At 40.4% G+C, this 144,179-nt stretch overlaps 3 protein-coding genes across 5 annotated transcripts; 2 read left to right on the top strand and 1 right to left on the bottom strand.

Annotated features, from left to right (window-relative positions):
• Positions 1 to 40,413: 40,413 nt before the first annotated feature.
• On the top strand, positions 40,414 to 110,844 carry FBXW4 (F-box and WD repeat domain containing 4). Of its 2 annotated transcripts, none has more exons than XM_060768262.2 (9): positions 40,414 to 40,774; positions 58,479 to 58,574; positions 60,306 to 60,491; positions 61,865 to 61,967; positions 63,988 to 64,082; positions 91,038 to 91,103; positions 108,842 to 108,982; positions 109,150 to 109,291; positions 110,178 to 110,844. In XM_060768262.2, the coding sequence occupies exons 1-9, from the start codon at positions 40,545 to 40,547 to the stop codon at positions 110,292 to 110,294; spliced, it is 1,176 nt and encodes a 391-aa protein (XP_060624245.2). In that variant the 5' UTR covers positions 40,414 to 40,544; the 3' UTR covers positions 110,295 to 110,844. The 2 variants fall into 2 exon arrangements, with proteins under 2 accessions (XP_060624245.2, XP_060624244.2); XM_060768261.2 differs by having other exon boundaries at positions 40,416 to 40,774; positions 61,865 to 61,997.
• Positions 110,845 to 111,954: 1,110 nt separating this feature from the next.
• On the bottom strand, positions 111,955 to 123,565 carry DPCD (deleted in primary ciliary dyskinesia homolog (mouse)). Its single transcript, XM_060768263.2, has 6 exons — positions 123,457 to 123,565; positions 122,940 to 123,020; positions 120,710 to 120,834; positions 119,516 to 119,649; positions 113,627 to 113,729; positions 111,955 to 112,791 (listed from the first exon to the last, which is right to left on the bottom strand). Exons 1-6 carry the CDS (start codon positions 123,518 to 123,520, stop codon positions 112,687 to 112,689), a joined length of 612 nt encoding a protein of 203 aa, XP_060624246.1. The 5' UTR covers positions 123,521 to 123,565; the 3' UTR covers positions 111,955 to 112,686.
• Positions 123,566 to 123,578: 13 nt separating this feature from the next.
• On the top strand, positions 123,579 to 143,964 carry POLL (DNA polymerase lambda). Of its 2 annotated transcripts, none has more exons than XM_060768259.2 (9): positions 123,579 to 123,655; positions 128,251 to 128,405; positions 128,682 to 128,976; positions 131,230 to 131,398; positions 132,973 to 133,284; positions 134,811 to 134,984; positions 136,917 to 137,045; positions 140,177 to 140,345; positions 141,571 to 143,964. In XM_060768259.2, the coding sequence occupies exons 2-9, from the start codon at positions 128,294 to 128,296 to the stop codon at positions 141,933 to 141,935; spliced, it is 1,725 nt and encodes a 574-aa protein (XP_060624242.2). In that variant the 5' UTR covers positions 123,579 to 123,655; positions 128,251 to 128,293; the 3' UTR covers positions 141,936 to 143,964. The 2 variants fall into 2 exon arrangements, with proteins under 2 accessions (XP_060624242.2, XP_060624243.2); XM_060768260.2 differs by having other exon boundaries at positions 123,584 to 123,655; positions 128,255 to 128,405.
• Positions 143,965 to 144,179: the final 215 nt, after the last annotated feature.

Below are 144,179 nucleotides of genomic sequence, written 5' to 3'. Positions count from 1 at the left end.
TTATTTTACATTATGCCACACAGTCCAGCTATAAATATTGCACTGTTGCTATCTTGATTTTTTTAAATACTGAATTTATTTATTTTATTTAATGTCAGAAGCAAATTGAGGGTACAGTTGTAATGTATTCAAAGACACAAATAAAGTTTAAAAACTTGGCATTTGACCAGTAGCTGGCCACTTGGAGTGCCTCTGGTGTTGCTGCAAGAAGATCTGCCATTGTGAAAATGGAGGACATGAGAATAGCCTCCCTGCAGGATAATAACACATCTGGGCGTCCCCTGGGCAACATCTTTGTAGAGGGCTGATTCTCTCACACCAGAAGCGACTTGCAGAGACTTGTAGCATGCAGCCAAACAAAAAAGATATTCAATGATAGTATTTGATTGGTGTGGATCATTCTTGGAGAGAGAAAAAATGTACATTTGACGTGAAAAAACAAAAATGGAATTGTGTTTTGAATGAGAGTAACATGCTGATGTTGCACATTATATTTTTGCAGTAATTTACAGAAGGCATTGAAACGGGGCTCACATGGTTCACTGGCTGAATTGTACAAGTCCTTTTGTCTTCTCTGGGTGTCCAAAATCTAGGCCAGGGGTTTACATTTAAACACATAATTCCTACGTTAATATGTCTTGCTGTGGAGGGCAGACATGTAGGTACTGCCCAGCTTTTCTTGAAGCCCTTAAATCAGAGATAAGGACCACTCAGTGCTCCAGTTGTTTTTGGACTCCAACTTTCTGCATTCCCCAATATTACTTAAAACTGGATAGCTCACATATTAGTATATTACCATTAGTGCACCATTGCTTAACAAAAATATTTATTCACTTGCATGACAGGAAAAAAAACCCTGGAGTGCCCATGGCTGTGTGGTCAAAAATCAATCCAAAAGACTGGAAATGTGGATCAAGGATTGGAAACTGGAGGTGGCAAGTGATCAGGAAAGATGTTCCTTTGCCTTTTGCCTTAGGCAAGAGAACAGGTTAAACCATTTTTTCTCCATTTATAAGTGGTAAAACCTTGATAAAGGAAAAATATAATTAGAATTATTTAATTAGGAGGCCCCTTGCTGTGGATAGGTGGGTGATCCAAACACGACGTCGTATTTTTTGACAAGTCACAGCCCCCATTTAATCTTAGAATACATTTTTCGATTTGTCTTAATCACGTTTTTGCCTAAAGCCAATTAATTAATAGAAGCATTGTCTGATTAACCACGTGATGCTTCCAGACATTATTAGAAGGCTGTGAAACTCAGAGGGGCAGCATGAAAAGCACCAACAGCAGCCTCCGATGATTTTTCCAGCCTGATGTTTGAAAGAGAGGTTCAGTTTCTTCAAGATAAGATGAGCCGAAGTGAGCTGGAATGCCTCTTGAATCATTCACTGTGATAACAGCTGTTGTGCTGGAAATCTAATGCCAACGAAAGAGTTAAATGCTGGCCGATGGGCAATATCAGTGACATGCTTCTGAATTGAGCATGCTCCCGGAGTGAGACTGTGGACTGGTGTTCCTCAATGAATAGGGGCCACTCCAAGGGAGTTTTCCCTTGAATAGAATGGGGTCAGGGAGCCGCTTTGGGGAACAATAGTTACCACCGGCAAGCTGAATTTCTTACAATCACACACCATACCCCCTGATCAAATAGCTCCTTTGTCAGCCTGATATAAAAACATGTCATACAATGATGATCTGGAAGAATGACATGGGCTCGCCTTTCATGGAGATCAGAAGGGCTTGTTGTGGACAAAAGGGAGCCCCTGTCAGAGTCAAGAAAGGGGGAAAAGAAACACAGAATAAAAGGGGAGCGAATGGAAACAAACAGTAACAGCAACTGCACCGATAGCAGCCACAGCAGCAGCAGCAACAACAACAACAGAAAAAGGGAGCAAGCTGGGGGGCTTTGCCCAGCAATTTGCTGCAAAGTGCTATCTGGGATTGGGAAATGTGACAAAATCATCCCAAATCTGCCATGGTATAAAACAGGGGATTTCGATTGCTCTGTCTTTGGGGTCCTATTGTCATTCTGCACTGGGACAGAAGAAATTGCTTGATGGGAAAAGGTCAACAGGCCCAATCAACCTGCCCCAACCTGATTTTTAAACTCTGGATGTTCCCACCTCTCAGAAATCACTATTCAGAGGCCAGCCATAAGTTTGAGAAAGGCAGAATGGAGTTTTATATAAGGAAGAGCGTATTGCCTAAAGAAAAAAAAATAGCATCCTTCCAGTATTTCAATGGGTGTTGTTAAACAGAAATGCAAACTTTGAACACTTAGAAGCACAGGTGGATTAATGCAGCAAATTGGCAAAATAAATTGCAGAGATTTAAAAAAATGAAGATGAATGTATTTGAGCAATGCATGACACCTTTATTAAAATACGTTTTGGACAATAGGTCTATTTCACTCTGCCTACCAAATTTCGTGTATATCTTTTCATTCAATGTAACTGTGCTTGGTAGACTTCTGTATCCATACATCTCATTGAATAACAAGAAAACCAAAGTGCTCTTCCAGCAGGCATCAGACAATCCTTCTCCAATGCTAGAAATACAGCTTAATGGTGTAACATTAGAAAACGTTGACCATTTCCACTACCTTGGCAGCCAGCTCTCCACAAAAGTCAACATTGACACTGAAATACACCACCACCTGAGCTCTGCGAGTGCAGCATTTTTCCGAATGAAGTGGAGAGTGTTTGAGGACCAGAGCATCCGTAGGGAAACTAAGGTGCTTGTTTATAAAGCCATTGTCCTCCCAACCTTGCTATATGCCTGCAAAACGTGGACTGTCTACAGACGTCACATGCAACTCCTGGAGCGATTCCATCAGCGCTGCCTCCAAAAAGTCCTGTAAATCTCTTGGGAAGACAAGTGGACAAATGTTAGCATGCTGGAAAAAGCAAAGATCACCAGCACTGAAGTGATGCTCCTCCGCCATCAACTCCACTGGACTGGCCACATTGCCCGAATGCCCGATCACTGTCTCCCAAAGTAGTTAGTATACTCCCAACTCAATAACGGGAAATGTAATGTTGGTGGTCAGGAAAAGAGATTTAAAGCTAGGCTTAAAGCTAACCTTAAAAACTGTGGCATAGACACTGAGAACTGGGAAGCCCTGGTCCTTGAGCACTCTAACTGGAGGTCAGCTATGACCAGCAGTCCTGCAGAATTTGAAGAGGCACGAATGGAGAGAGAAATGTGCCAAGAGGAAGGTGCATCAAGCCAAGCCTTGATGGGACCACCTTCCACCTCACTGTGGGAGAACACGTGGATCAAGAATAGGGCTCCACAGCCACCTACGGGCTCACCACCAAGACACCAAATCTGGAAGACCATCATCCTCGAGCTACGAAGGATCACCTAAGTAAGTAAGAAGTAAGTTTAAGCAACTTCATTCTTATTACTCTTATATGCTTTCCCTTAACTTTCGTAACCACAGGAGACATTTTAATAAATTCTTCTAAACGTTCCAATGGTCAATGCAACAAAAACAACCAAAGAAATAATTTGGATAATATTAAAAGAAAGACTGTAGCACTATCACAGAACACATGCTTATATGCAGGAGGCCCTGGGTTCAACCCTTGCCATCTTAACTTTTTAGTATCAGGTTCAGGAGCATACTACCATTAACTGCTCTGGGACTCCAGCAATAGGGGTCACCTGATATTGCCTGTCCACCCCCAGTTCTTGGTGACAGTAGCAACAGCTGCATTCGGGGCAGTCCAAAATACGTTCTTAGGGCAACATAAAGATAAAATCACTTTAAACAATGCAAAGCGATTATAAATTGAAAACAATATAATTTAAGGTAGCTTTACAAACTTATCAAAAATTAAGAAGTAAAAACAGTTCAAAATCAAATACAAGTACAAATTTGGATGAACTCAATTAACTTCAAAGATTTTAAGAAAGAGCTATATTTTATTTGGTGCCAGAAATAAGCCAGCATTGGCACCAGTTGGGACTCTAAGGGCTTCAGCTCTGGGGTTTGCCTTAAGTTGGAAATGACTTGAAGGCATACAACAGCAACTGTAATGCTTCTTCATGATGTTCTGTTGCACGTTGCGTGAATTATAACCTCCAAGTTGCCATAGCTCCATATGAAGCAGCCTATTCAAGCCCAATTACAGCAGTCTACTCAAGCTTTAGGTCACTGTCATGAATGATCAATTTATCGTGCCATCAGGATTCAACTTAAGTTTATTGGTCCTCATGCAGTCCAGTTCCATTACAGCACCCAGATGCTGGTTCAGTTCCAGGTGACTCCAATGACTAGAAGACCACCCGAATGGCATCAACCAGCTGATGGACTCCACCCTTGTGATGCTTTCAAGTTTTAAGATTCTATGACCTCAAAATGTGTAATGATCTCACCCAGAACTTCATAGTGATAAATGGGCAGGGATGAGATCCTATGATACTCTACAACAGTAGTCGTTCTCAACCTGGGATCCCCAGGTGTTTGGCCTACAACTCCCAGAAATCCCAGCCAGTTTACCAGCTGTTAGAATTTCTGGGAGTTGAAAACCAAAACACCTGGGGACCCACAGGATGAGAACCATTGCTCTACAGCTTAATAGCCATGGAACTGAGAAGAAGTCCCCAAACCATTCTCTAGAACATGTTCTATGGAGGAAAACAGAGCATTCATAACACCATGATCTCAGAGAACAACTTCCAGTCAGAGTAGATAATATTGGGACAGGTGTACAGACAGTATAAAGTATAACGCAGCTTCTAATGTTTTTCTCACAATTTGCACTGGTGTTCTGTTACTTGACTGAATACTGATTAGAACTATTTTCTGTGTGGCTAAACATACTTATTAGGATACTTCAAATTTTCAAACTTTCTCATGATTTTCAAAGAAGAATGCCCTACTGTAGATTATTATAACTGCATTACTAAGACCTTTATATGTTTGCTTTGATTGCGAAAACAGAAAGAATGTTGAAAAATGTATGATAGCTGCCTCAATGCTAGAATATTTGCTCCACCAAATCTAAAAGACCTGAACATTTATGATATGTTTTGGAGTTTTAAGACGATCCACATTTGATTAAACACAAGACCTAGCTAGTTGTACATTCTATTCACATGGTAGACAAATAGTTGCTTGTGGGAAGGCTGCCAGCACAACATAACTACAACTTTATCCTTCATCTCACACACCCTTACAATCGATATACATTAAGGTGACATAAAGTCATCCAGATTAGTAGCCATTAATAGTCCCTTTCTCCGTGAATTTAAATATTTTGCTTTTAAAGATACTATCAGAAGTAGCCACCATGAGATCTTACCTACAATATGCCTTATTGTTTGTTTATTTCCAAAGCTAGAAAGTCCCAGACAATGGATAATTGATCCAGTTCTTGGATACTTTTCGGTATCTTGTCTCTTATCTTTCTGAGCTCTCAAATGTCCCATTTTAAGGGTAGTGACTATACATTGCTCTGTAACTGTATCTATTTATCTCTTGGGGAAGTAGCTCTTATGGCCGGTTAAGTTCCAGAATCCCCAAAAAGCACCAATATGGATATTTTATCATAGTTTTTTAAAATTAGAATAGTAAATTTTTGAATGTGCATAGCTAAAAGGAAAGGTAACCAGAAAAGCTGCACGATTTTAACATTCTCTTCCTTCTGTGGATGCACAAGATTTTTATTAAAAGGAGAAGCTGATTCTGATTTAGGTCACAATGGGGTTTGTTGAACTGTTACAGACCTTTGCCCTGTATCCCACCATGGTAAAGCAAGGAACTAGTGTTACAGGTGTTATGTTGCTATGTTGTACCTGGCTGCGGTCAGGCATATTTCTTCATTCCCACTGTCGCAACTCCAGTGTTTCTGAAACAGCACATGCATGATGGCTACTGCTAACAAGAATCTGCCCACCTTCATATTTCTATTTGAATGACAGCACAAAAATATCTAGACAAAGTGGAGCAATGTACAATTATGCAATTCCTGGTGTGATCAATAAATAAGATAAAGGTGTATAGCTGGCCCTCCATATCCATGGATTTTGTATCCATGGATTCAACCACCCATTACTTGCAAATTCCCCCTAACCTAAAAAAATTCAAAAACAAATTTTAATTTTGCCATTTTATATGAGGGACACCATTTTACTATACAGAACCATCCCAAAGCTGAAGTAAAGGACAAATGTTTTTTCCAGTGCCACAAATGTTGTATCCCTATACATTTTATTATCGCAATTGATTTATATGTCCATATCTCTTATAAGGGAGCCCCCGATGGCGCAGTGGCTTAAACCACTGAGCTGCTGAATTTGCTGACTGAAAGATTGGTGGTTCGAATCCAGGGAACGGCGTGAGCTCCTGCTGTTAGGTCCAGCTTCTGCCAACCTAGCAGTTTGAAAGCAAATGTGAGTAGATCAATAGGTACCTCTATGGAGAAAAGGTAACAGCGCTCCATGCAGTCATACCGGCCACACCACCTTGAAGGTGTCTATGGACAACGCTGGCTCTTCGTCTTAGAAATGGAGATGAGCACCAACTCCCAGAGTCTGACATGACTGGACTAAAGATCAGGGGAAAACCTTTACCTTTACCTATCTTTTATAAGGCATTGGTTTAACTTCTGGTTTGCTAGTAAAACCGAATTACTGTGTTGTGAAATGTTGCATGTCTAAAATGTGTGCCACCAACATGAAATGTATGGAAAGCTCTGATATAGATCTTTAAATGTCACCACCAGCACCTTCAATTCAAACCTGAAATGTCTAAGGAGTTACTGTAAAATGGGATTAGGGACTGGGGGAGGGAGTAACGTGTGGCGTACATACAGTTCTGCCCCCTAATATGTCATCACTGCTCCCTGGCAACTTTCTTGATGCAGCTACTTCATTCTGCCTAATGGGAGAGCAAGTCCCTGTGTAAATGTTTGAAACTATTGCCATGAGCAGCCCAGTTATCCTAAATCACCCCAGTCACCCCTAAGTGTGTGGCCGCAGGGAGAGGGCCAGCTGTTGGGGACTTGTTCTGTTTTTGTATCTATAAAAAGGAACAGTTTCAGCTACACTGCTCAACTTGCCTTTTCCTTCCAAAGAACAGGTGGTTTTGCAACCCTCTCCTGTTCATGTTTCTTAGAGACTAAACTGTCAAAGGGCAAGAGACTCTAAGCAGCAGAAAGAAAAGCATCACAAAGCAGAAGCATCCAAGCACTAGCTGAGGTATTCACTCTGTTTAATTACAAGGCCTCAGCTGCAGCCTTGTGTCAAGGGTGGGTTGCAAGAATCACAATCCAAAATGTAGTGCTATGGAGTAGGTTATACTTGCGAAATGACTCAGTCAATTGAGATTAAATTTAAGAGAGCTGAAAAAGTTGCTTTGAGGGTGGTCAGTGCTGGTTTAGAGATAGAAAAATCTAAGAAATGACTTGTTTATAGTTTTATAAGTGGCCTCTAGAAATTTGAAAGAGGAGTGTGTTTTTTTTTCATGTGTTTGCTAGTGTTAGATTTGCTGCCTGATTTCTCTATTTTTACAGCATTCTGTCAGAAACAGTATGATGTGTTTGGTCAGGAGGAGGGTCAGATATTTGCCTTGCATAAGATGTTATTAGTTTGCATTAAAATATTGATTTTTTGCTACATTTTAGTGCATCTACACTGTAGAACTGCAATAATGAGAGATGTAGTTTGGTGAGGCATCAGCAACATCCGTAATTCCATAACACTAAGCCATGGCAATTAGAATGGTATCAAACAGCATTAATTCTACAGTGTAGATGTACCTTTGGATTATGGAATTTATAAGGATTCTTCTCCTTATGCCATGCCAGGGGGGAGAAGAGTGTAGTTAATTTTTGTTGTTTATTCATTCAGTCACTTCCAGCTCTTCATGACCTCATGGACCAGCCCACGCCAGAGCTCCATGTCAGCTGTGGCCACCCCCAGCTCCTTCAAGGTCAAGCCAGGATCCCATCTACCCATTTTGCCCTTGGTCAGCCCCTCTTCCCTTTTCCTTCCATTTTCCCCAGAATTATTGTCTTCTCTAAGCTTTCCTGTCTTTTCATGATGTATTTCATCTTTGCCTCTACTATCTTTCCCTCCAATGAGCAGTTGGCCTTTATTTCCTGAAGTATGGACTGGTTGGATCTTCTGGCGGTCCAAGGCACTCTCAGAACTTTCCTCCAGCACCACAGTTCAAAAGCATCTATCTTCCTTCTCTCAGCCTTCCTTATGGTCCAGCTCTCACATCCGTAGGTTACTACGGGGAATACCATTGCTTTAACTATATGTAGATAACAACAACAACAACAATTTATTTATATCCTGCCACCATCTCCCAGAGGGACTCGAGGTGGCTCACAAAACAATTGAGGCATGGCATGCAAAATACAACAAGTGCAAAACAAAACATAGGAGTAGACAATAAAGAATAAACACAGCATTATAAATTCACAGTACCCCCTGGTAAAAACAATAAATACAGCAATTGCTGTAGATAAAACAACAGTATTCGATCTCAAAAGTATAAGGTGCTAATAAAGAATCTAAAGGTCATCATATATATTATTAGAAGTCTAAACATTCTTATGTGCCTTCAAGTAATTTCTGACTGATGGTGACCCTACCTAACTCTATCATGTGTTTTTCTTGGCAACATTTGTTCAAAGAAGTTCTGCCTTCCTCTCTAAGGGCCCTTCCACACAGCCCTATATCCCAGAATATCAATGCAGAAAATCCCACAATATCTGCTTTGAACTGGGTTATCTGAGTGTGGACTCAGATAACCCAGTTCAAAGCAGACATTGTGGGATTTTCTGCCTTGATATTCGGGGATAATGGTCTGTGTGGAAGGGCTCTAAGACTGAGGGACTGGTTTGCCCAAAGTCTCATAGTAGTTTCCATGGCTAAGTAAGGACTCGAATTGTCGTCTGCAAAGTCATAGTCCAACATTCAAACGAATATACCATGATGACTTTCCGAGAAAAGGAAAGGAATGGGAATGAATATAGATGAGTTCTAAGGACAGGAGATGTGTGCAAAGTTATTTTCACAGAAATGTAAGTTTTCATAATAAGCAGCAAATTTCAACGCAGGGAAGGTGAATTGCCTTGTAAAATGACAGATAAATAAACAAAATAAATAAACATAATAATATGATACTTGCATCATTATATCTTTTTTGCAGCAAAAATGGTGGTGTTCTCTGCCACCTTAATGACACATAAAATATAGCACAAACTTTTGTAGACAATAGCTCACTTGATCAGAATCGTGAAGCATTAGCCCAGATAGACTGGCTACATCATATTCAGTTTAAGTATTTTGATATGATTATTAGGAAAATGAACTCTAGTCCTATTCTACAGAAAAGAAAAATCCAGCAATGCACTGTATTTTAGACAGAACTGATATTAGTAGGATTTAATTACACCCAGCAGGAAATGTAACTACTTGATGCCTGAGTTATTGTGCAACAAAAATATCATATTTCAACATTAACTTTCGTGTGTTTTCTTTAACTTTTCTTAAGGAAAAAGTCTGTACAAAAAATAGAAAACATACTTCTTCCACTATTCTTTCGTGTATCACTTCCCCACTCTCATTTAGGCCCCTTCCACACAGCTGAATAAAATGCCACATTATCTTCTTTGAACTGGAATTTATGGCAGTAAATTTACCCGATTCAAAGCAGATATTGTGGGATTTTCTGCCTTGATATTCTGAGTTATATGGCTGTGTGGAAGGGCCCTTAGTTTGAGAAATGTAGGCATATATTCCAAGGTAATATTTTCTTGGCTAGATATGTGTTCAAATACAAGTCTACCATCTGAATATGTTTTAATACTGATTATGTTCTATTTCACAGCTGTCTCCTACCACTTTCTTATAGCACTTCTCTCCACTCCTCTGACTTATATAAAATTATTTATAATTTTTATGATGATGAAATCTTCCCCATTTGCTGCCAGAAAGACTAGATGGGTTTGTGACAGGGATGGTAAACTTGGGCCGTCCAGGTGTTTTGGACTTCAACTCCCACAATTCCTAACAGCTTCAGGCCCTTTCCCTTTCCCCTCTCAATCTGTATTTGAAGAATTCTGAATGGTGGACCTCCTTTGCCACAAAGGCATTACTGTAACAAATAATTTAGCAATTTTCAAAGAAAGATTAGATATTAATATGAAATTTTTGAGCCATTGGCAACTGGTAGCCCCAAGCTCTGCCTCAACTTCCTGCATTTTGCAACTGGCTTCATACATACTATCATTGTGTGCTTGTTGAGCTGCGGTCATTTTCATCTTTCTCAAGGTAGCCCTGATAGTTGTAAGTGAATCCTTAGTTTGAGGGTGGTACTAATAAATGCCAAGATGACAAATTTGAGAGGTTCATGAAGAGTTTTATTTGTTCACATTTGTTTTTCTTCTTCTTTTCTATCGTGTTCATGGTTTCATATGTTAACCTCACACCTTCCAACATTTCACAGTTGAAAACTGTGGCCAAGAAACATCAGCTTGTGGTTAAGAAGATAGACGTTATCAAAGAGGAAGGGCACACATGTTAGGGTAGGTTGCAGCAGTTTGCTTTTGCCCTTCGGCTGAGTTGAGTGCAAGCTATTTCCACTTTGAACTCTATTTTCAGCAACTGAAGTAGATTGAGAACAAGGAGGGAAAGTGAGCAATAAATGGGGACCTTTTAAAAAACAGTTGAAAAGGTAAGATGGCATAGGATTGACTGTTCTTGCCAACTCAGGACAGTTAGAATGTATGCAACCTCACTCTAACACATACCAGCTAAATCCAAAGAATCTGAAGAAGAATATTCCTAAGCATGAGCAACGTCCCTTTCCACTGCATTCACACTAAGGCCCTACGAAGTTTGGAGACTGAGCACATCTTACAGTCAGTCAGATTATTTGGCATTTAGTACTGCATTCAGAAAAGTAAAAAAAGCCCAACTTGGTCCTAAAAAGACAGTCTCTGAACATTGCATTTATATATTATACAGGTATGCATGCACGCATGCACACAAAAACACACACTGTAGATTTAAATGGGAGAATCTAATCTTCTCAGCCATAAATACAGTTATATAGGTCATAACCAGTCTCCTCATTTGTGCCTGGAAAGAAACTGTCAACTGTTGTGCTGGCATCCTGTTCATTCTGCTGTTTCACAAGGTAAAAGAACAAATGCTTTAAAATACTTTATCTATGACAGAAGGTTGGTCTAAGTGAACTTTTATGATATAATCCTGCTCTATCATTCTGTAAGCCTGGTATTGATTGCCAGATACTTTTAGGTTAGAATAGCACTTTAGTTGCATTACAGCACCATTTGCATAGACTCCATGAGCATGATCTAGAGCATTTTTTTCATAAACGGTATTACAACCGCACATGGAGCCCTTAGCTCAATGTTGGGGTCCCAAATATTTGGCAACAGTAATGTCACCTAGTGGCTATTTTAGATGTTAACATTTACATGGATCTGTTGTGCAGTATTTACTAGGCATGGGTGATTTTGTTCGGAAGTTGTGGATGTCGGAACTAAAGTTGGAAGTTTCACACTTCCGAACTGAGTTCTGATGCACAATGGCAAGTTGGAAGTCCCCTGTAGTTCCAAAGCAACTTGGGCCATTTATTTCAATGGTTCAGAAGTCAATTCAGAAGTACGAGAAAGCCTTTTTGATGAAAGTAAGCCTGCTGGGAAGTGCAGCCTAAAGTGCTTGTCTCCCAGCTGTGCATACGTATCCATCATTAATAAATCAATTCAGAAGTTTCAGAAAAATTCAGAAGTGACTTTAGAGGTGAATCACCAGCACCCCCTACTTTTGAACACAGTTTAGAACCATTTTTTTTAATCACCCATGCCTAACATTTACAGTGGATTCTGCAAAAGATGTTTTAGCTGTACTTCATAAAAAGGCAAATCAGCCTGTTTAGAAAAGCTTGCCAAATGCTTATTTGTTATCTGTATATCTTTGTTTTTATACATATTTTATATTCCTATATACCTGGATTCATATTTAAAAATTGGATTGAAAGAGGTCATGAGCAGAAAATGATAGTTTACCACTGCTATAATAGGCCAAAAATACTAGGCACACACTAAATCTTGCTTCCTTCCATAGGATAAGTACTGCTGAGTTCAATGAGATTTGCTCCCTAGTAAGTAACTGTTCTTGGGATTGCACTATTCCTAAACTTCAGCTCACGTGCATGTTCTTTCTTTCTCTCTCTCTCTCTCAATACACTTTTATTTTCTAGTACTTATGTAAGTAATTTTCTAGTAACTCTGATCAGCTGTTCTATACCACAATAGATGCCTGGTGTCATACATTATATTGATACAAAAGGACCCTGATACCATGGTGATGAGTGTATTAGAAATCCTTAAAACATCTGCATTTTGATTCTGCAAACTGTGACATTGCCCCCCCCCCCCCACACACACACACACATATACTGTGGGCATTTTGAACTGATGGGGCACTTGAGCCCCATGAAAAAGATCCTGTGTTTTTACAAGAAACAGAAGCTGCTGGACACTTCATTGCTATGGGGATGTAACTAAACTGGGCTTGTTTAAGGCAGAGGGCACAAACTAAGAAAAGCCAAGAAAAGGGACACAAGGGAGGAGGGTAGAATAAGGGAGCTGCATTGATTTCAGTCTGTTCAGGTCTAGCTGGAAAACACAATGCCACGAAACGGTTCCTTGGTCGGCAAGCCTCTTTAGTGAGGTTTTTCCCAGGGTTTGAAGTGGAGTGGGGAGGGACATTGCAAGAGATGAGGCACAGAGATGAGAGGCATACCTTGGAAGGATGGAAAGCAATACCTTTCTTCTGGAAAGTCAAAGTTTCTGGATTTAAAGGTACAACCACAGGGTATAGTTCAGCAGAGAGTTGGGTGGAGATTAAAGCCCCCCAACTTTTCTTGCTTTTATTTTATTTATTTTATTTATATTCAACCTTTCACCCAAAGTGCATATTGCTGTGTGCACTACATTCACCTTTGTTTAGACCTGTGAGCAAATCCAATGAGGAAATGAATTGTGGTTCTATCACTTGCGGTCATGTATTTGTACAACCATAGCAAATAAATACACTGATGTTAGGTTTTGTTTCTTCTACATCAGTGTTTCTCAACCTGGGGGTCGAGACCTCTGGGGGGGGAGGTCACAAGGGGGTTTCAGAGGGGTCACCAAAGATCACCAGAAAACATGTATTTCTTATGGTCTTATGAACCTCTTTGGCAGAGATGGCTGAAGATCTCTCCACCTATCCTTCTCTTGCATTTTGGATCAGATGGAAAATTCTCCCTCTATTTTCCCCAGATTCCACCAGTGTTCATATTTGGGAATATTGAGCATTTGTGCCAAGTTTGGTTCAGATCTATCATTGTTTGGGTCCACACTGCTCTCTGGATGTAGGTGAACTACAACTCCAAAACTCACTTACTTAGGCGATCCCTCGTTTTCCGAGGAGGATTGTCTTCCAATATTTTTGTGGGTCCGTATGTGGCTGTGGAGCCCTATTCTTGCTCTGCATCTTCTTCCTCAGTGAGGGCATTGGTTTCCAGGTGGAAGGTGGTCTCGGTCGGGGTTGGCTTGACGCACCTTCCTTTTGGCACGCTTCTCCCTTTTGCCCTCCATTCGTGCCTCTTCAAATTCTGCAGCACTGCTGGTCACAGCTGACCTCCAGCTGGAGCACTCAAGGGCCAGGGCTTCCCAGTTCTCAGTGTCTATGCCAGAGTTTTTAAGGTTGGCTTTGAGCCCATCTTTAAATCTCTTTTCCTGACCACCAACATTCCGTTTTCCGTTCTTGAGTTCAGAGTAGAGCAACTGCTTTGGGAGATGGTGGTCGGGCATCCGGACAACGTGATCGGTCCAGCGGAGTTGATGGCGGAGGACCAGCGCTTCAATACTGGTGGTCTTTGCTTCTTCCAGCATGCTGACGTTTGTCTGCCTGTCTTCCCAAGAGATTTGCAGGATTTTCCGGAGGCAGCACTGATGGAATCGTTCCAGGAGTTGCATGTGACGTCTGCAGACAGTCCACGTCTCACAGGCATATAGCAGGGTTGGGAGGACAATAGCTCAATAAACAAGCACCTTGGTATCCCTACGGATGTCCCTGTCCTGAAACACTCTCTGCTTCATTCGGACAAATGCTGCGCTCGCAGACCTCAGGCGGTGTTGTATTTCAGTGTCGATGTTGACTTTGGTGGAGAGGTGGCTGCCAAGGTAGCGGAAATGATCAACATTTTCTAATGTTACACCATTAAGCTGTATCACTGGCATTGGAGAGGGGTTGGCTGGTGTCTGCTGGAACAGCACCTTGGTTTTTTCAATGTTCAACATCGAAAACTCAAGATCATTGCTCACCAAATGCTTACAGTATTTTCTGTTGGTCATGGGAGTTCTGTGTGCCAAATTTGGTTCAATTCCATCATTGGTTGAGTTCAGAATGCACTTTGATTGTAGGTTATCTATAAATCCCAGCAACTACAACTCCCAAATGACAAAATCAATCCCTTCCAACCCCACCAGTATTCAAATTTGGTCATATTGGGTATTTGCGCCAAATTTGATCCAGTGAATGAAAATACATCCTGCATATCAGATATTTACATTACTATTAATAGCAGCAAAATTAAAGTTACGAAGTAGCAATGAAAATAATGTTATGGTTGTGGTTCTGAACATGAGGAACTGTATTAAGGGGTTGCTGAAAGTTGAGAAACATTGTTTTATATGATGATGGATATAATATTGCATACACAACATCCAGAATGTCTAGTGATTCTGTGGCAAAATAGTCAATGATTTCAGACAGTATTTAAACTATTTCTTGCAGCCTGACTCTCTGCTTCGCCAACCTCCTTTTCGACTCATAATTTTGTTTCCTTCAGTTTTAAAACTGTAGCGACCTGCTATAAATTTCTTCAACCAACCTGTCATAAATTTCTCTACCTCCCTTCTCCTGTCTTCCACTGCCCTCAATCCTTTCTCCTCTCCTATAGCCTTTGATGTAACCTATGATGATGTCCTTTTCTGATGCCTTTGTGTGTCCTCTTGATAATCCCTCAGCCACAGAAAAGTTTTTCCTTTGCATTCTTCATAGTGTGCTGTCATATATGTGTGGGTATCATTTCATTTCATTAAAATAAAACTTCCTTCCCTTTATCTCTTATCACCTCTTCCTCCTGCCTTTTACTTTCTTCCAGTGCTTTTAGATTTTCTAAAATCTCAAGATGGTCTTGCCAAACTGCATGGCCTCTATTTGTACCTCTATGTCAGGGGTCCTCAACCTAAGGCCCGAGGGCCGGATACGGCCCTCCAAGGTCATTTACCCAGTCCTCACTTGGGGTCAACCTTAGTCTGAAATGACTTGAAAGCACACAACAGCAACAACAATCCTATCTCATCAGCCAAAAGCAGGCCCATGCTTCCCACTGAAATACTAATAAGTTTACATTTGTTAACATTGTTCTTCATTTTAATTATTGTATTGTTTTTAAATGTTTTTTTTTGCACTACAAATAAGATATGTGCAGTGTGCATAGGAATTCATTCATGTATTTTTCAAATTATAATCCGGCCCTCCAACACTTTGAGGCACTGTGACCTGGCCCTCTGTTTAAAAAGTTTGAGGACCCCTGCTATATGTCTTAAATGTCTAGGAACTCCGCAAGTTACTTCTCTTCCTCCTATCAAATGGAAACCCTCATTGGGAGCCATTCCTCTCTTGGACCTGAACTACTGAAAAGTTCCTCTGGGGAAACTATGGTTTGAATTGTTCAAGCATGTGTGTATACCACTTTGTTGTTGCTGATTATGTTTTTGATATTACTTCTTAATATTTTATTACCACTAACAGTGTACTCTTCCATAAAAGAGTCTGCACTGCCAGATAACATACATGAGTCTGCACTGCCAGATAATCTGCAATAAACTGAAAACCTGGGAGCAAATCCTGGGATATAGGGAATGGCCCTCAGGTGAGTTATAACACTTTGTGGAAACTTTAAAATATTAATTAAAAAGAATCATTCAGCCCTGCTGCTCTTCTATGAACAAGTAGCTGGATTTGATGTAATTGAGGGTGGGCCTGGGAAAGCAGCCTTGTCAAACTCTTCCAGAATTTATAATCTGACATCCTGCACACAATGTGTGTGCGTCCAAAATTTGTATGAGCTGCCCACCCGTACATTGGACAGCAGACGTTAAAGCCATCAGGAATGTTTACAGTACTCACAATCCCCAAGGAAAACATTCTCCATTTCGGGATGGGTGATCTTTTCTGATCTAAACAAACAAACACAAACATAGCCTGCTTCTTCCATAGTGGATTTGACATGTTGGAAGTTATGCTTGTAAGAAAGCAGCAGAAAATCATCAAGGAGACTCAGCTGTATCATCAAAGTTTGGGGTCTTCAGCCTATTGTTAAAAAGCAATGAATAATCCAAAGGCTGACTTGAGCAAATATTAAAAATCTAAGCTACTTTCAAGATAGATGCCTTGATGTAACATGTAATATAAACATTAATGGAAAAGAAATGCTGAATATTTTACTTACACCACCACCATATTCCCAAGCTGTATCATGTTTGGGATATTTTTAAGAATAGGGATCTCATATAGCTAGATGAGAATCCTCCCATACTTTTTTAAAATGTCTAATCTCTGAACATCGCTTGTACAGAAGTATCATTATATCAAAGAAATTCTCACCCTTTTCTCTTCCTTTTGTGTATTATACATGTATAATATGTGTGTGTGTTTGTATATTATACAACTACCTATTTTTCTTAGGTGCAATGATGTATTTGTGATTACATTATGCTGGCACTCTTCTTGCAAATAATAATTTAAAACAAAAAATAAAATTTGTGAATGATTACTATAAAAAACCTCTGCTACACAATAAGGGTTCAGGTTGAAGACCAAGCTACCTTATGACGTAAGTGGAATATTCATACAGAGGCTTTTGAACAGAGACTGGATGGCCATCTGCTGGGGGCGATTTGAATGCGATTTTCCTGCTTCTTGGCAGGGGGTTGGATTGGATGGCCCATGAGGTCTCTTCCAACTCTATGATCCTACAATTCTAATCACAAGACAGACTCTGTAAATTTATATAAACATATTTAAATATGTTCTATTCAACTTGGATGGTCCACTACTTCAATGAGACTTATCAATAAGTATAGATAACACATGCAATGTTAAGTATAGATAGTATTAGATAGTAAGTATTGTTGTTGTTCATTCGTTCAGTCGTTTCCGAATCTTCGTGACTTCATGGACCAGTCCACGCCAGAGTTCCCTGTTGGTCGTCACCATCCCCAGCTCCTTCAAGGTCAATCCAGTCACTTCAAGGATACCATCCATCCATCTTGCCCTTGGTCGGCCCCTCTTCCTTTTTCCTTCCATTTTCCCCAGCATCATATTCTTCTCTAAGCTTTCCTTTCTTCTCATGATGTGTCCAAAGTACTTAATCTTGGCCTCTACTATTCTTCCCTCCAATGAGCAGTCCGGCTTTATTTCTTGAAGTATGGACTGGATGGATCTTCTCGTGGTCGAAGGCACAGTTCAAAAGCATCTATCTTCCTTCACTCAGCCTTCCCTATGTAAGTATAGATAGCAGTAAGTATAGATAGAATATACAATTTATATAAACATATTGAAAGTATGTCCTATTCAACTCGGATGGCCCACTACTTCAATGAGACTTAAGTATAGATAGCATTAGATAGTAGGTATAGATAGCAGTAAATATAGATAGCACATGCAATGTTAAGTATATATAGATACTACGGATAGTAGGTATCGAAAGCAGTAAGCATAGATAGCACATGCAATTTATATAAACACTAGCTGTACCTGCCATGCGTTGCTGTGGCCAACCTTCCCTCCCTCTTTCTCTTCTTTCTTTCTCTCATTCCTTCTCCCCTTCTCCCTTTCCTTTCCTTTCCTTTCCTTCCCTTTCATTCTTTCCTTCCTTCCTTCCTTCTCTTCCTCTTCCCTTCCTCCCCCCTTTTCTTTCCCTTCCTCTTTCTCCCCTTTCTTCCTTTTCTACCTATTCTTGGACTGCAACTCCCAGCAGTCCTCCTGTTTTTATTTATTTATTTATTTATTTATTTATTATTATTATTATTTATTTCGAGCTTTTATAACCCGGTCTTCTCGACCTCCGAAGAGAGACTCAGGCCGGCTAACAGGAGAGGGTTAAAATAAAATAAGATAAACCACAGTAAACACCATAATACAATAATACAAAAATACATTAAAATATTATTATTTATGCGCTTGTATACCGCTAATATCTCAGCCTAAGTCGGCGACTCATTGCGGTTTACAACAACTAAAAAGTTAAAAACAATTAAAAACAGTATTCAATTTAAAACATGAAACACATATACAATACAAATTATTGGGCCACCAATAATAATCCCATGCATCTCGTAACTAAAATCACAATCCAAAATTCGTCGTCCATGATTACCAGCCTTTAGTCATCAAAATTCGTTGCAACGGATTAACCGAATGCTTGTTTAAACATCCATGTCTTCAGTCTCTTCCGAAACACCATCAGCGAGGAGGCTGATCGTACCTCTATAGGGAGGGTGTTCCAAAGCCGAGGGGCCACCACAGAGAAGGCCCTGTCTCTCGTTCCCGCCAGCCGCACTTGTGAAGCCGGCGGGATAGAGAGCAGGGACTCTCCAGAAGATCTTAGGGTCCTGGTGGGCTGATAGGCTGAGATACGTTCGGATAGATAAGTTGGGCCAGAACCGTTTAGGGCTTTAAAGGCCAACGCCAGCACTTTGAATTGAGCCCGGTGGCATATCGGCAGCCAGTGGAGCTGGTGCAGCAGAGGAGTTGTGTGCTCCCTGTGCCCCGCTCCTGTTAGTATCATGGCTGCCGCCCGTTGGACTAATTGGAGCTTCCGGGCTGTCTTCAAAGGCAACCCCACGTAGAGAGCGTTGCAGTAGTCAAGGCGGGATGTAACCAGAGCGTGGACTACCGTGGCTAAGTCAGACTTCCCAAGGTACGGTCGCAGTTGGCGCACAAGTTTTAACTGTGCGAATGCTCCCCTGGTCACCGCCGAAACCTGGGGTTCCAGGCTCAGCGATGAGTCCAGGATCACACCCAAACTGCGAACCTGCGTCTTCAGGGGGAGTGCGACCCCGTCTAACACAGGCTGTAACCCTATACCCTGTTCGGCCTTGCGACTAACCAGGAGTACCTCTGTCTTGTCTGGATTCAATTTCAATTTGTTCGCCCCCATCCAGACCGTCACAGCGGCCAAGCACCGGTTCAGGACCTCGACAGCCTCCTTAGTAGCAGGTGGAAAGGAGTGACAGAGTTGAACATCATCTGCGTACAGATGACATCGCAATCCGAAACTCCGGATGATCTCACCCAGCGGCTTCATGTAGATGTTAAACAACATGGGAGACAGTATTGAACCCTGAGGAACCCCACAAGACAAAGGAGTCTCCCAGTAACACCTTCTGAGACCGACCCTCGAGGAATGAGCGAAGCCACTGCAGAACAGTACCTCCAAGACCCATCCCCGCGAGGCGTCCCAGAAGGATACCATGGTCGACGGTATCGAAGGCCGCTGAGAGGTCGAGCAGCACCAACAGGGACACACTCCCCCTGTCGAGCTCCCGACGCAGATCATCCACTAAGGCGACCAAAGCTGTCTCAGTACCATGCCCCGGCCTAAAGCCAGACTGTGCCGGATCCAGATAATCCGTGTCTACCAAGAATGCCTGGAGTTGTGAGGCCACCACACGTTCCATGACTTTGCCCAAAAAGGGGAGATTGGAAACAGGCCGATAGTTGATGAATTGAGTGGGGTCCAGTGATGGTTTCTTCAACAGCGGTTTTATCACAGCTTGCTTTAAGCTGGCTGGAATTTTGCCCTCCCGAAGGGAGGCATTAACCACCACCTTCACCCACTCGGCCAATCCCCCTCTGGCCTCCTTTAGAAGCCAGGATGGGCAGGGGTCTAGGATGCATGTGGTAGCTCTCATTTCTCCAAGCACCTTGTCCACATCCTCGGATTGAACCAATTGAAATGAATCCATCAAAACCGGACAAGCAGATGCTCGTGTTACATCCTCAGATACTGCCGTTAATATGGTATCCAGTCCAGAGCGGATCAAAGCGACTTTGTCTGCGAAGAACCGAGCAAAGGCTTCGCAGCGAGCTGCCGAGTCATCAGGGCACCCATCCTGAGTGGCGGGTTTTAATAGGCCTCTGACAACTCGGAACAGTTCGGCCGGACGGTTCTTTGCAGACGCAATAGTGGCCGCAAAGAAAGTTTTCTTTGCGGCTTTTATTGCCGCGGCATATGCCCTTAAAAAGGACACAAACCGAGACTTCCGGTTGGCGTCCATGGAGGCAGGACGCGGATAGCCTGAGCTCCGGCTCATGCAACTCCGACTTGTTGACTATACCGTCGGGTAGAGCCATCTGCTCCCCTCTCCCGGTGGATTGATACCGGGGGGCACGCAAGGGCCCTGCTGTCACCCCTCGGTAGAGGGGTCAGGGTGCGCGGACGGAGCCACAAGAAGCAGACTGAAAGTCTGCACCTACTGCTTCAGGACGCTAACTTCAATTTCATACCTTCTGCATTGGAGACCATGGAACTAGACTACTAAGGGAAAATTTAGTTCCGTAAAGAGCCCGGGTGAACACCTTAAAAGAAGAAAAAACCAGAGCCACGCGCTGGATTAAGTTAAGCGTGAGAAGGGCAATCTCTGGAAGAGTGTCTCTCTGTGGGAAAACGGTGCTAATAAGAACTGCACTTTGGCGTCTCTCTACGGAGGAAGACTGAGAAAGACTATAAAAAAAAAGCATTGGGAGACCTCAAAACACGGAGCCCGAAGAAAGGCTGCAAGGAGCAGTCACACACTGGATATGGAGTAACATCCAAGCCATCAAATAAGCCAATAATCAAGCCAACAAACAACATCAAACAACATCAAACAACATCAACGACCAAGATCCAAATTCATCAACCTCCTCGCAAGTAGACTCCCCCTCATCCCCACATCCCTCCCCCCCTTCCCCCGGTCTCCTTCTCGCTACCTCTGCCTTGCGAGTCACCCTCCCTTACGGGCGAGTAGTCCATTGAGGGAGGCGGGCCTCCTGCCGAGCCAGAGACCGGAGTCCTCCACGCGGCAAATGCCGCTGTGGCACGCTCGCGCGGCGGCGTAGTGACGCCAGAGCGTGGTGACGCCAGACGCCGAGCGCGGGGGGCGGGAGGGGAGAGGCCGGGGAGGGAGCGGGGGGAGGGGGGAGAAGCACCATCGACGGCACCACGGTGGGAGCCAGAAGGAGCCAGAAGGAAGAGGAAACCGAGGAAAGGAGCGAGCTGGGAGGGAGTGTGCTCCAGTGAAGGTCCCAGCTCCAAAATCGCCCGGAGACGGAGAGTACACAACCAAGGCCGAGGTAAGAGGCTGCAGGCGATTAACTCAGAGATCCAGCGGGGCTTCGATATTCCACCTGAGGCTGCAATCAAGGCGGGAGGTCCCTTAAACCGCCCTACCCCCCCCCCCCGGACAGTGAGTACAAACCTCTCTTTTCCTCCAACAATCCTCATTCACCCACCCTTCGCCTACCCCTGTATTCCTTTGGGGTCAATCAAATTATTAATCCAACAATCAAGAGAATAAACAAGCAAGATAAGCAGGCAGCTGTCAGAATGAACACCCCCAAAGCTAGGATGGACAAGGAGCTCAAAGAGCTGAAAGAGTCTAAGGAGATAAAAGACTTTAAAAACCCAGGAAGAAGGGGCTCAGGCCAAGAAGAAGCAAGCATGAAAGACCTATTGAAGGAGTTTCAAAAACTAACGGAGAAAATTTCGGAAAACCAGGAAGAAAATAAAAAAGAGCTAAAGACCATCAGGGAAAATCAAATCAAACAGCAGGCGCATCTGGAGCTGATCAGGAAAGAATTTAAAGAAGAAATAAGTTCAATAAAAAGAGACATCTCCAAAACCTTTGCAGACATTAGTGAAGTGAAAGCCGAAGGCGCTAAACTTGGGAAAGAACAGAAAAGAATGCAAAAGGTGATGGACGAGATGGCATCCAACAACGATAGGGTGACCAAGGATCTGGAACGCCTCCAACAGGAAGAACTGGAGCACTTCCTTAGATTCCGGAATCTCCAGGAAGAAGCCCAAGAAGAGCTACGAACAAAAATTCTACATCTCCTCGCATCCCACATGGGAACACCAGAAGGCACATTGGCACAAGAAGTGGACCGCGCGTACCGTGTTCAATCTGACTTCGCCAAACAGAACAAATTGGCTAGAGACGTCCTGGTCCGTTTCACGCGCAAGCACACAAGGGATGAAATACTTAGGTTAACCAACAAAAACCCTCTTACTAGCGATGGGAAGAAAATCATTGTTCTTAAAGAGATCCCGAAAGCTATCTTGGACAGCCGCAAGAAATATTTCCCCCTGACACAAGAGTTAAAAAGACAAAATCTTAAATTCAGATGGGACAAAACAGAGGGCCTGATGACCACCTATAAAGACCAAAGGCATTGGATTAAGAACTTGGAGAAGGCCAATGAATTTTTGCAGAGGATTAGGAGAAGTAGGGACAACCCACATACGGACAATGTTCTGTCAGCAGGGAATTCGAGGAAACGCCACCGACCCGACACTCCGCTTAAAGATGACGACGAACGCGACCAAGCCACGACTCTGAGCATGATTCTGGACGACGGCGTTAAGGGAAACGGACAGGATGAGGACACAAACAACACTGATCATGCCTAAACAACATTTATCTCTCCTTTCTTTAAATGTTAACGGGCTTAACTCATCTTGTAAAAGAAACAGAATTTTTAAATATATCAATAAAGGCAAATTTCATATCGCGGCATTGCAAGAGACCCATATTTGTCAGCGGCATGTCGCGCACCTGTCCCAGAGAAAAATTGGTAAAGAGTTTTACTCTTCTTGTGAGTCCAAAAAAAGGGGGGTGGTAATATATATCAGAGAGGATATCCCTGCAGAATTAGTATTCAAGGACCAGGAGGGCAGAATGGTTGCCGTTAAGATTAATTTGGGCGGTGAAGGGATCTTGATATGTAACATATACGCCCCTAATGGGCCCAAGACAAAGTTCCTTAGCATCCTGAAAGAAAATCTTCTAAAAACGGAGTGTGATAGTATAGTCCTATTAGGTGACTTCAACGGAATTTTAGATAACTACATGGATAAACGCCCTAACGGGAAAAAAAACCGGTGTAAGGCTACGCTTCCTAAGAACTTTATTGCACTCAAAGAGGAATTTGACCTCCAGGACACATGGAGACATCATCACCCGGGAGAAAAGGACTTTACGTTCTACTCCCACCGCCATAGATCATGGTCTAGGATAGACATGATCTGGGCATCCAATTCTATCCTAACTAATATCGATAACATCCAAATACTTGCAAGGGAACTTTCGGACCATTGCCCCATAACCCTGAGCCTGAACAAGAAGAGCGAACATAAGAGGTGGAGACTGAACGACAATCTTCTCAAAACAGAAGAGGATATTAAGAGGAACAAAGAACTCATCCTGAACTATTTAGAACTAAACGATTCAGCTGAAGTCTCACCTCAAACAGTATGGGACGCCCTAAAGGCGGTTATGAGAGGTCACTTAATACAGCAGAACGCGATCAAGAACAAGAAGAAGAATGCAGAGATGAAAAGCCTAGAAAAACAAATAGCTGAAAAAGAGCTAGAATTTAAAGCCAATCCGGAAATGAGTAAGATTGACGTCACCCTGAAGTGGCTCAGGAGGAAGAAGTACCACCTGGAGATCGAATCCCTAGAAAAGAAATACAAATATATAAAGCAATACGAATTCGAAAATGCCAACAAGCCCGGTAAGTGGATGGCGAGGAAAATAAGGAAAAAGAAGCAATCGCAACGAATAACTAAGATTAAAAAAGGAGATAGCCAACTGACCACGGACAAAGAGATTATTGAGGACTTTCAAGAATACTTCACACTCTTATACAATAGAGATGATACAAATGAGACTGAAATATCAGGCTATCTAGCTAAGCTCAAATTGGACAAGATCTCAGACGAGCATAGAGAGGCACTTAATAAAGAAATCTCGAAAAAGGAGATCTTAGAAGCAATTTCTAACCTCCCCACAAACAAGGCACCGGGCCCTGACGGCTTCTCTGCCAGGTTTTACAAAACTATGAAAGAGGAGCTCTTACCATCACTTCATAAAATCTTGAATTTGGCACTTACTAAGGGGGAGATCCCGAATTCCTGGAAGGAGGCCGAAATAGCCCTTATCAAGAAAGGTAACACGGACGGGTCGGAAAAACAGAATTACAGACCGATATCTCTCCTAAATTTCGACTACAAAATTCTAGCTGCAATACTAGCGAAGAGGCTGAGAGGTTTCCTGGTAGAGTGGATTGGCGAGGACCAAGCGGGCTTTCTCCCCGGTAGAAGCATTAAAGACAATCTGAGGGTTATCATCGATACCATTGAGTATTATGATACTAATACCCAGAAGGAACTGGCCCTGCTGACCATCGATGCGGAGAAAGCCTTCGACAACTTAAGCTGGAACTTCCTCAAACTTCTCTTAGAGGAGTTGGACATCGGCTTCTCCTTTAGAAATGCCATAGCCGCAATTTACACAGACCAATCAGCAAGGCTCCTGGTAAATTCTCAACCCTCGGGGAAGATCCGGATTTCAAAGGGAACCAGACAGGGGTGCCCTCTTTCCCCCCTATTGTTCATCATGGCCCTAGAACCTCTATTAAAATCAATTAGAGAAGACCCTAACATCAAGGGAATGAAGATAGGAAAACTCGATTATAAGATCAGGGCGTACGCCGATGATGTTATCTGCATCATTGAGGATCCCATTCACAACTTACAAAAATGGCTAGCCAGACTAGAAGACTTTGGCAAGGTATCCGGATTCAGAATAAATAATAGCAAGACATATATACTTACAAAGAACATGGACCGAGGCAAACAGAGCGAATTGGAAAATCAATCGGGCCTGGTGGTTAGTAAAAAAATAAAATATCTAGGCATTTGGCTCTCGGCTAGCAACGCCAAACTGTTTAAAAACAATTATGAGCCGACTTGGAAAAAGATCCAGGCTGACTTAGCTAACTGGAGATTCCTGAACCTATCTCTGTTGGGGAAAATTGGCTTAATTAAAATGAGTATCCTGCCAAGACTTCTTTTTCTTTTTCAAAATCTGCCAATTATAAGAAACAACACAGTCTTTGACAAGTGGCATAAAGATCTTTCAAAATTCGTCTGGAACGGGAAAAAACCGAGACTGAAACATCGGATAATGGTGGATAGTAGGGAGAGAGGTGGCTTCGGCCTTCCCAGCTTAAAAAACTACTATGAAGCCTGTGCCCTTACCTGGGTAAAGGATTGGGCCTCACTCAAGAATGAGAAAGTCCTAACATTAGAGGGGTTTAATTTACGAGTAGGTTGGCACGCGTACCTTTGGTACGGAAGATCGAAACTGGAGGGCAACTTTGGTAATCATTTTGTTAGATCTAGCCTCCTTAAAGTATGGAATAAATATAGGAGCTACTTTTACGCCAAAACCCCCAGATGGTTGTCCCCAATCGAGGCGAAACAAAGACGTCTGTTAGGTTGGCAGCATTGGCCTACCTACAAAGATTTGCTGGTTAGAGATAATGTCAAAAAAATATGGGTCCTAAACTCTTTGGAAAACCTAACTCCGTTGTTTAAAAATCTCTCGTGGCTGCAATACTTCCAACTTCGAGAGACCTTCAAACAAGACCAGAAGCTCGGCTTCGAGGAAAAAGACTCAACCTGGGATGTAGTGTTGAAATCGGACAGGAAGTCTATAACTAAGCTATACAACCAGCTCTTAAAATGGGAGACAGAAACAGAGGAAATCAAAAACTGCATGACCCTCTGGGCCAAAAATATAGGGCGTCCCATCAGGTTACAGGAATGGCAAGCAATATGGCAGAGAAAGTTAAAATATACGTATTCCGTAACATTAAAAGAAAACTGGCTAAAAACATTCCATAGGTGGTACCTAACACCTTATAAGCTTCACCAAATGTATAAGAATCTGAAGAACTTATGTTGGAAATGTAAAGAGCAGCCAGGGACCTACTTCCACATGTGGTGGTCCTGTGCAGAAGCAAAAAAATACTGGCTTGGGATCCAGGAAGAAGCACAAAAAATTTTCAAGAGGACCTTTCCAAGAAAGCCGGAGTACTTCCTATTAGGGTTGACGGATGAGGACTTCACGCTCAGCCCTAACGAAGATGTTTTGTGGATGCACATCTCATCCGCAGCCCGCATCGTTTTTGCTAGACATTGGAAGGAAGACAGGCTACCGGACATAGAGGAATGGCTAGTCAAAATTTCAGAACTTAGGGACATGGATAAACTTACTTTTTTGCTGAAATCTAATTCGGGTAGCCCTATCAAGCAGACAGATTGGTCCGACTTAGATGAATATGAAAAAAAGAAATACGTACCTTAAAGGAGTTAAAGGAGACCAGAAGAGACATGAGCAAGAATAAACAGCGAGGTGCAAGATAAACCATGAGACGAACAGTGGTCTCATGGACTGGCGCTTTGGACTCTCTTTATAGGAACTAAATGGAAGTCACAGTCTGCATGGCGGACAAGGAGCATGTTACCTGTTAACTATTGTTGTGTGTCAACCCCCCTCCTATCCCCCTCCCTCGTGTTTTGACCCCCCCCTCTTTCCTTCCCTTTCGCATCCTTCCCTCCCTCTTCCCTCTTGTAACCCCCCCTCCCTTTTGTTTTGTTTTATTTAGATGTTCATCTGTTGTCGGAAAGCTTGTATTTTTATATTTGTATAAAACAATAAAGATTATATATATAAAAAAAGGACACAAACCGTGTTCGATTTGGCTCGCTCGGATCCGAACGCCACACGCTCTCTAGTTCCCTCTTCTTTCGCTTCAACGCTGCCAGCTCCTCGGTGAACCAAGGAGCTGGTTTAGCTTGGCTACTTGAGAGGGGACGTTCTGGAGCGATCGTGTCTATTGCCCTAGTCATCTCCCCATTCCAGAGAGCGACCAGAGCATCAACAGGATCACCAACCGAGGTGGCGGGAAATTCCCCAAGAGCCGTCAGGAATCCGTCCGGATCCATAAGCCTCCTGGGGCGGACCAATTTAATGGGTCCTCCACCTCTGCGGAGGTTGGGGGGTGCAGTGAGTCTAAAGCTGACCAGGTGGTGGTCGGTCCATGGCAACGGAGAGATGGATAACTCCTCAACACCGCCACCTTCCTCCCATCCCTGGCAGAAAACCAGGTCCAATGTATGTCCAGCACTGTGGGTGGGGCCAGATACCTGTTGGGACAGCCCCATGGTTGCCATGGTAGACATGAAGTCCTGAGCCGCTCCCGATAAGGCGGTCTCGGCATGGACATTAAAGTCCCCCAGCACAAGCAGCCGTTGGGACTCCAACGCCAGGTCCGAGACCACCCCCGCTAGCTCAGTCAGGGAGTCTGTAGTGCAGCGAGGTGGACGGTACACTAACAGAATCCCTAATCTGTCCCGGTCACCCAGCCTCAGGTGGACGCATTCAAAATTTGTTGACTGCGGGATGGGGGCCCTGGTCAGAAGAATGGAATCTCTATAGACCACTGCAACTCCGCCTCCCCGCCCTCCGGATCTCGGTTGGTGCTGCACAGAGAAGCCTGGTGGGCAAAGCTGGGTTAAATTTACACTTCCCGCTTCGTCCAACCAGGTCTCTGTGATGCACGCCAGATCTGCCCAGGATTTAATCCTGGACGAAAGTTGTTTTACCGTTGACAGATCTGGCGTTCAACAGCACCACTTTCAATTCGGAGGGACCGCCATCCTGGTTACACCGACTTACCATATCAGGAGACCGATTTGGGATTACTAATGTTGTTCCACGTTCCCTAGGCCGAATTAAAGGTCTCCTTTTCCCGTATCTCCCCCTCACCACCACGACTTCTATGGGGGCTCCCCGGTTAACGGGACCCTCTCCCTCCTCCATGACGCATTCAGTAGCCAAGATATCTGCCCGTAATTCATTATAGACTGTATGATATGTTATAGTTCCAGAATACCATAGTCCTGCCTTCCGTTCATTTCGTACTCCTATTATATTAAACTCCGGTCTTTCTAATCTACTCCGTTCCCTTTCTCTACCAGAAACAATTAGCAGCAAGATTAACAGATGCCAGGGAAGGGGTAGTGACATGGATAGTAACTATTAACACTATGAAACTTATATGCCGCCACTGGCTGATATATCTACATACCTGCTTATCTCTATCTAATCTATCTATCTTATCCATCTGGAAGATTGCTGGGAGTTGCAGTCCAGGCATAGGAAATTGGAAATATGCAGGGACTGGGATGCTCTCAAAGAAATCCAAGGAGAAGCAAACTTGCATCTTGGAAGCAGAGCATTTGAAGCATCCTCCTCTCCTAGAGGTCCTGGTCTAGTGGATACTGGGAGCTGTAATCCTGAAGAGAGTGTGGATATGCTATTGTGTGTTTTGTTTGCCGGGGGAGTTTTTTTGCGCATGCGCTGTAGTGTCTTTTTTGCTCTTTTTGCTTTTTAAGTCTCTTCTGCTGTGTTTTTTAGTGTTTTGATGAGTGATGGTCACTTGTTGGCCTGATAGGTGTATTGTGTCCAAATTTGGTGTCAATTCGTCCAGTGGTTTTTGAGTTATGTTAATCCCACAAATTAACATTACATTTTTATTTATATAGATATTGAAAGTACGTCCTATTCAACTCAGATGGCCCGCTACTTCAATGAGACTTACTTATCCAAAAGTGTAGATAGCACATGCAATGTTAAGTATAGATAATATGGATAGTAAGTATAGATAGTGGTCAGTATAGATAGCACATGCAATTTATATAAACATATTGAAAATACATCCTATTCAACTCAGATGGCCCACTACTTCAATGAGACATAATTATCAATAAGTATAATGTAAGGTTCTCTTCTGCCTCCCATGTTTCAAATATTTTAACTTTCAGACAGATTAAGACATTTAAGGAGAAGGAAAGTATATCTCCTTGATCTGCAAAGGTTATTTTGGAGAATCTATGCAACCACACCGAGTTATTTATTTGTCAGTCTCAATCAATTCCTAATTCTTAATCGAGGCATTTGTAGATTAGCAGGTTTGTTACTTATAATTCTGTGTTAAAGGAGAGGCACCCATCAAAACTATCCCTACTGTGTAGCCGTGAAAGGGTAGCAGCCCTGGGAGGGAGCAAATTAAAAAAAATCTAGGGACTGTTTCTTTGACTCTTGCCTTTGCAATAAATAAGAGGTAGGCTCAAGCAGTCTTTCTATGAAGTTCTAATTGTTCATGACAAAAGCTTTCAGCAGCAACCCCTGGAAAAACCTCACAAAGAATGTTTCACTGAAACAGGCCCCAATTCGGCTACTAAAGGAGTAGATGGAAGTTTCGCTATTGATTTCTAGAAAAGCAAGGTCAGGCTTCAAGTGTGAAAAGAAGGAGAAAAAACTTCTAAAATAAATATCTTTGTAAGAGCCCACTAAAAAGACCCGGGATTCAAACACATTCCTTCTGGAGATCAAGGATGTCCGGCCTTTGAAGCCTGAAGGGTTGGGGCGTTTCGCAGTCTGTGTGGCAGTCACACTGTGGCATTAGAAATTGTGCATTTGGAATTGTAAAGCATTTTAAATGGAATCTTTCAGAATTCCACAGCTGGCTGGTGAGTGACAGCCTGATATCGCCTGGGGCTGGGAGGGAGATGCCATGGCTCGGATTAAAGTTAAGATTGTCTCCTTGTGAAGAGATACTTCAGAACATTTGGGTAAAAAAAGAGGCAATTAAAATAAAATCCAACAAACGGGACAAATCCAAGCTGTGTGTTGTGTAGCCATTAATATGCCTAGTCCATGAAGACATGATGCTTGATTTAAGCCAGCTTTAATAACATCAGTTTACAGTGCCATTCTAGGAGGTTTATTTACTCAGATGAAAAAATAGTAGGATCTATGGGACTTACTTCCAGGTAGATGTGTACACTAGCCTTAGATAATGACATTTAGACTCAGTTCCAGTGTAATACATTACCTGAGATGCTGCTATCTTCATTGCACTAGAAGTAGGTGATGGAGAACATCAGATAATTGATAAACTAACCTCTTGTCTTTAAAATTGTGTGTCACATTTCTGCTTCCCATCTTTCCAAAAGGGTTTTTGTGTGTGTGTGTCAGGAGCGACTTGAGAAACTGCAAGTCGCTTCTGGTGTGAGAGAATTGGCCATCTGCAAGGATGTTGCCCAGGGGATGCCTGGATGTTTTACCATCCTTGTGGGAGGCTTCGCTCATGTCCCCACATAGGGAGATGGAGCTGACAGAGGGAACTCATCTCTCCCTGGATTCGAACCTCCGACCTGTCGGTCTTCAGTCCTACCGGCACAAGGGTTTAATCCATTGAACCACCAGGGGGTCAAAAAGGTTAAAACAAATATTATTTTCATCTTTTCACAAAGATATACATACAGGAGAAGTGTCTGAATCTCTAGAACATATTAGATACTTGGATGGGAAGGATTACTATATCGTGATTGGGCTATTTTGATAGACTTGGTGTAGAGATATTTTGAGAGAGTAGCAAGAGAAAATGACAATATATTTTAATTATTAAAATTCTATTGTTACAGGAATATTGCAGATTATATATTTAGTGTGATGACTAGAACTCTTCAAACATTCATTCTTTAATTAATGATGTTCAGTAAAAAAATAATAATACTAGAGTTGTATCTGCTCTATTAATTCTTTTCTCTGTGGAGCTGGTCAGCACCTCTGGGAATAAGACCCAGTAGGCTTCTTTGGAGGTGAGTAATGTAGCAGTAAACAATTATTTTTCCATTTTTAATTCTGGTTTGTTTTAGGCTGCTTTTATGAAGCAGTCAAACCTATGGAGCATAATTTGGAGAAGACTGTACCTTGAATTCAATGAAACTTTTTTTTGGTTCCCCTTAATCCCTTGATAATTTTTTGTGCTTCTCTTGTAGAAAAGCAATTTTGCTAATCACCTTTGTGCCAATGCCTACATTCTTGACAATAGCGTGAACAACTTCCATCAAAGTCTTTGATGTGGGAAAGACATACACACACACACACACACACATAATCTGAAAACAATTCCATTCCTTTCCACTCAATGGAGAGCACTCTGCTTTAATAGAGAACTGATTCTGTGGAAGTTTCTAATCCTTTCTGCCAAAGAAGAGGGAGAGAGAAAGAGGGAGAGAGAAAGACTCAACCAGGTAGCCCACCTTATTCAGGAGTTAAAATAACATGGTTTTGCTCTCAGAGAAAATCAAAACAACTCAAGATCAAAACCAGATTCCCCCAACCCTAACGGGACAGCCTCTCTACTCAGATAACTCTTGATCTAAGTGTGTAACAAGTAACTGGCTTTAATCCCTCAAAGTGATGGCGTTACAGATAAGTACCTTGCTAGTATCAGAGGTGTCTTGAATTTCAGAAATACACAAAAGTGTGAGCTGGAAAGAAAAACAAAACAGAAAAATCTCATCCGCATGACCTGTGTCTTTTGCTGAAAAGGTGGAAAGCTCAAGCAGCATAAAGAGGAAGCTTTTGAAAAGGGGGGCGAAGACAAAGAGCAGCAGTCAGGTAAAGAAGAGAATAGTTCTTGGATAAGGTACCTGATGCCCCTGGGGTATGTTAAGACACATTTTGTGAGTTGCATTACCGATGTGTCTAAGACAGTTTTAACATCCCTGTCATCATCATAATAGAAATATTATTGTGGATGGATATGTATGTATGATGTATGAATGAGAAGAGACATGTTCTGAAGGCATGCAGTCAATGACTAGAATTATTTTGGTAAACTACACGTTCAGTACAAAATAACACTAGAGTTGCATCTGTTCTATTAATTTTTTTTCTCTGTGGAGCTGATCAGCATCTCTGGGAATAAGACCCAGTAGGCTTTTTTGGAGGTGAGTAATGTAGCAGTAAACAATTATTTACTGTTTTTTAATTCTGGATTATCTTAGTGTATAGTTCACCAAAATTTATTTATTTATTTGCTTCAATTATATACCGCTCTTCTCAGCCCTCAGGCAACTCAGAGCGGTAATAATTAATTAATAATTAATAATAATAATTAATTAAAATAATTAATTAAAATAATTCTAGTCACTGACTGCATGCCTCAAGCCCCGTGGATCCTGACCCCAAATGGGCCCCCCTTAGCTCAATGTTGGGGTCATGAAAATTTAGTAAAGGTAAAATGTTTCTAAACATCTGTTTAGACATTTATACAAATAGGTTTTGCAGTGTTTACAGTGGATTCCGCATAAGATGCTTCACTAGTACGTAATAAAGAAGAAAATCAGCCTGTAGTATCAGTAAATGTTTGATTTTTATACCTTTTTATAAACTTATATAGCCATGGTCACATAAAATTTATCAGGCCAAAAGGGGTCCAGAATGGAAAGTTTAAAAAGCCCTGATTTATATGACAGAATTGATGCAATTTGATACCACTTTTAACTGCCATTGCTCAATGCTATGAAGTCATGGGAGATGTAGTTTTTACAATATTTTAGCCTTCTCTGCCAAGTAGTGCTGGTGCCTCCTTAAGCTACAACTTCCATGATTCCATAGCGTTGAGCCATGGTAGGTAAAGTGGTGTCAAATTGTATTAATTCTACGGTATAGGTTTACCCTTTGATGAGAAAAAAAGTCTCTTCTTTCAGCAGCAGGAACAGGTTTGTACCACTAGTGGGAGCTCCCATTTGGGTCCAAGTTTCCCAGTGACCATCTCCCATGAAGGCCAAAGAATTTTATTGATAATCAAGAATGAGAGCAGGGACTTTTTTGTGTCTCAGGAGCAACTTGAGAAACTGCAAGTTGCTTCTGGTTGAGAAAATTGGCTGTCTGCAAGGACGTTGCCCAGGGGATGCCCGGATGTTTTACCATCCTGTGGGAGGCTTTTCTCATGTCCCCACATGGGAAGCTGGAGCTGACAGATGGGAGCTCACCCCGCTCCATGGATTTGAACTGCTGACTATTCGGTCAGCAGTCCTTCCGGCACAAGGTTTTAACCCATTGTGCCACTAGGAGCAGGCACTGACGGTGAGGGATTAACTCGTATCTACTCCTATAACAAATAGTTTTCTGAAACTGTTCCCTACCTTGACAGGGGATGGGGAGGGACGGGTAGAATCCCATATTTGGGCAAATACCAGTTCCAGAGCAGGTCCATAGCAGAGAAGGGAAGGGTTAACCCCCCCTCCCCCCAAACACACATCCCTACTCTGATCCAATTATATATGAGCTCCCTCACTCCTGCTGATACCATTTGCATTTTAAAAAACCCCACATTAAATATAAAAGCCTATTTCTAGAGTTAAATCCTGCAAAACAAAAGGGAGGTATTAGCACACTCAGGGGAATCCTATGATTTGCAGAAATAGTAGGACTCTTCTAAATATAGCACATTGAGAGTAAAATCTCCCCCACAATAAAATCTCAGGGGAATTCTAAATTTTGCAGAAATTGATATAGCCCCTTAACATAAATCTCCCTTCAAGTAGGGGAACTTGGTCATTCACAATTCAAAAGAATGTTTTTTTTAAACACCCCCACCCTTCACATGTTTAATGGCTGAAAAGTCATGCAAAAGTCTTGGATTCTTGAATGCCAGTTATAATAATTATTATATTATTATTAATAATAATAATACTCCTGACATGACCAAAAATAGCTCAATCACACTGCAAATCACAACTGTGTAAAATATTACCTAGTCTAGTTACGTTGCTAGACTTATGGGAATAAATTTTTTTTAAAGACCATAAGACCTCCCCCTTTTTTGGACAAACACACCTTCACAGCTGTGATCAGCCCCGTCCCAGCCCTTATGTGTCTTTGAATAAAGGCAACCACCAGGGAGCTACAGACACCAAAGCCTGCATCTCTATGCATTCCAGACTGACTTTCTCCCTTCACCCACCCCATTATTCAGCTTTGTGCTAAATAGGTACATGCAGAAATTGCTTAGAGGATAAAGCATCAAATCCTTTCAGTCTACTGAATGATCAGGTTTGGAGCACAAATTATGGGGTCTTTCAGCCAGCATGGTGTAGCTCTAGGGCCCCACAAAAAAGCCTTAGGGGATCATGTGTGACCCCCAAACCAAATATTGCCCACCTATTGTTTATATGAAAGTTCACGTCCCTGGATTATGCTTGTTTGTGAAGGAATAGGCATTCTTTAATATTCCTAAATTTTCCATTAATATAAGTATTACTTATAGTTAATTTATAGTAACTAGAGTTGTAAGGTATACAAAGGGACAGCAATAAACTCTATAGTGATACTGGAAAGTTCGCTTATTATTTCATATACCTGAATCACCCAGTTAATTAGCTAAATAATAACAACTGTCCATAGCTGGGCATAATTATACTTGTGAGATGATGCATTTGTGCTTGGTGAGAACAAGACAACTATTTCAACCTTGCATAAAATTTTGGTTATGATTATAGATCTATTAGGATATTGTGTCTCACAAGGTAAAACTATAAAGATATGATTTCCATTATTTGCACTCTTGGGTAACTTGATACATTTTTTAAAAATGTACTAAATGGAACTGTGGACTTGTCTTCTTTGTGGTTTCTTGTAATCTGCCAAATCAGACTATCCAATAAAATAGGCACTGATGGTCTCGATCCTACCTCCTTCACAAATGTGAATGGTGGAGACGAGAGACAGGGTGTTCTCAGTGGTGGCCCCTCGGCTATGGAACTCCCTCTCCAACAAAATTAGATCAGCACCCTCCCTCCTAGCCTTCAGAAAAAGGGTAAAGGCTTGGCTGTGGGACCAGGCCTTTGGGCAGTGAGCAGTACAAGAAATGATCATGGAATATGTGCAATAGATATGACATTTGGAACGACCTGGATTACAGTTGTTGGATTGTGTGATTTTAATTGTTTATATTGATATGTTTTTAATTCCAAGTTTTAATGTTAAATGATGTCATGCTTTATGATTTAATTGATAATTGTTTGTTATCGTTATGTTAGGTTTCTGTGGGTGAGGCACTGAAATTTGCCATAATTGTGTTGGGAACTGCTTTGAGTCCCATGCTGGGGTGAGAAAAGTGGTATAAAAGTGAAGTAAATAAATAATAAATAACTAAAATGTACTGATGAGTTTTGGTTGTAGTCTTGTTGAGTCTTATGAGATGGAGCTGTTATTGTTAAATACTGTTGTGTTAACTTTGACTTATGGCAATCCTATGAGCAAAAGACCAAGTCACCCTGCTTAGGTCTTGTGCCCATGGCTCCCAATTGAGTATATCCTGTAATGCAGTCTTCCTCTTTTCCTGCTGCCTTCTCTTTTACCAAACATCATTATGTTTTCTTGTGAGTGATTTCCTCTAATCATATGACCAAAGTATGACAGTCTAGGTTTCATCATCCTGGCTCCTAGAAGTGTTCAGACTAATTTAACCAAGGACCCATTGATTTGTCTTTTTAGTAGTCCAGGTTATGCATCAAAATCTTCTTTAGCATCACAATTTCAAATATGTTCATTTTCTTCCCATCAGATTTCTTCACTGTACAGTTTCACAAACATACACAAAACAATAGCATGAAAAATCCTGACTTTAATATTCTATATCTTTACATTTCAGGATCATAGTCCTAGGCTTATTTTGATTTTTGACTGCAGTTACCATTTTCTTAAGTAACCCAGCTAAAATATGGAAAATCTCAAATTATTGCAACCTCTTGCTCAACTGCTTTAAATTTAGATCAGTGGTTCTCAACCTGTGGGTCCCCAGAAGTTTTGGCCTTCAACTCCCATAAATCCTAACAGCTGGTAAACTGGCTGGGATTTCTGGGAGTTGTAGGCCAAAACACCTGGGGTCCCACAGGTTGAGAACCACTAATTTAGATAAATCATCTGTGGCCATTATTTTTGTTTTCTTCATATTCAGGTCTCAACCTACTTTTGCATTATTTAACTTTCGTCAGGAATCATTCTAAGCCTTGGCTACTTTCTGTTAATTGTATGTGGTATCATTTATAAAGCTTAAATAGTTGACGTTATTTCCTCCAATTTTTACACTTTCTTATTCTGAGTCCAATTTTCCATCACCAAACTATAAACCCAGGATTCCACAGCATTGAGACACACCAGTGAAAGTGATGTCAAAGTGCATTACTTCTGCAGTGTGCACTCTTGGACACTATTCAAGTCCAGGGGTTGTTTCTTGTAAATGAGCTCTCAGACTTACATATGAGTAGACAGACACATAACTGGACTATCCTTGGTGGGAAAATAAACAAACTGGTAAGAATTACACTTGTTACCTACCTTTGTTTTGGCCTTTGACTCAGTGCTGTAACATGATTCCATAGCACTGAGTCATGGCAGTTAGTGGTGTCAGATTGCATTAATTCTGCAGTGTAGATGCATCCTAGGAAAGCTACATGGTTACTTACAGAATCATTAAAAATGTTACACTTACATAGCTTAGATGGTGTTATATTTTGGTGTTGATACCAACTTTTGTGGAGAGGTGTGTTTGAGGATTGGGGCATTAGCTTGCTTATAAAGCTACTGTTCTCCCAACTCTGTTGTGCGCCTATAAAAATGGACCATCTACAAACGTCATTCTCAACTTCTGGAATGATTCCATCAGCGTTGTCTTAAAAAAAAAATCCTGCCAATCTTTTGGGAAGACAGGTGGACCAACATCAGTGTTCTGGAAGAAGCAAAGACCACCAGTATTGAAGTGATGATCCTCAACCATCAACTTCACTGGATTGGTTACATTGTCTGAATGCCCAATCATTGTCTCCTCAAGCATTTTTTTTTACTCTCAGCTGAAGAATGGAAAATGGAATGTAGGTGAACAGGAAAAGAGATTTGAAGATGGGGTTAAAGCATCCTTAAAAAGTGTGGAGTAAACACCAAGAACTGAAAAGTCCTGGCCCTCAAGTATGGCAACTGGAGGTTATCTGTTACCAAAAGTGCTGTGGGCGAAACTGAAGGCGAAAGAGAGAAATGTGCCAAGAGGAAGGCACGCCAAGAAAACCCTTGTCAGGATCACCTTCCATGTGGAAATGTTTTTCATCACTGCAAAGACCATGCAGATCCAGAATAGGTCTCTACTGTCACTTAAAGACCCACCAACATGGCCATGAGGTATAGTCTATGATGACCTACATGATTGCCTTCTTCTGCACAATTCATCTCTTAGCACACTGAGGTCTTTGAGGGAGTGGCTACTCCAACCAGCCAAAACCCAACTGGTGACCATCACCCAGAAGGCCTTTTCATCGGCCACCTCAAGACTGGAATGACCTGCCGGAAGAGATTCAATAACTAAATGAGGTGTCCGAATTTAAGACACAACTGATGACCCAACTCTTCCAGGAGGTCTACCAGTCAACTTGGAACCATGAGTTTAGGTTTGCATTGCATTACAGCTGTAGATTGATCTTTGTACCTTGTGTTTTGATACGAGGGTTGGAACTTTAATAGTGGCAACACTAATGTAAAGACGCCACACAATGAAACCAAATAATGGTGCGTATACCACATGTTAGTTACATACCTATGTTAACTCTGAGCAAAAAGACTCGCCCTTCCTACATCATGGGCACACGGAGTGACGCAAAGAACTGAGCTTTGTATTAGCTTGTGGTCTAAAGTAAATGTCACAATGTTTTCGAAAAAAGAACAATGGAGTTGGATAAAGTCTGAAAGTGCCAGAGGTCGTACAGCATGACAGTGTCATCAAGAGGCTTGCGGGGAATCTACATTGCCTTATAGAACAATGGCAAGGTGGGTAAAAGCCTTCGACAAAGGATGACCAGGTCATCCTAGTGTCAGTGAAGCGGAAGTGAATGCTGTTGCCACACTCCTAGACAGTGATCGACACTATACGATTTGTGTGCATTCATTTCTGTTCACTTCCCTCGTATATATATATTCTGTTTTGTATATTTATTATTAAACCACCTTAATTCCTTGTTAGTGTACCCAAGAAGATCTTGAGATGCTACAAGATCCTCTTGCATACACTTTGGAGAGACACACTTGTCTTGTAATCCCCATATAGTGAAATAATGTTTGGGAAAGATATTTTCTAGTGCTACCTTTTGGGATGAAAATTATCAACCTCAGCCTATTTCCTTAACACTGGGCTTGAAAGGATGAGTGCACTTACATCAAATGTCCCCAAACGAAGGCCCACAGACCAGATGTGGCCCTCTAAGATCATTTACCTGGCCCCATCCTAAAATTTAGAATTCGGTCCCTTCCAGACAGGTCCTATATCCCAGGAGCCGATCCCAGGTTTTCTGCTTTAAACCAGATTATATGAGTCTGCGCTGCCAGATAATCTGGGATAAACAGAAACTTCTTGCAGTCTGTAGGTGGCTGTGGAGCATTATTCTTGATCTGGATCTTCTTCCGCAGTGAGGGAATTGGTTTCTAGGTGGAAGGCGGTCTCCATTGGAGTTGGCTTGATGTGCCTTCCTCTTGGCACGTTTCGCTCTTTCGCCCTCCATTCATGCCTCTTCAAATTCTGCAGCACTGCTGGTCACAGCTGACCTCCACCTGGAGTGCTCAAGGGCCAGGGCTTCCCAGTTCTCAGTGTCTATGCCAGAGTTTTTAAGGTTGGCTTTGAGCCCATCTTTAAATCGCTTTTCCTGTCCTCCAACATTCAGTTCTTTAGTTCGGAGTAGAGCAACTGCTTTGGGAGACGGTGGTCAGGCATCCGGACAACGTGGCTGATCCAGTGGAGTTGATGGCGGAGGACCATCGCTTCAATGCTGGTGGTCTTTGCTTATTCCAGCACGCTGACGTTTGTCCGCTTGTCTTCCCAAGAGATTTGCAGGATTTTCCGGAGGCAGCGCTGATGGAATCGTTCCAGGAGTTGCATGTGACATCTGTAGACAGTCCATGTTTCGCAGGCATAGAGCAGGGTTGGAAGGACAATAGCTTTATAAACAAGCACCTTGGTATCCCTACGGAAGTCCCGGTCCTCAAACACTCTCTGCTTCATTCGGAAAAGTGCTGCGCTCGCAGAGCTCAGGCGGTGTTGTATTTCGGTGTCGATGTTGACTTTGGTGGAGAGGTGGCTGCCATGGTAACGGAAATGATCAACATTTTGTAATGTTACACCATTAAGCTGTATCTCTGGCATTGGACAGGGGATGGCTGGTGACTGCTGGAACAGCACCTTGGTTTTTTCAATGTTCAATGACAGGCCGAGCTTCTCGTTGTTGTTGTTCATTCGTTCAGTCGTCTCCGACTCTTCGTGACCTCATGGACCAGCCCACGCCAGAGCTTCCTGTCAGCCGTCACCACCCCCAGCTCCTTCAAGGTCAGTCCAGTCACTTCAAGGACTGAGTCGCTTGCGGGCTGATATGGGCGGGATATAAGTGATGTAAATAAATAATAAATAATAAATAAATTCAAGGATGCCATCCATCCATCTTGCCCTTGGTCGGCCCCTCTTCCTTTTGTCTTCCACTTTCCCCAGCATAATTGTCTTCTCTAGGCTTTGCTGTCTCCTCATGATGTGGGCAAAGTACTTCAACTTTGTCTCTAGTATCCTTCCCTCCAATGAGCAGCCAGGCTTTATTTCCTGGAGGATGGACTGGTTGGATCTTCTCGCAGTCCAAGGCACTCACATAACTTTCCTCCAACACCACAGCTCAAAAGCATCGATCGTCCTTCGCTTAGCCTTCCCTAAGGTCCAGCTCTCACATCCGTAGGTTACTACAGGAAATACCATGGCTTTGACTAGGCGGATCTTTGTTGCCAGTCTGATGTCTCTACTCTTCACTATTTTATCGAGACTGGACATCGCTCTCCTCCCAAGAAGTAAGCGTCTTCTGATTTCCTGGCCACTGTCTGCATCTGCAGTAATCTTTGCACCTAGAAATACAAAGTCTGTCACGGCCTCCACATTTTCTCCCTCTATTTCCCAGTTGTCAATCATTCTTGTTGTCATAATCTTGGTTTTTTTGATGTTTAGCTGCAACCCAGCTTTTGCGCTTTCTTCTTTCACCTTGATGAGAAGGCTCCTCAGCTCCTCCTCGCTTTTGGCCATCAGAGTGGTGTCATCTGCATGTAGGTATGTATGTATGAAAGAACAATACATTGTTTCCAATGAAGCCAGGCTTTGAAGCTGTCAGGCTATATAGCAGAGAAGGGGAAATACTTCGTGAAAGTACAGCACTGAGCCAAGGCAGTTCAAAAGTGGTGCCAATCTGCGTTAATTCTACCAAGGCCTCCTCCAGCCTCTTCTCCTCGTCGCCAGTGAATTCCTTTCCGAGGGCAGGACGCCCCATGTGACCGGCGGGGAGAACGGCCTACCCGGGCCTAATGGCGGCGGCGACTCCGGGCTGGAGTTGCAGTGGCGGCCGGGCCCGGGTGGGGGGAGGCGCGGGCTGAGGAGCGCGGGCGATGGGCCGGGCGGGGAGCCCACCCGAGGAGCAGGCCGAGGGGCGCTGCCCGCTGTGGTCACTGCCGGAGGAGCTGCTGCTGCTGGTCTGCGCCTACTTGGACGCGCGGGACTTGGGCCGCCTGGGCCAGGCCTGCCGCCGCCTCCGCCGCTTCGCCGCCAAGGACGCGCTCTGGAGGCGCCTCGCCCGCGCCGCCCTCAACGCCGGCTTCAACGCCCGCGGTGCCGACCTGTAAGCGCCCAAGCCGGAAGGGGCGGCTGGGAAAGCCCGGGGATGCGCGGCCTAGAAGCGAGGAGGAGGAGGAGAGGGCGGGGAGCGGCCACAGGACTGGGCCAACTTAGGCCCTCCCTCCAGGTGTTTTGGACTTCAACTCCCACCATGCCTAACAGCCTCAGGCCCCTTCCTTTCCCCCCTCAGGCGCTTAAGCGCTGAGGGGGGAAAGGAAAGGGCCTGAGGCTGTTAGGCATGGTGGGAGTTGAAGTCCAAAACACCTGGAGGGCTCATGCCTGGTCGTGGATGCACCACATTGCGGAATTACAGCACTCCCATCTCGCTTTATCTGTTGCACTCTCCATTGTAACGCATCATGGGGTTTGTAGTTTATTCTGGCACCAAAGCTCTCTGACAGGAAAAGGTAAACATCTCACAATACTACAGATTTCAGGACTCCACAGGGATGAAGCACTGAAGTGAATGCAGTGTTAAACTGCTCTAACTCTGTAGAGTGGATACAGTTAGGCGCTTCAGTTAGGGCCTGTGGGTCCCCAGATGTTTATGGCCCACAACTCCCAGAAATCCTAGTCAGTTTACCAGCTGTTAGGATTTCTGGGAGTTGAAGGCCAAAAACATCTGGGGACCCACAGGTTGAGAATCACTGAGTTAGGCGATCCCTCGTAGTCCGAGGATGATGGTCCTCCAAGTGTAGTGTCCTGGCGGTGGGTCCGTAGGTGACTGTGGACCCCTATTCTTGATCTGCATCTTCTCCTGCAGTGAGAGTTGGCTTGACCATTCCTTCCTCTTGGCATGTTTCTCTCTTTCGCTCTCCATTCGTGCCTCTTCAAATTCTACAGCACTGCTGGTCACAGCTGACCTCCAGTTGGAGCGCTCAAGGGCCAGGGCTTCCCAAGTCTCAGTGTTTATGCCAGAGTTTTTAAGGTTCGCTTTGAGCCCATCTTTAAATCTCTTTTCCTGTCCACCATCATTCTGTTTTCCGTTTTTGAGTTCGGAATAGAGCAACTGCTTTGGGAGATGGTGGTCAGGCAACCAGACAACGTGGCCAGTCCAGCAGAGTTGATGGCGGAGGACCATCGCTTCAGTACTGGTGGTCTTTGCTTCTTCCAGCACGCTGACATTTGTCCGCTTGTCTTCCCATGAGATTTGCAGGATTTTTTGGAGGCAGCGCTGATGGAATCGTTCCAGGGGTTGCATGTGACATCTGTAGACAGTCCATGTCTCGCAGGTGTATAGCAGGGTTGGGAGGACAATGGCTTTATAAACAAGCGCCTTGGTATCCCTACGTATGTCATGGTCCTCAAACATTCTCTGCTTCATTCGGAAAAAGGCTGCACTCGCAGAGCTCCGGCGGTGTTGTATTTTGGTGTCCATGTTGACTTTTGTGAGAGGAGGCTGCCAAGGTAGCGGAAATGGTCAACATTTTCTAATGTTACGCCATTAAGTTGTATTTCTGGCATTGGAGAGGGATTGGCTGGTGACTGCTGGAACAGCACTTTGGTTTTCTCAATGTTTAATGACAGGCCAAGCTTCTCATAAGTTTCTGTGAAGGTGTTTAGTGTGGCTTGTAGGTCTTCTTCTGAATGCGCATAGACGACGTTATGATCCTGGTCTCCAGAATCATAATCCAAACACTCAGACTTTTATGCCGTAAAAGACAAAGAGGTTATAGACATTTTGCTGTCACCCTCCCTCTTTGGTATCACCTTCTGTGGTCTGTTTCACCTGTAATGTCCTATTGATGCCACTGCCTTTTAGATTCCCTCCTTAAGTTTAATACTGGTCATAGTCATAGGGAGGAGAGAGCAGGCTGCCCTGGAGGCTAGGATGCGGAATAATGGCTTCAAACTACAGCAGTGGTTCCCAACCTTTGGGCCTCCAGATATTTTGGATTCCAGCTCCCACAGTTCTTAACAGCTGGTAAGCTGGTTGGGATTTCTGGGAGTTGAAGTCCAAAACACCTGGAGGCCCAAAGATTAGAAACTAGTGAACTACAGGAAAGGAGATTCCACTTGAACATTAGGAGGAACTTCCTGACTGTGAGAGCTGTCCAGCAGTGGAACTCTCTGCCCCAGAGTGTGGTGGAGGCTCCTTCTTTGGAGGCTTTTAAGCAGAGGCTGGATGGCCATCTGTCGGGGGTGCTTTGAATGTGATTTTCCTGCTTCTTGGCAGGGGGTTGGACTGGATCGAGTATGCGCACATAGGTTTTCTCATTGGTTCCCAGAAAAAATAGCAAACATTGGCCATATAATTTGCAAGGAAGTCAATTTAAACTCTGTACACCCAAACTCTCAATTTGTTTTGTACTTGTTTGGTTAATCAGGATTGTACAGTTTCAAGGAATATTTGTTATCTGGGAGCAATTTAGGTTAAGGATTGTTTATGCTCTTTTGAGTATAATCTGATATGTTAGTAGAATGAAGAGGAAATTAGTGCTGCGGAGGTCTTAATTGTTTTAAGGGTGTGGAGTGATGCATGGATCCAGTATAGTGACTTCATATTTTAAAGAAGGTATCGTTACACAGTTTAGAAAATTATTAAAATGTTGGGGGTGAGTTCCTTTTCAGAATCTACAGCTTTAATTCCAAATGCTTGCAAAGGCTATTTTTTGTGAACCTTAATAGCTGCTGACTGGGAAGCCCCAGGGAATAATAGTGTTTCTGTGTAACATCTGCAAACACCTTTACATTGCACTTCTGAATGTTGCCAAGTCCAGAATAGGTAATGGAAGATAATGGAATGAATTTCCTGATGAGCAGGTTTTTTTTCTTTTTGACTTACTACAGGAACATTTTAAATACTGATTTTCCCCCTCCTCTATAAAATATCTGTAAAAAATTATCATGATAAAAGGTCATCTAGTGGTTTTATATAGTCCAACAGGGATTTGAACTCTGGAGTCATAGTTCAGCCACTACATTACACTGGATCTCTATAAAGATAAATAGAATCATAGTGTTCTAGACAGTATATGTGAAAGCGTCCACACAGCCATATAACCCAGAATATCAAGGCAGAAAACCCCACAATATCTGCTTTGAACTGGGTTATCTGTGTTCACACTGCCATATATTCAAATTCAAAGCAGAAAATGTGAGATTTTCTGCCTTGATATTCTGGGTTATATGGCTGTGTGGAAGAGCCCTTCGTAGTCTACATACTCAACATGAGTCAACAGTGTGTGATGTGACAACTAAAAGAGGCAGCATCAGTAGGATGATAGTGTAGATTGAGGAAAGTAACAGTACTGCTCTATTCAACTTTGGTCAGACCTCACCTGGAATGTTGCCTAGTTGTGTGTACCACAATTTAGGAAGGTTATTGAAAAGCTGTTCAGTGGAAGGCGGACAAAATGTTTAAAAAGGAACCATGCTCAGTGAGAAGTGGCGTAAGGAGCTAGGTATGTTTAATTTGAAGAGAAGAAGATTAAGAGGTGACATGATAACCATGTTTCAATATTTCATATTGACCAGGAAACAAGTTTTTTTCTGCTGCTGCAAAGGCTAGAACAGGGAATAATGGAGTCAACCTGGAGAAAATATTTAAATTCCATCTAAATATTAGGAAAAACGTCCTGATGGTAGGAGTTTCTTTTACAGTGGAATATTTTTCCTTGCATTGTGGTGGAGTCTTCTTTGAAAATCTTAAAACAAACTAGACGACCATCTGTAGGTAGGGCTTTGATTGTGTATTCCTTCAAGGCAGGGTTGGACTGCATGCCCCTTTTGGGAGTTGGAAGAGACCCTGTGGGGTTCAACCCTCATTCTCTCAATACAATATCAGTGCATTCTCATCACCTCTTTTTCAAAAAAAAAAAAAAAAAAAACATTCAGAGAAGCAGATTTCACCTCTCTAGGCAATTGGTTCCATTCCCAGAGTCCTCCTTGAATACCAAAATGCCACTGAATATCACTAAACCCCAAAGTCAGGAACTTGCATGCCATAGTATTTCTGATTCATTTGTATATGTGTGATAGGTGGTGGGAAGAGAACTTATTTGTTCTGTACTGGATGAGAGGTCTAAGGATACTATGGAGTGTCAAAAGACAAGTAAATGGCCTCAAGAGCAAATCAAGGCTAAATTCTCCCTAGAAACCAAAATTACTAAACTGAGGCTGGCATATTTTAAGTATATAAGGGCATCACATGACTCAGTAGATAATATGATAATGATTGTTAAGGTAAAACATGGTAGGAAAAGAGGAAGACAACATTATAGGTGGATGCACTCCATCTAGGAAGCCATGGCTATGAGTTTGCAAGATCTTCGCAAGGCTCAGGTTCAAAGTCAACTTGACAGCAGTTAACTACATTCCTGAAAGTGGTACTGCTGTCATTGTTCTAGACCAGGGGTCCTCAAATTTTTTAAACAGAGGGCTAGGTCACAGTCCCTCAAACTGTTGCAGGGCCAGATTATAATTTGAAAAAAATATGAATGAATTCCTATGCACAATGCACAAACCTTATTTGTAGTGCAATAAACACTTAAAATAATACAATAATTAAAATGAAGAACAATTTTAACAAATATAAACTTATTAGTATTTCAATGGGAAGTGTGGGCCTGTATTTGGCTAATGAGATAGGATTGTTGTTGCTGTTGTGTGCTTTCAAGCCATTTCACACTTAGGTTGACCCTGAGCGAGGGCTGGGTAAATGACCTTGGAGGGCCGTATTCGGCCCTTGTGCCTTAGTTTGAGGACCTCTGTTCTAGACCTTCATTAAACAGGTGCCTACAGGACCTGCAGTCCCATTAGTTCCCTACAGATTAGTACTTGCAATTCCCATAAACCTATTTAGAATATGCCCAGTGATGTCCAGTTGCAATGTCAGTTTACTAGGTAGTTAGTATCTGAGGTAATGGTGGAGCAAACTTCGCTAACAACTGAATTATACTGGGTTTTCTCATATTATTCTTAATTATTGATCAATATGGTGTTTTAGCATGATTTTAATTTTATAACAAAAAGTTATTATTATAACAATATAACGAATTAGGCTGATTTAAATCCTTTAACTGTGGTACAAATATCTATCAGTGTACTTGTATTAAACCTCTTTATTGCCACACATTTAATGGATGACCTCACCCATTGTACATTAGTCAGATATCCCCATCTACCAAGTTAAAAGTGTTTAAGGACCATACTTATGAAGCATAACTTTTTTTTTCAGAAATAGAGTGCATCAAATGATTCTAACCTAGATGTATATTTGCACAAAACTTGCAGGTTTCCTGTTTTACTTACTACATGTGCAGTAGGTACAGAAAACAACTGCAGTAAAATAAGTACTGTAAATACTGTTATTGTTGATGATATTGCACCTTCCTGTGCATGGGTGTTCACATCTGTGATGAGGTGGGAAATTAATTTTTTGTATTATCTGGCCTTGTAGCGAGGAGAATTGTATCCCTGCCTTGTTTTCTTTGATGCTTCCCTAGATGTTTCACAAAATTGCTTTGGCTAGCATAGCATATGTAGGATTAAGATATTTAATTCTGGGGCAGTGTCCATGCAATAAATGGTAGTTTGTGGAGAGTGTGACGAGGAGCCATACCTTATTGGTGGAGCACATGCCTTCTGTAAAAAAGAGTTTTATTTATTCAAGATACTGTCAAACTCAGAACCTGAGGAACAAGGTTTGTGAAGGATCCCTATTTCAGATCTTGGATCAGTGGTAGCATTCCTTTTAGGTAGATGGGCCTAGGCAGCATTCTCCATTAGTCAAAATTCATAAACAGTCTTAAATCCTTGTTAAGCAGGTAATCGATGAATATTGTAGATTTGTGGCAGAAGTGAAAGTGTGAAATAAGCTGTACATCACTCATTTCTTAACCGTAATCTAATTGTTTAATTCCATGTGGCACTCATTAGGTCCAGTAGAATTTCTAAGTCCTTAAAATTTTAGAAGCATGAAGATTATTTTCCAGGAATCTGAACACGGTTTATCGGTTTATGGAGTTCATAGATGCTATAAACCTGTTTGATAAAATCTGAAGATTTTGTTTTTTTTCTTAATCACGATCCAAGAGCGATGAAGTCATTACTTATCTTGAGACAGGCATAACTAGGTTCGAATAACATTACTTTGAATTCATTATTGAACAAAGGTAAATTTGGGTGGCCCTTAACCGTTTAGATGGTCGCTTTAAAACTTAACAACTTTGTCCAAAAATCTTCTTTTTACTAATCTCTTTAAAAAATTCCCCTGAAGAGAACACCAAGGAAATGCATCCAGACCTGAGGCTGTGGGAGGTAGCAAAGGGAAAAGAAATTCGGTTTGTACAAGGGTCTCACGCAGTAGTTGCATGGAAATCAGCAGGGGTGAGGGCTGTCGGATTGTTGTACCTTTCAACACCTGGGATCTGCTTGCTGTGCTATATTGTGTTTCCTTCTAAGGAAATGAATTTTTGTATTTTTCATTAAGAATAAGCCGTATACTGGATTGAGAGAAGGGGTCAGGTGTAGAGCACAACAGGTGCAGCAAGTGCCAGAGCCTCTACTCTTATTTCCAAGTAAAATACTCACAATAAGTGGACATTTCAGCCAGCCTGTACATATTTTAGAGAAAGTGTATGTACATTTCTGAAAATAACTATAAATATTCATGGATTTTACTTGAAATCTTTCTTTAGTTGCATTTTCCCATTGTGTAGCTAGGCCTTAAAATACTGTACATCTGGCAGTGTATGCATGACATCATCAGTAATGGTAGAAAATTGTTTCTTTTCTTCTAATACAGATTGAAGAGCTATACGAAGCCCACTTAGATTAGACCAATAAAGTATTTCTCATAGCAGAGAAAGTGGGAAATGAGTGTCAGAATTTTCTAAATAAGGGAAAGAATGGAGTGTTGGGGAAATAGCAGGGTTTAGTAAGCTATACACAGTATGTTTTTAAGGAGTTTTGATGGAGTAGGGAAGACCATTCGAAGACAAAATTAATGTAGAGAGATTTTATTAGGAAGAGAAACAAAAAGAAAAACAGGTTGGGTATTCCTTATCTGTGTATTGTCTATACAAAGCGGCATTGAATGTTTGCTGTGTATGTGTGCTGTGATCTGCCCTGAGTCCCCTTTGGGGTGAGAAGTGTGGAATATAAATAAAGTGTTGTTGTTGTTGTTGTTATTATTATTATTATTTGAAACACAACAAGATGAATCCACAGCAGATACACTGCTGGCTGTTGAATTGGATCACACGCCGGATACTTCCCAAGTGTCTAGGACTGTGTGATGTATCGGCGAATAATGCGTGCGGATCCCAGTAAGGTGGCCTTCTGCAGCTGGCAGATGGTAATCTTGTCAGCGCCGATTGTGTTTAAGTGCAGGCCACTGCATCCAGTGTACCGATCACCTCAGGGACCACCTTTACTGGTTTGTGCCAGAGTCTTTGCAGTTCGATTTTTAAATCCTCATATCGTGTCAGCTTTTCCAGTTGTTTCTCTGCAATCCTGCTGTCACCTGGGATTGCGACATCGATGGTCCATACTTTTTATTGTTGTTGTTGTTGTTATTATTATTATTATTATTATTATTATTATTATCCAAAATCCCTGGGACAAGAAGGTCTTTGGAATGTTTTGGATTTTTTAATACTTGCATTTCTCTCTCTCTCTCTATGTATGTATGTGTGTGTGTGTGTGTGTGTAAAAATGAGAGATCCTGGAGATGGGAAGAAAATCTCTGAAAGTGATTTTGTATGCAATATTTTCATAATGTGCATGAAACCAAACTTGTGTACATTGAACCATCAGAAAGTAAAGAGTAAATATCTCAGCCAGACATGTGTACAACTTTGAATTGTTTTAAGTTGTTGGATTTTGGAATTTGGGATAAGGTAAGTTCAGTCTGTACCAAAATGTGCATATTTACTTTTGCTCTGAGTAAAGGAAGTGCACATAACCTCACTTCCTGGATGGTCGTAGATAACTGTGAGCTCACAGAGGGCACAGTCTATGTTCTACAGGTTTTTAGCCAAATCACAAACGGAATAATTATCCTAAGGGTTTGAGCACCAACATTTCCAAGAATAGCTGAAAAAGGACTGGTACATCCCAAGATGATTCTGATATAACGATATAACGATAAATGATGCAAATGTGTAAAGGGAGAACATGACAAAATAGCTGGCTAAGGTGTAATTAGCAACTCAGACTGTGTCTAAAAACATCATAATGGGGGAGCTAGAAGGAACTTTACTCCTTGCATTGTGGCTATTCTCAGGAAAATAATTAAAGCAGAGTAAGGAAATTGAGAGTGAGAAGGAGAAGAAAGAAGGGGTGTGCTTAGTTTAGATCCCTGAGAAATGTCAGTGCAATGTCATAGGCATTCATCTTCTCCATCAAATGAATCTGCCACTGAGCTTGAAGTCAGCAACTTATACATAGTGACACTGGTCTCTCTTTTCCTCCATAGGAATAGCTTCCTGTGATTCTAAGGGACCTAGGAAAGGTCAGTGACCCCAAGCTTGTGACCAGAACAGAAGTTTGCAGGTGTCCCAAGCAGAAATATTGAGTTCAAGTATCATTGGACTACACCAATAACAAAAGTTTGCAAGTAATTTCTGTTTGGGTATACAGATTATTAAAGGTCTCAAGCAAACAATAAAAAAGAGAGGTGCTAAGTTTGTCCCTGGATATTTGGGCTAGGAACCAGTGTAGGATGGAGCAGGACAGATAATGAGAAACAGGCAAACTCAGTGTAATACTTGGAGCTGTGCATCCGACCATCTGTCTACCTGAGTGTCACGGAGGAAGAATGCACTGGATACTCACAAATGTCCAGTGCATTTAGTAGACTTAAAAGAAAGGGACAACAACTTTGGTTGGCTCCAGATAGTTCTAGAATATAAAGACCAATAGATTGAGCTTGAGGAATAAAAGACAACTGTGAGGAAGTTCCTGGATACAGGAATGAGGGTCCTTCCACACAGCCATATAACCCAAAATATCAAGGCAGGAAATCCCACAATCATCTGCTTTGAACTGGATTATCTGAGTCCACACCGGCATATATTCTAGTTCAAAGCAGAAAATGTTGCATTTTATTCAGTTGTGTGGAAGGGGCCTGAGTTACAGAACTCAGTCATGTAAAAGAACTCGGTCAGTTCAAAAGCCTTGCCTCCCAGACCCATTTAAGTAGAGGTACGTGGAACCAAAGTAGTGTAGGTTGAGCACCCCATATCTGGAATTCCTAATTATGAAATCCTCCGAAATCCAAAACTGTCCTCATGTGTGGCTGAAGTAGCGACATTTTTTATTTCTGATGGTTTAGTGCACACAAACTTGGTTTCATGCACACATTTTTTACTCCTTTTAAAATAATTTGGTGTCAGAAGACTTTGCTTCCTCACTACTTAGCAACATATATATTTATTTATTACAGTTGATGGCCAGCATCAAAAAATGAACAAATGTCAAAATGGGAACATATACATTTAGGTATTAAGAAACACTGTTAAAAGCAAAGTTAAACTGCAGTATTGAATATGATAGCTAAAACCGTATTAAATAGCAGGCTCTCCCAAGAATCTGAATTGGGACTATTCATTCATTTATTATTTATTTATCATATTTGTATACCGCCTTTCTCAGCCCGAAGGCGACTCAAGGTGGTTTACAGTCAGCAACAATTGGATGCTTCAAAATCATAAAATACAATACAATTTAAAAACATTTACCAAATAAAATGAAAACTATACAGTACCAATAAACACACACACACACACACACACGTATATGATAAAATAAAAGCATATATAACTATACAGTAGTATAGTAGTATATCGCTGCTTGGGATAACAAGTATCATTCATTATGTATTTATCAAATACATGGTTTATGATGTTACATTTATAAACCAGCTAAAAAGTGCAAGTCCCAATTCAGATTCTTGGGGGAGCCTGCTAGTTCTCTTCATTGTGAGAACTGTTTATTCCTGCTTTCTACTTTTGGTCTTTTAACCAATTACCAGTCTATAAGAGGGCATCTCCTCTTATCCAGTGACTCCTAAGATTCATCAGGAATCTTTGGTGAGGGACTTTGTCAAAGCCCTTTTTGAAAGCTTAAGTATACAATTATCTGTCTGCTTGCTTGTTGACTTTCTGAGAGAACGCTAAAAGTTTAATGAGATAGGTCATACTTTTTAGAAGCAGTGTTGACTCTTCTGCAGAAAGATTTGCTTCTCCCCTGATAATGTTAATAAGGCCTTCTATCTGTTTACCCAGGACAATAGCCTCCCACTTCTGATTAATATAAAGGATTTTTGTTGCTGTTGATGGTCTTATATATTCAAAATTAATGTTTGGCATTTCTTGTTGTCTTCTTGCTTTCACATTGTATACACTATATACTATTGTTTGGAGCTGGGCTACCATTTTCTGAAAGAAAGCACCTTTTCACAAAAAGCCTCCTTGTCTTTTTGTTAATCATACTGGAGTTTGTGATACGTTTCCTCATTGTGGCATACATTTTAGCTGATCTTTCATTATTGTGTAAGCGGACTCTTAACCACCACTGTCAATGTTGCAGTTTGGGTAACTAAATGTTGTTTTTTTGTCTATTCTAATAATGTTTTGCATACCTGCTCATATGAGTTCATTGTTATCATATATTTGCTTTTGCTAGTTGCTTTGAGCACCGTTTGGTGAAGTGATGGGATACAAAATAAACAAACATAGGTTTTGACAAGGAGCTTAATCTAGTTTATCTATGGTTTTTCAGCTTTTGTGGTCATTCTTTCAGATGGAAATTAAAGTTGCTTATAATACTACACGTTAGTTTGGAAGATGAGTTAAGACAAATTCTTTTGAGCACTGGATGCTTTTATTTATTATGCATTATACATTCGTGTTTAAAAAAGTGAAAATGTGTATCAAAATTCACATAAGCCTGTTTGAGCCTTGTAAAACACAAGAAGTCACAGGCTAAGAAAATACCCAATTAAAAAGCATTTATATTGAATAAGACCAGCAGTGAAGGGACTTCAAAAGGCTTGCCTAAATAAGCTTTATATTGTTTTCAGAAAGCTAGGAGAAGTGGACACTGACAGACCTTAGGTGAAGGAAGGCAATCTCTTTACAAAGAATTTGTGGTTCAATCATCAAGAGGTGCTTGTGGTTTCTAACCATGTAAATGATGAGTAATACTTTGCTTTTATACTAGAGCTCTCCTGTCTAATGATATAAAATGTCATTTATCCCCTTTGTGGCCACTCATAAATGGCCTTGTGAGTTTTTTATTTCATATCCCAAAAAACAGCTTTTACATCTCTTCTTATTTATTTTATTGGAATCCATCAGAGATTAACCTAGAATGAGCTTCTGTTTTGTTTACAATTGTGTGTAACATGGAGGATAGTTTAATCAAAATATTATACCTGCATTTTGCATATTTTAAAATTGTTAATGCCAATATCGCTGTTTGAACTTACAATGAAGTATGCAATTAATAATATTTGTTTTGGTGCACATAGAATCTTGGAAAGAGAAAAATATTATTATTGTTATTAGACAATTGCAAAATGTTTTATGTGGGGGTTTTTTTGTAAGACAATAAATACAGAGATGAATTTTCTTTTAAAAGTTAGGGAGAGGTTGATCATTTGTAGGATTAGGAACTAGTTATTTGATATTAATATACGTTGTTCAAGTATGAATTGCAACAGAGTGAGAGTATATGATACTTTATCTTAGACTATATAGCTTGTGTGTGATGTCTCTATTAAAAAGACAAAAAGGTATGTTACCCTTCTGCAAGGAAGTGCTCCCTTCAGATCTTGTAAAATAACATCTTTAGTTTTTCCTGGTGTTGCGATAAATGATGAATCCCCTTCTATGAAGACTGAAACAGTATTTGCCATCGGGGAGGCATGACATTAGTGTGGTAGTTAACTTGGGCTCTGTTTTATCCATTGTGGAACTGCATGTTATCTTACTTCTGGTGCTAGCTGTCCCTTTTAAAGGAGCCTATCCCAAAATAAAATGTATCTGTCAAATATTGAAATCTATAAACCATGCCCTGCATGGAAAATGATTGCTGCATGCTATTTCTCTAAGAATTTATTTCCTATCCTGTTTCAAAACTGCAGGGACTAAAGAGATGGAGAGCTTCTTTTGAGTTTCTTTAGCAACTATTATGCCACTGACATTTTACAACTCAGTTTGAAGGTGTTCTGAACAGATGCTTCTTTGATGCCAGTGTGGTACCTAAGAAATAACTCGAGATTAGAAGAGAAAGCACAACATACTGTATATTTTGGGTCAACTTAGTGGGTAGAGTGCCATGAGGTAAGAGCCTAGTCCAGGGGTCCCCAAACTAAGGCCCGGGGGCCGGATACGGCCCTCCGAGGTCATTTACCCGGCTCTCGCTCAGGGTCAACCTAAGTCTGAAACGAATTGAAAGCAACAACAACAACAACAACAATCCTATCTCATCAGCCAAAAGCAGGCCCACACTTCCCATTGAAATACTAATAAGTTTATACTTGTTAAAATTGTTCTTCATTTTAATTATTGTATTGTTTTAAAGTGTTTTTTGCACTACAAATAAGATATGTGCATTGTGCATAGGAATTCATTCATGGTTTTTTTTCCTTCAAATTATAAACCAGCCCTCCAACAGTTTGAGGGATTGTGACCCGGCCCTCTGTTTACAAGGTTTGAGGACCCCTGGCTTTGTCCATTTTGGAAGAACTTGAAAGAAGCACTAGTTTTATTTACTTTCTCTGCTGTGATGCAGATTCTGGACTTTCTGAATGCCTGGGTGGCAGCCAGGGGTGGTTTGCCTCCTGAGTTTGCATTGGTATTTTCCCCTCACCATCACCTTATCACCTCAACACCACCTTATCCATGGCATAAATCACAATTCAGATTTTTGACCCCAAAACCTGCCTTAGACTTATATGTGAGTTTGACTAATGCATGACTATGTACAGCAATCTGTCCTATTCACAGCTTGGCAGACTAGAAAGTACTGGTGTAAGTGTACATGGGCAAGCTAGGCTAGAAACAAAAATGATATTGTGAGATGGATTTATTTCTTATGTTGATTTATTTATTTGTCTTTATTAAGAAAAAATAACTGGGGAATTATGACTAGGAATTTGTTTAACACTGGAAGAAGAAAAGCCTACTGAAGTTATAATTTGTTTGGTAGGAAACAAGGAACACAAACATTTAAGGTGTTTGCTGTGGCAAATTGTTACCTACAGTAATAAAAGTTCTCCACTGTGATAAAAGGTAGTATTTTACTGTATGCCTGCCTTCCTTCTCAAATTGTTCAACATAATTAATAGTGCCCCCTATAATTTAATTTCTCAGTGAACAGCAAAAACATCAAACAGATAGTAAAGGACAGTAACATACTAAAATGTTTGGGTCAAAATTCAGCTTAAACTTTGTGAAATTTCCATATAGCTAGAATTATGCAGTGTACTGAATTGCCTAGATGTATTGAAAGGTCATATATATTTTTTGTGTGTGTCAGGAGCAACTTGAGAAACTGCAAGTTGCTTCTGGTGTGAGAGAATTGGGATGCCTAGATGTTTGATGTTTTACCATCCTTGTGGGAGGCTTCTCTCATGTACCCACATGGGGAGCTGGAGCTGTCAGAAGGAGATCAACCAGTTCTCCCTGGATTCGAACTCATTGCCAACCCATTGTGCCACCAGGGACTCCTGTGATCATATGCATGAGTACACAGGTATATTGACTAGGAAGGCTGTTGAATAGATGGAGTGGTGGGAGATTGATTCTCTTTCCTAAATTTGTTTGGGAAAGATATTTCTAGGTGGAGGTTTCTGTATGTTTTTGACCTAAGGTGTGTCAAATGCTTAGGTATGCAGCCAAATTATAATGGTGACAAAGTGCCGGAAAGAGGAGGGTGACTGAAGAGCAAAAAATCAGCCTCAGGCAGTGGAAACAAAGAGTCTGGTCAGGCCTCAGGGTCAGGTTGGAGATTTTGCCATGCATTAACAGCTATGAGATATGTTTGTTTAAAGAGGATAATTTTTTCGTTTTAAGTACAGGCAGTCCTTGAGTTACAAACATCTGACTTACAAATGACTCACAGTTAAGAATGGGGGTGAGACAACAGGAAGTGAGGGAAATCTACCCTCAGAAGGTAAATTCATTCCTGAAAGAGTTATCATGGGGAAAAGGTGTCTCCACTGAAGCTTTATCACCAATCCTTGTTTCCACAACAAGCCAAATTATTCAAAATTCAATTATCACAGGTACAAAAAGTGAGGTGAAATCTTCTGGATGAGGCACAGACAGCAACACAGACACCACAGGGGTGTTAAGCCTTCTCTATGCTATCCAAAGTTCATATACATTTGCTTTTTTTGATTTTGCAACAGGCTAATTTGCATTTTATTCACGACCTTTCCAAGAATTTCAAGGCAACCTTAGTCAAGAAAAAATTCTTGCATTTGTTAATTCAATATACAATGAATGAATCAAATAAAAACAAAACAAAATAAAATGTTCACACCCAAATACAGAATACTGTAAGGAACAAGATACGCTGAGAGAGTCAGTATTACGTAGTGGTTTGAGCATTGGACTATGATTCTGGAGATCAAGGTTTGAGTCAGTACTCAGCTATGGAAACGTACTTAGGCAAGTCACACTCTATCAGTCTCAGGAGAAGTCAGAGGCAACCCCCCCTCCCCCCTCCCAACATATCTTGCTAAAATGTAATAGGTTTACATTGGGATCACCATAAACTGAAATTGTCTTGAAGGCACAGAACAATAAAACCACATTGACCGTAGTAGGGTTTTCTGAATAAATATACAGATTGCGCAGCAAGTATTTTTTCTGTCTCATAAGTCAATGAAATAAGCAAATAAACTAACAGATTTGGATATTTCCATACATATGACAATTAAGTCTCATCACTTAGACTAGCTGACATCTAAATTTAATTGGCTTATCTAACCCCCTGCATTGTATTTTTATAAACAAAACCAAATTGTTATTTGAGATGTTTTGCTGCATTCTGGTTTGAGTAGCATGGCTCTTTACACCCACCAGTGGCCATTGATTAATATCCCTCTGGTATCATTTGTTCTAGTACAACGTATTAGGACAGGAAAGGAAGCTATTTAAAAGCAGCACCTTACTATGCATCTCTGCCCATCATGTGCTTCATAGGTTTTGAGTTCTGTCCACTGGTGCATGAAAAGCTTTCTTCTTTGTTAAGACCCACTGCTAATGGGGAAATGGACATCTTCTATTTAGTCTCATGTTTGATGGATGGAATTGCTAGCAAATCTCCAGTTGCAGACTCTTTTTTCACCCTCTTCTTGTTGTTTGGGAGTAGAATCTATTTCACGTTTCCACTGCTATCCATAAGGATTAGTTTACTATGATTGTTTCTGTGATTTGCTAGAGACAGAGCTGTCTATCGTCTTGCCTTTCCAGTGTGAGAAGGAATGTAAGGGCATGTCATGGGAAGGCAATTTGTATCTATTTGTCCTTCTGGAAGTAACCAAACTCTTGCCAGAACTGGAGTACATTTAGGTTTTATTCATTTTGACGAGGTTTTGATTTGCATAACGGCATACTGGCTATCGGCTTCTGTAGGCAAATCATAATGAATATCTCATGGGAATTGTCTCCTGCTGTACTCTTGTTTCAAGGAAGAAATAGATCATAAAGATTTTAATGGAGAGTGTATTTTTTAGCTAACTTGCATATGTATTGGAATCAGCCAACAGTATTAACGGCCTAATATTGCTTTATTTGAAGAACTGTCTCTAAGAATTCTAACGTCACTATGCATGTTTTCTTTTCTTTTTCTTAAGAGCCAAGAACTTAAAATGTCAGATACGGCATACAGTTAGATTAATGGGGAAAATGTGGACTACTGGCTGAAAGAAACTTCTGTGCTATGACCTTAGAGATTTTTTTTTAATAAAATAATGAACAGGTAGTGCCTGAGTCCAGCAAAACTTGCTAAAATGTATAAGGGAAGAAACAACAAGTTTTGGAAATGTAATGAACAAGAGGGAACTTTCTTTCACATGTGGTGGTCCTGTAATAAAACAAGAGAATTCTGGGGCAAGGTACAAAAAGACTGTTAGAATTTTTTTTTATTTAAGGCCCCTTCTACACAGCTGAATAAAATCCCACATGTTCTGCTTTGAACTGGAATATATGGCAGTGTGGACTCAGATATCCCAGTTCAAAGCAGATATTGTGGGATTTTCTGCCTTGATATTCTGGGTTATGTGGCTGTGTGGAAGAGCCCTAAGATGCAATTTGAGCCTGAATTGGGAATGTCAAATACACAAACAAAATCACTAGACTACAAAGTATTGCATTACATTATAATAGCAGCATGGACATTATATGCACAACATTGGAAGAAGCAGACCTCCTGACACCACCAAATGCACATCAGTCTTTTAGCTATAGGGTAGAATAAGGAAAAAAGAAAATATCTGCCACATGTAGTGCACAGCTGAACATTTAACAATACAAGATACCATAACTGGGGAGGAGAAAAGAGAAACAAGTTGGAATGTGAACAAACATTACACATGCTTAAGGTGTCCCATTGAGGTAGGATTCAGCTATGTAGTATGGACTAATATTCTGGCTCCAAGAGAAAACAGATCTTTCAAATGTGTGTAAATAATAAACAGCCACAATGCCCAACAGTATTGCAACCTATATAGCATTTGAAAGCTTGGTGCTGGAATGTACCGGCAGGACAAAGGCATTCCTGCATTTGCTCTCTCTTGCCTGTTGCACATGCTTTCTTTCAAACAGAATTCCTAGAGGGTTCTCTTTTTTATCAAAGTGCCAAATTTAGACTTTAGCATTTGTCTTGGTGAAGCTGGTTAAAATAAAACCTTGGTGGTCTCTCTAACTGATCACTTTAATTTTTGTATTGAAAAATGAAATATGTACTTCCTTCTCAAACTAATACTTTAGACTGGTACCATCTTGATCTCCTTGCAATGTGTTAGTTATCATCCACCTCTGAATTTTTATACTGATCTGATGTCTCCATGTGAGGATTCATTGCAAGACATGTTCTTGAAATGGAAAGAAACTTAACTCTCTGAAGGATCAGGTTTATTAAAATTAAAGATCTAGTTTAAAATTGACTAATTAAAAGACAACTGAACAAGTTTCCATTCAAATTGTGAAATAGACCAGACTATATTTACTCAAAGGTAACTCTGAAGATCCCTTGCCCTGCGCTCCTTAAAAAAAAGTATGAACCACCGTGACTATATCTAAATATGGTGCTCAAATGATGCTGAGATTACCTGTTCTTCAATGTTCAGAGAAAATGGAATAGAAAGAATGAGTCCTTGAGAAGGAGAAGCGACCTACTCAAATATATTGTATCCACTGTGTTGATGGAACTGTAGAAATGTGATGGTTGACAACTTAAGGAGAAATGTGTCTGGTAGCATCCTAAGTATATCTTAGGATGCTATCAGACAGATGTCTCTTTAAGTTGTCAACCATCACATTTCTATAGTATATGTCAGGAGTATAACTGCCAGTGTTATAGTGCACTGGCGATTTGTAGAGTGTTCCAGTGGTGTAAAGGTGGCAAGTTTTGCTTTTCTTCCTTTAAGCACAATTGTGGCGTTAACCTGGTCTGTTGTGTCATGTATGGGTTCCTGTGGAGTTCCCTTTGATGCTAACTTTTCCATGCTCACTCTTCCTTTGCAGAGTAACTGGTATCCCAGTAAAGGAGAGAGTCAAAGTTTCTCAAAACTGGAGGCATGGACGCTGTCGGAGAATCCCACTCCTCAAATGGAAGCGCAAGCAAGTGGCTACTTTTCCCCCCTCATACCCCAGAATTTCCTTATTGTTTTTTTGAGTCCATCCTATTCTTGATTTATGTTAGGTTTAATGTATTGTTTAATGTATGTTAGGTTTAATGTATTATGTTAGGTTATTTAAAATCTGAATATTCTGAAACTGGATAGATGCTGCTTGGTTTGTACCCTGATATAGGCTATATGTTGTTTATTAACATCCTTTCTGTTCAGATTATTTTTCATTTTGATTTTTAACATGACAGTACCAGGTTTCTGCTGCAGAATATTTGCAAGCAGGAACTGGTGGATCAGCTGGATTTTAAGAAGACAGATTGATAAAGAAGTTGGCAACTGTAATGAGTTGGACCACTGAAAATGCATTTTAATCATTTTTTAAAAGTGGAATTGACTTGAAGTTCATTTCTAGTCTTTGGGTTTTTTTAAATTAGCTTTTAAAAAACTAAATCATGGGTTGTGAGCTTTGTTTTATGAGTGATTTGCTTTCTTAGAAAACATTATGGATTGTCAGTTCTAACTTTTTGACCAAACATGCGGTCATGAGAATTGAGGGGCAATAACAGGCATGGGCGAACTTACCAGCTGTTAGGAATTGTGGAAGTTGAAGTCCAAAACACCTGGAGGGCCAAAGTTTGCCCATGCCTAGGCTAGAAGAACAGATAGCAATCTCCTCTCCTGACATGCAACCCATGGGCTATGTGTACTTACCCCTTGGTTAAAGATAGTTGAAAATTTGCTTTTCTTCCTTCTCGGTTTCAAAATGTTGTGACGTCTTGACTATAATGTGTTATAATAACCAGTACATTATTATTATTGTCCATTGTGCATCAAAGGTATTTGACATCTTTCTTCTAGCTTGCTCTTAAGATGCAAGGAAATTGTGTCAAATTAATGCTCAAACAGCTGAAAAAAATAGCTGTTTACCCCTTAGCTTGTCTATGAGTACAAAAGTACCTATTGGATAAACATAGCAGTACTTTTAGTGATGAGATGCCCCATTCAAATTTTTGAGTTAAAATCTTTCTGCTCGTTGACACAGTTTTGCGCCTTATACTTTCTTATATTATTATGTTTATTTATACCCACTTTTTCTCTCCACAAACAGCTTACATTAAAAGCATTTTGATACAATTTAAAATCTACATTAAATATCATTGGTATTAAAAACAGTTAAAATCCATAAAAACATATTCAAAACTTTAAAAAGTTAAACACTGTTTCTCACTATTTTTCAAATACAATTCTTTGAAGCTTATTAATTCCACACTTCTAGCTGTAGAGAGTACCTTTCTTCACCAAAATATTTTTATTTCTACATATACCAAACAGGTGGACAAATACCTATTTATATCAGGGCTTCCCATTCTGTATTAACTGAGTTAGCAAGTACAACATGTGATTTCTTAAAAAATAGTTTGGATATTCTCTAATACTAACTTATGATATATATTGACGTTTAGTATAATTTGTAACTAGGAAAGTGCAATTCACCTATCTGTTCTTCCCATATTAATGTGTGAATTGGAAGGTAGTTATCCTTCAGATTTCACACTTTTCTAGATGTTGTAATGAAGTTCCAGTTTCAAAAACTTTAAAATGTACATATTTAGAAATGGATGTTTTGTGAGAATGGGTATTGAAAAATCCATAATTTGTTCAAAAACAGACTGGCCTGCCCATTCCTATGTCTGTTACTTAAATTATTTTTTCTCTCCAGTTTAATGCCCTGGATGCAGCTGGATGGGGACTACCTCTACTTATCCCAAGCAGAAGACATCCAAGTTTATTGGCTACATCCCAATGGCACCAGCTTGCAATGCAGTCCTCAGGCGGTCTTCTCTGGACACCAGGAGGACGTGTGCCGCTTTGTGCTTGCTAATGGCCATATTGTCAGCGGAGGAGGGTAAGCCCTTTGTAGTAGTAAAAGGGGTGAATGATGGTGGCCAAGCCGTCCAGCAATAGTTTATGGGTGCACTTGAATGAGAGCGGGAAAAATGTTCTCCCAGAGCTTCCATATTACGTGATTTCCTTTTATTTTAGTAGATTGTTCTTTGCAAGTCTCTCGGTAAATCAGTCCTATTAGCCATCTCTGTATGCAGAGAATGTGATACAAGGTTGAAAGTTCAATATCCTTAGTATTTTTCAGCTTTTAAGGAGGTGGATTTAATGGCAGCAATTGTATATTTGACAAGGTAAGGCAATGCCTGCTGAAATCTCAAAAGACCACAGAGGTAACTGAAACAGAAATGTCTTGGAAGAGAACTTTAATGGCCTCCCAAACTCTTGCTGTTATTACCCAAAATATAATGATATATGCAAAACATGAGAAATTAACACAGCATTCTGAAAGTTTGCTTGATTTACATTATTTATGCAAGTAAAAACATTGTTCTTGCTTTGACACAGAATATGGATTGTATTAAGCATAGAATTCATTTTTTAATTTCTTCTCATTTTCCCCATTGTGCTCCCCATACGCATGTGTTGCACTCATTTTCTTTATCTGATGTTTCTAATTTCCCTGACAAAACAAAACTTTAAAGACAAATCTGTCAATGTTTTGTGTCCTACACAATATTCACTGACTAATTTGTAATCTGCATTATAGCTTAAGAAATGTTCCTCATATAATTGCATATTTATTCATTCATTTACTCTTTTTATATGCCACCTTTCTCACCCCAGGGGAGGACTCAAGGTGGTTTGCAACATATTAATGCCAAAAACTCAATGCCAACATACATGTAGAAAGAAAAAAGAAGTCATAAAACTAAGCACTGACATATAACTATAAATTAAAATCATTATATGCAATACAAAGGAGAATATAAAGAATGTACAGACTATGAATGATCTTTTATCATGGCTGTGATAAAAGCAGTTTGTCAAAGTTCATTGGTTTCCATTTGTTTTTAGAAATTAGATATCTAAGAAAAGTAAGTCACAGTTGTCCAGGTGTACATTATTTTTTGTTCATAATATAGCATAGAGTTGGGCAGTTGTTGCCTTTCAAATGTCATTGTCCTGGAGCTTGCCTCAGTAAATAAGTGAAGCCAGTTATGAATGGTACTGGCAGCTGACAACAACTTGAGGACCACCGTTGCCCATTCACCTGATCCAGTAATGTGAAGTGGGGTTTAGTTCCTTGGCTTCTAGTTTTACAGAGGTAGGTATTCTGCTTGGATATCAATACTAGCTACTATGTCAATGGCCAGAGTGTTACGTGTCCTCTGCCTTCATTGTAAGCATCTTCCTACCTGAGGGTTTATTTTTCAGGGATGGTGCTATCGTTCTCCATAAACTGAATGGCTCCTGCAGCTTCAAGTTTTTGGGGCATGAACAGGAAGTGAATTGTGTGGATTCCCAAGGCAGCATTATTGTAAGTGGCTCCAGGGACAAAACAGCAAAGGTGAGATCATGTGTCTTGTTTCACAGCTATGCTTACAGGTGTTCTTGACATATACATGTAAAGATTTGAACAAGGCATAGCTGTCTCATTCCAGGTTAACAATTAAAGTGTAACAAAAAAATCTGTCAAATTCCTGCCAAATTCTGGATTGTTTAAAGTCTGTCTGACACCACATATTTCAAATATTTATGTACATGTTTACTTTATATCTCACATTCTTTCTAGCTTGAGACCTGAGATAGCTCACAATGTAGATTAAAACGATGTATCAAATAACCACCTGTCTGAAGCAAATTAAATACAGAGGGTGGTGGTACATTCTGATCCAACAGACATAATTTTGAGACAGGCTCTATTGAATTCAGTGGAACTTACATCCAAGGAATCATTTTTTAAGAGTGGAAGCTTATTTTACTTTCTGGTCCATATGGAGCCATATTATTTTAAGATTAAGGCAATTTTTGACTTTCTGGATAGGAAAACAGCCCAATTCTTGATTTTTAAACCATTCTTTAGTCTTCCACATTGGGGATTGTGCAATATTTAAGTGTAGCTGCCCTGCCATTTGGAGCTTTTGGAAACATCTCACGACCTTGAAAGCAAACTGTTCAATGTCAAAATAAATTCTGGTTTAATTGTATGAATAGTTGTTTTTTTTTTTTGCCTTTAAAAAAAAAACAAACCAGAAATGGAATCTGATTCACCTAACACTTTTCCATCCTGATCCTTATAAGCAGGGAATTGCTTTTATTTTTACCAAGTGACATTTCCCTTGTGTTGACTTCTAGCTGGAAGGGAATCCCTAGTCAGTCTCTAATGGGATCTATAAGTGCATTGGGTGCTTTGGAGGGATAGCGAGTGTTGATTAGGACTGAGCTTTGAGTAGCTGCTAATGCACATTCCTCATTGATAGGCACTAGATAGCATGCTCCCAGCAATATTTTTAACCTGTATGAGATAGGGGTGCATTAAAAGAGCTCAGCTTTTCTGCTGCTTTTGCTGACACAAGGTGACACATTCCCCACTGACACTGAATAGCCTGCAATCCTGAGCATTATCAACAAACAAACAAATACAAACCTCCCAGCTTTGAATTCCCGTAAGTCATTGGGGGATAGTTGTGGAGAGAAAACGAGGGGCTTGGATCTTTGGATCCAGTAAATGAGAGATCAGTTCGTGGAACAGGGAAGAAAGAAGCAATGAAATCTTGAAGGATTTCGGGAGCTTAAGGTTATTCCCTAGTTCACTTACAGATTGGTAGTACATTGTGTGAATGTGCACTAAGGGGACTTAGCAATTAGTACGAAAAGATATTCTGGGTATAAGTGTCCTCTTTTCCATCAAGGATTTTAGTGTAGTGAAATACTATGGAAAAAGGCATTAAGAACACCAAGATGAGATAAAATAGGAATTTGTTTTGGCATGTGCTCATGTATAATTCGAGCAGAAATATTTCTGTGACTGCAAACAAAGCTTGAACTTATTTAGACAGCAATAATGCTGACCTCTTCTCTCTCTCTCTTGTTGGTGTTATCAGTAAAGCCTTTGCCATGAAATATTACAACCAAAGTATTGTGGTGGGATATGAAACTTAGGGGCTGTGGTGGTGCAGTGGGTTAAACCGCTAAGTTGCAACATGTGCTGATTGGAAGGTCGGCAGTTTGAATCCATGGATGGGTTGAGCTCCTGTTGTTAGTCCCAGGTTCTGCCAACCTAGCAGTTCAAAAACATGCAAATGTGAATAGATCAATAGGTACCGCTTCAACGGGAAGGTAACGGCACGCCATGCAGTTATGCTGGCCACATGAGCTAGGCTTAGAAATGGAGTTGAGTACCACCCCCCAGATTTAGACATGACTAGATTTTATGTCAAGGGGAAACCTTTACCTTTACTACGAAACTTAAGCAGACTCTACTAATATCAGATTGTGCCCAAAAGTTTGGTAGGGTTTATTTCCAAAAACAGCTTCCTTTCCCTCTCTTCTTTTAGGTTTGGTCCCTATCTCCAGGTAGAGCTGGAAAGTGCCTGCACACAATACAGACTGAAGACCGTGTCTGGTCCATTGCCATTAGTCCATTATCAAGGTAACCAAAATTTTAAATTGTATCGGCAATGTTCACATTTAATGTTTCATTTGTAAATCTGACTATCATTACAACTGTGCAAGATGTCTAAAACTCGGTGTCAACCCATCATCAATTTTCTTACCCTCAAACCTTATTTGCTCAGAGGCAGTCAGTTATATAGGAAGAGAGTATGTGTTAGTTGAAGAATGTCTAGGTTTTCTGATTTTTTGCAGGTTTTCTTTTCTCCTTTCATTTTGAACCTGGGAAAGAAAAGAGAACTAGATTAGCCCTGGAAGACTGATTTTAAAGTTCTGATAAAATGGAAGCTGCCAAGGTAAGTTGACATCAACTTAGGTACCATGCCCGTCCATGCGTAGGCCGGGAGGAAAATCTGATGAATGAAAGAAATGGAAAATTGCAGCAACTAGCAAATTGTACATGTGCCTGTATCAAAATAATCCTAGAATATATACAGGTAATTTCCATTTTATTGAATAGAAGCCTTTCATTTAGCTAGGTATCTAATAGTTTTGTACTCTTGACCTGCTTTTGTTTGTAGACTGCAGCAAGGCAGTTTGTACTACGGATATACTCACTTGCCATTCTGAAAAGCTTTGAATTCTGAAAAGCTTTGTGAATTTTTTTTGCTATTCTGAAAAGCTTTGTGAATTTTCCTGTGACAGATTTGATTTAAATTTGAAGCCTAAGTTACAGGTTTTGTGGGACCTTTCAGTAGGCTGATAGTTAAAGCAGGGGTACATTTGACCTGTTGTGGTGAATAATACTTTGAGTCCCCCCAGGGGTGAGAAAGGTGATATATAAATACTTTAAATAAATAAATAAATAATACCTCTTCTGGGTTCTAGCTTTCTGTTCACATTAGTAGTTTGGATTAAATAAGACTAGGAGTTAAATTCATTAGCTTCAACCTACTGAGCATAATTTGAGATTCCTTTTGAAATAGCAGACATAAAAATGGTCAAACGAATGGTTAAAAACTTGGTTAGACCAGTGCTAAGGGCTTTCAGGCTGCTTGTTCAGAGGTCTTCCGCTTGAGCTTTGGGAAGTATGCCCTGGATGTGGTGCTATGACTAGGGGAGCCTTTGTATAGCACACTGTTTTGTCCTTCTAAGTGATGACCTGCAGGGCTGGCCTCTTGTCAGAGCACTGACTTCTCTCCCTGGAGTGAACACACACTCTCTGTCACAATATTTACCTAGCGTCTTCTTACCCCTACTGGGTGATAAATGGAAGCTTGCAGAGTGGCTTCTCCATCAGCAACCTCAGGTTTGCATCACTTGCTTGTTTTATGATGCTGATCCCACTGCACCTCTCTTTCTTCCCCAACCCCAAGCATTAGAGCCGATTAGCCACGTCATTAATTCTTCAATTTGATGGCTGATATAGCAAGGCCTGAAACACGCTGCTGACCCTGTATAATAGAACCTTGCTCCTTAACATATTAATGATGGGAGAAGTTAATTAAAATTCCACAGAGCGGAGGTGTCAGCTAACCTATAAACCTGTCGCTTCCAAGAAAATGTCACTGGCATCTTAGAAGAAACAGTTTGAGGGCAAGAGGGGGCATTACTAGCGCAGGCTGAGATTTTCCACCCACATCAAGGTAAATGGATTGCTTGGTCTCTCTAAGTAGAGTTAGTTTCAAAGTGACTCGGTATCCTTAGCATCTTGTTTCATTTTAGAGTTTTTTTAAATTCTATTTTGCTTTGCATACACACATTTAGGAAGCTGACTGATTTCCTATCTCAAGGAGCAGAGTACCACTATTAATTAATAGCTGTGAGCAAGCTGACTGTTTTCTCCTCACCCTGAAATATGTCGTATATTCACAAAACTATGTTGCCACAGATGTGGAAAAATTGGCTCCTACATCCATATGTGGTGGGAATGTGACAGAGTACAAGATTTTTATAATAAGTTCAAGAAGGAAATGGAAGAATTAATACGGCAGAAATTGGTTTTGAATAAAAAAGAATTTTTCACCCAGAAATTAGACAAGAATGAAAACATCAAAGCTTGGGGGGAAATTATAAAATACATGATAGTAGCCGCCCAAGCAACTGTGGCCCCATAGAAAGTGGGAAGTTAAAAATGGTACAGTTACCTAGCAGATTATATGCTTCAGGTCTACATCTCTGAAAAAAGAGCTAAATATACAGCATGCCAAAAAAAGACCTGGGTTCAGAAATGGGGAAGACTGATAGAAAAAGTCGAAGGAAAAGAAAGATATAAAGAGCTGAACCATTCTCTTTACTCAATTGTTCAATTAAATTAATATTTCAATGAAGACAAGTACTGTTCCCAGAGGGTGGGGGTGAGGGAGGAGAAGAGCGGTGTAAAATCGATAGATACAAGTGGGAGATAAAGGTGGAATTGATAAGAATACCATGTAAATAATATTTGATATGTATTTAATATGTACTTCAATATTTGAAAATGGTGATGGATTGTGATATTATTCTACCCATGTCAGCAATACAAAAAGAAATATACAGTATCTTTGGTGCACCTGAGTTTTCATTTATGATCTTCTTGATGTTTGGTGGATGGATGACAATATTATAGTAACTTACCTTTGCTCTGCATCCACTACCAATGCACAGCTAATATGGAAGCAGGAATATGCAGTATATTTAAATCCTAAAAGTGGAAACACACTCTTAAGTTATAGGAATTTAAGAGTTCATGCTGGCTTTGCTGGCCCCAAAATTGTTCCCCCCTCCCCCGCATGTATGTTGCAGATAGTAAAGAAATTAGTCCAGGCAAATATCTAGATGGAAGGGATGCCCTTGACCTTCCAAATCCTAGATTTCACTTGTCCTTCTGGTTGGCTTATGATAACCTATTGTCCAATTGATAGCATTCTTTTGATCTATGTACTAATCTGTTAAGGCTGTCTTACATCATGGCCATGTTACTATATCCATTGAACACTAGTAGATGTTCTTCTAATCTCTTGTTGCCCTGAGATACTATGGCACTGCTGACTTCGTAATGTCGGTATGGTGATAGGACTGTTTCTACCTGTTTCTTTTGCCTCTCCAATGTGGGAACTGAAGTGGTGTTTGTTATCTGAAGGGAGATTTAACTTGTCACTGATGGTGGCAAATGCACTGTCAAGATCCTAGTTTGATTTGCAGCACTTGGGTTCAGTTTGCATTACTGACTTCTGCTCAGGATGGACCTGTGGATTCTTGTAGACTTGTTCCTTGTAAAGTATTGCTAACTACTTTTCTCCTGAAACAGCAACACAGATTTTTCTCAGCTTGATTTTTGTCTTCCTACCTTTTCCTCTATCTTTTTCCTTTTTGAGGAGATCAAGACAGTTACGGATTTTTGCTTTGATCTTATTCACCTGTTTGCTTAAAGCTTTATATACAGAGTGTTTTGAAAAGATGGACCTGATTTCAAATTGCTGTATCTCTGCAACCATGAACAGTTCATGAATGAAACTATTACCACCTGAAAGGTTGGGGCTTAAAGTTTTAAGTGATTATCTCTAGATGTCTCTCCCAGTGCACAAACAACCCCTAGCCTCAGTCATTTTGGTAACCCCGCAACATAAGGCCTAATGAGACATTCTCCATCTGCAGAGTTAATTTTATATGTGCTTATGGCTCAAAATGGTTATCAAAACTTGATAACTTTATAACTCAATAAAGCAGTTATAACTTTTTGTGTAATTGTAACATGTTGCCACCAGGAAATATACTGCTTTGAAATAGGGTCCATCATTTTGAAACAGCGTGTATTTTGGCACAATAGAATTTTGTAGGGTCTAAAAGATTTTATGATATTGATTTGATACTTTTTTTGGGGGGGAGCTTACTTATCTAATTACAGCAAAAAATTATGCATAGTATTGAGATGTTAGAGCACAAGGTTAATTCTATTCCCTGAGGGTGTAGGATTGTTGTAAACAGGACAACAGATATTAGCTCCATCGAGAAGTTATCTGTGATGGCAATTTTCCTTTACAGTACTTCGGCTTTACAAACATTTTTGGAAGGAAGGATTTTGATAATTTTCAAGGGGAGCAGCTTCCTGAGAGGTGAGATGAGAAACCTGTCTTTCCTACAATTTAACATAGTGTAGGAGAAAGGCCCTTTTCAGTTTCTTCTGTCACATTGATTACTGTTTAGGGGTCCTGCAGTCATAGTTCTGCAGGTTTCTATTTCCAGTCAGTGATCTTTCTCCTCCATTTTTCAAACTTCCAAGGGAAGGGATGGAGAAGGTAATTTTTCTGGGCCATGGTCACTGTTTACTTTTGCTGGGCTGTGCAGTGTGCCTTTGTTTTTCCACCTTTGATCAGTGTCCTGCCAGCAGATAATTTAGCAATTGCATCCCAGGGTGGAAGTGTGGAGTTAATGCTAAAATTAGTTTTAAAAAACTTTGCTGGACAGTAAAGGCAGGGAGAGCAAGGGGGAGGGGACGGAGCCATAAATTCTAGTTCCGATGTATCTTGCTTCTTGCAAAAAAAAATATAACCCTCTGATGTCTCCCCAGCACTTTCATTAACATTTAAATTAAGGGTTTGTTTTCCAGTTACCAGGCCTTTCATAGCCTGACTTGTGCAAGGCTGCCTTATAGTCAGCTACAACAGTAATCACTGGAGTGGGTTTTTTTGCATCTTTTTTTTTCTGAGGGCATTGACCTGACAAATGTTCAAAGAGAATCTGCAACAGACCTGCACAGGTACCCAACATGTAGGATGCTAACTTCTTTCCTACAATTAGAGTTGCCCATGTTCCTTTAAAAAAAATCTCAATTCAGCTCCTCTTCAAAGACTTGTTTGGGGCCTCTTTGTTATGTAATTGCCTCAGGTGTAACCCGCACTGATCACCTCTTGCTCTTTAAATAAGAGCTTGTGGGGATGAAGAGTGTGTGTGGAAAGTGGGAAAAAAATCTGTAAGATTGCTTAACACCACTGTCTGACTTGGCCCTACTTCTCTTTGTGTTAAGGTGATGGTGAAAGTGAGCTTTTGTGTGTGGAATACTATAGTAAAACGAACTAAACAAATAAGGAATGTATCTGTGTATCTCATTTATATCCTACCTTCACCCAGTACTAGCATTGAAGTTTGATATATGGTGGGCCCTTTGGTATTTGCTGGCCTTGGTTCTAGGACCTCCTGAGGATACCACATTCTGTGAATACTCCAGTCACATTTTATGCAATGGTGTAATAAAATGATATGCTTTATATAAAATGGCAAAACCAGGGTTTGCTTTTTTGGAATTTTTATTTAAAAATATATATTTCAAGGTGTGGATGGCTAAATTCATTGATACAGAATACCAAGGCCTGATACATAAAAGTATATAAAAGATTGAAAATCAAAGGCTGTTCAATCAAAAGATCTTCATTTTGGCATGTCCTTTAGGCATCTAAGAACAATTTCACATGTTATAATTCAGTTGCATATTTAAATGGTCAGAATATGGTATGTAGAAAATAGCTATACACGTTCCCTCCAACTGGTTACAAATATGTTGAAGCAACCATAAGCTAGAATTTCAATGTGTAGATGAGTCTAATGGAACATCTGAGGCAACTCTGACAGATCTGACATTTCAGTACAGTCTATAAAGCGCCAATGTGTCATCCTAACTTCCCTTGCAGATTTTGCATTCATCTACTACTTACTGTCCTCTAAAGCAGCATCGTTAAATGAATAGTGTCATGTGGCCACACTGTTTTGTTAACCCACATGTTGTATCAGTTCCAGGAAACCTGATCAGAAACACAGACACTTACAGTAACAAGGAGGTGAAAGCTGCCAGCCTGTGTCTCTGCAGGTGTTAGCTGGATTGAATTGCAGAGATGCCATTAAAACTACCCTGGCTGGTGATTAATGTGGGGCATGGGGGACACACACATTTTTATTTTGCACTGTGAAAACATCTCCTGAAAGCCAGTTTGGTCTCTGAATCTTCTCTTTTCTTCTCTTTTCACCCTTGTCTGTTTTGATTCTTGATGAAGATTTTTGGTGATTTCTTGGACTTTCTTGCATAATATTTCTGTAGCTCCTTCAACAATGGTAAAACTGGACTTAGACCATATAAAAGGTTTGTTTGTAGAAGTTTTCTAAGGTGGCTGCTGTTCCCTCCAGGTAAACCTGCAGTTAAGAATGGAGACTTAACACCACAGGGGGCCAGTGAGGTGTGGCTTTGCTGTGGGCTCCCTCAACCATGTAGCTTGCCCTTCTCCCTGGGAAAAAGCAATATTGCACTGAGACTATTCTATTGTATTTGTGGCATGTTCCCACCTTCCCCAAATGGGTTATAGAGGTCTAATGAATCTTTGATTGGATTCAGGTTAATATTGTCTACATTGTGACCTTAATAAGTGGGGATGATTGGCAGGTAGCCTTGGCAGAAGGGGCCGTCAGTCCCTTTCATCTCCTATAGTGTTGCTTGGGGACAATGGACTCAGCATATTTTCCTTGTTGTTCGTCCTTTGAAAACAGCCTGGTATATCTACTAGGTACCTGTGACATGGGGGTCTTGATTGGGGTCTCATAAAGGGCCCTGCCAGTGTGTCTAAAGGCCAAGAAGACAAAAGCAACCAGTGGGTGGGGGTCTCAGCTGACCGCCAAAGAAGGGAGGGGAAGGTCCAGGAGTCAGTGAAGGGAGAAGCAGCCCCTGTTGGGAGCTCTTCGACAAGGGAGGGGGGAGAGGAGTGGCCCATTTTTGTCCCAAACTCATCAAGCACATCTGCAGAATTGTCCCTGCTGCTGCCTCCCAGTTTCAAAAGAAAATGATCGTTTGATAAACCGGCCTGATTTACCGCTTTCTCACAAGGGAGGGAGGCCCACCTTTGACCTCTATGATTTCACATCAGACCCAGCTTTTCTTTTCCCTTCCAGTTCTTGGAGAAACTTTGAAATGCATCCCTTGCTTTCTCTGTGTGCCCCTTTACTTTTTTCTGCCCCCTTTTCCTCTTGCTTTGTTTTTCTGGGGGTGGGGTGGGTGGGTGCAGTAGTGGTGGGGGAGAACAGGCACACGGCTTTGGACTTTAAGCAAGTAATTAGTAAAATCCTCCAGCAACACAATAAACCCACAGCACCCATCCTTATATTCCCACGATTTACTTGCTTTTGGGCATCTGAGAGAACAGGTGGCATTATTACTGCCGTGTAACTTGGGCTGGCACCCTCCACGCTTCTGTGCCTGCTAACCATAGGAATGTACATGAATATATTAAAATATTTTTACACAATGCACGCATTTTCCAGTGGGGACGTTCATCCCTTGGATGAAAGGCGGCGGGCCCCACTGGGACGCTTGTTCCCACATGGACTAGATAGAAAAGAGTTTGTGTGTGTGTATGTGTGTGGATTTTCTCTGAGAAGAGCAAACCTTTGTGTATTCTTACCCTCTCCCCATGACTTTGGGAGAGATGAGTGTGATGATTTGAGTCATGGGTCATTTTCATTATTTTGACGGCATAACCATCCCACACAAGATAGTTCTACATTTCAGCAAATTGTGTTGTGATACATCATTATATAATGAACTGGATTTTCAGTGCTTGGTTATTGTATCAGATCAGCACACTTAATAGAACAGAACATCTGTTCATAGGTTTCCATTCTCAGCATAACCCTACACAAAGGCATTTGCAAGTAGCCATAACAGATCCATGAACATCAAAAAATTGTGAAAATGAATTGGGTTGCTATAACAACTAAAACATATCTATTTTTAACAAGATTGGGTATTTAAACTGCCCGGGAGTAAAATCAAAACACCAGAATCTTCTTATGATGCGCACACATGCTTTCCAGTTGTAGGAAACAATTCTAAAATAAAGGATTGCTCAGATTCTCACGATACAAATGAGGACATTAAGACAGATTTTGTTCTTTAGTGCTTGGTCCCACAACTTTCGATGTACTTTCCAAGAACTATACGTTGCAAGTCACAATACCCCATTATATGTTGAATAAATGTCTAATAGCTGTATCTTCATTGTTTACACAGTGGTTCCCAACCTTTTTTTTTGACCAGGGACCACTTGACCAAGGACCAATCTCCAACATAGTACCAAAAAGGTTACAAATCTGTTTTGATCAACTTCAGATTTGGTTTGGTTATTTGGGGTGCTGATTCAGAAAATTTCATTGGACACACAACATCAGCTCTAGTTTCTGATACAGAACATATGCCATCCAGTAGTCACCATCTGCTTGCCCACAGAAAACAATATTTAATAATCTAGAGCTGTGATAGTAATAATCTTTCGTGGGTAGTCAGCCTCTTCACTCCCGACATCCTCATTGCCCCAGCACTATAAGAGGGTTTCACGAGACCAGTCGTTCTCATTGCCGCGTGGCTTTGAGTCAGTGGTGTAGTAATGGTGAGGCCACATACCATATTTTCATTCTTGTGGATCACTGGTAGTCCACGGACCAGAGGTTAGGAACCACTGGCCTAAGCAATGCACTTCCTCCTTTATCTTCTGTAGTAACTGCAAGGAGGGGATTGTAAGCTTCCAGTTCCACTTTCATATGAATCAGGTTTGCTGTTACTTTCAAACTAGAAGAATAACACTTCAGATAAGTCAGGATCCAAACAATGTATATGAATCCTGTCTTATTCAATAGCCAGAATGTAAAGTAACTGGAGTTTCCTTGGTTTGAATGTAACAGGTTAGATGAGTTGAAGTACAATCAGTGCCCTCCACATCTGTATGTTTGATTTACAAATTTTGTAATTCATGGATTGATCAAAATTTTGTCTCTAGGAATCTCAAGGTCCTTCTAGTGTGGCTAGCTGGATGACCTGGAGATTCGTAAAGAGAACACTGCTCTCCGAAAACATGTAACTGCTTCTGATCTCTAACAGCCAGTGTAGATACTACATATAGCGCATTAAATAATGTTGAAGTGAAAATATTTACAATATAGCTCTAGTAGATTTCTGAGTGAATTCAGTTATTTGATTTATCTGAATTAGACATTTCCCTAGAAAGGCTTCTCAGATGAAAGAGCAAGAATTTCAAACAAGCTTTCCTTGCTTATTCCATTTTTAAATTCTCGTTTCCATGTTAAATTGCCCTTCCTTCCCCAGTTTTCTAATGGCTATAGAGAAACAGTATGGAACAAGAAAGCCCAATAGCATAGCATCATATTTTTCTTTCAGTGGAGTTTGAAGAGAAACATTTATGTAGAGAATAAATTACAAATTTCAGGAGAACCATATACCAGTATATGTGATTTCCCTTTCACTCTGTTTCTGTATAGGGCCCAAACGACTTTGAACCTGGCCCTAGGCTTGCCTCTTTAGAAGAAAGTCCGGAGTCAGGTTTTCTTGCAAAATCCACATAGAATTGCACTGCAGTGTGACATTTTCACCATAAACAATTGCCTCGGATTTCATCCACTTCACATATACATTTTCATTAGCAGCAACAACAAATGTCCCAACCGAACCATTACTTTTTTGCCAAGGAGGTACTATTGCTGTTTTCTTTAAGCCAGGGAGATTGTTTTTAAAAATCCCAGTTAGTGTTGTAAGTCCACAACTATGATGTAGAGATGCAGGAGGGATCTAGTGTGGTTGTCAGTAAAGTGGCTTCATTGAGGGGAGAGTATTATAATCCTCATTGGGATCAAGAAACATAACCAGTATCCATGAAACCCTGAGCCTAACTGCTCTCTAGCTACATTGCTAGCCCTAAAATTGAACTTCAGTATATTTATGTTCTTATTGGCGCCAACCACTCATGCAATGCAAGTTTTTTTCTTTTTAATTCATGAAGTTTAAGTGATTTTGCCCATTGGGTATCTATTATATCCTCTTGCATTCTGGGAAATTTAAGTTTATTGTAGGTTCTTGCTGAAGGGCAAAATGCAAAAATTGTCAGCAGTCCTTTAAAAGTTCAAAGATAATTTGGGTTAGACATAGCTTCCAGTTGTTCCAAAGGTATAGCTTCATATGTCTGCATATCTGTGTCCCATTTAGGTATGATAGGCTTCTTGGCCATATAGCTCCAATTTGGATGCTTATCACACTTTAATTCACTTGTGTTAAGCAGATTCTTCCCTCACATTTGATTATTTTGAGGAAGTAAAATATAGATTCCACCCACTGAGTAATATAATCCAAAATACAAAGTGATGTGAATAGTTCAAAATTAGGTTTCAGAAGGATTAAGATTTTAGCATAGACATAGATACATAAGAATGAAGTAAACCTGAATTTTTGCCTAGAGAAAATAGAGTTATATGAAATGTGGGGAACGTCTGCTATTTCACCTATAAAGAATAACTCAGCTGAATGGTGTTGACTTTTCTACTTTGAAAAGTACTAGACTTCCAATGTGCTAAAATGTCATCGTCATTATCATCATTGATTATTTTAATCAGGGGTTTTTTTTGCCTGCTCTCCCCCCAGTTCCTCCACCAGTCAAGAAAAAATAGCTTTGGTTTTTGTTTAGCGCAGAGGTTAGAAAGGTTGCAGGGGGCACATAGCCCTCTCATAGGGGTGTCTTGTCAGAGCACAGCATGAAGGGCACAAACAGATCATAACCTTTAAATGAAAATGCAATGGAGGGGAGAGATGAAAGCATTGAAACAAATTAGATACATCTATAGGGGGTGCTCAAGTGGAGAAAATTAGCATTTCTTCCTAATTGGAGTGCAGGGCATTCCATTACAGGGATTCATTACCAAGGGGAGAGGGTACTGGGCCTCTTTGGAGAATGCCTTAAAAAAACCACTTTCTGGCTTACGTATTTATAAGTGTTTAAAAATAATGACTGAGGAGCTGGGGAGCTGGCACCTGTCATCCTATGTTTGTAGGTATGTTCATTTCTTGGTTATTTGAATCTTCTGCGATAATGGAAAGGGGGTTTCCATTCACAGTTTTACTCAAGGAATGAATTGATCAATCAATTTCTGATCCATTTCAGTTTTGTATGTGTTCAGTCATAAATATATTCGACAGGATATGTGTATGCATGTTATATGCATTACCTTACCTCCTAAATTTTTAAAATTATGTGCACTGAGTTGAGAAATGTTCTGCAAAATGTGAGGAAATTGGCAATTCTACCTTCAAGTCTGAATATTAGTTTTAGGAGGGCAAATTAGATCAGCTTGGTTAAATATTCAGGTCAAAGAAAATTCTCCAGCACCCCTTATTTATATTAAATGACACTTAAGCAATAGGTAAATACGAAGCAAATTGCATTTTAACACATAGGTAGCTATAGGTATGAAAATGCTTAATTATCAAATTACTATGTTATTCAAAGCTGGAATAAGTCATTAGCGGAACTGAATTCATTTTAGTCTTCTTATTAAAGTTGGAATGGGTGGTCTACAAGGGTACTAGGGACCACAAAAAAGACCCTAGAGGCCTCATGATTTCGAAATAGATATTCTACTTCGGCCTGTAGGAAAGTTGAGCATGAGAAGACTGTGCGGGTTACTTTGACGTGATCCAAACAATGCAAGTGATGTCGAATTCCAAATTTATTTCCTGGTTTGGACCAGATTATTACTCTGAATCCCTTTTGGGGATTGTTTGGCTGTTATGTTTTGCTATTGGAGGGAGGTGGTGTTTGGTGATTACCAAAGGATTGTCAGTGGTTGCCTTCTCCCCATCTTCATGTCTCAATCCCTATTTTGATTTCTGGTACCAATACAGTATTCTATCCTTTGCTATCGGAACAGGCAGACCTGTAGCCAGGAAGGGGGGGGGGGGTTAGGGGTTCAACCCCCCCCCCCCCGAAATTTTTCAGTTTTAAAAAAAACCTGGTTTACTTATGAATCTTAACTGGTTAACCAAATCCCCATGCTAAGTCTATGAATCCCTCCAGAACTGCAAGCATCATCTCAAGCAAATATTGACAATTTATTCACACTGTCATTACTTGCAGCTATAGCCGATGTAGCGAAGCAACCAAGTTGGGGGGGCGGGTGTTGAATGCTCTCATTAAGGAGGCCAGACTTGGTGGAGGTGGTTGACAGGGGCGGAGCTGCAGGCTATTGAAGGCTGCTCTGCCCCATGCTGTGCTCTTTGCTTCAGCGTGAGCTAGAAGGCAGGTTTCAACCCCCCCCCCCGAAATTTTCAACCTTCACCCCCCCCCCGAAATTTTCAACCTCCCCCCCCAAATTTTCAACCCCCCCCAATTTTTTTTAATTTTTTAATTTTTTTTATTATTATTATTTTGCTATGGCCCTGGGAACCGGTACTGTGTATAGCGACTGGCGGAATCCCCATTAGCCTAGTTTCAAGGACAGATAGAAGAATTACTAAGAGGACATGTGCAAGGTTTTCTAGAAATTCAGAAAACCCTAAATAAAAATGAAGTCAAGTCAAAGCTGGGTCTGTAAGGTGCTGGGTCTGTAGTTCAACTTACCTTGAGCCTATGGTTCAGATTTTTTTTCATTTATTATTTTAGAAACTGTATATATAGATCTTCATTTAAAATAACACAAAGTTTTTCACAGTATGAAATCAGAATACAGTAAAAATAATGATAAAGCATAATTGTTTAAAATTAGATAGGGCAACATTTATTGGTGGATTTCTTCTGGTAGAATGGCAGAAGGCAGCGGAACTCAAAGAACAGCTGGTTTGCCTTCTTCCTCCAATCCCATATGCGCTGCTTAAACCAGCTGTAAATTTTTGGAAAACTCTCCAAAGGCTAGAGAGAGTAGAAGGTAAGGTGTGATTGCAATTGGCAGCACAATGCTGAAGTAAACCCATAATTCAAAACAAGTGGGTTAACAGACAAAAGGAGCAGTTTGTAGAATGCCTAAACAAGCAAATGTGCTTCTAGTTTTCAAGAGAAACTCTTCACACTGTGAACCCATCTGATCTTAATTTGAAAGTCAATCCATACAAAGAGAAACATAATGGAGAGCATCAAGTTCTTTTAACCATCTCATCATATATATTGTTTTTTCCATATACACAGAGTTTTATTCTAAACACTAGAGCTGAGCAAATTGTGGGATTTCCCAAATTATGGGAAATTATGCACTGAATGGTTTTGGTTCTGGTCCTTTCATTTTTCTTCACAAAAAGTTTTTTTAAGGTGTGGGTTTTATGCAGATATCATGATGGCCATTGAATGAGTGTGTGTTCAGAAGTTAACATCTCTTAACTTTTTCTTAGTCTGGTATTCTACCCTTTTCCTCCTGCCACAAAAAATAGCCATACCCGGGTTTCTTAGCTCTTCCATCTGCTGTAAGAAAATGAAATAAAATGAAGACTATTCCATGGTTTGTGGACACAAGCTGCTAATTGGAGGGAGAGACCCCATTTCCTCTTGGGAGTGCAGGCTGGACAAAGGTGATGGATGAGTTGGAGATTTATTAGTACATGGTTGGAGGCTTAAAAACCAGCACCAGCAGGTTGTTTTCTTCAGAAGAGAAGGCAGTAACCAGTGCTACTGCTCCTCCCTATTTCAGAAATAGGGCCAAAGAAAGAAAAAGGGATAATTGGAAGGAGCAGCTTGTTTGAACATAACTGCAAGGCTGCTTTTAATTCTTGGTCTTTTATATTTCGAGAACGAAATATCAAAGTAAAGTGTACCTCTTTGACTCACACCTGTTGCTTGCATTGTAGGATTGCAGAGGATCCCCAGTCCTACAATGCAAGGTATATGTCCAAATCCATATTAGTTACTGCAATGTATGTGTCCAATTCCTCTGACTATATTAGTTACTGTGAAATTGAAGCAGACCATTCTGTTAACCCTTCTATCTCTTCACCTTTAGAAATTATATTTTTTTTATTTCCTATATTTATACCCCGCCCTTCTCACCCCCGAGAAAGAAAAGCATTATAGTGCATTTATCCCTGAAATCCTTTTGCTACATGTGTACTGGTTAGGCATTTGAAGCTCTTTCTCTTGGTTTTACTGTTGTTATCGCTGTGATAGGTTCGCCAAGACTGTGTGTGTTCTGTGACTGTTAAGGCATAAGAACATGATGGGATTGAAACCAAAAGAAAGGACATTCCTAAAAATATTCAGTTTATTTCTAGTCATAAGTAGCATAAACAATTCAGAACTGGCAATCTTTATAGAAATAATAGGTCTGGATAATTCATGTATCTTATGAAGAGCAGACTTCCCAGCAATCTACGTTTTACTCATTTTAATCTTTCAGGATGGAGCGTGGGGAGAAGGAGAAACCACGAGAGGTTGCATTTCTGTAGTAGTGCTTGAGAGAACTCTCTAACTGAAGTTGCTACTTCTCTCCATCCCCTCCACAGCAGGTTGAGCCCCCCCAAGAAGTTTTTGGCTGCATACTTGTCTGGGTCTGCCTCGTGGGGCACAGTCCCTTGGCAAAGTCCCATCACTGGGCGATTCTGACTGAAAGAACCCTGGCTAATTATGCTAGACTTGAAATTACCACTTTACTGTGTGCTCCTGCTGCTGGCTCTGTTTGTTCATGAGCTGTGTTTAGTGGGAACAAAGCCCGTTCCCCTGCAGAGTGAGTCCAAGTGTGAAGCTACAGGTAGGAGCTTAAAATAAAGGGGTAATTACCAATGTCTTCAGGTGAAAGCCCCACTAAACCTCAATAGCCCAATGTAGCCTGGGGGGTATAGGGGAGAATCCCACAAATAAACGATTCCCACCAGGCAATTAACGGAAAATAGTTTCTTCCAATGAAGGAGGTAGGGAGCTGCTGCTGAGAAATTGTGACTTTTTTCCCCTTGCCCTTGTTTGTCATTGGGTGAGGAACAAAGTGCCCTACATTGAGGAGGGAGGGATGCTTCCCACATCTATATCCCATAACACCACTGCCTTTTAAGTGCCTGAATGTACCTAGTGGGGAGCTGAGGAGGGAAAGAACAAGTAACAAAAAGAAATTGCTGGAGCTTTACACCTGAACAAGCTTTAAAAAATTGACAATGCCATTCATAGCCTCTTTCAAGGTGTGTTTGCGGGGCCCATCTAAGCCGTGGAGCAGGAATTGTACCCTTTGTCCACAGAAACATTGAAGTCTGAAGCTTAGAACAACCCGCATTCCCCCTTTAATGTCTACTAAGCAGCTGTTGGGACTGTGGACTATGCTGGTGGAGGAGACAGGTTTTCTGTGTAATGTATAAAGTCCTACCTAAGGGCCAGAAGATGATATGTTGAGATTTGAAGGGTTCTTAATTTTGTATGAAGTTTGTCATTGAGCAGAGAACATTTCGATCCCATCTAGATAACTAGATATTTCTTTTCCTGCAAATTTTGGGTGGGAAGTTACTTTTCTTTGGAACTTATTAAAAAACTAGAGACAATATAACTTGATAATTAAGATTGCAACAAAACACCTCCTGTGTAGAAAATAGAGATCTCATATTTTTCAAAAATGGGAACAAGCAGAGTGATGCAAGAGTGTTACTGTCACACATAATGAAAATAGTAAACTATTTAATGTTAAAATTGTAAAGATCTTGCAGAGCTGGCATGGGCAAACTTTGGCACTCCAGGTGTTTTGGACTTCAATTCCCAGAAACCCCAGCCAGCTTACCGACTGTTAGGAATTGTGGGAGTTTAGGTCTAAAACCTACCTGTTACAGAGCCTTTTTTCAAATGGAAATTCTGTCATTTGTCTCCAGTTCAATATCTGGGCATTAGCTTTTTTGCTTACTGTTCCATTCAGAGCAATTTGCCAACTCATTTGAGTTCTGTTTCATTATCTTTGGATAATTATATTTTTAAGTGCAGCGGTTTTGCCACCTGAAATTCCTACAAATCACTAAAGTTTAGTATTATGTGAATTGTGAATGAGGCACAAATTCAACAGTATCCCTTTCTCCCCCTCCTATGGTACAGCCAGGTAGAGATGAGTACAAATACTTGTTTCATTTTACACTAGAGTTTGTAATTTCATGCAGACTCGAATATATTGTACTTTGATTTGTTTAAATTAATGATATAGATTAAATATATCTTCTTAATGTTAGCTGAAAAGAACATAGCTAAAATAATGGCAGTTCCTATTTTCAAGCAACTACAATTAATTAAAAACAAATGGTTCGAACTGAGATAATTGTAGTTGTAGTTGAGAAGAAAAGCAGAGCACAGAACACTAAACAATAGTTCGACATTGCATCTCAGCAGGTTAATGAATGTCTGAACTCAGTTTTGCCCAAAAGTGTGGCTTGCTTAAATCAGGAATTTAAAATTTGGTTTAAAATGGTTTGTAAATGTATTTTTTATTAAATTTAGCTTTCCAAATTCACAACCATTGACAAATCACTTAGGATCATTGCTTTGTCTCAGGAGGGTGCTTCACCTTGGAAATGAGTGAATTTCTGAGCAGATGGCAAACAAAATCAGACAAGCTCCTTAAAACTGTAGTTTGTTGCATGTTTAGAAACTCAAATTATAGTGTAGCTTTGTATTATGTAGTTATATTTGAATTTGGCACTTTCTTCTACATAGAAAATTTAAATTTCAGGATTCAAATGAATTTGTGTGGCAATGTGTGAAAAAAGAAGGATCTTGCAAAAAAAATGTCATGTCAGGAGCGACTTAAGAAACTGCAAGTCTCTTCTGGTGTGAGAGAATTGGCCGTCTGCAAGGACGTTGCCATGGGGACGCCTGGATGATTTGATGTTTTTATCATCCTTGTGGGAGGCTTCTCTCATGTCCCTGCTTGAGGAGCTGGAGCTGATAGAGGGAGCTCATCCCCCCCCCCCCCTGGATTCAAACCTGCGACCTGTTCGTCTTCAGTCCTGCCGGCACATGGGTTTAACCCACTGCGCCACCGGGGGCTCCTCATCTTGCAAATGAAAGATAAATGTGAGAGTGCTGTACAGTTCACTGTTATTTACCGTTCTTTCTTTTTTCTGTCTGGCAATTGGATTGTGGATTTCCAGCCAGAGTCTATGATTCTTTTATCTGTTCTTTTTTTAAAGTCATAACTTCTTTATGCATTGGCACATATATTTCACCAGACTGTGTATGGCCAATTTGTCCTGGTTTTCCACCCCATTTGTGCTATATCACTGCAGAGCATTCAAACCTTGTCTCAAAGTTGAATGCTTGAGTCTGCAATATACTTGTTAAAGGCCTAGTCTCATGATAGTTTTCTCATCCTGCCCTTCCCTGGGAATTAGTTCTAAATATTTTCTTTTACAGAACATGAAGTTGGATTCATTTGTACAACAAACCTTCTACAGTTTTGTAATAACTTATGTCTAAGTGAATAAAATGTATGAGAGGCATTTTAGGGATTTTGATGCCATAAAAACGACAGTGTTTTTATATGTTCCCTTTGCAATCTCTGTCAAGAGTCTGGGAACAGTAAAGTAGACTCATAGAAAAGGTACTGGGTGCATTCTCTGGTTTGTCATGAACACTAGTTTTTCATGAACCAATAGTGTTACCATAACCTTTCTTCAGTGAATAAGGTCTCAAGAATGGTAGTCCTTAGGGAGTGTGGATTTCCCTGGAAAATTACACCCAGCCTTGATGATGATCACACACTGCACACAATTTGATTTTCTTGAACTGGATTTTCATATAGTAAGACGATGTGTTCCTGAAAAAAGAAATCTGAATTAGTGGAAATCAAGCTTAATCTCAGGTTTTTGCTGCCCACTATTTGATTCTTAGATTCTTCCCCCCACCAAATCTTCCCCATGCCAAGTCTACCAACATTTTGTGCATATAATCAGTATATTGCCAGAGATTGAGGGTGATGTACTCATAACCTAGGCTTGAAATAACAAAGCAACTGGAACCTGATGTATCACCAATCTTCAGTGCGTGGCATACCTTTACTAACCCTGCCTTTAGAATTATGGCTTTCTCCATACTTCATAATGCCTTCCTCAGTGTGAAATGCAAATATCCACTTCCCAAGGGCCAGTTTTCCAACCAAGGTGGGAGGCATGAATTATTGATACCCGTCTTTTACTTATGTTGTTGGTACTCCCTGCCATTTCCTTCTGGGAGAGGGAATACTGTAAATCTTGGAAATAGGTGCTATCTCTTGTTAACATTTATTCTCTCTTTATGTTGAATCTGTCCGTCATAGCACCTGGAGGGACCAGGCATAGTTCCTCTGTAGCTCCTCTGTATACAATTTATGATGCATGCCTGAGGTGCAGTGTGCTCTCAGGCTGGCTGTAACCTAGGAAAATAGCACCACAGTGGTGTGTATAAAGATTTGTAGCAAGCTGTAGCTAATAAGGCCATTGCCCCTAAATTGTACCAATGTGATGGACTTTACAATTTGTCTGCTGTGTTTGGTAATAGTTAGCATACAAATTATTGGCAAGTAAATTTAAAGAGCATTATTGGCTTTTGCTGGACAGTAGAAGAAATTGTTATTTGAGGTCTCGGAGCTGCCAATAAACATTACAAAGCCATTATTACAAAGAAGGAAATAACTAAAACAAGGTAGGGCAGCATGCGACTTTCCAACAGGTGTTGCACAATAACTTCTCTCAGCACTAACCAACATAGCCATTTGGATAATGAAAGGGTGGTGGAAATTATAATCCAAAATCAATACCTTTTTTGGCCAACCCAAATGCACAAAATGCATCATGCAAGCTTCACTGGCTTCTTCATCAGGTGAAGATTTTGTCTCTTGAAGTTTCCTTGACATTCTGAAGGAAAGTTACTTTTTGTTGCTGTTGGGAGTTTTATTGTCTATCTTTTATTTCCCCCTTTCTCTAGTCCCCACGTGGCCGAAACATGTGGGTTCTACCAGCACTGATACCCCTCAGTTCACACCATCTTCACTGACAAAAGAAGTAATGTTTGAAAAGGAAATGTTGGCCCCATGATTCTAATACTGTCACATTTCTTCTCATGTATGCTTTTTTAACATCTTTGCTTAAAGAGTCCACTTTTTGTGGATTTTGTTGTATTTTGCTGCATGACCAATGTGCCTAATTTGAATGTTTCCTGGATCTTTACAAGTTGCCAGTCCTCGAGCTAAGAATTTTAAGTAGCTGTTGAATTGTGAAAAGACATGGAACAACAGTGAGCTGAACTGAGACTGAATGTTATAGGCAGAACTTTAAAAGTATGGAGCAAAACTGGGGTAAGAATAAGGATTAAATAAAACTATAATAATAGTTGAGTGTGATTGAAGTGCAAAGACAGTTTAGGAGGGAGTTTCAAAGAGATCCACTAATGTGACTTACTATTAATTGAATTAGAGATAAGTTTGAATCTGATGGAACTGTTCAATGGCACACTTTCCAAGAAAGATTCTGTGGAGTGATGAGGCTACATACAAATTAAACATTAGTCACAGTAGTGTCAAAAAATGGTCCAGTTAATCCTCTTGATGATAAGCCACACCACATTGTAATTCCTGGTAAATTAACATGATGTTCCACTGTAACATGCAGGTTATCAAGTCCCCAATAGATGCAATTGTGGTGGTTAATTGAAGCATTTAATTTGAATGTAGCCTCATCAATCCACAAATTCTTTGTTGAAAAGTTGACCAGATGCTTAAGTGACTGCCAATTAGCAGGTAAAGTACCAAGTGTTGGTTGTTATCTTTAAAGCCCTAAATGCTTTGGGTCCAGGTTACCTACAGGATCACCTTCTCTTGTACAATCTGTCCTTGAGGATACTGAGATCCTCTGGGGGGACGTTTACCCCAACCAGGCAGAACCCGACTGTTGACCGTCGTCACCCAGAGGACATTTTCAACGACCGCCCCAAGACACTGGAATGACCGCCTGGAAGAACTTTGACAGTTAAATGTACTATTTATGGTATTGTAGTTCATCCAGATGTTTTAACTGTATTGCCTGCCACCTTGAGCCATGAGGTGAGATAAGTAAGAAATACTTTTTAAATTATTATAATATTGTTATTACTTGTAGAAAACTATCCCAGTAGAGAACAGATTGGGTTAGAATCTGGCACCCTGGCTATGTAATTTCTCTTGTACTTGCTTTTTCTTGTTGAAATTTGAACTTCAATAAAATCTGTTCTCCATCATTAGACCATTTATTCTACAATTGTCTTAATGTCTTATGTAGATAAATCAGGTCTTACTTTTGGTATCGACCCCAGTGTGTACTGTTTTCTGTAACCAGTTAAATATGGCCAGTTATTTTTGCAGATATGTAAGGCCTGGTTTCCCATGAAAGTTAACTCTTGGCATATATTCTCAGTTAGAAATGCATCACGATGTAGATCTTGGATGAGACCATCTGCTCAGCTCTCTCCTGTTCTCTGCAGTGCTGCTATGGTTGGGGGGCCCTCCTCCCATCACTTGCCAGCAGGGGGGACACTGCAAGTTTGTGTGACCTTAGCACTAAATTCAGACTGCAGGAGTTACCTTCTATAATGATGTCAACTGATTAGGTTAGCAGGGCTGGTGGCAGCCACGATAAGACATGACATGTTCTAATGATTTGCTTTAGCAGGGGCACAGGAGCAGCGACGAGGAAGAGGCAGGAAAGGCAGGGGGCCCACAGGTGCCGACAAAGACTTTGACCTTTGCTGCTATAATATCAGTGTTTCACAGGCCAGGCGGTTCGGTAACCCACTTCCAGACCATCAAAAATTGATTTAATTGCAATTTTCCCCCCAATTCGGAGCACTAGAGCTTGACTAATTGGAGTAATAGAGAGTAATAAGGCTCTGATTAAAAAAAAAGCTTTCCTTTGCCTCCTTTTGTATCCTGTGTCATTGCCTGTCAGAGGTCAGGGAGCCTGCATATTCTATTAGGCCGAGTTGCCTTCATTTGGACAAATTAGTTTACCCAACAGTAATTAAAATGCCAATGTGGGTCGGGAAGAGCTGAATGCAGTTGATGGGCACATGGGTGAAGGATTTGACAGCTTTGGTGGCCGCCCTTGCTAGAGCGTGTCGGTCCGGACTCAAAAATTGCACAAGTTTGGGTCTATGTGGCAAGCTTAGCTCAGTGGTTGAAAGCAGTACAGGCAAAAGTGTCCTTCTTTTGGTCTCTCATCTCTGTGTGCTCAGTCTATCTCCTTGTTTCTTTATGACACTTGGTTCATCCCCCCCCCATGCCCAGACTTATTGTCCCCAAAAGACCAGCCTCAGACCCTTTTGCTGTACCCCCCCCCCCCAAACACACTACCATTTCCCAGCTGCAGTCTCCTTGCTAAGTAATAGCTTCTTTGTTTCTTGGTTCAGCGATTCTTCATATATAATAATCCACAAAATAGAAAAGCAACATACAGTTTAAAGTGTCTGGGTTGAACTGTTCGTGTGTCATCCAGCTGTTTGAGTCAAATATGTAAAGAGAAGTGCAGAATGTAGAGTAAAGTTTTGGTTTATAGGTTGAGGGAAATGGGAGGGGAGGGAGGAACCCCACATTGTAGATCATCTATATATTTAGAAATCGTGTAATATCCTCTGTGAACACATTGTATTATGGCCAATTAAGACCTGTACACACTGCACTGCGTTGTTTTTATGTCCCTCCAAAACCAACTATATGTTTAGCATAAGGCAGCTGCTTTATATAAATATACTGGTACAAGGCAGGAATTGTCTTGTCCCTGGTGTTTATCTGCTAAGTTCTTAGTACAGAGGTAGGAATATGTGGCGTTCCAGGTATCATTGGGCTGAAACTCTCCCTAGCCCTTCCCAGACGGATTATTGGAGTTGCAATGCAACAACACCCACAGGATCAAGCTTTTCCATACAGGAAGGTGTAAGAGCCCCGTTTACCTTTATCGTAGGTAAATGATGAAAACATGTGGCCTGATCCTTTTGGCAAGTTCTGTAAAGTTTTATTGCATTGTACAATAGAATAGGACTATACATACTCTATGAAAACATCCAAGTTATGCATTACAACCATCCAAATTCGGTTCCTAGAACTCAAAGTAAAATTTGAAGAAGGTTTTACACACTTTCCTTCCATTAATCTTTCTCCTGTAGTTAGATTTGTAAAGGATCTGTAGTTAATTAGCAAGCTTTGAGAGAATAGTAAGAGACTGGTGGGATAAAGGAATAAAGAATAGTGTCCAAATTAGCAATGTACCAGCACAGGTTAATTCCAAATCCTTTCAAAATCAGAGTACTGAATCACCAAGCTTAACCCCCCCCCCCCCCCCCACACAAAATATTGCCAGGTATTTGGACTTGAAATGTATTTTAGAAAGATACCTGAAATGTGAGTTTTTGTAAGCTCTATTTATAGTACATTGAATTTTGAATTCCTATTCAATCCTTCTGTGTACTTTCAACATCAATCCTCCTTTGTACTTTCAACATCAATACTATATCACAATTCTTAAGGGTAGATTAGTATTGTTGTCCTCCTATGACAGATGGAAGTGTCTGGCCAAAAATAGGTGATGCTCAAAATGCCTGCTTTCTTCTTTTCATTTCTTTCTTGTCCATTTTACAATTGCTCTTTCTTTAACTTAATGCTTATTGCTTATGCAGGTTGGGTATCTGAAATACTTCAGAACAGAAGAGCTTTTGATTTTGGATTTATTTGGACTCTGGAATATTTGTATTTGCATATATTGTATATACTTGAGTATAAGCCTAGTTTTTCAGCCCTTTTTTAGGTGGAAAAAAACCCTTCAGCTTATACTTGAGTGAAGGTCCTAGTAGAAAGACGTGGGGCTGAAAGAAGGGCTTCTTTCAGCCCCACATCTTCCTGCCAGGACCCTCACTTTGTATTTTTGAAGAAGGATTGGAGGATTGATGTTGAAAGTACATAGAAGGATTGAATAGGAATTCAAAATTCAATGTACTATAAATAGAGGTTACAAAAACTCACATTTCAGGTATCTTTCTAAAATACATTTCAAGTCCAAATACCCGGGAAATAATGAAGATTTGCCTTTGATTTAAAAAGGGGTTCGAGTTTCTGAACTGAAAAAGAAAACCTGCTACTCTAACGTCGCTGCTGCCTCTCATCGTCTGTTTATTTTTCTAATTTATTTATTTATTATTAATTATAATAAATAATATTATAATGGGTTGCTCTCCGCACAGCAACCCAGCTCTCTTTCTTCTCCTCTCTCGATGTAGTGCGTACCTTCCTCGCCTCCTTTCTAGTGCAGTGTCCACCTTCCTCTCCTTTCTCACGCATCTTCCTCTCCTCCTCCTCCTCCTCCTCCTCCTCCTCCTCCTCCTCCTCTTTTGGCCCTAGTCTTTCCCACTTTTCCTTCTTCATATACACACAGCATTTCCCTCCAAAAAGTATAAACTATGGTGATTATTGGAAGGATACATAAGCACATTTACATTGAAGAAGGTTAGAATGATGATGTAATCAGAGTTGGACAGTCTTATCTTAAATTACAGTTTTATGTAAATATTTAGAAACATTTAACCTACTGATGCCTCCGTTAATGTAACTTTATTGGTATCTATTTTTATTTTGAAATTTACCAGTAGCTGCAGCATTTCCCACCCTCGGCTTATACTCGAATCAATACGTTTTTCCAGTTTTTTTGTGGTAAAATTAGGTGCCTCAGCCTATATTCAGGTTGGCTTAGTCTTGAGTATACACGGTATACACATAATTCGATACCCTGTAGTTGGGACCCCAGCCAAAATTTTAAAAAAATAATTTATGTTTCCTTATACACATAGCTTGAAGGTAATCTTATGCACAATATTCAAATAGTGTTGTGCCTGAAACAAAGTTTGTGTACATTGGACCATCAAAAAGTGAAGATGTTCCCTATCTCAGCCACGCACGTCAGTTTTGGATTTTGAAGTGCTTCAGAACTTGACATAAAATGCTCGATTTGCATTTTATTTTAAAGGTGTATTGCTTTTAGTATCCTGGATGGCCTATGTGATATCATCTAGTCAGTTTGTTGCAGAGGCAGAGTTTGAACATATGCAATTACATACAGAAGTGATTTCAACCAATAGTGTTATTTTCTATTAGAAAAGACAACTTGATGTATTTGCAGAGCTGAACAGAATGGAATATTTATTTGCTTTGGCAATGCCACTCTTTGTATAAGAGGAGCAGTCAAAATTTCAAAACCCGTCTAGGTAAGGGCATATTTTTAACTCTATTTCATTTGCAGAAAGGTTTGATTCAGTACTCATAGAAACATAAACTTATGTCCCACAGAAACTTGTAACTTCTCTTTCCTCTTGAGTTTTGCCCTTTCAGATCCTTCCATCAGGGGAGTTTTTCACTCCTTCATTACAAAACAGTGCTTAATGTTGGAGATTTTCCTTCTCAGGAATGATGTTTCAGAAATTTGAAACTATAAGTATCCCCTTTATGCAGCAGAACAATAGCAGCAAAGTCATCATGTTAGAGTTGAAAGGGCATAAAAGGACTTCTCTTTTTGCCCTCAACATCTGAAATATTCCAATTATGAGAACGACCAATCCTCTCCTGCAGTAGGGTGGCAGGGTGAATTGGTGGGTCAGGGTCTGTGTAGCTGGAGGGAAGTGGTGCTAAACTAAGAAGCAATTTGGAAGTCAACTGCGGAGAAGTTTCTAATCCCTACCACAGACTGGTTTGGAGGCTGTACAGGCAGAATGGCAGGGATTAGTGGTGGTGGTCTCCACCCACTTCTCCTCTCCTATTGACATACCTTGATGCTAATTTAGACCTGTACAGCTTCTAGAGGGATACTGCATACCTTCTTCTGAAGGAAATGATGTGTGTCTGTGTAGAGTGATCAAGAAAGAGGGGCAGGGGGAGAAAAAGGAGAGAGAAATCTTAAAAACCCAATTGCCCACTTCAGTGATTTCCAAGCTGCTATTATGTTTCTAACCACGGTAATTGGCTTTACCATTTATTAATGGCTTATTGTAAAGGCGGGGGGAGGAGGGAGACAAAACCCAGCACCTACCTTTGTAGTTTTGGGCTCTATTGACAGCAAGACTGCTTGCTGACTTGGGAGTCAATTGATGTGCCGCTCTCTACTTAAGAGTTTGTTGGTGTTCTGACCTCTCGTCCTTGATAGCCCATAAGGTGTGGAAGGAGAGCCTTGTATTTGGCATCAGGTTAGGGTCTTGAGCCTCCAGTTTGCTTGGTCAAGAGAGCTTGTTGGCTGATGCACACAAAGCAATCTCTGTGCTGGCTTTTAAAATGGCACTACTGAACATAAAGAATATGTTAGGCTAAAGAGTCATGTTTTGAGCTCTTCTACAGATGTGGTCTTATTTTACAAAGGAAATATGTTTCTTTGGTCTTTTCTAATCTGGGGACTATCTAGGCTGGGCATCATGTATTTGAACTATAATTCCCATTGTCTTCTGCCAACATAATCAGTGAAAGTTGTAATCCAATGTATTTAGAATACATCTATTTGAATAGACCTTTAGTAGTATATCTAGATTAATATTAAAGGCCCTGTGATCACATAGAGGCCTATTTCAGTGAGAGCCTGTTCATATTGCAAATATTTCTGATTTGAAGTTAAAGGTATTTGATGTTATTTATTCATTCAGTTGCTTCCGTCTCTTTGTGACCTCATGGACCAACCCATGCCAGAAGTCTCTGTCGGCTGTCTCCACCCCCAGCTCCTTCAAGGTCAAGCCAGTCACTTCAAGGATACATCCATCCATCTTGCCCTTGGTGGGCCCCTCTTCCTTTTTCCTTCCATTTTCCCCAGCATCATTATCTTCTTCAAGCTTTCCTGTCTTCTCATTATGTGGCTAAAATACTTCATCTTTGCCTCTAATATCCTTGCCTCCAGTGAGTAGCTGGGCTTTATTTTTTGGAGTATGGACTAGTTTGATCTTCTTGCGGTCCAAGGCATTCTCAGAATTTTCCTCCAACACCAAAAGCATCTATCTTCCTTCGCTCAGCCTTCCTTATGGTCCAGCTCTCACATCCGTAGGTTACTACAGGGAATACCATTGCTTTAACTATGCGGATCTTTGTTGCCAGTGTGCTGTCTCTACTCTTCACTATTTTATCGAGATTGGTCATTGCCCTCCTCCCAAGAAGTAAATGTCTTCTGATTTCTGCAGTAATATTTGCACCTAGAAATACAAAGCCTGTCACTGACATTATCATAATACGTGATAATGTTTGTTTTTGCTCTTGTTTTTTGGCCTGGGGATGCAAGAAGGACAGCAATAGTCTTCTATATGTACATTATGAAGACACTTTTTGATCAGCTTTTTGATCTGTATATCCATAGTGAAAAAGGCATGTGAACATTTGTTAAAATATGTGCTTTTTCTGCAGAATTATTTAATATAAAGCAGCCTTTAGGGAGTCCAGTTATGCATTGGTGCAAATAACCTAAGTTTAAACAGGTCAAACAAAATGTGTCGAAGATCACTGTGGACTATGGCCCTTTCTACACAGTTGTATGAAATCCAGATTATCTGCGTTGAATTGGATTATCTGGCAGTGTAGACTCAAATAATCTAGTTCAAAGCAGATAATGTGGATTATCTGCCTTGATATTCTGGATTATATGGCAGTGTAGAAGGGCCCTTTCCCATCCCCTTCTCATTGTATTAATCACATATAGGTAATAAGGATCAGCATAAACCATGCCACAAACATATTTGGGTGAAGGGTGTGGATACAAGGTGCATAATCTTGAAGTGGGTCATGCAAGCAAATAGTTTGTTCTTATGGCCTTTTTATGATTCCTATCAATTTATGGTGGCCCCATTAAATTTCACAGGGTTTTCTTGGGCAAGGAATACACAGAGGTGGTTTTTCCAGTTCCTTCCTCTGAAACATAACCACTAGCTCCTGGTATTTCTTGACAGTCTCCCATCCAAGTGGCCCTACCTGGCTTCTAAGATCAGACGGGATCTGGTGCCTTTAGGGGATTTAGAACCTACACCTGCATGTTTAGTCCTTTTATGCTCCAGTGCCTTGACTTGGTTTATAGCACCACCTTTTTCACAACTGTTATTTTCCTTTCGTTTTAACTATTGTGCTGTCAGGACATGGAAGTTCTGTGCACAAGATCTTTTAAAAGCATTGACAACCTGTTCTCTGTTCAATCCACCACCTTTTTAACTGTAAAAGAAATAAGTCTAGTTTTTATTTTCTTTCTCAACAGTTCATTTGTGACAGGAACAGCATGCTGTGGACATACTTCACCTTTGAGAATCTGGGATTTGGAGAGGTAAGAGACCAAAATAACTTTGTCAGTGGCCAACAGAAATATCTGCCTGTTCATTAAATACCTGTAGAAATCCTTTGAGCTGGAAGTTAATGTTGACCGGTACCATTTTGAACAATATTGAAAACTCCATGTCCAATGCCATGTGATAGCTTACCAGCATAGATAGCATTATATAACAAAATTTGAAGAATTTTCTGTTCCTGGTATGAAAGTGTTATTTCCTGTTTAATTATGTGGTACTTACTTTGAAAGTAACTGTTATACTCCAGAAACTTCGATTTTGTGGCTGCCCCAAACTATGTTGAATTGGTTGAGAAATTGATTGAAAAACTATAGCAAAATGTGCTGTAGGATGTCCCACAGAAACAAAGGTCTTGCAGTTTAGTAAACTTTTCCCATGTTATTATGATAGTACCAATTAGGAAATGACATATATAACCCAGGAACAAAAATTGTGTCATATCCAAGTCTCTCTGCCCAAGAGAAGTAGCATCTGGCAAGCTTGATTAACTAAAGTGGGGCATACCATGCCAAAGCAGCCCCAAAGTCAAGAGAACAAAGTTAATTGGACCCTAAGCAATTCTTGCCATTTTTATCTGGGTCCAGAATTCTCTGAGCATCAGAAATAGTGCTAGTTGAGGGACAGTCGGAAGGAACATTCTTCGTATATAAGGCTTTGGCCCAGAGATTCTATGTATAAGAAGAGATACTTTCTGTTGTTGTTCATTCGTTAAGTCGTCTCCGACTCTTCGTGACCTCATGGACCAGTCCACGCCAGAGCTCCCTGTCGGCCGTCACCACCCCCAGCTCCTTCAAGGTCAGTCCAGTCACTTCAAGGATGCCATCCATCCATCTTGCCCTTGGTCGGCCCCTCTTCCTTTTGCCTTCCACTTTCCCCAGCATAATTGTCTTCTCTAGGCTTTCCTGTCTCCTCATGGTGTGGCCAAAGTACTTCAACTTTGTCTCTAGTATCCTTCCCTCCAATGAGCAGTCGGGCTTTATTTCCTGGAGGATGGACTGGTTGGATCTTCTCGCAGTCCAAGGCACTCTCAGCACTTTCCTCCAACACCACAGCTCAAAAGCATCGATCTTCCTTCGCTCAGCCTTCCCTAAGGTCCAGCTCTCACATCCGTAGGTGACAACAGGGAATACCATTGCTTTGACTATGCAGATCTTTGTTGCCAGTCTGATGTCTCTACTCTTTATTATTTTATCGAGACTGGACATTGCTCTCCTCCCAAGAAGTAAGCGTCTTCTGATTTCCTGGCCACAGTCTGCATCTGCAGTAATCTTTGCGCCTAGAAATACAAAGTCTGTCACGGCCTCCACGTTTTCTCCTTCTATTTCCCAGTTGTCAATCATTCTTGTTGCCATAATCTTGGTTTTTTTGACGTTTAGCTGCAACCCAGCTTTTGCGCTTTCTTCTTTCACCTTGATTAGAAGGCTCCTCAGCTCCTCCTTGCTTTCGGCCATCAGAGTGGTGTCATCTGTAATCTGAGGTTGTTAATGTTTCTTCCAGCAATTTTCACCCCAGCTTTGCATTCATCCAGCCCCGCACATCGCATGATGTGTTCTGCATACAAGTTAAAAAGGTTGGGTGAGAGGATGCAGCCTTGCCGTACGCCTTTCCCAATCTTGAACCAGTCTGTTGTTCCATGGTCAGTTCTGACTGTTGCTACTTGGTCCTTGTACAGATTCCTCAGGAGAGAGACAAGGTGGCTTGGGATGCCCATCCCACCAAGAACTTGCCACAATTTATTATGATCCACACAGTCAAAGGTTTTAGAGTAGTCAATGAAGCAGAAGTAGATGTTTTTCTGAAACTCCCTGCCTTTCTCCATTATCCAGCGGATATTGGCAATCTGGTCTCTCATTCCTCTGCCTTTTCTAAACCCAGCTTGAACATCTGGCAACTCTCGCTCCATGTATTGCTGGAGTCTTCCTTGCAGGATCTTGAGCATTACCTTACTGGCATGAGAAATAAGGGCCACTGTACGGAAGTTGGAGCAGTCTTTTGCATTTCCCTTTTTTGGTATGGGGATATAAGTTGATTTTTTCCAGTCTGATGGCCATTCTTGTGTTACTTTCTAGATACTTTCTAGTGAGGTTCATATTTCTGTTCTATGAAATCCTTCCATCTGTAGCACATAACGGATTTGTTTTTATTCCTCTGATATAAAATGTATGGAATATTTTATTGGGCCCTTTTCTTGTGCCCAGAATCAAATATATGTAGTTCTAATATGTCTGAAGTTCTCTCCAAATTTGACTAACAGGTAAGTGTGAAATTCCTTAAACATGTCCAGTTAATAAATGTCCTGCCACCATTCTTGATTTGACCTTTTCTAAGAAGGCATGTATACTACAACAAAGCTATAATATTTTCTCCTTTATCCTTAGCTAGTTGCTGGACTAGTGTGTCCTCCTATCTGTTCTTCTTACCCAGTAGGCTGTTTTGCATTCAAACCAAGTTGCACAGGTTTTGGTGTTATTTTATTGGCCAGTTGATCCAAATTTTCTGTGGTCAGAGTTTCTCAAACTGTGCTCCCCCAGATGTTTTGGACTTCCACTTCCACAATTCCTAACAGCTGGTAAGCTGGCTGGGATTTCTGGGAGCTGAAGTCCAAAACACCTGGAGGAGCACAGTTTAATAAACACTGCCTTAAGTTGAATTATTGAATCTAAATGCACCAAATTATTTTTCACATGCACATTTGATATCTCTTTTATACTTAAAAAATATTTTGTTGGAATTGGATGCTATGAACAAATGAATAATTTGGGAACTTGGGAGGGGGGGTTCCCATTCTCTCTGATTTACTTATTATCTGATAGTGTTAGATAAATTGGGATGTGTGGATTAGAATGTAATTTGAGTCTCAATAGTAACAATTTTTTTCTCAAACTTTGGACAAAATGTTCTTAATGAAATTTTTAATTTGTATCATAACCTATGTGATAAGGAGAACAATTTTTGCATTCTTCTTCTCTCTTTCAACACAAAATACCAAATCTTGAATGTTGTGTGTGTGTGTATGCACCCATATAAAGCTTTATGACAAATTATCTGTATTACGAGTCGTATAATGGCATTTAATAAAATGGTAACATAATTCATTAGCGGGCAGTCTTGGACTCTGAGGAATGCGTGTAATGTGAATCCTGTATTTTGATGAAAGGAAGAATGATATTCAACTTGTATCCCATTCCATGCACACCCACCCACCCCCTCCTTGTCCATGAACTTGTCCTAGGTTTCTTCAAATAGAAGTAACTCTCAGGAGCAAATGGGGAGTGGCTCTGTCACCTTTTCTGTCTTTCCTAAGGAAGCCTCCACAGATAATAAAGCTATGTAGAAAATAGGATTAAGGTAATGAACTGGCAGGATGGAGTTTGATCTTTCAATAAGGCAAAAGCCTGACTGACAGGCAAAGCTAAATCCTGGGACCATCCAGCCAATGGGATGCTACTTCCAGTGGTTGCTGAGTGTCACGGATTCCTCCCTTTCCCACTTGTTGTAGTGGAATGCAATGGCTGCCCCTCTTAGGCCTCACAAATGGGGAGGAGCGGAAGTGGCCCAATTTGGGTGTCTCTCATACATGTTAATTAGAATGTGGTAGATGGTAGGAGTACCTTCACAAGAGCTGGAAACATATGGCATTTTCAAAAGGTGTCTGCAGCATTCCTAACTGATATATTTAGTTTTTCCTTGTTATTCCATTTCATCTTTCTGCCAAGGGATGGAGAAATGGATGGATAGATAGATATCCACACATACATACATGATTATATTCATGTGTATGTGTGCATTTTGTGCTCTTCTCAGTCCTCCACCAGAGTTCCCTACAGGACTCACTGCTGAAAATAGCTGAAAGACTTTACCTCATATGGGTTTCACATCACCTGTTGTACCCCAGAATATGATACATATAAGGGAACAACTAGTCATTTTGTGTGCATGCCCTCACAGTAAGAAAAAAGACTAGAATGTCTGTAAGAACTTGCATAACCTGCCATGCACAGAATATTATTATTATTATTATTATTATTATTATTATTATTATTATTTTGAAACCCCCTATATTGAAGTTAATTTTGGTGTGGCCTGACCTGAGAGATTGCATATTCCTATTGCAAAAATGGCTTGAATCAGCAAGTTGCTATTTATTTCCTCCCAACTTATTCTCCTCTCACAAGTTTGCTGGGACCAGATCTCAGAATACCTTTGGGCTTTTGGTCAGTGCAATCCTGATGCAGAACTGTAGGAGAGATCCAAGGATTGTGAAGCAATGCACAGGCACATTTCAGATGCTGTATCCTGCCCAAGGATGGGTCTCTCATTCTTTAGCTTCCTTGTATGGTGAACTGTTGGTTCTTTGAGAGTTAAATAGGTTCTGCAGGCTTACTAAGTTTCTGCTTCTTTTGGTTGGTCAGTTTTCAATGAACTTTGGTGGTCCTTTAGGTGCTATTTTCCCAGAGGTATGTTGAGGTCCCTTCCCTTCTGATCCAATGGTCCAGTAAAGTGGAAAATGCTACACAATTACACCAAACATCCAGCTTCTGTTTGTGGCTCACTTGGCTGATGGTGGCATGACCTTTGCTTTTTCTTGACCCTCTGTTTCTGACACTTTGGACGTGTCAAAAGCTATGCTGTAATGTTTGAACACTAAACACCATAGCTTCTTGCAGGAGGCTAGATGGCTCCCACCCTCATGGGGATGGGAAACAGATGCTGTTGCTGAAAGTTGCTATTTAGGTTCCTGGGTCCTTCATCACATTTGGAAAAATGTGTAGTGTAGACCATTGTACCTAAACTAAGAGATACTTCAGCTCAGCCTTGCTTTTCTCAGTCATTATTCTACCGCAAACATGCTTGTAAAACCTTTACCATTGACACTTGCTAAAAGGCTACTTTTAATTAGTCAGCTTAGAAGAAATAGTAAGTAAGAAATATCTGTTGAATATAAAAAGATAAAATAGGGCTGTGATTCAGAAGAATGTAAGTACGGCTAGCTAGCAGTTTGTGTTACTTATATGGATCAGCCTAGGCCCAGCCAAACCATTGCTATGTGATACTGCAATAAAGTGGGCCATCTATATACGCAAATTTTGTATACACAGATTGCAACATCCATGAATTGAATATATCTATCTCCCCAAAAGACAAATCTTGATTTTTTCATTTTATTATGCCATTGTATATCATGAGATTTGAACTTCCATGAGTTGGGTATCCATGTGAGAGTCCTGGAATCAAAACCCAGCGCATGTCCCTGCAATTTTAGTGCCTGCAATACTATACAAATTAGAGCCCCAGGTGGCGCAGTGGGTTAAAGCCCTGTGCTGGCAGGATTGAAGACCGACAGGTCGCAGGTTCGAATCCGGGGAGAGGCGGATGAGCTCCCTCTATCAGCTCCAGCTCCTCATGCAGGAACATGAGAGAAGCCTCCCACAAGGATGATAAAAACATCAAATCATCCGGGCGTCCCCTGGGCAACGTCCTTGCAGACAGCCAATTCTCTCATAACAGGAGCAACTCCTGACACGACCAAAAAACTACAGTGAACATATAATGTCTTCAAGAGCAAAACAATATAGAAAGAATACTCATCAGTATACAAAAAAAAGCATACAAATAAATAAAATTGCTAAAAGGAAATTTGATAAGAGGGTATGCATGATGAATTGTGAACAAAGCAAATTAGAAAAATATAAATTTGTGCCCATCTTAAAGCTGTTACATAACCCTTTGGTACAGTCTTATAGCAGTCACATTTAACCGAGTAATATTTGTTGTGTTGCTCATAATTGGTTAATGGATCCTTCTGCACAATATATAATAATTCAAAGTAATATATTTTAAATCTAAATGGGGGGAAAAGGTGGACTGGTGGAAATGATGAAGAAAATATATCCTTCTACAAGATGCCTTCAAAATCTAATTGTGAAAAGAGATTTTAAAATGAAGAGTGTAGAGTGGATGTATATTTTATTTATTAGTTATTTATTTTATTTCTTTATATCTTGCTTTATCTCTCCATATGGAGACTCAAAGCGGCTCACAACCAGAAACATGACAACTTAAAATACACCAATATGCAATAATAAAACAGTATATCATTATATATTATCAGTAGTATTATATTAAATATATTAGTATTATTATATTACAATATTATTATGTATTATGTATTATTATTATTATTATTATATTGTATTATATTATAATATTATTAATATTATATGTATCTATAATATATTATGAGCATAGTACAATATGAGTATTATATGATATTATAATATACCACTAGATTGCAATATTATTAGTGCTGTAATATTACATGCAATGTATAATATACAATTACTATGTATATGTGTACATAATACAATTAAATGTATATGTACACACCTATTTATTCTACATTTCATGGTGAATTTGAAAAGATTCTTTTGGACCAATAGAATCCTTCCAGTCAGCATTGCCCATGAATATTTGGCTGGATAGGCTATCCATTTGATCTGTTGCAGTTTTTCTTATGTTCCAACATGTCCCTTGACCCCATAACTCAGCTGAGTCCTGTGATCACAAGTCTTTAAGCTGTATTATCATAAATCAGCTATATTTAGATAAACAGTAGTTCTCCATTCTTCCAAACAATCTTTTTGTTAAAAGAACTTGTGACAGCTTTTTTTTTTAAAAAAAAGAGCCCTCTAATTTTTCCTCTTTAGTTTTCTAGCTTTTTAACTCTTTGAAATTGGCTTCATGCCATCTCTGACACCAAACAAACACCTTTGCCTTCCCTGACTTCTTATCCCTTTATAGCAACAGATGTTGAAATTTTGTATCCCTTTTATCTGCCCCTCTTTAACCTCTTCCTGTAATTAGGTTCCCCTTGTTAGCAGCACAGAGTGGGTTGGTCCACTGCCTACCCTGCCTTTTGAGCCATTGTGTCTGAACACATGTGGTTTTGGGATGTTTGGAAAACTCCCTTCCCCCATAAGGTAATAGTGGTGGGCGGATGGACGATTGCAGCTTTTTCTCTCTCTTTTTCTTTTGCAGTTCATTTATCTTTGCTGAAGAAAAAATAAAGGAGGAGGAGTGCTGGGGAGCACATATGTAGGGAAAGCCATAGACCTTCCTATCTCACTCACTCTTGTTTCTTTCGTCATGGCTTTTCTGACTTCTTTAGGTGCTTCGGTTGGGTTCCTTTTGCTGTCCACCAGTTCACATAGTCAGTTAAGAGATGTGTGTGTCCATGTGTGTGCAAACACATTCAAACGCATTTCTCTGGATATTTGGCTTCAAAAATATAACATCACTTTTCATATGCTTTTTACACATTAGAACTGAACACAATAATATAAAATCTTGACATGTTAAACTCCTGCAACTACAGTTGGCTTTACATGTTCTAGAAGCACTGGCAAAGACTGTACATATGTTTATATCTACACACGCCCCATGATTGTGGGGGATCTTTGTACCTCTGTTTGTTTCTGATTTGTACCTGCATGCAAAAAAAGCCTCTTATTCTATATTGACATTGGACTTTCTTTGACTTTCTAAAGATTGGCAGGTGCATGGAAAGGATTGACCTATCTGTGATCAATAGTAAGGGAAACCAGATGGCTATACTGTCACATTCCATAGCCTTTGTGGTAAGCTGAGGGCAACAATAAATACATCAGAGGTCCTTATTTGGTTTCCTCCAATGGTTCTGTGGAGCCTTGGTGGCACTTTTTGAATCATCATTGCTTTTTGAGAAGCAGGATTCAGTTGTTACCAAGAATAATCCTTTCAGTTATAGACCACTTAGACCTCCCTAAGCTGATCCATGGCACTAGAATGTCTAGGTTACATAACAACAATGCACTCTACATGCCATTTCTCTTCAAAATGACTTGGAAAGCTTCACCTGGTTCAAAATAATGCTGCATGACTTTTACATAAAAACATGGGTTTATTCAACCAGTTCAGGTTCAAATGCAACTGGTTGCTAATTTTCATTACAGTGGTAGGTGCAGCCTTTAAAACCTTGTATGGCCTACAGCCCACATTTTCAAGGACACTTGCTGAGGCTGTTTTTTTTATGCTGTTATTATTTTTATGCTTATGTATTGTTTGTTTTGTGAACCGTCCCAAATCCCTTTGAGGAGATGATAAACACATAAAGTTGTTTATTATTGTTATTGTTGTTGTTGTTGTTGTTGTTATTATTATTATTATTATTATTACTACTATTATTATTGCTTGCCAGATGAAATTAACTAATCAGATGCTATTTTATGCACCAGATTTGTGGTTAGTTTTATAATGGCTTTTCCGGAACATTAGAATAGGCATTAGGTAGAAACTAGGAGAATGTATATTTTAGTGATCTTTTCAAAATTATTTTAAGACATTTCCCTAAGGTATTTGATTCTGCAATGATCCAAATTTGTATTATGTTTGATATTTGTTTCTCAAATTTTCAAATTGGCTCTGATATTCATGTGTCCTTTTTGTTCTGTTTCATATAGAATGTTTTGACCATGTGGAAAAGAAGTATTTAAAAAATCTTAATAAATAACCATTCCTGCACATATACTGCACTGCCTGAGTAGTCAAAATACTGCAATGTGTTATAGATGGCTCAGAGATAAGAATATACATGGCTCAGATAAACATCACCAACATGAAATGCCCTTTCAAAGAGGATGTCTATTGATTTTGAAATCTACTTTTTAAATTAATAAATAGAGAATATTCTAGTCATAGTAATAGATCAGTTACTTTGATCCTTGTTAGGAATTCATGGATTTGCAAAGCCATGACTTTGAAATATAGTTTAAAATATGGTAAGTGCTGCAAAAGTTGAAAAAAATAGTAATGGAGAGAGTGATGATAATAATGATAATGATGCCCTGAGGTTTCGGGTGCTGGATTTGTAGTGTGCAATTTATATCTCACTTTCAATTCCCTTTACTTGCAGGTAGGTTTTATTGATTTCCAATGTTAGAGCCACTGTTTCAATGTATTGTAATAGCTCCTAAGATTTACTTATCAGTAGCTCTTGGGACATGTTCTTCTAAAGATACAGGATTAGCATGTATATTTAGTTTGAACTCATGATTTTTAACCTGTTTTGCTCAACTTCATATATTCACACAGGATTTCTGTAGCACCCAAACAAAATATTCTAGTATGAGTGAATGAAAACACTCTCATTCTGATCAGTTTCATACTCATGAGGTATATAAGACAATTTTTATTTTCCTCTAAGTAGCGAAAGAATCTAAAGAGAATATGAAGAATAAGACTACCCAAATTTGGGATCAGACTTACACATGCACAAACACACAAAGCCCCCTCCCTTCATTTGGGCTAACTCATTTAAACAGATGGCTTTGTTTTGATTTGGAATCTCCATTTTTCTTTTTCTTTGTTTCTCCCTCCTTACTTTTTTTTTGTCTGATGGCCGAAGGAGACCTCCAAAGTGCTGTCTGTTCAAAAAGAAACTATACAGTGGCTTATTCCCACACAACTCCCCGCCGGTTTGCCTTACTGCCCCCCCAATTCTAGCAAATGTCTCCCACCTTCAAGACATTCTTCACATTCTTTGCAGAGAAAAGGGGTTAAACGTCTGAATTTGGGGGTCACCATGTTATACAAATTGCAATCTAATCGTTTTTACAAGAACACACGTGTGCTAAGAAAAAGAGCCCTGAACAAGAAAGACAAGGAGACAGACAGCTTGCTTTGTCCTTTCTCCTCCGAATGTTTCGTGCCATTGTCATATTGCCGTGTCTCTCTCCCCTCTTTGCCTTTGGGAGGGAGAGTTGGTTTGATAGTTAAATTGGCCCGTAAAGCAGAAGGGCTTGGTGCCATTTCTGTTTGTTTTCCCAAATAAAAGACCCAGAGGGGTCTCTTTTGCACTGTTGTGGATTTATTTGAGGAAACTGCCTTTTTCCCATAGCTAGCATGTCAGTTTATCCTCTGAACTTAACCTTACGACAACCCGGGTAACAAAAAACGTTCAGGGTCCCAGCACCAGGAAAGGTAAAGAAATTGTATCTCTTTATTGGGCCCTTTAAAGTGTGTGTGGGCTAATTCAGAGTCACCAGAAGAAAAGAAGGGCCAGCTTTCTCCCATCCCCGCCACCACCGCTGCTATCATTGCCACCCCTGCAGAAGCCAAAAGCACACACGGTCCCAGCTGGCACAAGGAGCAGCAGTATAAGCAAAGTGTGGTCTGGAGCTAACTTTGAGAAGAAGAAAAAGGCAGTCTAGTTATTGTTGGACCCCAGAGTGCTTTTCATTCTAGTTGATTTACAAATAGCCTAGGAATACTTGTTGATTCTTTACAGATACACTCTACACTGTGAGTTCATCAAAGCAATAGACTGCTTACACATACTGATTGACTATTGCTGTAACATATTGCATTCCAGTCATGTATTAGATCACTGAAAATAAAATAAATGGTGACTTGCCTACTTCTCCATGTCGGCATGTGACTAAACAGGTGCGTAGCTTTAACCCTAAGAATTAGTGCCATGCAGCCAGAATGCAGTTCCGTACAGCATATCAGTTTTTGATGGCATTTTGAGAATTAGCTTTCTTTTTAAAAAATAACAATATTGAACATCACTTTCTTTGTATTTTTAATGGGTTTTAAAATGTCAAACTTTTTGGAAGGAAAGTAAGATAGGAATTGATTAATAAGTGGTGAGAAAGAGAAGAATGGAGCAGTAACATATATATTTTACTGTACCCAGAAGCTATGACTGCTTGGCAGTCAAAAAGCAATGAAAGGGAAAATGCAGGTCTAGTAAGCCCTGTTCCCAGTGACCTTGAAAATGTTTGTAAGTGGTACTTCTCCAAAATGTCTGTAAATTTTTATGAATGCCCACTTGTCTTGCAAAGGATATCTTATTGCCACTTGTCTCTCTAGGCCATGCTGAATGCTCTCCATCTGTGTAGGGAAAAAATAACCACTGTTCTTACTATTCAGCTTCATCCTTTCAGGAGGGTGAGCAGAATATAAATTTCATGTGATTTCATGTCAGATGCATGTATTGAAGGACATTTTGCTCTAAGTTTAAATGAGTTAAGCTTTAAAGTGTCCAGATACTTTTTGTGATCTTGTCTGGGTTCCAACTGGGGAAGCAAAGTGCACATCAAATTTTGGGTCTAGACAAGAAGGCCAGTTGGGGAACCTCCAGTTCATTTGAATCTGTTCTGTTTTTTAATTTTCACCATGCCATTGATTTGCCAATATAGTGAGCAAAGTTTAGATTTGAAATCCTATTTCATGGTATTTCTGAGAGTAGAAGATGGCAGCTCTTATCCTAAATGATCCTAGTTTAGCATTCAAACTGTTAGGAAGGAAGCCTTCAGCGTAATCAAGAAGAAGACTATGAGGTTTGGAAGAAGGAACTATAAGAACAAGAGATACAGGAATCTTTTTTTTAATCTGAAGAAGGCAATATTGTTTTGTGTTCAAATAATGTTTTCAAGTTTAATGACCAAGCCTTCCAGCGAAAGGCATGTAGTTGTGTGAATCTCAGATTTCTTCACTTTCAGAATCCAAGTTAGGTTGTGATAGTAAACCAAATTAGACTTTCATCTTACATTTTCATGGATGAAAAAGGTATGGCAATAGAATTGTATGAATCCATGTAAATACTGCTGCTGTGGAAATGACTGATCACATGAATGGTCTGCTCTCAAAAATAGTTATGAATAGACCCATTCACACAGAGTAGATATTTTTATACATAAGCTAGTCACACTTATGCCTGGACTGTCTCCTACATCGCGGGTTGTTGATCCTGGAATGGCTCAACTGCATCAGCATGGAATAGTGGTTTGTACGTTGGATGGACTTTGGGAGACCATGATTCAAATACCTACTCAGTTGTGGAAAATGATCTTAGGCAGGTTATACTCTCTCAGAATTACAAGGAGCCAATGGCAAATCTCCCCTCAGTAGGTTTTGCCAAGAAGACCCTATGAGGGGCTCATCACAAGTCAGATGTGACTTACTTACACAAGTCAGATGTGAAAGAATTACTGCTGTTTATGGTACTCTACTTCTTCTGTTTAGTAAATAGTATTTACAGCTACTGGAGCAATGAAACATCAAACTATTTTGTTTCTTCCTATCTCCCATGATTTAATGTGTATATTTTTCTGAGCCTTTGATTATCCCTTCCTCAACAGGCTTCATTTTGTGATTATCCCATTTGTCTCTAAATCCAGAATTCCATCTGTTCTATAGATGGGAATGTAACATGACTACGAGTTTCTTTTACTTGTAGTGACACTATACATAAGCATGCTTTTAATATGTATGTATGTATGTATGTATGCATGCATGTAGACCTACTGAATTGTGTGGACTGTCTCACTGTACAGCTGATAAAGAGGTCTCAGCATATGAAAGCTAACACATATATAGTACACAGTAATTGTATTTCAGAGAAGTTTTTTGCTGTCATGTGATATAGCCATCACTTCTGAAATAATTCTATACATTAATAGCAGGGTTCAAGGTCAAGTCAAAGCAAAAGAGTTTGAGTAGTCGCAATCTGCCAGCACATTCTGATTTTTTTCCAATCTAGAAAGTAAGTGAGGTTCAATGGAGGATTTATATCTCAGACATAAGAGACAATGAGTGGGTGAGCAAGTAAATGTAGCAGTTGTTAAGTGGCAAAGATCTCATGTCAGGGTGAAGTGGCAAACTCCTGTTGACTAAGTGACAGAATTAGAGCTTATTTGCATTATCTCAGGTCTCCCTGCTAATGGGAATCTAGTAAATAATTGGCAAAGTAATTTAATATCAGAAATGCTTCTAAATTAAAATGCCTTTACATAATACCATAATGGGCTATTTCTGGGGTGTGCTTTTGTTAGAAAGTAACAGAAGCACTGCAGAATCCTCTCCAAATTTCCAAAACTTTTTCCAATTTCCAAAACTTTTCTTCATTGATTGATTGATTGTGGATTGGGAAATGCAGCTCTACTTTAACACAAGTAGTTTGGATGCTTGATTTCCAATATATGTTCTGTTACTAAAATGCAGCATTCTCAACACTGGAATGTATTATCACTACTATTTTTTATTTTTTTTTGCATGTAGGATATTAGATTGACATGTCTTCTGACATTTTTGGACTTATGCATATTGTACCTGCTTGATTTCCTTGGCCCTCCTCCACCTTGTTTGTACATATCTAAGCAGTCTCACCAGTATTTGTTGGCCAGCCATTTCTTGGAGATGGTGGTAATATGAATCCTTTACTGACCATGTTCAGAGTGTTTACACATTATTCTTTCATTCTTGGAATAAACTGTAGAGTTTTAGAGTGATTTCCCAAAAGGCTATCTTGTGAATCTGTGGCAGAAAAGAAATACATATTAATGATATTAGATCTTGACAAATAATCAACCCTTCCATTTTTTAATAATTTGGCATTACAAATCCTTTCTGATCTACCATATTGCATATAATTATGTTGGTCTACTAGGTTCCCAACTACTGTCCATTACTCTAGTTTCAACTTTTGCAAATGTTACACATACACGGTATCTATCTGTCTGTCTGTCTGTCTGTCTATCTATCTACCTACCTACCTACCTACCTACCTACCTACCTATATCTGAAGTGTGCTCTACACTACATCTCTATATATGAGGAGAAAAAAAACATTTCATGTACAAGTTGAGAATTGCATCAATATTAGAAGATCTTACTTTAATAAGATTTTATTTCGGGGTGATTCAGTATCTATCAACACATTCAATAGTCTGTTTTATCCCACTCACTTCAGCATTACAGTAATTGCTGAATCCCTTCTTTGTTATAACTATTGTACTCCTTGCTTTCTTTCCCTCATACTATTTGTATCATATTCTATGGATAACTGAGACTAGGTACACTTTATCTTTACACTGTATCTCATATATCTGCATATTTTGGATAGTTTACTCCTGCCTTGTTTCAATCCATTTTTACCTAAATATTATCTTTGCTCCCTGACTCCTTAGGTTTCTTATTTGCATAAAATGGGTGGAGAACCTGTGGTATTCTAGCGGCATCAATTAACATAGACTATGGGTGCATCTATAGTGTAGACTAATGCAGATTGATGCCACTTTAACTGCCATGGCTCAATGCCATGGAATCTTGGGAGCTGTAATTTGCTGAGGCGCCAGCACTCTTCGGCAGCAAAAGCTGGTAACTACAAATTACAAGATTCCAAAGCATTGCGCCATGGCAGATAAAATCATGTCAAATATCATTAATTCTACAGATGTACCTTAGATGTAGACCTAAAAACCTGGCTCTCCCGGCATGCCTTTGATGAGTTAACACATATCCCCATATCATGTCCATCCCAACTATAGTTCTGACCTCATGACGCACTTTTCCTTGTCTTTAATGAAGTCTCAATCCCATTGGCCGCCCCATCTGAGCTCCCCAACAGACACATTCTTCTCCATTTACTTATCTCACCCAGGGTTTTATCAATCTTATTCTGTGCATTTGGCCCGCCCACCGTGCTTTTATTTTATTTCTTCATCATGTTATTTTGCATCTGTTTACTTCATTTTCTGTTATTTTATTTATTTTATTTTGATGCTATTATTTGCTGTTTGTATTTTATTATATTTTATTGTGCTGTAATTCTGGGCTTGGCCTCATGAGGAGATGGTGGCGGGGTATAAATAAAGTTGTTTATTATTTTTATTATTATTATTATTATTATTATTATTATTATTATTATTATGCTCACTTGGGATGTGTGTGCGCACATGTGCTCCTTCAAGTGGTTCCTTCTAAAAGATAGCCCAGAGCACTAGTTACTCCTCAGTGGTCTCCATCCAAACAATACGCAATGCTGAACCTAGTAGCTTTTAAGATCAGGATATGGTACCTAGGGATATAGAAGTTGATCTCAAAAGCCCTAAAAATAATTTTTTCTTGTTCTTCCTTTTGATTTTGAAAAAAGGTCTTGTAAGCAGATACATGGGATTTGAGCTTTTTAAGGACCCAGTTAGGAAATATGGTAAATATGGTAAAATCAGGAGAGTTTCCATCTTTGGAAATCCAAATCTCTGGAGAGTCACATCAGTCCACATCACTGTTAAGCCAGAGAGCACTGTGTGTACGCAGACTAGAACAGATACACTAAGAATAGCACCTGTAGTTTCTTTTGCTTCCAGTGCCATATCTAACCTGCTACATTTTAAAGGGCCTAATATTTTTGTTTTCCCAAGTAAGAGTCCTATGCTCCCTGGATGATGAGAGTTTAGCCTCTCGTTCCTGCTCTGATCCTGTAGATACCCTCCCCTCCTGATACATTCCTTCCTTTCAAGGGTTAATGTTTTAAGAGCTTGTCCAGCAATTCCTGCTTTGAGAAACACAATGTAAGTGCAATAACACAGCACCCCTGGATTCAGGTTTTGGGGGCAGGGGGAGGGATGAGGATTAATTCCTGCACTTGATGTTAAAGCTTGTCCGAGAGGTTTGCTTTGGGGGGAGCATTGCTAGGGCCGACTGGTCTTGTTAAATGGTTGCTAAGGCCCTGGCATCGCAGCCCGATGTAGTGGCCCACAGTCACGGTCACGGAGGGAATTACACAGCCACAAAGAAATTGTTATTCTCCGTAATCTGCTCTTTGGAGAGTGACTGGGGGAGATGGGCCGGCCCCAGCATGCCGCCGGTGCTGTGATCATGGAAGCGTGTTGGCTCTGGCGAACAGGGCAGGGCTCACCTTCTGATCTGGGACACACCAGTGCTGCTGGTGCTAATCTGCTTTCTCAGCAATTTTGCTCCCCTGACACAACGGTGTTTACTTGTTTGAACATCTCCTGGGACTCTATTTTGCCTATTGTGTGGTCTTTATCCCCCCCACCCCCATGGGGTTTTAGCCCAGATTACAGATGGAATTAAGGCCTCTGGCTCGGGTGCCCCAGAAAGACTGATACGGGATCAAGGAGCAGAAAGTAACAAAATAACTGGAAGGCAGGGGAGGTGCAAGTTGCTTTAGGGAGTGGAGGCGGCATTGTCCCATGAAGCGAAAGCCAGCGCAATAGTCTGAAAAGCAGGCGTTCAGTGCTTTGTGTCCAGTTTTGATTAGACCGTTAGGGAGGAGGAGAAGGGCTGGGAACATGTGGGTCTTTAGTGGCTGAATGGGCTTCATTGGCTGCTGTTGTCTGAGTGGTAGTGAGAACTGTGGCAGCCTGGCTTTCTCTTGTAAGGGAGATGCGGGGGGAGGACAGATGGGGCATGTTGACCCTCAATTAGGAGTGTGTATTAATTAATCAGAGAGCCCTGTGCTAGACAAACCTTGTACTTGTAATGAAGGACCAGGGCCCGGCTGTTGTTGTTTTTTTAGTCTCTTATTCCTTAGATCTATTTGCTTTTCATGCTCATTTCGTACCCATTCTTATTTTCTTTCACAGTCTTGTTCCACACATGTATTCCCAATAGCAAGCTGTGTACAACCTTTCTGACACATCCTGGGTGGCAGTGGTCACAGGGGTTGCACCTGCTTGCATATGTGTATATATATATATATAGTCTTTTACTATACATAGGCACCTCTGCTGGCTCCCATTTATCCTAAATTCTTGCTGAGATCACTGTTGCTAGTAGAAGGCAAAAGTGAAATAGTGTTGTCCCCCTATAAACTAAATGGGAAATTGGCTGGGTTCCACCAACTTCTAGAACCATACAGTAAATTGGTAAGGTTCAGCTGGTATACCTATATTGTCTAGGACAACTTATGTAGGGCATTGCTAAAAGGCATATATTTATGTAATTTTGTTCATTTATGTAATTAACACTTTGTTGTTCTTGAATACATTTTGGGAGATAGCTCTGGAAAGTTCAGCAGCTTGACCCAGGGTCATGATATGGGGCATTTGTGAAGGCAGCTTTGCATAGTTGTTTTGAAGCTACTTTGGGCCACTGAATCTAAGAGGGGAAGAAATGAAACACTTCTGGAGTTGCTCTTCATAATTACAGAGAAGCTCCCGAAAAATCTTATTGGCTGTAAAATATTTCCCAGTGGAAGTATTGCCTCTTCAATTCTTCAGAACAGGACAAAATCAGAAACCAAGAAAAACACTTTACATGGTACCAAACATTTTTTCCTAAGCGACAAGGAAAGCAATGGCAAATTGTAGCTCCTTAATGTTAGTGCCATGCAGATACATATATGTACACACACCTTCTGTAGAATATATTATTTCACTCGTGCCTAATGTGGGAAGGGTGTGTGTGTGTGTGGGGCAAAACTTGGCTAACACAATGAAGATTCAAAGAGTTGGAAGAGTCCAACCCACTTGCCAGTGCAGGAATCCACAGCTAAAGAAGTATTCTTGAGAAGGTGATTTCCCAATGTTCAATGAAAAAGTCAACCACTTAACTGAGGTCATCTGTCCTGTCAAGCAACTCATACTGCCAGGGTGTGCTTTGTTAAAAAGGGATGGACTCTCAGACTTTAATGCCGATCATACATTTGCTCCCACAAAACACAACAAAACTGTTATCAGAGTACAAAAAATGGTTGAAGCTCAGAGAAATACAGCATATGGAAACTATGAGTAGCAGTATGGCTAATGTTGCAACTGGACATTTAGCTATTGATGTGCTTGGTCTGTCCACTAGCATTATTTAACCAATCTCATCTAAGAGTAGTACATCAAAGAGGAGGCCTAATGTAATTCCCTGTTTGTCTTTTCAGCGGGCAGCTGGTCACTTCCCTTGGAACAGATTTCCACCGGGGAGCTGGAGCCTTGGATGTTTTCTATGAAACACCTTCCACATTGCTGTCTTGTGGGTATGATACTTACATTCGCTACTGGGACCTAAGGACAAGCACAAGGTATGTCTTGAAGTTTGCTTCCTCTTTTATATTACTTTTTAAAAAAACTATTGTTGCTAAATTTGTTGAGTACCTTTTCAAAATCATTAAAAAACTAATAAAATAAGGGCCTGTGAAGAATGCCTTAAAACTTTGACTTGTAACATAACTTTTTTTCCTCCACAAAGGGAATGTGTCAAAAAATGGGAAGAGCCACATGATAGTGCCCTGTACTGCATTAGGAGCGATGGAAATCACATGATTGCAAGTGGCTCCTCTTATTATGGCGTGGTCCGTCTTTGGGATAAACGGCAAACTAGATGCTTGCAGGTAAGGCACCATTGCTTAGGTTCTCAGATGTTAAAAAGTGAACTGCACCAAGTTCCATGTAAACCGAAATAGTCATGGCTTTGGATAGAGGAGATGGAGCTCAAACACACATTCTGTTATGAAGCTTATGACACGGTATTGTGCAAGTTGTTAAACCTAGTCTGTTTTGTAAATCTAATATTTATGTTAAATAAGAGTTTATGTAGAAAGACCGATGGATGCTTCAACAGTTCCAATAAAGTTAGGAGGAAATGTTACATGTCAATTGTCATCATCCCTCTTACCTTTAGAGCAGTGGTTCTCAAACTGTGGGTCCCCACATGTTTTGGCCTTCAACTCCCAGAAATCTCAACATCTGGTAAACTGGCTGAGATTTCTGAGTGTTGTAGTCCAAAACACCTGGGGACCCACAGGTTTAGAACCACTGCTCTAGAGCTAAAAAGTATTCAAAATGAACTTTACTATTGGAGTACTAGCATAAGAGGTTTTAATTTCTTGTCTATAGGCACAATATGTGGGAAAGCTTTGGGCATGGCCCAGTTTCATACATGCATGTATCTAAGGATAGGGAACCTCTGGCACTGGACGTTTTGTACTGCAGCTCCTACTGTCTTGTCATTGGCCATGATAGATGGGAGGTTATTGGAGTTGATAGTTAAAAATGAGGAGCTAAAGATGTGCCTCTCATATATATAGCTGTGATTTTTCAAGTTGTTGATGCTATCTTGAACTAATATTGCTCAGAAAAAATGGTAATGCTACCGTCATAATTGTAGATTTACAGAACTGAATGAAATGTTGGATGCTACATGCCATTTTATCATTTTCCTAACTACTGAATGGGTTAAATGATTTAAGTGCCAAATTTGTCAATTTTTTTTTGCAGAGCTTCTTCTTGTCATCTCCTGTTAGCAGTCCTGTTTATTGTCTACGCTTCAGCACCACGCATCTCTATGCCAGTCTGGCATCTGCACTGTATTGCCTCGATTTCACCACCTCCTGACAGAGATTGCCCTGGACTTGCAGATCTGATATCCAGCTCAGGGAGTACAAAGAAGAAAATGTCTTTCAGACAACAAGCAGACTGAAAATCACAAAGTGCTAAGGAAAACCCTGTGTAGAGAAATATACTTGCCTTCTGGTTTCATTAAGAGTAAGGTCTCCTGCCGACTCTTATTTTATACATATGGGGGTTCTGTTGCTGGCTTTATTTATATGAAAACATCATTCAGGAAAACTGAAGATGTGTGCAGTCTTTTTTAACATCCACCTTTGTGTGCTGCAAGTTGCACTGTGTTCATCTGCTGGTGTTAGTTTAGGAGGAAGTACCCTGGACAGTGAAGTGGCTGATAAATATCCTTTTACTTCTGCTTTACTGATACTCATCACTGCCTCATAAATGAACAGAGTGTTTTAAGACTGAAGCCTTAAGTGGCTTTGTGCAAGTTGTACCAAATGTAATAGCTATGGTCTGACACTGAACAGAATGCTTCCTTGAATTGATACTGTTAGGTCAACATGCTGAATAAACTGTGAAAGCGGAATGCATGAAATGTATTGTTTCAGTCCCTTGGATTTCAACACCATTAACTAACTAGTGACAAAACAATAAGATAAGGGATACTCTGAATGGATTACGGCACTAAAATATCAAGAATTCTTTATCCATAAATCAAGGTATGTGAGGTTCAGCCAACTGTAGTAATAATGGAACTCCCTTTATATATGCTCAGAATGTATAACTGCAGAACACAGCACAGACTGAGAATGGCACCAACAAAATCCAAAATTAGCCCTCATAAGTAAGACCAATGAATAGCTTCCCCCTTGTAAACAGTACAGTTCTTAGTTCCAGATACCCAGAGAATGGAGGAAGCAGTGCTGGAAGAGGGATTAAATGGTGAAAACCCAGAATACTGACTACATTTTGTTGTAGTTTCCACTTATTGATCTTATTTGTTACTATTACATTTTAATAGCTGCTATTTCCGTGTGAGGTGAGAAATGACTGTGCTTGTACAATTGGGAGCAAAAGCACCAGATGTAACTGAAATTTTCAGATATTGTGGTTCCTGGCAGCATAAAGGTATGCAAGCACACCTTCTGCTCCTATGTGTCTCTCTGATGAAGAAAATATTTCTCATAGAGTAGGCAAGCAGGCGGCTTATGAAGGTTGAGCGTCCCTTATCTGGTCGTTCAAAATCCAAAATTGTCCACTTGGGTAGCTGGACTTATGAACCTTTGCTTTATGATAGTTCTATGTACACAAACTGTTTCAAGCACAAAACCGTTAAAATTATTGTAGATAAAATTGACTCCAAGTTATGTGTATATAAAACATAAACAGATTTCATGTTCAGACCAATTTCTAATATATTCTTCTTGTGTATATGCAAATATTCAAAAATCCAAAGCACTTCTGGTCCCAAGAATTTCGGATAAGGGATACTCAACATTTATATGCTTGCATATTTTCCATATCAGTGAAAGAGAAAAAAACTCACACAGAATCAAAATGTGGTATAAATGATAGCATGTGATGACAAGTACATTCATTGAAAGGGGTGGGGGTGGGTCAGTACTTCTTATAACCTCTCCCAGGATAGACTATGCTCTCAGTTTTCACCATGCCACTCTAAGAATGGGACAGCTCCTTTTAAAAATAAAAGTTAATACCATACTTTAATTTGTATCAAAAGAGGGAGAATCACCTTTTTAAAGCAGAGCCTTCTGGAATGTCTGGGTGGAAAAATGTACTGGCCTGCTGAGGCCATGCTGGTGCTTTCCCCTCTCTATTGAATGATTCCTGACTTATACACGGGTCATATCAAAATTCACAGTTTGACCCTAAAGCCTGCCCTCAACTTACACACCAAGTATATATAAGAGCTTTCTATGGCACAAATGGTAGAAGGAGAAATACCAGACATCCTATGTTTTGGAGAAAATTCAAGTATTGACATCTTTTTAGTAAATGCAAAGGTAACTGCAGATACATCTAAGATTTTTTGCTTGGCCCTTCCCTCAATATTACCCTTACTCAGCAGTTAAGGAGAAGTTGTAGCCATTTAATGTAAGGTGCACTCACATTCTCAAGAGCTGTCAAAAACCAAGTTGTAGATTTCTAAAATAACTAATGTATAAAGGTACTTGTGCTAATATGACAGCTTTTTGTTCATCCAGGAGTGTTGAAAACAAATTCCTGAAAGCCTTACCTCTAGAAAACTGTTCCTTTTCACACAGGCTGGGTGTCAACAGCGGTGTTCATGCAGCATATATGAAGATCACTAAATAATTTCCCAACAAATGTATCTCCATCCAACATGTTTAGCAAATAGTAAAAAGTAAAAGTAACAAAATATGTACAGGGAGAAAAAGCATTCTGTATTGGTTGATTATTGTGTCTTGCACTCTCCATCTCCATCGTTTGCTGCCTTGATCTTTTTCAGTTCCTTCTGCAATTCTTCCTCTGCAGCCAAAATCTCCTTTGGTTTTTGATACTATAGAAAAGAAAAAATACTGAAATCTTACCTCTTTCACAAACAGGAATGTCACATAGACAATGATTGAGTGAAGCTGAAAATTCTGGAATTATACCTCAGCAAAATAAAGTTGAACTGCTAGTTGACATAACTAGCAGTTATGTCCACTAGCAGTGTGTGAATCATTAAAAAATAGTGTTCCTTCACATTCATATATTGAACTGAATTCGTTGTTAAATATAAGGGAAGTATATAACATTCACTTTACATTTTTTATAAATACCCAAATATAATAATTTCTGTATAAAGCTTTTAATGGTTTGGATGTAAAATGTAAACTTAATGTACTCAATCAGCTAACATTATTTTGAACACAGAACTTCCAGAAAATTTTCCAGGTCTACTTTTTCTGGGAAAACACACACCACTGGATACTTACCTCTTTCCTGTTTTGACATCAACCCTCCTTTAGTAAGTCAGCTTGTTAGACTCCCATGTGTTTATCACAAAAAATAAGAAGTCAACAGGCTGCTGTGCTCTGACTGGTAATTTCTGAATTCACACAACATACACTCCACCCATGTTATGTTGCTCAATAGTAGGGTGGGAACGAAGCAAGGAAAGAAGTTACCGCTACACTCTCAAGTGTGCTACACATTATGGAATGGGAAGGCAATAACTAAGCTTGGCATGGACACAGACCCCCACCTGCTTGAACAAACAGACTGCAACTCAAAGAACTGCAGTGACAGAGTGACAATATGCCTTTTTACATGGGCAACATCGCCAAAAAAACCAAAAACAAAAAATTGTGAGATGATAATACTTATAGTTCAGCCTTATGGGTACTTACTGTGATGATCAAAGTGTTGTTGGCATGTGTGAAGCTCAGAGCAGTGCTATCCAAGGGCAGCTGGAACCTGTCTAGGTCAGGAATTGAGAACTTTTTGTAATACCTGAAAGCATGAGAAAGAGAATGGGGGGGGGGGGGGTAAGACCAGGTTTGACACAACTTCCTGCACTAACAGGAGCTCTCAGTTTAGAAAAAAATGATTCTATTTTAAAAAATAACTTTAAATCAGAGAAACACTGCACAGAAATGAATATTATTTCTCATTCTGTAGCTAAGATGCTCAGCACTTTCTTACACTATCTAACTGGCTGAAATAATATTTTGATATAATGAAAGCAGAGGTGGATAACTGCTGAAGGGGTCAATTTTCATCATGTTTTTGGCAGAAAATAAAAGCCTGGAACGACCAGGATAATTTCCTGAGGGTTTGGTTGGCTTTTGACTACATTTGTAATTTTGTGGTGTTGTGATATTGAATTATATTTTTCTTGTTTGGGACTTATTTGGGGGAAATTTTGCCTTTTTTTAAAAAAAAAAATTGGGGTAGTCTTAAAGTGATCATAAATTGAAGCCAATCGGACTACAGATAACATCAACAGACCCAGTGACTGAGTACATAGGAAAAGGGTCAAGGATGCATGTGACACGCTTTCTTGAATTAATGGATGTCCCCAACTAATTGGCCAACAAATGTTATTTTTCTACAGCTGCATATAAAATCTAAGTAATAATTTAAGTATTTCCTGCTGTGTGACACAAGGAGGGCTCTTCTTAAGATGTTGCCTGCTCCAACAAGTGCACATTATCTCAAAATGAGGAAAGCATGCCGCCCATATTTACATTTGATTCATTATGTGATTTCAATCAATCATACCAAGTTTATGCTATCATTTGACTTTCAGTTTCCTAATGAGGTGATAGCTGCATTTTCCAAATACAATACTAAGATTATTGGTAAATGGATTAGTCTCTTGGCTCACAAAGTCAAAGGGTAGCAAGATGCCTCTCTTATTTTAGATCGCATTGAATTTGGAATGACGCACTCTCTTCCCTTCCCATGTATATATAGACATTCAGTAAGCCCTTCGTACCAATGGCTTCTGCATCCAAAACTTCAACCATTCACAGAAAACTTCCAAAAAAAACCCCTTTAATTTTGCCATTTTATATCATGGATACTATTTACTTTGCCATTATATATAATAGATCTGATGCATTCATGGATTCTGCTGTCCGTGGAGAACTTAGAACCAAACCCCAGCAGATACCAAGGTCCCACTGTAAACATGGTTGCTTTATTCATCAGTCATTTGTTTGAATTGCCTTATCTTCTTCCAACCACAACTTAACCATGAGGGAAGAACATTATTATTTTCCCCCTCTGGGATTCCTGTCATTCACCCACCTCCCTCCTCTTTGTTACTTTGAACTCTTCCCTTGTGAAATTCCCTCCATCATTGACATGTTTCTGGTGATACAAAGTGAACAGGAGAATTTATTTCCTGGTGTCAGATCCATGAGCCATCCTTCTCCATTAAGATGGTTTTGCTCGGAGGTTGACTGCTTGAACCGCTACAGCACAAAACATGAACCCTTTCTTTCCTAAGCCTTAACGAAAATGCATACAAAGGCCATCCAGCCCTGGCTGCCTTGCTTGCGAGGGAGGAATGTATGTTACCGCAGGGCTTGGGGCTTTCTGCGTGTATTTGGGAAAGGTGGCAGACATGGATAATAATGGGGGTGTCAAAGGTTAAACAGCAAAGATTAGATGAACACAAAGACATGTTAAGGAAGTGTTAACTTCTTACTGATTGAGACAATAAAAAGTACCCCCCCCCCCAAAGCCCTGTGTTTCAAAGAACCTAGGGAGCCTTCACTGGGAACACCAACTTTGCCCCCCACCCTTCCCCAGGGCTGGAGCAGTGGGAAAATACCTGACCAAGTCTCCAACTCAAATCTGTGAAAGATCAAAGGAAAACAGATCTGCTGCTTTACCCCCTTTCAGTATAATGTTAACTGCTACCTTGCCCTACAATAATTGAATCTGCTGTGGCCACAGAGGCTTTGCCTGTTTGTTTGGAAAGTTTGCCTTAATGGATTTGTTTTACAGCAAGAGGGTTGAAGCAAATCCCACTTGAGCAGCCCTTTGCTGTGACTGGAGGGGAACAAACAATGAATGAGTTGGAGTGGGCAGCAATATTTTCTTTTTAAGGTCCCTTTAGGCAGCTCTGTTCTAATAAGGCTCCTGTACCTTTAACAGCTGCATCCTAAGCCTTCTATGGGTTCAAATATATCCCCTTGCCACATCTTCAAGACAGGGAAGCACTATCTGTTGAGTTGCTACCTGCCATGCAACTGTTAAAGACATTAGGGCATCCCCTTTTGCCCTCGAAGTGTTAACTGTACTCCCATAGGACTCTGCTTAAGTGCAGGCTAGAAACCATTATTTACTACGGTTGCAATAACTGGCATGGGGTATAACCAATATTATACCTAGACAAAAAAAGGTGTCTAGTTTTGCTAAAAATACTGAGGGCTGAACAATTATACACAAGGCCACATACATACTGCAGCATTCCTTCACTTGCTGTACAAATTACAAAACAAGTGAGAAAAGTCAAAAACATTGAACACAAGTAACTTAACTCTACCCATTTCCTGTTATTTAGGGGATTTCCCCAGTATTACCACTTAAAAAACAGTTATGATAATATCATCCCATATTGTAAAGATAGAAACACTGACACAGGAAATTAAAAAGAATGGACAAATACCCCAATGGTAGCCATCTGTAACTATAAAATTTAGAAAAAACAAAGAGCTTTGCTGGCATTCTAAAAATCAGAGAAGATAATGCCATGGCCTGAGAGGACTTGATGGAGATGAAATTTCACAATAAAAGTGCCTCAAAAGAGAGAAATCACCCAATCTCACTTTGAATTTTTTTTTAGAGTAGGCCCCGTGTTAAGAGATTTCAAACTACAGAGGCAACCCTATCAATTCAAGATGTGGTTGCTTGGCCAATATTTCATTTATATTTTTTTAAATATATGATTTGTAAGATAATAACTTACATTTCCAAGATTTTGTCATTTCTCATTATGTTTGTGCAACACACCATGACACACACAGTTCTGATAGCTCTGGTTCATGGTTTGATTGAATAGTCCCTACAAGATTTTAGATATCCCCACTGTGTTTTGTGCCTCATCTTTTTATTCTTGATGGCACTGTTGGTGAAAAAGCTACAATGAATTCCCTGTTGAAGTATTAAACGGCCCAAAAATTGGAGCACAATTTGAGTATACCTTATGTGGAATTACTTGAAAGTGTACACATGGGTGGCTAAGATAGTGACACCTTTGCTTTCTAATGGATCAATGTAAACCAACTGTCTCATGCACAAAATTATTTAAAATACAGTATATACAATTGCTTATGTATATGAAACATAAATGATTTTTTTGTTTAGACTTGCACCCCATTGCAGTGATACCTCATTATGAATATGCAAGTACAAGCAGTCCCCCAAATTACAAACAAAATAGGTTCTGTAGGTTTGTTCTTAACTTAAATTTGTTTGTAAGTCACAACAGGTACATTTTAACTATAACTCCAGCCAAAAAAATGAGAAAAACAAGAAGAGTTAACACCCTTGTGGTTGTTGTTTTATTGCCTGTGCCCTTGTTCAGAAGATTTCCCCTCACTTTCTGTCCCTGTGATAATTGGATTTTGAAAAAAAATGGCTTGCTGTGGAAACAAGGATTGGTGATAAAGCTTCATTAGAGACTCCTTTTCCCCAAGATAACTCTTTCAGGAGTGAGTTTCCCTCCCTAGGGGTAGATTTCTCTCACTTCCTGTTGGCTCACCCCTGCTTGTAACTATGAGTTATTGGTAAGTTGGATGTTTATGACTTGGGGTCTGCCTGTATTCCAAAATTAAAACAAAACAAACCCCCCAGAATAAAGAAAACTTTGGATCCCTAGCATTTCAGATAAGGGATACTCAATTTGTATATTGTGTAACATCATGTGCCAGACTACTATTGTTTTAGCTAAGCACTGCTTTTCATCTAAATCAACAGTGGCCACTTAGTATAGGATCCTTAGTTTTTGGTTGCAGTGCAAATTGATTTCTTTTGTGAAAGAAATTATTAAGATCTGGTTACAAGACCTGCTACATCACACTTGGGGCTTTAAACACACATTACAAAAGTTTAAAATATCTGAAACTGACATCCATAGGAACTAATGACAGTAAAGGACAAAGCATTGCAAATGTGTGCTACCACATTATCTTAGCTTTCTAAAATTTCTTTTGCAGCTATACAATTAAATACCCCTAAAAGCAACATCACTCAAGTGGTTCAAGGGATGATACCACCTCACTTGTAAAACAGTATTGCTGATATTCAGCTTTTCTACTTCCTTTCTTCGTTGCACTCTTCGGGGCCATTTTCCAAATAGATGACAAACTGTCATGTTCTGTGCAAAGATATGTGATCTTAACTCCAACAGTTAACATGGGCATCTATGTTCAAGTCTCCACATGATTAAATGTTATCATAAGGAGATGCTCTACAGGAGGGGTCCTAAAACTAAGGCCTGGGGGCCGGATATGGCCCTCCAAAGTCATTTACCCGGCCCTTGCTCAGGGTCAGCCTAAGTCTGAAACAACTTGAAAGCACACAACAACAACAACAACAACAACCCTATCTCATCAGCCAAAAGCAGGCCCACACTTCCCATTGAAATACTAATAAGTTTATATTTGTTAAAATTGTTCTTCATTTTAATTAATGTATTGTTTTTAAGTGCTTTTTGCACTACAAATAAGATATGTGCAGTGTGTATAGGAATTCATTCATGTTTTTTTTTTATTATAATCCGGCCCTCCAACAGTTTGAGGGATTGTGACCTGGCCCTCTGTTTAAAAAGTTTGAGGACCTCTGCTCTACAGGATCTGTTCAAAGCTAGATCAGCATACTATTTCCAGCATTAGCTAGCAGTCCACAAGTAGAACATGAAGAAAAGAGCCCTGATTCTTTTCCTACTATTTAGAGAGACTGCTTTTGAACACAGAAATTCCATTTGCCTATCATGTCTAATAACTATTGGTAGATCTATCCTCCATGAATGTGTCTAATCCCCTTTGAAAGCTACCTAAGCCAGTGCCCATCAACTCATTTTGTGGAAGCAAATTCCACAAGTTATTTATGGGTTATGTGAAGAAGTACTTTCTTTTGTGCCGTCCTGAAATCTACTACTAATCAATTTTATTGGGTGACTGACCCTGAATTCTAGTGTTACGAGACCCACTATGAGATTCTGTAAAAAGCAGAGATATTCAAGGGCTGCTGAAATCAACAAGTACTTAAGCACCTCTATACATATGAAGAAGAGGCCACAGAGCAGCAGGAACCCAATCCTGCACCTGCTAATAGCAATCAGAAGGAAAGATGCTAAGTGGAAGGGCCCACAGGGTTAATGTAGTCTGGCCTTCATTGTGAAGTGTTTGACAAGTCCTGGCTATATCCCTGGTTCTTTACTGTCACTGATTAATAGTACTCTTTGCCCTCAGAAGAACTCTAGCAAGCCTTAAGCTACACAGCCAAACAGAAAAGAACAGGCCTTTGCCAACAGCACCACCTCTAGGCAATCTTCAGGGATTACATAAAAATTGGTTAGGAACAAGAAATGAGAAGTGAATTACCAAAAATTAGGAACAAACTTGCTTCAATTTCTAACAATGTTGTTAACTAGGAAGAGCAGAAGTTGCTGAATTTTGTAAGAAAGGGTGTGCATGCCACTGTCTCCAGGCCTGGGAGTTTATTTAAGGCTCTAAACTGTAACAACTGGATCCCACCCTCAGTGAACCCTGCTTACTGACTTCTTATTTGTCGTCCGGACCACACAGCAACGTTGATCCTTCTCCACTGAAACACTGTATACATCTTTGGGATATGGTAGGTTCCGGATCCGCCACTGGAAACTGCTCTTCGTGTCTTTTCTCATAAAGACAGGCTAAAGAAAATGTACATGTTCAGTCACCCCCATTCTAGTCTGGTGGAATAGATAGTAAACGTATATAAGCATTCTTGCAACAGCATAAGTGAGGATTCCTGGTGTCCTCCCATAAGGTGCTTGTTTTTATTAATAAGACTTCTGTTATACTGAAGCTGAATTCCAAAATCAAATTAGAACTGCCAATTTATAAGGTGTACTTTAGGTCACGTCCAGATGTTTTGATGTTTTACCATCCTTGTGGGAGGCTTCTCTCATGTCCCCACATGGGGAGCTGGAGCTGACAGAATGAGCTCATCCATGCTCTCCTTAGATTCGAACCTATGACCTGTCAGTCTTCAGTTCTGCCGGCACAAGGGTCTAACCCACTGCGCCACTGGGGGCTCCCATTTAGGTAAATGGAATTGCAGGTATGGGTTTTGCCGTTATGAGGGGGTATTCAATACAGTATTCAATACAGCAAGACCCCCAGATCCACATAAGACTCCATTCTCATTAAGCTGCTGCCAGTTTAATTATTGTCAAACTCCTAGCTCCAAACCGTATGGGGCGCTCCATTCTGTTTTCTCAGAATTCATGATGACAATTCACCTTGGTAGCTTTTTCCTACTGTGTTTGTTTTGTTCCAAACTGTGTTTGCTTTCTGTTGCCCTTGTGTCATATCTTTAATTGAATTTATGATTTTATATTGTATGTTGAGTTCTTCTGAATGGTGCGTGGGAATTTGAAATGAAGGATATGAAATTTATAAATAAGGCAATATTGGGGTTCATGCAATAATATTTTCAATTTAGTACAACAGAGTTTCATAAATGTATATTAGCAATCAAGTCATCCCACATATTCTTCAGAGTCCTGAAGTCATCAAACAGAACTATACATGAGGTTTCTAACCTTGGGGATATCCTCACAAAAATGACATCCCAGCTCTTGGATAAGTGACATGATATTGGGATGAAATCAAGTGTCTGAATTCAAACAACCTCAAAATACTCAATATGTTACTTGAAAAATCAGAGCCATTCAAACTTTAGCTATAAGTAAGCTAAACCTTACTTACATTGCTACTACTCTCTTTTATAAGGTCACGATCCAGTGTAGCTGGCACAAACAAGTTTGGTTCTCCCACTTCAATCTGCCAGTTGCCAGAAGCACCTAGGGTATTCTTCTCTCTCCATTTCCTCACTGCGGAAAAGGGGAAGGGGAAGGAGCAGCGCCTCCTTAAATTGTTCTTTGAGTAAAACATCAACAAATTTGTAGCAGATTTGTGTTGGAAAGGGTATTCTTGACACTTCAAGGAGTAATATCACATGCTATATAGTTGGGATCATTTTACAATTGGGTCACATGGTTGAAAAAATAATGAATAAAAACTGTTAGCGAAAATAATTTTCTTGAAAATATTTATACAGGAAAGTTTCATGTGCCCCAAGCTAACTAGCATCTAATTGCAATCTGCCCTCCATGCGAGTTGAGGCACAAAATCCCCATGAGTTTGCAAAAAATGTTACTGTATCTAAACACCCCCTCTTCCAAAACATGCAGGTGCCAGACTACAATTCTCAACTCCTGCTGCAAAGATCTCCTTCAGTATCATCCTTCTTCTCGAGGACGATAACTACAGACTACAATTCTTACCGGCTGCTACATAAATCTCATTCAATATAATCTTTCTTCTAAAGGAGAAAGTAAAAAAGCACAACATCATTGATGGAGATTTGCAGAAGCCACAGCAGGGCTGGGCAACCAGTGGCTCATCCTCTACGTCCTCTCTGTTTTCTTTCCCTCCAACAGTCTCAGCCCACTACTTTAGCACCAGGTCTCTGCCTCACTTTAAGGCCATCTTCACCAGGCCTGTCACTTCCACTGGTTTTCAAGTCTTCCTCCATCCACCCCCTCAGACAATGACACTGAAATATATTTTTAAAGCTATGATATCCACATCTGTGACATGATGGTTCTTACACATCCACCCTTGTGTAAGCAATCTCTGCTACAAGGAGGAGGGGTGACAATAGGGACTGTTTCTCCCTATTGCAACAATGAGCGAAGATCACTTGCATGAGGGGTGTGAGAACATTAGCTACTTCTCAAGTATTAGGAGCACAAATACACTCCTGTTAATCACAGTGACAGTGGAACAGTTAAGTGGGATGGGGGAGCTGGGACAGTATTCACCAAGCTGCTATGTATTTTCCCTGTAATGTTGGATATTATAATTTGGTGAGGGACCATTACTTCTGGACAGAGAAGACTAAAAACCTTGTAAAACTACAACTCTCATAGGCAGTTAAGGTGATGTCAAACTGCATTAAGTCTGCACCTCAAGCATACAAGGGCATACTTGGACAGCATCCATTCTATGAAGTGTGCCTGACCTTCTAGTGCAGGGATCCACAAACTTTTTAAACAAAGGGCCAGGTCACCGTCCCTCAAACTGTTGGAGGGCCAGATTATAATTTGAAAAGAGCATGAATTAATTCCTATGCACAGTGCACATATCTTATTTGTAGTGCAAAAACCACTTAAAAACAATACAATAATGAAAATGAAGTACAATTTTAACAAATATAAACTTATCAGTATTTCAATGGGAAGTGTGGGCTTGCTTTTGGCTGATGAGATAGGATTGTTGTTGTTTTTGTTGTATGCTTTCAAGATATTTCAGACTTAGGCTGACCCTGAGCAAGGGCCGGGTAAATGACCATGGAGGGCCGTATTCAGCCCCTGGGCCATAGTTTGAGGACCCCTGTTCTAGTGGAAATGTTGCCATGTTAATAGAACCAAGTCTCAAACAACTTCATCTAAAGCCATGGGTAAAGGTAAAGATTTCCCCTGACATTAAGTCTAGTCACGTCTGACTCTGGGGGGTGGTACTCATCTCCATTTCTAAGCCGAAAAGTCGTCATTGTCCATAGACACCTCCAAGGTCATGTGGCCGGCATGACTGCATGGAGCGCCATTACTTTCGTGCAGAAACTGCACCTATTGATCTACTCACACTTGCATGCTTTCAAACTGCTAGGTTGGCAGAAGCTAGGTCTAACAGTGGGAGCTCTCCCATTTCCCTGGATTCGAACCCCCAACCTTTCGGTCAGGAAGTTCAGCATCTCAGCGGTTTAACCTGCTGCGCCACCAGGGCCATATTATGATGAACACCATTTGGAGCTGACCTATTTGCTGTGGTCCACATTAATTTCCTAAGATTCTCCTCATCAATCCCTGTTTTGTACCATTAACAAATCAATTTTTGCAACCAAGTTTTAAATCCCAAAGAAAGAAAGGCTTACAGAACAGTTGGTTGGTCTTCATGTCATACTCTTCCGCCATCTCCTTCCCATCAGTAAACAAGTAATGGATTTTTCGTTTGCCTGAGTAAGCAAAACACAAAGGAAGTACAGGGGGGGAAATAAGTCCTACACTATAACATTTCCACTGGTCCATATCCCTGTTACCACTTATGCTTAGCAGGAAACCACAAATATCAGCCATGACTATCCAAATGCATACTGGAGTGTAGAGCAGGCCTGGGCAAAGTTGGGCCCTCCAGGTGTTTTGGACTCCAACTCCCACCATTCCTAACAGCCTCAGGCCCTTTCCTTTCCCCCCTCAGCCGCTTAAGCTTAAGCGGCTGAGGGGGGAAAGGAAGGGGCCTGAGGCTGTTAGGAATGGTGGGAGTTGGAGTCCAAAACACCTGGAGGGCCCAAGCTTGGCCAGGTCTGCTCTATAGCACCGAAGCGACATCCCTTCTGCAGTGACTGAGAAGTCCCCTGTCCTCTTTTGCAGAGCCCCCTTCCCGCCCCTCACCATCGCTGACGAGGGCCGTCTTGCGAGCTGCACGCAAGGCCTCCAACCAGCTGAGGCCGGCCATGTTGCCGCCGCGGCCCCCGTTTCCACGGCAACCGCCGGGCACTTCCGGCTCTGCTGCTCTGACCCGGAAGGAACGCCCTGTGCGCGCGCCATCCTCCACCTCGGCTGTTGCGCCCACCTCTCCCCCCTCCCTCCGGTAAGTGAATGAAGGGAATGAACCTCAGCTGCAAGGAGGTTGCGCCCCGCCTCTGTGAATTCATCTTCTCCAAGGTGTATCTGCGCTACAGAATCAATGCAGTTTGACTCCACTTTCCTGTTGAAATCCAGGATGTTTGTAATTTGGTGAGGCCCCCAGTTCTCTTTGGCAGAGAAAGCGAAAGATTTTGGGCCAGGCCTGGGCAAACTTGGGCCCTCCAGCTGTTTTGGACTTCAACTCCCAACTAGGCTGTTAGGAATTGTGGGAGCTGAAGTCCAAAACACCTAGAGGGCCCAAGTTTGCCCAGGCCCGCCTTGTGCCCTTCCAGATAAACCCTATATCCCAGGATCTGGTCCCAGGTTATCTGTTTATTCCAGATTATCTGGCAGTGGGGACTTTTTATTTATTTATTTATTTATTTACTTTGCTTGTATACCGCAGTTTCTCAGCCCGTAGGCGACTCAACGCGGTTCACAACAAGAGCAAAAAGTCAATCCAACAACATACAAAATTTAAAAAACCATTAACAACATAGTATACATGGTAATAACACATCAATACCAACACATTAGCAAATCGTGATCCAAATTCGTCATCCATAGTTCCGTTCCTATATTCCTATATCCTATATTCATCGTGTACATTGCACTGTTTATCCGAATGCCTGTTCAAACAGCCAGGTTTTTAGTTTTCTACGAAACACCATTAACGAAGGGGCTGATCTAACGTCCATGGGAAGGTCGTTCCACAGCCGAGGGGCCACCACAGAGAAGGCCCTGTCCTTCGTCCCCGCCAGCCGTGCTTGTGACGCAGGCGGGATCGAGAACAGGGCCTCCCCAGAAGATCTTAGAGTCCTATTATTATTATTATTAAACTTTATTTGTACCCCGCTAGCATCTCCTGAAGGACTCGATGCGGCTTACAAAGGCCAAGGCCTCAACACAACAACAACAGACAATAACAATACAATGCAAAGCAAATTAAAAACATAAGCAATAACAAAACAGAACATTACACTATTACGCAATAAAACCAGGGCCGGGCCAATGACGGGTACAGGTTAAAAAGTGCTGGGTGTGTGAGGTGATATGTTGGGATTCTGGGCAAGTGCAATGTGCAGAGAGTCTTATACTCTAATAAAGTGCTTCTGGGATGTAGTGCTGAAGGTTATCCTATTCTGGAAAGGCACATCGGAATAGTCAGGTCTTCAAGTTCTTCCTAAAGACTGCCAACGTGGGTGCTAGTCTAATGTTTTTGGGGAGGGTGTTCCAAAGTCGGGGGGCAACCACAGAGAAGGCCCTGTCTCTCTTCCCCAACCAAACGAGCCTGCGACGCAGGTGGAATCATGAGCAGGGCCTCTCCGGATGAACGGAGGGAGCGGGTGGTTTCATATACGGAGATGTGGTCACGCAGGTAGGCAGGTCCCAAACCGTTTAGGGCTTTGTAGGTAAGCACCTGCACCTTGAATTGGGCTCAGTAGGTAAACGGCAGCCAATGGAGCTCCTTAAACAGTTTTAAGCAGCAAATCTGGGATCATATCATAGGCCAGGGGTCCACAAACTTTTTAAACAGAGGGCCAGGTCACAGTCCCTCAAACTGTTGGAGGGCCAGATTATAATTTGAAAAAAATAAATAAATGAATTCCTATGCACACTGCACATATCTTACTTGTAATGCAACACTTAAAAACAATACAATAATTAAAATGAAGAACAATTCTAACAAATATAAACTTATTAATATTTCAATAGGAAGTGTGGACCTGCTTTTGGCTGATGAGATAGGATTGTTGTGTGCTTTCAAGTCATTTCAAACTTAGGTTGACCCTGAGCGGGGGCCGGGTAAATAACCTTGGAGGGCTGCATCCGGCCCCCGGGCTTTAGTTTGAGGACTTAGGATATAGGGCCTGTCTGGAAGGGACTCTTGTAGAACCACACCTCCCATAATTCCATAGCACTGAGCCATGACACTTCAAGTCGTGTCAAATTGCATTAATTTTGCAGTGTAGATGTACCCAGTCTGGGGGCCCTTCCACACAGCACTATATCCCAGAATATAATGGCAGAAAATCCCACAATATCTGCTTTGAACTGGATTATCTAAATCAAATGCTTTGGGCCCTTCCACACAGCCCTACATCCCAGAATATAATGGCAGAAAATCCCACTATATCCTCTTTGAACTGGATTATCTAACTCAAATGCTTTGGGCCCTTCCACACAGCCCTATATCCCAGAATATAAAGGCAGAAAATCCCACAATATCTGCTTTGAACTGGATTATCTAAATCAAATGCTTTGGGCCCTTCCACACAGAATATAAAGGCAGAAAATCCCACAATATCTGAGTGTGGACACAGATAACCCAGTTCAAAGCAGATATTGTGGGATTTTCTTCCTTGATATTCTCAGATATAGGGCTGTGTGGAAGGGCCCAGGGGCCCCTACCATGCAGCTTTATAAAGTCCCACATTATTTGCTTTGAACTGGATTATATGACATGTGGACACAAATAACCCAGTTCAAAGCAGATATTGTGGGATTTTCTGCCTTGATATTCTGGGATACAGGGCTGTGTGGAAGGGCCCCTTCCATGCCGCTATATAAAGTCCCACATTATTTACTTTGAACTGGATTATATGACAGTGTGGACTCAGATAACCCAGTTCAAAGCAAATACTGTGGATTATCCGCTTTGATATTCTGGGTTATATGGCTGTGTGGGCCCTGGGAATAATAATAATAATAATAATAATAATAATAATAATAATAATAATAATACTTTATTTATACCCCGCTCCATCTCCCCCCAGGGGGACTCAGGGTGGCTTACATGAGGCCATGCCCATCAGTACAGTAAACACAGTATAACGCAAAAGCATAACAGAACTAAAAAATAAAAGCATAGAATGCAAAACCAATATAATAAGCAACATAACAATATAAAAACAAACAATAAACACAAAAGATTACACTGGGCAAGGCCAAAATCAAAAATAAAATTTTAAAACACTGGGAGATTGGGCAATGTAAATTTTTGGGAAGGGGGATCCGGGATGAGGAAGGATTTAATTGCATGAACCATAAAATAAAGGGCTTCTGAGGTCCTTTTATGGTCAGGGACAGAGTTGTGGTTCTAATGCTTGTGCAACAAAAAGAGTTTCAGCAGATTATTCCTCTCCGGCCTTTCCACACAGCCATAAAACCCAGAATATCAAGGCAGAAAATCCCAAAATATTTGCTTTGAACTGGGGGCCCTTCCACACAGCCCTATATCCCAGAATATCATGGCAGAAAAACCCACTCTATCTTGAGTGTGGACCCAGATAACCCAGAGCCTTTCCATGGAGTTCTATCTCCCAGAATATCAAGGCAGAAAATCCCACAATATCTGCTTTGAACTGGGTTATCTAAATCAAACACTTTGGGCCCTTCCACATAGCCCTATATTCCAGAATATCAGGGCATTATCTGAGTGTGGATTCAGAAAACCCAGTTCAAAGCAGATATTGTGGGATTTTCTGCCTTGATATTCTGGGACATAGCGCTGTGTGGAAGGGCCCTGGGTTATCTGATTCCACACTGCCATATATTCCAGTTCAAAGCAGAAAATGTGGGATTTTATTCCACTGTGTGAAAGTGGTCTCCCTTAGACCTGCCATGCAGATACAGTAACCCCCCCCCCCATCTGTTGGGCTTTGGTTCCTTATATCCCACCATCTGATCCTAGGCCCCTTCCACACAGCTGAATAAAATCCCACATTATCTGCTTTGAGTTGGACTCTAGTTGCTCCAGTGCAAGTCCATGATCAATGTGAAGGATCAACAAATGCCTAGAGAAGTACAGTCTCAAAAGCTGGATCTACACTGCCCTATATTCCATGATCTGATCCCAGATTATCTGGCAGTGTAGACTCAGGCCCCTTCCACACAGCTGAATAAAAGCCCACATCTGCTTTGAACTGGAATATATAGCAGTGTGGATTCAGATAACCCAGTTCAAAGCAGATATTGTGGGATTTTCTGCCTTGATATTCTGAGTTATATGGCTATGCAGAAGGGCCCTCATATAATCCAGTTCAAGTCTGGGATCACATTCTAGGATATACAGCAGTGTAGATCCAGAATAAGTGCTCCAGCACAAATCTATAATGGACAAGTCTACTTCGTGGAGAGAAAAAGCAGGGTATAGATAAACATAACACTAATAATATTATACTACTACTACTACTACTACTAATAATAATAATAATAATAATGGAAGTTGACCACAGAGTCATGTTAGATGCTAACATGAGAACACATATTAATCAAAGACAATATCATTCGGTTTTCCAAAAGAAAATTGGAATTGGAGAATATTTTGAGGAAAAAAAAATAAAGGGTTGATTTCCAGATTATTTCCTAGTTTCCAACAGACCTCACAACCTCTGAGGATGCCTGCCATAGATGCGGGCGAAACATCAGGAGAGAATGCTTCTAGAACATAGCCATATAGCCCAAAAAACCTACAACAACCCAGTAATTCTAGCCATGAAAGCCTTCAACAATACATTAAATAAACAAACTCTTCATTATCTTTAACTTCACTTCCAGCTAGGTTGCTTACTTGTCCCTGGGAAGCAGTTATCTATGTTTCATGGAGCTCCAAGGAATTGTCAAAGCTTTCCCGAAACGAAAAAAAACAAGAGATGATTTACCAAAAGTCGTGCCTTCAAAAGTACTGAAAGATGAAGCTGGGAACAAAAAAGGTATGTTTATCTAGAGAAGCTATGTGGTAGTGTTCGTGTTCTGTTAAGATGATGAGGAACAACTAGTTTGTCATATAAATTAGTTGTTTTTGAGAGTAATAACTTGGGAAATTCCGATTAAATAGACATTTGTACAGTTATTATACTTTAATATATTGGTTGTGTGCTCTACAAAAAAAACCCTCCTTTATTCTCTTTATGGCTTCAAGCTGTCAATCATAAGATAGGATTTGAAACTGACCTCCACTATGTTGAACCTTTGTCTTTTATCATCAGGGTGGTTGGAGCCCATCACAACCTACGTTCTGCAAGCTGGAGTTGGCCAAGCCAGAGCTGAGATCTTCCGGAAACAGATCCTCCAGAATGGGGGAAGCATCTGCAGCCAGATTTCCCCAGAGGTGACACATGTTATAGTGGACGAAGGCATGGACTGTGAGCGGGCGTTCCGGCTCCTCCGACTCACCAAATTACCCAAAGGATTGCAACTGGTAAAAGCATCCTGGTTGAGTTCCTGCATTTCAGCACAGCAGCTTTTGGATACTACTGGTTATAGCCTCTTCATTCCAGAGAAGTAGGAGTCTTTATATTTTCATCTGATTTTATATGGCAGGATATAATTTATTATAATATTACTATATGTATGTATACATGCTCTGTTCATATACCACTTGATTCTTTTCTTTCTTCCTGTCACAACAGCTTTCTAGAACTAGTATTTTTGGGATCAAATAGGTGTAAAGAGATGTATTCGAAATGAAGTAACTCGTTGGGTATGGGCTGGGCTCCACTTTTAAAATAATTTTACACTTTTTGAATGTAACGGCATGTTAATATAAGAACATTAATTAAATCTGAATGATAATTTTTATCATTAGTTTTTAGCTTTATCTTCTTTCGTTTTTTTATATATTTATATCTTCTTTTGCCAAGCTAGCAGTTTGAAAACATGCAAATGTGAGTAGATGAATAGGTACTGCTTCGGCAGGAAGGTAACTGCTCCACGTAAGTCATGCTGGCCACATGACCTTGGGGGTGTCTACGGAGAACGCCGACTCTGGCTTAGAAATGGAGATGAGCACCACCCCCTAGAGTCGGACACAAATAGACTTAACGTCATGGGAAAACCTTTACCTTTTTATTTATATCATGCCCTCTGGCAAGAGATCTCGGGGCAATGTACAACAACACTAACTTGACTAATTTTAAGGTTAAAACATATTAAACAACTAAACAACTTTTCTAAAAAGACAGATTTAAAACTTTTTAAATGAGACCATATACATGTCTGGGTTTGTGCAAGACCAGTTGAGACCTTAAGGCTTAAGTGAACAGCCTTGTTTTTACTTGGCACCAGAATGATGCCAAAAATTGCACCAATTGGGTCTCCAACAGAGAAGACATCATAAACAGTAACTGGAGTGCAACAGCTGAAAGGGGTTTTTTTTCTCTATTTACCTTTGTTACAATTTGCTTTGAATTTCATTTTGGGAGCAGAATGGGGAATGAGTAAATAAACAGGTCATGTGTATGAAAAATGGTTATAATTAAATCTTTATCTTCAATGGAGATTAAGGCTGTCAGATAACTCATGTGAAGGGACATGATTCTATGAGCAATTTCAGAAATGGCCTTCTAATGCACTCCTCAAATCCCTTCGATGTTGTAGATTATTTTTTATTTGCAAACTGAAATACTTACTGAGATTCATGGTAGGACGTCCATATTTTAATTCATGTTTTTAATAAAAAGTAAGTGGTGTGTGGGGGGTGGTTTATAATATTTGGACTCAGCATGAATTCACTGAGCAACAACAGGGAAGATGTGACTCTCTTGTTGCTGGCATGTCATGTCTGAAAGGTCTGGTCAACATAGTTTGTGATGAGAGATTATGGGAGCTCTAGTTCAACATCTGCTGAGCCTCTTGTTCTCTATATGTGTCGAAGAAACTAAACACATTCACCAAATACAAAACATTAAGATCAGAGATTGGAAAAGTTAGGGTTTTTTTTTATTACAGTCCCCAGCACCTCTCAGGCAGAAATTGTCTTTTCGATCATAGTGCTTTATTTATTTATTTATTTATTTATTTATTTATTTATTTATGTCCCACTTTATCTCTTCTCACAGAGACTCAAAGCGGCTCACAGTCAAAAACATCACAACTTAAAATATACAAATATACAACAGTAAAACAGTATATCATTATATATCATTATATATTAGCAGTAGTAATTATATTTAATATATTAGTTTTACTATATTGCTATATTATTATATTGTATTATTAGTAGGATTATACTGTATTCCATTATAATAATATTATCAATATTATATAATATAATAGATTATGAGTTGTAATCCTGAAACATTAATTTTTCTGAAAAAAGATTCACCCAGCCTCTTGCTTTGTACACAAAATATTGTGTATAAAATTATTTTCAGCCTATGAGAATCAATTGTATATGGAGCATAAATGAATTTTGTGTTTTGACTTTTGGCCCCATCTCCAAGAGATTGCATTATGTATGTGCAAGTATTCCAAAATCAGAAATACTTCTGATCCCAAGCATTTTGAATAAGATACAGTATACTCAATCTGCATTTCTGTGTTTAATAGCTGAAAGATAAGCATTTGAAAATATAGACCCTTGGAGGTGAGGGCTTGCTCCAGCTTCTAGAAAACCACTGTAATGGCTAGTTGATATCTAGCCACAGGGTTATCCTCCTTACTTACCTTTTCTGGTTTCTTCAGTTTATTGTTAGGGACAGAATGAATGCCTTGAAATGCGGTGAATTTGTTTTGTTGTCCATTGACTCTTGTCAGATATATAGATGAAGAAGGCCATTCAAAGAAACCATCGCAATATCCAGATGTGAAGACGATCCATCCTGAAACGGAGAATGCCATCTTGGAGCTAAAAGCTGAAACACAATCAGGGGCCAACGTTCCCTGCAGCGTGGTAGAACCTTCAGGAGAGCAAAAAGACAAAGGGGTTGGTTTAGTAGTAATTTTCTACTTTGCGGCTTTTGAATATTTTTGAGCAGGAATTTCCTAACGAAATTACTCAATATCAAGCACCTTCTAAAGATGTAAATTTCCAGATATTTTGAAGCTGGTGTGGTAGTTTTTTGTAAGATATTTTTCCCAAAATAAAATGGAAATTTCAAGATTTTTTAAATTGCTATATTAATTTCCTTTACAAATTGAAAATTACTTCGATACTTCAGGAACATAAAATGTATTAGGTAGCTAATATGATATAATTATACAGTTTGGGGCATAACATTATTATTACTATTATTATCATTATTTGTACCCCATTTTTCTCCCTGTGGGGACTCAGAGTGGCTAGCAATTACACAATCTGGTCACATTTGGTTTGTTAAAACTTTAGCTCATTTAGACTACACTTGTTAAAGATGGAGTCACTTTTTTCTATGGGCTTTTCTACTTTATGAAAAACAAGCAAAAAACAAAACTAGAAGAAACCATCAACATTAGTAAAACCTAGAACATAGTTTTGTTTCATCCAGTTCCACCCTCATTGCAAGCAGACATAGGACCCTTCCACACACCCATATAACCTAAAATATCAAGGCAGAAAATCCCACAATATCTGCTTTGAACCAGGTTATCTGAGTCCACACTGCCATATATTCCAGTTCAAAGCAGATAATGTGGGATTTTATCCAGCTCTGTGGAAGGGGCCATAGATACCAAGGCTAGGAATTGCAGTGATCGGAGACATTATTTATTTATTTATGACATTTATATGCCGCCCTACTCAACCCGAAGGGGACTCAGAGCAGGTTACAAGTAAAAAGTAAATACAATATATTATATTATATTATTGTCATAGCATAATATTATATATTACATTGTACTATAACATTATACTGCAATATTATTAGTAATATTACATTTAATATAAATATATAATTATAATATCATTTTATTAGTAGTAATAATATATTGTATTACATTATAATATTATCAATTATTATATGTATATACACTAGATTATATTAGATTATAAGCACAGTGCAGGAGACAACATGGAACTGCCTTCCTGGCCCCTCTCTTCACTCTGATCTCAGAGCAGCAGTTGGTGGTGGTGGTGGTGGTGGGGGCTCCCAACTGATGACACTGGAGGCAAGATGGAACTGCCTCTCCCTCCCCGTATGTATGTATGCATGGGTTCCCCCCCTCCACTCCCTCACTTATTGTCCCTCCCCCAAAATTCCTAATGACCCCTTCTTTTATATTTTTGTACTTAAAAGCCTAATAAAAATATTAAAAAAAAAAAAAAGAACTGCCTTCATGGCCCCTCTATTCATTATCTTACATGAAAGTTTTCGGTTTTACTGTTTTTAGAGATTATTTCAGGGGAGTGTAATGTGAACTTTGTTATTCACCAGTCTAAAACAAAATATTCCAAAATCCTTTTTGCTTTCTTTTAAAACAAAAAAGGATTTCTGTCTTGGTGCACAATGTGCTCGCACTACATAACTATTTGGACAGGTGATAGCTGTATTTTGTGGCTTTGTATTCTGTGTCTCTCCAAAGGTAATCTCAGATGATGAAGGAATGGAGGAAGAAGACCGTATGGTCACCCTGGGAGAACTAGAAGCACTGAAGTCAGGCCAAAATCCTAACAACACTTCCTCAGGAGGTTCTCTGGCGGTGCCTCCCACTGGCAAGTGGGTTTGTGCTCAGTCCTCTGAAAGCAAGAAGATAAATCATAATCAGTCAATTACAGAGAAGCTGGGGTTGTTGGAAAAAGCGTACTCTGTCCAAGGGGATAAGTGGAGGTCTCTCGGTTACTCCAAAGCAATTAACGCACTAAAGAGTTACCACAAGCCAGTCACATCTTATCAGGTAAATGGGAAAGATCTCTTTCCAAACAAATTTCTTTCTTGCTAGGATTGCATCTTCTCTATAAAGTAATCCTGGCTTGCTGCTGTTATTGGTAGCAACTGCTGAGTGAGCAGTTACTATTCTGTTGCTATTTTGACCAATTTTTTTTAGAGAGAGAACCTCTGAGTATTGAGAAGCAGCAAAAACATCCTGCAACTGGTTCCTTAAAGGGGGAATGGAGAATGTTTAAGATTGTCTTGTTATTGTGTGCCTTCAAGATGATTTCTTAGCAAAATTTGTTCTGAGGGGATTTACTTTTGTCTTCTATGAGGGCCCTTCCACACAGCCCTATAACACAGAATATCAAGGCAGAAAATCCCACAGTATCTGCTTTGAAGTGGATTATCTGAGTCCACACTGCGATATATTCCAGTTCAAAGCAGATAATGTGTGATTTTATTCAGCTGTGTAGAAGGGGCCTGAAGCTGAAACACTCTGACTTGCTCAAGGTCACCCATTGGGTTTCCATGGCTGAATGTTCTCTAGAACTGGGCCTCTTAAAATTTTCCACTTGCAACTCCTTCTTGCCTGAATTTTTTATGTGACCCCTATCATAGATGTATATAAAATAGGTATAAAAATCAAACATTTACAGATGTAAAATCAGCTTTTGCAAGGCTAAACAGACTGGTTTTCCTTTTTATGAAGTACAGCTAGAGCATCTTCTACAGAGCTCACTAACACTACACAACAGATTTGTGTAAATGTCTAAAACAGTCACTAAGTGGCATTCAGAAACTTTTTCCTGTTGCCAATTTTTTGAGATTCACATTGAGCTCAGGGAACCCCATTTGGGACCAGGGCCCACAGTTTAAGAAGCAGTGCTCTAGTTAGTGCTCAAATCACTACACCATGCAGCCTTTCTCTAGAAACCCAAAATAGTCTTGAGTTCAACACAAAAAAGGACATATACAGGTCTATTAAGTATCTGAATCATGAATCCTCAAACTCCAGCCCTCCAGCTGTTTGGGTCTCTGACTCCCCTAAGCCATGGACAGCTTGTTCAATGGTCAGAAATTGAGGGAGTTGGAGACCCAAACTGGTCAAGAACTGGAGTTTGAGGATGCCTGATCTAAATGGTAGTTTGGAAGAGTGGCTTCTTTAGATGGGGTGGTTTAAATATCCCATTTAAGGAAACGTTGAAAACTAAGTGAGGCCCCTTCTACACTGCCGTATAAAATCCAGATTATCTGCTTTGAACTGGGTTATATGGCTGTGTAGACTCATAATCTAGTTCAATGCAGATAATGTGGTTTTCTGCTTTGATAATCTGGATTATATGGCAGTCTAGAAAGGGCATGGAACTACTTTTTGGAACTACAGCTCTTAGCATTCCCGGTCCAGCTAGGAAATTATCAGGGTTTTGGTCCCAAAAATAACTTTTCTAACCTCTGAACCTAAGGAAGATATACATACATTGTTTATAGTAATTCAATCTTGCAGACTTTTTTTCCTTTGCCAAACATTGTTTAATGGTCTTATTTCAGGAAGCCTGTAAGATCCCTGGAATTGGGAAGAAGATGGCAGAAAAGATTATGGAGATCCTGGAGAGTGGTCACCTTCGAAAGCTTGACCACATCAGTGAGAGTGTATCAGCACTGGAAGTGTTTTCCAATATCTGGGGAGCAGGAGTGAAGACAGCTCAGATGTGGTACCAGCAGGTAATGTCCTCTCCTGTTTTACAGTAATCAGCCCTGCAGTAATTGTTGCCATATTCTACTTCTGAGGAAGTAGATTTAGTCTATGAAAGCTTGTTCTGTCAATTCAATTATCTCACTTAGTCTCTAAGATCCTGCATGTTGCTACCATATATTTGTTTATTATTATAATTATACTGTGGCATTGCTACAAGGCACTAAATGTGAGATTATATTTTACATAGTATTGTTTACTGATTCTAGCATGAAAAATAACTGAATGTGCTATAAGTGACCTCTGAATTATTACTTATCTTGATACTTAGGTCAGAAAGTATTAGCATTCTTGCTGTTTTTAACTTTGTTTGTTCCCCACTTTTACCCCAGAACAGGAATTTAAGGCAGCTTTCAGACAGGGTACAAAAGAGTCGAATGTACAAAAGTTCACCATTAAAATAAAATTAAACTATAACAATATTTAAATGAGCTAAAACACAAGTGTAAATTATAAAAATAGTTTTAATTGTAAATTTAAAGTAACAATTTAAACCAGTGGTTCCCAGCCTGTGGTCTGTGGATCGCCAGTGATCCCCAAGAATGCAAATATGGTGTGCGGCCTCATTGTTACTACATCGTTACCTCGAAACCACATAGGCACGAGAGTGACTGGTCTCGCGAAACCCTCTTATAGGGCTGAGGCAATGGGATGTCAGGAGGGGAGAGGCTGACTATCTACGAAAGATTACTACTATCACATCAGCTCTAGATTATTAAATATAGTTTTCTGCAGGCAAGCAGATGGCGACAACTGGATGGCATATGTTCTGTGCCAGAAACTGGAGTTGATGTGATCTGTCCAATGCAATTTTCTGAATTAGCACTCCAAATAACCAAACCGAATCTAAAGTTTACCAAAAACTGATTCGTAAGTTTTGGTACTAATGTTGGAGAGTGGTTCTTGGTCAAAGTGGTCCCTGGTCAAAAAAAGGTTGGGAACCACTGATTTAAACAATATAGCACCATATTCTGGGCTTCACTTTCCAGGAAGGAATGGAACCACTGTAAAACCACCTCCCAAGTTCCATCCCAGCAAAGTAGCCCAGAATAATACCATAGTTAATGGTGTTAAAGGTCTCAAAGTATTTGCCTTGGAAGTGGGCTTCATTTGTAGTACGCCAGTGGTTATTATCTACATGTTCATGAAGTTAACTCTGAGTAAGACTACCATGTAATTTTTGGTGTCACAGTGTTATGAGGTTTACCAGCTCCATTATGAAAATATAATTGCAATTGCGTTCTCCTCGGTGTTCTTAATATCATCTTTCATTCCTGCTTGCATCTGCCTTGTTTTTTTGCATAATCGGAAACAGCATTGTATCCTTGCTAGTTGCGCCAACCATGGCTCTATCTGGCTACTTGCAAAGGATTGCATTGGGTTTACACTTGGGTTCCTTTTGCTCCCAAACCTTCAAAGATGCCCCCAGTTTTGGAGCATTGACCTGGTTGATCCCAGTGATGATGGATCAGCAACTACTACTTATAGGAGCACCCGGTGGCCCAATGGGTTAAACCCTTGTGCTGACAGGACTGCTGACCAAAAGGTTGGCAGTTTGAATCCGGGGAGCAGGGTGAGCACCCATCTGTCAGCTCCATTTTCTCATGTGAGGACATGAGAAAAGCATCCCACAGGCTGATAAAACATCCTGGCATCCCCTGGGCAGCGTCTTTGCAGATGGACAATTTTCTCACACCAGAAGCGACTCATACCAGAAGTCACTCCTGACACGAAAAAAAACGTTCCCAGTGAAGAGCTAAATCCCAAGACTGTCTATTGGGCAGGAGATAGGTTCCCTTTTTTAAAAAAAATTCAAGCCCTCCAGTGTACTAGAATGGTTCTTAGGAGGGATTACTAAAAAGGAAGTTCTGCTCTCTGAGTTTCCTGTGTACTTTGGGCAGGGTTTCCGCACTCTGGATGATGTCCGCTCGAAGGCCTCACTCACTCGCCAACAGGCCATTGGCTTGAAGCACTACGAGGACTTTGTGGAGCGTATGCCGAGGGAAGAAGCTGCTGAAATTGAGCAGACAGTAAGTTTCTGAGTAAGGACTGTGGCTAGGGCACCTTTAAGGCAGAAAAGGTATGACTTCCCTTCTTGCTGCTTATGCCCCACCTCTGAATTTGGTGCTATGTTGTTACATTTTGCCAATCCATTTAATGTTCAATCAATCAGTTCATTAATAAAAAATTTATTAACTACCTTGGCCTCCTAGTTGAGCCTCCTGACAAGTCAAAGGTGAGACCTCATGTGTAAAAACATGGAAACCAGGACTGTGCTCTGACCTACAAGAAACACTGCTTGTCTATCAAACAAAAAGTGGATGCTAGAAATAATATCATATGAAAGCTGACTGACACAACCTGGGGATCACAACCAGACACAATGAAGTCATATCTGCCCTTGTGCTTGCTGCTGAATATGCATGCCCAGTGTGGAACACCTCTCACCACATTAAAACAGTGGATGTGGCTCTTAATGAGACATGCTGCATTATCATTATGTCTACTCTCCACACCACTGGATAGATTATACTGTTTAGCCGGTATTGCACCCCCTGACATCTGCCAGGAAGTAGCAGACTGTAATGAAAGGACCAAGGCACTGACATCTCCAGCCCATCCTCTGTTCAGATATCAGCCAACATGCCAACACCTTAATCAAGAAATAGTTTTCTAAGATCTACAGAGATACTCGTAGGGACACCTCAGCAAGCGAGATTCCAAAAGTGGCAGGCTAAAACCTGGAACCAAAAGCTATGGCTAATACTGAATGAGAGACTCCCTCCTGAGCACACAGGGGACTGGGTGAAGTAGAAGGTGCTGAACAGACTGCGCTCTAGTACCGCGAGATGCAAAACCAACCTTAAGAAATAGGGCCACAAAGTGGAGTCCACCACATGCGAGTGTGGAGAAGAGCAAACCACAGACAGCCTATTACAATACAGTCTGAGCCCTGTCACGTGCACAATGGAGGACTTTCTTATAGCAACACTAGAGGCACTTCAAGTGGCCAGCTACTGGTCAAAGGACATTTAGTATAATGCCATGTTTATTTAACTGTGTTTTTAAATACATTACAACTGTACCCTTGGTTCGCTTCTGACACAATAAATAAATAACCTTTCCATACTCTCCAGGTGAATGAACTCTATAGCTGACTACAAATTCAATATATCTTAACTTTTTTGCTTGTAAGATGATAAGATCTGTTTTAGAAACCTCTGGTTTGTTCTGCCAGTCCTTAGACCGCCTCATGGCAGGCTAGAAGCGCAAATCCTCTTCTAAGTCTCTGTAGTGCTCCTTGTGGTGAGGAAAGGAAGCATTTCTAACTGTCTAAGCAAGTCCTCTTTCTTCCTTTCTCTGGACTTTGCCAGAATCGTGTCCTGGGCCCTTGGTTTACTAAAAACATTTGAGTAGTGGATAAATATCAAAAACACAAGAAGCGTTTTCATTGCTTCTTCTGTAGGCGGAAATTGCCATGGCAGCACTGGGCAGCGTAACACTGTCAGTCAGTCACAGTGCCTGCCCTGGAAGAATACACGGTTGCCAGGTAGGGCATCACTCCTGACATAGGATTAAAGTTCTTTGGGGACTCTTTTGCGAACGGAGTTGACCCATTGTGGGTTTGATGAGATTACCCTTCTCTTGCCCACCTCGGGTGAAGAGACAAGAGGATGAAGGGATTAGCTGCCGACTGTCATGAGATCCAAGGTGCTATGTGGAACTGGCTGCTTTCAAGAAAACTTAATTGAAAATGCGAAAGAACCAGATCTACATTAGAAAAGCCATGAAAGCTATCCCCATATGTTGCAGGGCAAAGGTTAATGGGTTTATCTCTCACTAATGAAGGATGATCCTAGAGACTGACAAGGGGTACTCACCCTCCAAACTGCCTCGCACTCCCCCATGAATCCTTTATGTTCTGAAGCAGCAATCACATCTTTGTCTAGTAAAGTGGGTGATTGGCACCATAAGGCCCATAATCCTACATACCCAAATCCCCTTCAAATTATGCTTGAATGAAGCCATCAATCGCACCGGTCTTGGGATGCTGCTGGATGAAGAACTCATCTTTGGGCCCAAATTCGTTGTGTGAGTCCCTATACTTGGTCTGTTTTTCATTTGTGAGAAGACATGGAACTCATCAACACACTGATGAAGTTTATTCTTTCATTCATCAGCTTCATGTAGATGTGAAGCCACCATGGGAGATCACCCCAAGTTTTGTAATTTGATGTCATCTGTACACAGATGACGTCCAACTCTATCACTCCTTTCCACTTACTGCTAAGAAGGCTGTTCAGGTCCTGAACCGGTGCTTGGCCACTGTGACGATCTGGATGAGGGTGAACAAATTGAAATTGAATCCAGACAAGAAAGAAGTACTCCTGGTCAGTCATAAGGCCGAACAGGGTATACGGTTACAGCCTGTGCTGGATGGGGTTACACTCTCCCGAAAGATGCAGGTTGGGAGTGATCCTGGATTCATCACTCAGCCTGAAATTGAGCTTTCGCACAATTAAAACTTGTGCACCAGTTGCGCCTCTACCTTGGGAAGCCGGACGTAGCCACGGTGGCCCATGCTTTTTAAATACTGGTAGTCAGCTTTTGTTCCTTTTCATGGTCTTATTCCTTTCTGTTGAAATTGTCCACATGCTTGTGGATTTCAATGGCTTCTTTGTGTAGTCTGGTGGTTGTTAGAGTGGTCCAGCATTTATGCTGTGTTCAGGTTGGTTCGTCAGGTGCTCTGCTATGGCTGATTCCTTCCCTTTTGTCATTTACCATCGTGAGAATCTTCGTGTTCACTTGTAGGTTTGAAGTAGGTTTTTGAGTTCAATGGCACTTTATGGTAAATTTACAGTGTTGCTAGATGGAGCAGAATACTTTTAATTGGAGTCTGCTGTGTTTCCATGATTAGTGCAAATGATGGAATTCATCGTTGTTGATACAGAGTTTGAGTGATGGCAGCCCCAGTATTTATCTTTTATTTTTCTATGTATTTGAGTTTAAATACATGTTTGTATTGAAATAACACTTCTTATTTATTTATAGCAAACACAGTAGTGCAGGGCAACTGAATTATCTCATTGGGTAGTAACGAAAAGAAACTTGTAATGATAATGTGTCTCAACTCATTGCTTTGATCTCCCTTATCTTCAAGGTTAGAGAAGCAGCACAGTCTATCCAACCTGGGCTAGTGTGTGTTGCATGTGGCTCATTTCGGCGGGGAAAGTCCACTTGTGGGGACGTAGATGTGCTGGTGACTCACCCTGATGGACACTCCCACGAAGGAGTATTCAGCAAGCTACTTGACTGTCTTCGGAATCAGGGTACTGGACTGTCAGTTAAGCTCCAAGGGCTGGGGGGGGGGGGGGGGATAGACGACGAGTTTTCTAGCTTCTTTGCACCTTTGAACAATTTGAAATAGTAAGAAAAAGTTGATCTTGGCAATTCATCCTGATTAGAAAATATCTAATACTTGCTACTTTATTAGAAGAAGCTTTCTTTCCCTCCTACATATAGCTGGACTAGATCATGGGCTCATTGTTTGAAAAACCGTAAGAAAGGAAGGCTGTATTGTTTGCTCCAATTTAACAGTACAAATTATTCTGTTTCTTGAACAAAAAACATTAACAAAAACGTTAAAAGTCTTAATGTCACTTTTTTTTACTTTTTAATAGTCTCCAAATGCAAAGTCAACCAGTGAATAAGAAGAATATGAATCACTTAATTAATGCCATCTTGAGTGTTTTGTTGTTTTTGTCAGAGATTAGACTGCTTTTAACTTAATTGTATTTATATCCTGCCCCCCTGATGATGCAGCGTGTTAAACTGCTGATCTGTTGAACTTTCTGACTGAAAGGTTGGCGGTTCGAATCCAGGGAGCAGGGTGAACTCCCACTGTTAGCTCTGCTCCTGCCAACCTAGCAGTTCGAAAACATGCATATGTGAGTAGATCAAGAGGTACCGCTTCTGCGGGAATGTAACGCTGCTCCATGCAGTCAAGCTGGCCTCATGACCTTGGAGGTGTCTATGAACAACACTGGCTCTTCAGCTTAGAAATGGAGATGAGCACCAGAGGACTGAGAAAACGTCCTCCTTTGAGGGGCATATAATCTATTCAGGATCATATAGGCAGATAACCTATTTCAGATAGTCCAGACCCAGGTCATAATTCAAAGACCCTATCCAGCATTGTGAATTCTGCTTCAAAACAGACCAGTAACCAGCAGTCAACACCATGAAGTTTCATAGTTATGTAAATAAATGTATTCATTTAGATCACTATGTAACACAGTTTTTGTTCCTGGGTTATAAATGTCATTTCCTAATTGGTTCTATCATAAAAACGTGGAAAATGCTTATTAAACTGCAAAAACTTAATTTTTATGGAACATCCCGCAGCATATTTTGCTATAGTTTTTGTATTTTTTTGTAGTTTTTTCTTATAGAGTCTCAACCAATTCAACATAGTTTGTGGCAGCCACAAAACATGAAGTTTCTGGAGGATAACAACTGCTATCCTTACTTACATGCTTGTGCTTTTCTCCTCAGGTTTTCTCACAGATGACCTAGTGAGTCAGGAGGACAGTGGAAACCAAAAAAAGTACCTTGGGGTCTGCCGTCTGCCAGGCCCAGACAGGCGCCACCGCCGTCTGGATATCATTGTGGTGCCCTACAGCGAGTTTGCTTGTTCCTTGCTCTACTTCACTGGCTCAGCCCACTTCAATCGCTCCATGCGCGCTCTGGCCAAGACCAAGGGCATGAGTCTGTCAGAGCATGCCCTCAGCTGTGGTGTGGTACGTGGGCACGGTGGCCTCAAAACAGTGCCAGGCCATGTTCTGCCCACTCCCACTGAGAAGGATGTGTTCTTGCTTCTGGACCTACCTTACCGGGAGCCACAAGAGAGGGACTGGTGAGAGAAAGATGGGGAGCAGACACGGGACGCCTCCTGAATGCTGCACTTCAGGCGTGCCCGATGCCTTGATCAAGGAGATGTGGGTACTAAAGGAGGTGGTTGTGTGAACCGCTAGTTCTTTTTGGTGCTGCTGGGTGTTGACGCTCTCGCCTTGGAAAAGCCCACGTTTCTGAATGAATTTCATTGGCTTTAGTGGTATTGTAAGGAGAGCAACCTAAAGAATTGAAAACCTACCTCACTACACAAATAAGAGACTGTTGTGAAATACTTTGCACACTGAACACTGTTTTTAAAGATCTAATAGGAGGAGGATGGAGAATGCTCAGATTTTAAAGAATGGGTTTTTAAGACACTCTCAAGCACTTTGCAAAGGCACCATCCTTTTTGGTGTTGTGAAAGCTGCCGCCTTTCCTAGTCATGGAAGTGCTTTCTCTCTCTTTTGGACAGCTATATGACTATCTTGGAAGCCCCCGGTGGTGCAGAGGGTTGAACTGCTGAGCTGCTGAATTTGCTGATCGAAAGGTTGGTGGTTCAAATCTGGGGAGCAGGGCAAGCTCCCGCTGTTAGCCCCAGCTTCTGCCAACCTAACAGAAAACATGCAAATGTGAGTAGATCAATAGATACCGCTTTGGTGGGAAGGTAATGGTGCTCCATGCAGTCATGCCGTTCACATGACCTAGGAGGCATCTACGGACAACGCCAGCTCTTTGGCTTAGAAATGGAGATGAGCCCCACCCCAGAGTCAGACTCGACTAGACTTATTGTCAAGGGAAAATCTTTACCTTTACCTTTTTATGACTATCTTGAGGTCTGTTGCAAGGATAAGTACCTTGTTTTCTGTTGAGAGCCATCAAAAGCAGAGGTAGTATGTCAAGGACTCCCGGTTAGTTCTGGATGGGGCTGAAGATGATGGAGGAGGATGGACTTGGATGCAGGAACTGAGCTCCAGGAATCCCTCTCCATAAGTGGTTATCTCACCTCATTTTAAAACCTTCCAATGAAGGGAAGTCCCTTATTTTCAGAGATAGTCTAGTCCCCCATTGAACAGATTTTAATTTCCGGTTTAATTGGATTCTCTTTTTTGTAATTTAAATCCATTGGATTAGGTGTTAGGATTGTTTGACAACCCTTCAGATATTTAAAGATTTCTGATGAAATCAAGGCCAGAGTTAGGACCTTAGCAAGGGCACCCTTTATTTCAGAAGAGTTGGACTAGGACACTAGAAATCCAGAATTCACATCCCTGTTCAACCCCAATGGAAATCCACTGGGTAAACTTGAATGCATCTCAGGGGAAGGCAAAGCCAACCCCAATCTGAATAAATCTTGCCAAGAAAATCCTGCGATAGGATTGCCGTAGGGTTCTCATAGGTCAGAAATGATTTGAAGACACACAAAAACAACCACATACTGTGCGTCCTGGAATATGGGTGTGAAAACTGACCCTATTATGCCCTCTTGGAAACTCCGAAATTTATCCTATCCAGCATAGCAAATGGCAAGCATGCTGAGAATTGCAGTACATCAACATCTTGAGGACCACACTTTATCTACTCCTCTGTTAGCATTAACAAATGAAAAGATTGGCGGAATTACATCTCAATTCTAACTAGGAAGTCCAGCATTTGCACAGACAGACAAGTTCCCTTACCCAACTTGAATTTTTGTGTGTGTCAGGAACAACTTGGTGTGAGGTGCAAGTCGCTTCTGGTGTGAGAGAATTGACTGTCTGCAAGGACGTTGCCCAGAAGATGCCCAGAAGTTTGGTGTTTTACCATCCTTGTGGGAGGCTTCTCCCATGTCCCCCCATGGGGAGCCGGAGCTGACGGAGGGAGCTCGCCTGAACTCTCCCTGGATTCGAACCTGTGACCTGTTGGTCTTACGTCCTGCTGGCACAAGGTTTAACCCATTGAGCCACCGGGCCTCCTAACCTTGAACATGATTTGCCTCCATTGGTTGTTTCTTCTCTGTGTTGCTTTTAAAACAAATATATCTGTGGTCTCTAACATTTAATAAAACTTTAAAACATGTTTTTGGGTCTTTTGTGAATACAGTACTTGGCTGACATCACAATGGTGGGAAATTGTCATTTTGAAGTGGTACGTATGTTAAATCTGCCTGAATGCTGTGTAGTGCTTCCATTTTTAGAGGGTTTTTTTTTTTGAATGGCAGGTGTTAAGAACAATCTGAGAAGAAGGCTTGACTGTGGGATGCCACCTGCTTCACTTAGCAAATAGGCTCAAAA

This window comes from Anolis sagrei, chromosome 3 (assembly GCF_037176765.1).
Source record: "Anolis sagrei isolate rAnoSag1 chromosome 3, rAnoSag1.mat, whole genome shotgun sequence".
In the NCBI taxonomy this organism is placed as follows: Eukaryota; Metazoa; Chordata; class Lepidosauria; order Squamata; family Dactyloidae; genus Anolis; species Anolis sagrei.
Note: the sequence above shows the minus strand (reverse complement) of the source record. Positions and strands in the feature narration are given on the sequence as shown.

What these genes read in the sequence shown, in the direction of transcription:
- POLL (XM_060768259.2), top strand. Translation starts at nt 128,294, where the DNA reads ATGGAGCTCCAAGGAATTGTCAAAGCTTTCCCGAAACGAAAAAAAACA. An exon ending in AGCCAGTCACATCTTATCAG is followed by an intron (nt 133,285 to 134,810) that starts GTAAATGGGAAA and finishes GTCTTATTTCAG; the next exon opens with GAAGCCTGTAAGATCCCTGG. An exon ending in CTCAGATGTGGTACCAGCAG is followed by an intron (nt 134,985 to 136,916) that starts GTAATGTCCTCT and finishes TACTTTGGGCAG; the next exon opens with GGTTTCCGCACTCTGGATGA.
- FBXW4 (XM_060768261.2), top strand. Translation starts at nt 40,545, where the DNA reads ATGGGCCGGGCGGGGAGCCCACCCGAGGAGCAGGCCGAGGGGCGCTGC. An exon ending in CTCCTCAAATGGAAGCGCAA is followed by an intron (nt 58,575 to 60,305) that starts GCAAGTGGCTAC and finishes TTTTCTCTCCAG; the next exon opens with TTTAATGCCCTGGATGCAGC. An exon ending in GCCATTAGTCCATTATCAAG is followed by an intron (nt 64,083 to 91,037) that starts GTAACCAAAATT and finishes CTTTCTCAACAG; the next exon opens with TTCATTTGTGACAGGAACAG.
- DPCD (XM_060768263.2), bottom strand. Translation starts at nt 123,520, where the DNA reads ATGGCCGGCCTCAGCTGGTTGGAGGCCTTGCGTGCAGCTCGCAAGACG. An exon ending in GACGGCCCTCGTCAGCGATG is followed by an intron (nt 123,021 to 123,456) that starts GTGAGGGGCGGG and finishes TTGCTTACTCAG; the next exon opens with GCAAACGAAAAATCCATTAC. An exon ending in GAAGACCAACCAACTGTTCT is followed by an intron (nt 120,835 to 122,939) that starts GTAAGCCTTTCT and finishes CCTTTTCCGCAG; the next exon opens with TGAGGAAATGGAGAGAGAAG.